The 140,938-nt window shown below is 46.4% G+C and overlaps 7 protein-coding genes across 16 annotated transcripts in view; 4 read left to right on the plus strand and 3 right to left on the minus strand.

Moving 5' to 3' along the window:
- Positions 1–21,199, plus strand: part of LOC142879988 (runt-related transcription factor 2-like) — a 44,480-nt gene extending 23,281 nt beyond the window's left edge. For 2 of the 4 annotated variants that reach the window (XM_076013582.1, XM_076013583.1), the window contains 4 exons: positions 684–788; positions 12,726–12,893; positions 15,552–15,713; positions 19,685–21,199. In XM_076013582.1, coding sequence (XP_075869697.1) covers positions 684–788; positions 12,726–12,893; positions 15,552–15,713; positions 19,685–20,163 — 914 coding nt within the window. In that variant the 3' untranslated portion in view covers positions 20,164–21,199. The remainder of the gene's footprint in view (positions 1–683; positions 789–12,725; positions 12,894–15,551; positions 15,714–19,684) is intronic. The other 2 variants (XM_076013584.1, XM_076013586.1) reach the window with 1 other exon arrangement.
- Positions 21,200–29,943: 8,744 nt separating this feature from the next.
- Positions 29,944–40,546, minus strand: LOC142879890 (chloride intracellular channel protein 5-like). 2 transcript variants are annotated; one of them, XM_076013435.1, is made up of 6 exons: positions 39,824–40,546; positions 32,957–33,066; positions 32,566–32,691; positions 31,869–31,975; positions 31,449–31,630; positions 29,944–30,749 (listed from the first exon to the last, which is right to left on the minus strand). In XM_076013435.1, exons 1-6 carry the CDS (start codon positions 40,439–40,441, stop codon positions 30,585–30,587), a joined length of 1,308 nt encoding a protein of 435 aa, XP_075869550.1. In that variant the 5' UTR covers positions 40,442–40,546; the 3' UTR covers positions 29,944–30,584. The 2 variants fall into 2 exon arrangements, with proteins under 2 accessions (XP_075869550.1, XP_075869551.1); XM_076013436.1 differs by lacking the exon at positions 39,824–40,546 and adding an exon at positions 36,402–36,585.
- A 715-nt stretch (positions 40,547–41,261) lies between these two features.
- enpp5 (ectonucleotide pyrophosphatase/phosphodiesterase 5) lies at positions 41,262–48,139 on the minus strand. 4 transcript variants are annotated; one of them, XM_076013432.1, is made up of 5 exons: positions 47,892–48,139; positions 45,433–46,334; positions 44,798–44,974; positions 43,253–43,688; positions 41,262–42,402 (listed from the first exon to the last, which is right to left on the minus strand). In XM_076013432.1, exons 1-4 carry the CDS (start codon positions 47,933–47,935, stop codon positions 43,285–43,287), a joined length of 1,527 nt encoding a protein of 508 aa, XP_075869547.1. In that variant the 5' UTR covers positions 47,936–48,139; the 3' UTR covers positions 41,262–42,402; positions 43,253–43,284. The 4 variants fall into 4 exon arrangements, with proteins under 4 accessions (XP_075869547.1, XP_075869548.1, XP_075869549.1 ...); XM_076013433.1 differs by lacking the exon at positions 41,262–42,402 and adding an exon at positions 47,716–47,770 and having other exon boundaries at positions 42,466–43,688; XM_076013434.1 differs by lacking the exon at positions 41,262–42,402 and having other exon boundaries at positions 42,466–43,688; positions 47,981–48,139.
- Positions 48,140–51,444: 3,305 nt separating this feature from the next.
- Positions 51,445–60,463, plus strand: hmgn3 (high mobility group nucleosomal binding domain 3). Of its 3 annotated transcripts, XM_076013468.1 has the most exons (8): positions 51,450–51,666; positions 54,027–54,077; positions 54,312–54,341; positions 56,234–56,284; positions 56,481–56,579; positions 56,762–56,861; positions 58,232–58,307; positions 59,123–60,463. In XM_076013468.1, the coding sequence occupies exons 1-8, from the start codon at positions 51,652–51,654 to the stop codon at positions 59,124–59,126; spliced, it is 426 nt and encodes a 141-aa protein (XP_075869583.1). In that variant the 5' UTR covers positions 51,450–51,651; the 3' UTR covers positions 59,127–60,463. The 3 variants fall into 3 exon arrangements, with proteins under 3 accessions (XP_075869584.1, XP_075869583.1, XP_075869585.1); XM_076013469.1 differs by lacking the exon at positions 54,312–54,341 and having other exon boundaries at positions 51,445–51,666; XM_076013470.1 differs by lacking the exon at positions 58,232–58,307 and having other exon boundaries at positions 51,452–51,666.
- Positions 60,464–63,957: 3,494 nt separating this feature from the next.
- Positions 63,958–94,141, plus strand: phip (PHIP subunit of CUL4-Ring ligase complex). Its single transcript, XM_076013611.1, has 40 exons — positions 63,958–64,672; positions 64,799–64,857; positions 64,944–64,973; positions 65,122–65,181; positions 68,272–68,422; positions 68,542–68,640; positions 68,896–69,056; positions 73,384–73,605; positions 73,944–74,044; positions 74,280–74,350; positions 74,638–74,738; positions 74,932–74,972; positions 75,431–75,529; positions 76,347–76,503; positions 76,815–76,949; positions 77,463–77,591; positions 78,414–78,639; positions 79,262–79,384; positions 79,482–79,665; positions 79,766–79,868; positions 80,362–80,499; positions 81,075–81,172; positions 81,281–81,488; positions 81,693–81,803; positions 82,118–82,225; positions 83,124–83,248; positions 83,518–83,600; positions 83,922–84,033; positions 85,223–85,284; positions 85,824–85,979; positions 86,577–86,697; positions 86,780–86,905; positions 87,020–87,095; positions 87,581–87,643; positions 87,795–87,947; positions 88,052–88,204; positions 88,320–88,531; positions 89,202–89,452; positions 89,535–89,687; positions 90,257–94,141. Exons 1-40 carry the CDS (start codon positions 64,633–64,635, stop codon positions 91,000–91,002), a joined length of 5,547 nt encoding a protein of 1,848 aa, XP_075869726.1. The 5' UTR covers positions 63,958–64,632; the 3' UTR covers positions 91,003–94,141.
- A 1,053-nt stretch (positions 94,142–95,194) lies between these two features.
- LOC142880003 (uncharacterized) lies at positions 95,195–97,591 on the plus strand. Its single transcript, XM_076013612.1, has 7 exons — positions 95,195–95,325; positions 95,515–95,698; positions 95,835–95,924; positions 96,073–96,167; positions 96,810–96,970; positions 97,105–97,221; positions 97,310–97,591. Exons 2-7 carry the CDS (start codon positions 95,574–95,576, stop codon positions 97,439–97,441), a joined length of 720 nt encoding a protein of 239 aa, XP_075869727.1. The 5' UTR covers positions 95,195–95,325; positions 95,515–95,573; the 3' UTR covers positions 97,442–97,591.
- A 136-nt stretch (positions 97,592–97,727) lies between these two features.
- On the minus strand, positions 97,728–99,325 carry irak1bp1 (interleukin-1 receptor-associated kinase 1 binding protein 1). The gene is made up of 4 exons (XM_076013613.1): positions 99,028–99,325; positions 98,481–98,562; positions 98,283–98,413; positions 97,728–98,078 (listed from the first exon to the last, which is right to left on the minus strand). The coding sequence occupies exons 1-4, from the start codon at positions 99,291–99,293 to the stop codon at positions 97,817–97,819; spliced, it is 741 nt and encodes a 246-aa protein (XP_075869728.1). The 5' UTR covers positions 99,294–99,325; the 3' UTR covers positions 97,728–97,816.
- Between the last annotated feature and the right edge of the window lie 41,613 nt (positions 99,326–140,938).

Below are 140,938 nucleotides of genomic sequence, written 5' to 3' on the forward strand. Positions count from 1 at the left end.
CTGTTCGGGGGCCGAAAGAGGGGGTGGGGGCAGGGGGGTGGGGGGGGTAAAGGAGAAAAAAAAAAAAGCTCTCTAAAAACCTCCCCCCTCGCTTCCTGTTTCCTGCGCGTAGCCACGGTGCCGTGATGCATCTTGCATACCCCAGACGTTAGCCACTGCAGCCGCCGCCGCCGCCCCTGCTGCTGCTGACTCGGCCCGTTGAGCTCTGATTCATGGATGCACATAAGAGAGAGCGCGCGCATGCACGCACACACGCAAACACAGACACGCACGCACGGTCTCCAACCCCCCTCAAGGCAGCAACTGCTCGGGATTATCAAGGGAGGAAGTGACTATTAAAATGCCTCTCGCCCACTCACACAGCGTCAGACGGGGAGAAAGTGTGGATAACGAGACACTGGCTCCACCAGTCAATCTTCTACCCGGACCGACTGCCAAGGGATAATTTTTTTTTTTTTTTTTTCGAAAAGAACCTCTCAAAAAGATCATTTTGCTCGTCATCAATCCTCGCCTTATTGTCGCCCCCTCGCAAAACCCCCTACTCCTCCCCCCCGGACAAGTTTTTATTGGCTATTTTCATAAGTCACAACCACACTTGTGACTGGAGGATGGCTCGGCCATGAAAGCGGGTCATTGTGCGCGCCGATGGTACGTCATTTGATGTTTGTTTGATGTCACCACAGGCAAGAGCTTCACGTTGACAATCACGGTATTCACCAACCCGCCACAAGTGGCCACATACCACCGAGCCATAAAGGTCACCGTGGACGGACCACGAGAGCCCAGGAGTGAGTACAAAGGCACGCGCATTCATCACACACACACACACACAAAAAAACAGACAGAGACAGACGCCACGAATCTGACTTAATCAGCTTATGAATCGTTGCCCTTGCAATTCAGCGAGGAGGAGCAGCGGCACCGGGGGGGATTTCCAGGGACGGTTTTCTGGAAGGGAATGATCAAAATTGAAGCCGAGGCCTAAAATAAACTTTGGCCCTCGAGCGGATCGAGTACCACCGCCGTGCGAACGGAGGGTTCTGGACATTTTCAAATCCACGCAACAGTTCTTGGGTTTCACAGAGGGCAAAGGGAGTCCGCCCACTGTGGATACAAGTGGAAGCGCACGGTTGCCGTGCACGCTGATGCGGGGAAAAAAAGAACAGGAGAAAAACAAACATAGGAAACATGCTTCCATACTGCATTTGTCGTTTGATCGCTCAGAGGACACGGCGATCCGGTAACGCCACGTTGTTTCTTTTAGCCAACGTAGACGGGAGCTGTGTTAGTTCTCGCGAACGCGACAAGTTCTGGTAGCGTGTAAAACTAATTTGTCATACATATGACGGCAAACAGCAGCGGCGTCGTAGCCTGCAGTGGATATTTTGGCTAAACCCACAGTGTTCACCTTATCAAGATCAGATTACTGTCAAGAATCTAACTGTCCTTTTGCTGTGGAATTCTGCGTCTTTTACAAAACTCTCCGGCAAGAAATGTCAACAGCGCCTCCGCAGGCATGGCTGTAGATAGAAAGTGGGAAATTTTGGACGGATAGATTTCTTCAGTTCTTCAGCTGCATTAGAACCCTGCGTGTTTGCTTTGTCGAACTGCTCCAGCTCCCCCCCGAGCTGAATATATTCCGTTATTTGATGAACGCAAGGAGCTAAACTCCGGGTGTGTCTGCGGGCTGAAATAGCGACGGGCTAATAAAACAGGTTAATTAACTTGGGGGTGGAGGGAATGAGGGAGAAGAAGTTTTATTGAAGAAGGGTAAGAAGAAGAAAAAAAAGCTCTGATTGGGTAAATTAGAGATCAACGGGTTTTTAATTAAGTTGTCCTCGTCGGAAAAAAAAATAAATAAAAGGCTTGGCTGCCGGTGTGACACTTTGAGAGAAATTAAAAGTGAGGTAGATTATTCCTCAGAGGCTACGCCGGGTAGCAGAACGCTAGCATCAGCTCCTTTTAATGAGCCATATAAAAACAACTGAGGAGGGGGAGGGGGGGGGGGGGTGACTTTACTATAGCAGGCAGTGCCAACTGGTCTGGCACGCAGCTGTTTCCCCCGGCCCACCTCACTACTGAGGAACCAAGAAAAATACAACAAGAAAAACCCAAACACCACGAACAATCTTCCCAGCTAACCGACTAACAGAACGGAACCAGAAGGCGGAGCCTAAAAATATATACACATGTATATAAATACATGTATGTACATACATATGTGTGTATATATATATGCATATGTATATATCTATACACTTATATGTATTTATGTATAGTATATATGTACATAAAACGCCTTGTTCAGCTCTTTTGCCACTGAATTGCCAAAAACAAAAGTGCATGCACACATTTCCTTCACCCCCCCCCACCCACCCCCTCCCCATCCTCTCCTCGCTCCCGAGCCATCTTGTTTGATCAAAAGCATTTCCTGTGCATCTGCCGTCCCCCGTCAGACGACTCTCAAACAAGTCGTGCCGCTGTGTGGTGGCCAGCAGATGGGAGTTTGTGTGTGTGTGTGTGTGGGGGGGGGGTAAGTACTGGGGGGAGTAAGTACTGGGTGGGGGAGGGGGGTCAAAAGCTTATTTGGAAGTGGGGCTGGGATGTGTTTGAGAATGAGTCCGAAAAGATGCGGCCTCACTGTTCTGCACCTTGGTCTCCCTTCGTCCTCCCGAGGTCCGCCTGGCTACAGTAATTTAGCCAATGAATCGCGTGTCATCGTTCAGACCCCGCCCCCCGCCCCCTTTCTCCCACCAGTGTTGGCGAGGAATCCATTCCTAAGTATTCCACTACCGTAGTTAAACTACTTTTTAAGTGACAGAGTAATGCAACTGGATTACTCTGGCAAAACGGGGATTATATCATAATTACTTTATTAGGTAACGATTACGTTACTTTTCTGAAATATTTTGCAAGCTAAAAATGTCTTTTAATTATCCACCAAATGTCTGAAATTTAGAAAAAACAACCGAAAACAACGATCGTTGTACGTTGTGTGCAGGAAACAAGACTTTCTCAGCTGTTACCTTTATCTTTTTTTTAACGTTAACCTTTAAAGTAATGAGTAATTAGTCATTGATTAAGAAGTAATTAGATTACTGTTTTAATGAGTAATCAGTAATCAGTAGTTGGATTACTTTTTATGGAGTAATCCCAACAACACTGTTCCCCACTCACGTTCACCCCATGCCCACCCCTGGACCTCCTTTGCTTTGCTGTTAAGTGGCCAGAATTACAGCGCCGGCGTAATTTACCCCGGACCAACTACAGCCAGAACACGGCCTCCTTCTCGGGGGGTCATTAGGCCGAGGTCGGAGGGGTGGAGAAGCACACATGTGCGCCCCCCCCCCCCCCCCCCCCAAAGGTTTTTCTGTCTCGGAGCGGCGGCAAGCGATTCTATCTGTGAACGCTTCATTGACACACGATGGCGGGGGGGTGGTGGTGTGTGTGTGTGTGTGGGGGGGGGGGGTCTTTGTGGCCATTACAGCTCTATTTTGTGTTAAACGAGGGCAGAATTAGGGAGGCGGGGGGGGGGGGGGGGGATGCTGGGCAGGGGGGTCCACCTCGGCCGTATGAGAGGCCCACAAAGAGAGAGGGAACAGTGGGCCGCCCAGTCCCGCCGCACACTGGCACTCTGTGGGCACGCCGCACCCCCTCCTCCCCCCCCTCCCAAACAGCAGTGCTTCCTTCTGGAATAATAAACTGACGATTACGCTCAAAGCGAAGAACAAACTCCTCTCACACTTTTAGCATTTGTTTTCCTAACTTTTCTCTCTTTTTTTTTGGGGTGGGGGGGGGTGTTAACGACACGTTTCGCTGCCCCGCCACCGCGGTGCTGCTTGGCAGCGGTGGGCATTTTTTCATTTCGTGTTTTTTTTCCCCCCTTTTAATTCAGGAAGGATATTTTGTGTGTCTCCGTGTTTGATGAGACTTCTGGTGGCCATATGAGGCTTTCCTGAGGGATGTCACCCCCCCCCCCCTCCCTCTTCCCCCTCCCTCCACCTCGTCTGACGCGCGCGTGCGTGTGTGTGTCTGTGTGTGTGTGTGTGAGTTTGGGGAGAGTGTGGCGGGGGGCTGTTGCAGTGATAAAGTTGGACCACCCGTGAATTAACAGCACTCATATCTCCAGATGAAGTTTGACGCGGGAATTTTTGGGCTAATTAATTGCAAGCTCAAGAGTGAAGGAAAATCAATGAGGGCAGGGCTGAAAGATCTGTGGCATGGTTCTCCTTACCAGGCCTGTGTGTGTGTGTGAGTGTCTGTGTGCCGCATGTGTGTGTGTGTGTGTGTGTGTGTGTGTTTTGAAAGTGGTTAGCAACGTCCCTGCGTTATTATCCCTGCGGGATAACCTGATTTTTTTCTTTCCGATTGCGCTCAATCACTTTGTGGTTGTTGTTGGTTTACCCTGTGGCCCGTGCACGTGGTCCCACGCACGTCCGCCCTCATCACCGTGTCGGTGGGATGATACACACACGTCTGCAAACTTGCAACGGTCGTCGCATTGTTGTTTTTTTTGCAGCGGGTGCCTGCAATACAGGTGGGATTAGCCCGGTGTGTAGCCACTTAGCAGTCTGCGTGCGCAACAGTGCGTGTTCGTGCACATGCATGCACACGTTTGTGTGTTTTACCACGGAGGCGTGATGATAAATAGGGCAGCCCACAACCTGCATGCTTTTGCAGAAGAGTAGGCCGAGCGTGTGCTCCGCCGGCGTCATTAGTGCAGCGTGTAGCCACTGTGCTGATCTGTGCACAGTGCGGCTAATAGTCCTCATTAAATGTCATTTTCGAGCTAATAGACAGGGAGTGGCTGCCTAAAGCCCCTGTGCTTTCACAGGCGGTTTCCGTCTCCTCTTGGCCTCAGCTGGCCCGCGGTGCGGCCGCTGTGGGCCAGCTGAAGCCGACTTCCTGAGTGATAGCCGCCGAGGTGTAACGCGATAATATAGCAGGCTTTCTGTCTAAATCCGCCCGTCTTAGCGAGGCTAATTGGCGGCAGGTGAACGGAGCCGGCGACGTCAAAACCCGCGACACCCGTGCTGCAACACCGGCTCACACCGACTGTAGCCGTGCATGAGCGACGTTTATGTGTGGTTCGCGTCGGCGGTGGAATCCAGCGGTCAGGTCTGTCTTCCCTTCGTCTCTGATCCTTTGAGGAAAAAAAAATAATTCTTGGTCTGGGGGTTGTGGTCTTGGGGACAGGGTCTCGTGCCGGTTCCATTTTGGTTGGGGCGTTAACAAGTCTGGTTACCAACAGGCCTGCGGACGATATTAGCGGTTCGCGGGACCTGTCTGCCAAGCCGGGCTGGTGCTGTTACGCATACTTTTTCACACTCGCGCAGATGTAAACAATAGATGCTTGAGGCGTTAGCGCCGCGACATCAGGAAAAGGTTGCGTACAAAGTGACGTAGTGCCGAGGCCAATAAAGTGAGGTACAGTTATGAAAGAAGTGATGGCACAATTATGTATTAGCAATGAATTGTAGCATGTTTTTCCATGTAATATATTCATCATTTGTTATTATTGATAAGTATCTGTTTTGTTAAAGTGACTTCGAGGTTTGTACTAACGTGGAATTTATTTTAGATTTAGATAATTAATTAGATTAATTAGATTAACTAGATTAATTAATTAATAAGAAATATATAATTAATTGCACGAAAGCTATACAAAACAGGGGAAAAAATAGTTAAGTTAGCTAATTTAGTTGTCCAACTTTGGTCTAATGTGAATACTGTGGTACGGATTGGCTAATGGAATAAATGATGAATCCATCCATTGTTCACCCAGGAAGCTGTTCACCCCTCTTGGCATTTGTTTGCAGATTGTTTAAACCCTTCTGGCAAAAGACTCATAGTTGTTTGTGTGTTTGTTCGTCAGGTTGTTTCAGGACATCAAGGGTTTTTTTTTTTAGTTAAAAGAAAATAATGCGACCCTAGAACAGGCCCTTGCGGAACCCCGCGCATAAATTTGGCAGCGCCAAGGGTCATTGTGCCAGGCAAACCTCAAACAACGCGGACGTGTGTGCGTATATGCCGTCTAGACAGACGGCGAGCTAAAAGCAACAATCCCGACTGGTCTGGTTACTCGGCTGCTTGCTAGCAAACTAATTGTGAAAACGACTGTCGTTTTAAAAAAGCAGACGGACCAGAAACTCGGCGAGCGGGCGAGACACCTTTTTATTAACGCGTCTGTCATCGTGACATCCAACGATGCTTCGCCGTGACGCGTGCATGCCATCACACGTCCCCGGGGTCGAGTTACCTGCCGTGAGGCCTTGGCTGCCAGCTCTAAAAAGCCTGTCATTTCCTTAATGCTAAACGCTAATAGTCTCAGCGGCGCTAATTGCAGAGTACAACGCAGGTGAGGGGAGGTTGGCCCAGCTTTTTTTGTTTGTTTTTCTGCTCTGTTTTTGCTTTTTTTTTTCCCCCCATTTCTTTACAGTGACGTGAAGGCGTGGAGACCTTTAGCTTCCCCCCAGATTGTCGCTCCTTCCGAGCAGAACATTCTTTTATACAGCGTCCAGGCGTTTAAGGGGGCGATTTCAGAGGAGTCTGGGGCAATTTTCCTCTCGCAGACAGACGCTCGCACACACACACGCACACACACACATACACACACGAGTGCGGCTGCCTAACTTAAAGCAGCTTTTAACAATGGGAGCCGGACAAATAAAACTTCACCGAAAAAAACATCGAAAGGGGGAGAGAGTGAGGGAGAGAAAAAAAAAAAACAGGGAATGAAAGGGAGAAAAGGAGGAGGGGAGAGGAAAGGAAAGGAAAGGAAAGAAGGAGGGGAGAGAAAAAAAAGACTGCAGGCAGTCTTTCCAGAGGCAGTCAGTCAGTTGAACGTCTCATGAAGTTCCTTGAAGAGGTGCCAAGGCCTTTAGAACGCAAAACACAAAATCATTCAGTGGTGGGGAGGAGAAGGAGACAGCAGACGAAAGAGGTGGCGCTGTGTGTGTGTCTGCGTGCGTGCGTGCGTGCGTGCGTGTGTGCGTGTGTGCGTGTGTGTTTGAGTGGGGGGGTGGTGGCGGCAGACAGGAAAAACAATGAAAAAAGAGGGACGACCATTAAGAAAACGAGTGGAGGGTTGTTTTGGCCCTGAGCTGCGGTATAAAAGACATCTCGGGGAGATTTGTTCTTCCCTGTTCTGAATCAAAACACAGGGGTGTGTGTGCGTGAGTGTGTGCGTGTGTGGGCGTGCGTGCATTGCATGCGCTATCCCACACGTGCGTACAGCACGCGTGCATTTCTGTGCGCGTGAATTTACACAATTTCAAAACTTTGTCCAATGTCATCGGCGTGTGTGCATAATGTGTTTTTGTGCTCAATAAATGTTGCGCCTTTGGGAATGATTGCGCGTGCATGTGTGTGTGCCTGTGACTGTGTGTGTGTGTGTGTGTGTGTGTGTGTGTGCCCTTCCCTTGCCTGGCTTGCTTCCTCCAGGCTGGAACGCCTGGACCACACAGACGCCTGGCAGCGCTCCACGACTGCCTGGCTCCCTCCCCCGCCTCCCCCGGCCCTCACTCCCCCCCCCCCCTCCTCCCTCCTCCTTCGTCTCCTTCTCCTCCTTTGCGAGCTGCCTCATCTCCCCGCAAGGAAAAGAAAAAGAAGGGAAAAAAACTCCCTTCTCTTTCTCTTTCTCCCCCCCCCCCCCCCACCATTTCTCTACCTCCGCCTCTGATTGTCTATTTATTTTCCTCTGTCTCCTCCTCCTCCTCCTCGTTAATACCGCCCCCCCTTCCCGTCACCCTCCCCACACACGCGGTCAATGAGCGTCTGGCTGTCACCCACCCACTTGCCACTTTCCGCTCCAAATTTTGCTGCGCTCGGCCAGCGTCTGATTGCCACCTCAAATAATTCATTCTTTCGGACGTGCTTGCCGTGAGGTCTCCCACGTAAATGATAATAATATAAAAACAACAAAGGTTCAAATGCTAACCCAGCGTCATTCATTCACTGGCTTTAACTGGATCTGATTCAGGCTCCGCCTTTTTTCAACATGAATCCCCGCTGCATCACAAAGGGCATGGCATGACACAAAGAGCATAAATCATCCCATTTATTCTGGGTTTTGTTCTTCCTGCCAGCCACTTCGCATGTTCCTTCAGGCTGCAGGCGGGAGAGTTTCCTCGCCCTCCCTTCCTCCCCCTCTCTCTCTTCTGTTCCCCCTCGGGATCTGTCTGATAACTTGGGCTGATGTGTCGGAGCGAGGTGCTGGGAGTTTCCTCGCGGCAATAAATCATCCCGTTTGGACGCTCAGGCGAACCCATTACATCTTCAGATCCGTCCGGAGACTGGAGAGACGTTAGCTTAGCACGCAGAGGGCACAGAGACAGCGAGCCCACAGTTGTGAAATCAATAGAGCGGCCAGGTGCGGAGCATGGATGTATTGTGGCAATATGCTAGCGTGCGGAGTTTTCCCGGTGGCCACTCGAGGTATTGCAGCAAAAAGAAATCCCATGGGCCCAAAAAGCATTTTTCCCATAGACTGCAAATAAACCGAAATCATCCAAATACATACAATACATACCAAATGTCATCACTGCACACGCCCACTAATGCGGAAGTCAACAACTTTGTCGGCGTATGTGCTGGGCGACTGGGCCGCCATCCTGGAGTCTCGGGGTGTACCGCTAGCCCACAGTTGTGAAATCAATGGAGCGGCCAGGTGCGGGTCGTAGGTGGGCCAAATCTACCTTGGCCTGCCCATCTGAATAATGTACCCAATTACTCCCAACATTGACCATAAAGAGCAATGATAACACAGAGGAACACCATTCTTTTAGTTGTTTTTAAGTCTTCATAACAACAAATCTATTAAATTCAATTTGCCATTGGCAGTGTATAAAGCTGACTTGTTATTGAACACCCTGAGTGTTATGTGTTGTTAATGAGCACATTTGTTACCTCTGCCAGGGTAAGTTTTAACTGCTGGCGCTAAGTCAGTTAGCTTGCTGCTAACTGTGGCCGCTGGAGAGCGTCGACCACCGTCCCGATGGCACAGTTTGCAGTCTTGCGTCAGTATTACGGGACGTTTGAACCGATAATTTCACGGCTTCTTTAATGGGAATATTTGTGAAGCGCGATGCTTTCACAGCTTCATAGACGGAGGCTTGGAAACTTGGAAAAGGCCAATGGATTATGGATCAATTACTGGGGAATTGAGCTTGTTAAAAAAAAAAAGAAAAAAAGCTATAAAAAGTCATACGTTTGTATTCCCGATCAACCCAGCAGACATGCAAAAGTCATCAAAAAGTGATGTACAGCAAAATCCAAGAAAAGAGGCTATTCTTTGATATTTGTTTTTCCAACCTTTTTTTTTTTTTTTAAGTACAAGTACTGTACAAACCTTTCCCGAGTTTAAGAAGAAAAAAAAAAAGAGAAGAGGAAGAAGGAGAAGAAGAAGGAGAAGCTGTGTGTATTTGAGGAGTATCTCCAGGCAGGACATGTGAGGGAACGGTTAACCATCAAAGATCTCTGCTCAGGCTCTGATCCCATCTAACGCTGTCATTAATTACAGTGGGCTTATTTTCTATTTGCCTACCTACTCTTCCTAACTGTTATCTGATCAGCAGCGGAGGGTTGGATCCAGGACTCTTCTGCGGTGCGGCTGTAATAATACTTTTCCAAGGATCACCGTGCATCTGCGCGATTACAGATATGAAAGTGGTGTTATCTAACCGTTAGAACCCCACTTTTAAACATGCGCTGTGTTCTTTTTTTGTTTTGTTTGTTTGTTTGTTTGTTTTTATCGCCAACGAGCGATATGTGCCGGGGGAGCCCCCCGCCCGCCGCCCCTGCGCGTGCGTGTGAACGGGCCATAATTGCATGCGCAGACGTGCGCTCGCGTTCGGGCCGCTCTCTGCGTGCGCAGCGCCAAGTCGCTCACATCTGGTCTGAATCTGTTTCGCGTTTCCGGCCGCCGGCCGGGCAGGGAAGTGGCAGGCGCTATCGAAGATCTCGGCTGTTTTCGCAGGGATGATGGGAATCTCAGGGACTTTCCCTACGGCAGTGAAATCATCCGCCTTTTCCCGCTCCTTTAAATATCCCCGGCTCGTACCTCCACCCTGCCAGGGTTCCGATAAAACAGCTGAGACGTCTTGTGTTTGGCAACAGCCGTCCCCTGGAAGGTGTAATTAACTCATGGAGGACTGTATTTACTGTCAAGGCCGGCTAAACTAATGGACTTGAGGTCGGCCTGTTTAGAGTGTAAATTGGGCCTAAATGTGGCGGTGTAACGTACCGGGTTCCCATTGGAAGAAAAATAAATGAGCTTCTTTTCAAAACCAGGTTGCATCCGTCGGTATTGTGGGATCTCCCTCCAACTGCTCCACTTCCACCTTCCTTGCTCAGCACTCGTTCTCAAGTCAAGCCATCCAGAGTTCCTAATTTACTGGCCATCAGGGTCTCGTCCTCCTCCTCCCCCCGTCCGTCCCCCGTCCGTCTCCCCTCATATCCCTCGCCCTCCCACTGCTATTTATTCCCATCACCGGGAGACGGGCTGCTGCGCACAAAGGCCTCACTGTGTGGAAATAGAAAATTTGCTGTGTCGAAAATGGACCGGCTATGATTGACTGGCGCGAGGCTCGCGCGGGGAGATGATCGCTGCCAGCGAGAGGCATAGATTATATGCGGGGATGATAGGGGAACTAATATGAATGAAATATGTCTTTGACTTCTGTTATAAAGCAGGAGGAAAAACCAATAAAGTCATTTTTTGGAGTGGCTGTTGCTATGGGTGTTTCAAAGCAGCTTCGGAGTGACGCACGCGATGAGATTGTCTGTTTATTTTAAACCGTGTGATGCAAGTCTGGTGACGTCATTGTGATCGTGGCGTGTGGTCGGATTTTCCATCAGAAAATGTTTTTTTTTTTTTCGGGAGACCAAAATGTATATCCCCGCCCCAACCAAATATAACAAAACCCAGCGCTAAAACCAAATATAACAAAACCCAGAGCTAAAACCAAACTCGAATAATATCAGCTTGGCAAGCCGTGTGCCACAATGTATGCAATAAAGCAGTCGCGCAACGGACAGGCAGATGAAATTTAATTAGCTTGCTGCAAAGAATCACATGGTGGATAAAAGCATATCGGAGGGCCGTAGCCTGGCGCCGCAGCTGGAAGCACGTATTCGTGCCGATCCAGATTGAAAAGCTCTAATGCGTAATTGTTTTCAGCTGAGCCGTGTATGACATGCATGCATAATCAGCGGGCTTCGGGGAGACAGAGGCGGGGCTCCGAGGCCTCCTGGCTGCGACCAAAACAGGAAACTGTTGCAGGCTTGTAAACAATGATGGCAGCAGCATGGCTGTTTTTTTGTTGTTTTTTTTTGTTTTTTGTTTTTTTAAATCAGACGTGAGCAACATTCCCTTGGTTAAAGAAGAAGAGCCAAGAACAGCAGCCACAAAACAAGAGCTTTTCTCTGCTTCTGACCGACTTAGTCAAACACTGTGTCACGTGACTCAGAAACAGAAGGTTTGACCCGTCCCTGCGTTTTTGGCACTTTCTGACAGAGATATTCGAGATTGAATTTAAAAAAAAAATCCAACGAATCTGGGAAACGTTCCATGTGGCGTGTCAGGTCAGGCTGACTGCACTGAGGAGTAAACAAAAGGACAGGTTACATATCTTTTTTTCTCTGAACGCAAAGGCAAGTCAGAAACAGGGGAGGGGCTTATGAGTGCACAAATTAGACCATGAAACAAGCGAGGGTTTTTCTCGCATCTCCCTCCCTGCTATCCCTCCACCACCTTGTCACCCTCCCTGGTGGCCGGAGGTGCCGCGCCAGCTCTTTGTTCCCAGCGCAGGCAGGTTGGGTAGGATTCTGAAGTAGCGCTCCGTGTCTGTCTGAGCCAGCTGGAGCTGTGCCAAGCACAGCGGTTAGCTCCTGACTCTCTCCTGTTTGATATTTGCTTTGCCGCCCTTCAGAGGTGAACCAGTGCAAGACCGACGCAGGCGTCTTCGCCCACCGGGCCGGAGTCTCCGCGCCTGGCCTAGCGTACAGAGTTCTTTTTTAAACGCTTCCTTGCCCTGGCTTTTTATGTAGCGGGCACGCTCAGACAGAGCAAGTGGCATTATGTCATGTGTTTGTAGTCTGCCGGGTTATACGTCGCACATTTGAGCCTTGACTCACAGCGAGAGAACGAAGCCGGTGCCTGAAGGGGGGCGTGGCATAATCAGCAGAGGAATGCAGGAAGCAAACGGGTTAAAAAAAGAAACGACAGAAAGAAAAAAAAAAAAAATTGGCATAGGTTGCGTCTCCCGCGGAGATAATGGCGATGGCGTGAGAGCCTGTGTTTACCTGAGGAGTCTGCTACGAAGTGAGCGTAACATGCGCGCCCCGACGCTCCTCGCCGTTACCTGCTCTTCCTCTTCTCTTGCGCAAGGTGATATAGGATAATTGCCTTTGTTAATTAGCAGGATGTTGCATCCCAGACGCACAAGTCTTTGAGCTGCCTCTTTGTCTCAGAGAGCAAACTGTGTGTTTGCCAAGCGAAGCCCTGGCACACAACAGACCATCGCCACTCATTGCATTTGTATTATAAAACGCGAGTGACAGATTACGCTCCGAAGTGAACGGCAAACAAATTAAGGTCGCAATGTACTTTATGCTTAATAATCCAGCTCGCATGCAACGTCAGAACGGGGCGAATGTTTAATCTGAATGAGAACTTTGTGGAACTGTTGGCCTAAAAAAACGACGTATTCTGTATGCGTCCGCAGGGCATCGTCAGAAGCTGGAGGACCCGCCCAAGACTGGACTGTTCTCCGACCGCCTGAGTGAGCTGGAGAGGATGAGGGTGAGGGTGGGCGTTCCCACCCAAGGGCCCCGGCCGACCCTCAACCCGGTGGCCAACTCCTTCAACCCGCAGGGCCAGACGCAGATAACAGGTGAGCACCCGGCTCTCCGCAGGCCCCTTAGAACCCCAGAAATGGATTTCTCTGGCTTTCGCCTTTACTGATTTGTTGCTGATCTCTGATTCCACCCGGAAGTTTCAGTGACTTAACGGTGAGAACTACAGGGGTAGTCCACCCAAAACACCACTATGTGAATGGGGGTTTAGGTGACAGTGTCCATGTAACCATGCTGGAGTTTCACAGAGAAAGAATTCTACCCAACGCTAATACCATATTATACCGATCATATCAATACCTGAGTGCCCATGTACTCAATCAACTTTTATAGAACCTTTACAGAAATCACAATGGCTAGCATAGTGGCTGGAACTCTTTCAGTCTGTGAAACTCCACAGGGTTATGTGGATTATAAAGAATACAAACGCGGATCTTTCATCAAAGTAGAAGTAACAAAAAAACAACTTTCAGGCTTTAGATGAGATCCATTGAAAACCCCCCTACATTTTGATGGACAGCGTTTGAAGATGACAAAGTGTTGTGTATTCGTTATCCTGCAAATTGAATCAAGTCCATATGACAGTAAGAAAATTGAGTTAGTTACAATCAAGGGAAACCATTTTGCGAAGAGGTCATGTGTTTGTGCTCCGGTTGCTTTCATTATATTCGATTAAGGCTGCAGTGGCATGTGTTCTTATCATGGATTCGTTTTTCTAAGAGCACCGTCGTGATGTTATGAAAATAATTTTCTGGAATTTGTTGAAATAATTTCCCTGAACCGTCCTTGAATACGAAGGCCCACTGTCACAAACGTTGCCTGAAGGCTGGCTGGAATATCTCAGCAACCCAAACTGGAGCGGCGTGCACAGAACACGCAGTACGCCGTGCGTTAGGTCACCCACCGAGATCGTTTGCCTTCGTCGGCCCCGACACACGATCAATGTCCGTCGCAGAAGGTAACACCATCTGTGGCTGCGACACGATCACCCGCACCTTTGCAGCGCTTAGTTACTCTGCAGCAGGTTCTTTACACCTTCACTCCAATAAAGGGGCCCCACCCCCATGATATCAACAGTAGTCTTGTTGACATGACGGATTGTTTCATCAAAAGGATCGAGAGCAAATAAGGAGTATCTGTGTTAAGTCGTCTCCCATGATTCACGAGGAGGTTACGTGTAAATTCAGATGGCTTTTATTTGGACGCTGTCACGCTAGCCTACTTTGCATTTCCAGTCAGAAAGTGATCCGGCTGATATTCAACACTGCTGCCGTCGATTACAGCAGTGCAGTGGAGAGATTTTGTTTTTAGGTCTTTTGGTTCTTGTTGCAGACGCCTGTGAGCCCTTAGTGCAAGCCATCAAAGAGATGTGACTGTGGTCATATGACTAAAATGAAATATACACAGGAATCCTGGTGGGGGGCGAGGGGGGAAAGTCCGGTTGCCAGCGAGACGCTAACAACCAAGCTAACCACACAGAAGTTTTAAATATGGTTCATTATTATTGGTGCCTGAAGACAGCCGAAACGCAATCTTGGTTACAGTGTCGTAACCACTATTTTCAATTACCACCGACTTACCAGGGTAGTGAATGAAAACAGAATGAACAACACATGATTTATTTGACCCTTAAAGCTATGACCCTTTTAATAGCCTTGTCAAGAGCAAGTTGGAAAGGTGTGCAGCAGTCCCGCCCCATTCCACCTTGACTACACACCTCATGTGTGGTTAAGGTGGAGTCGAGAATCCAATTAAATTGACTTAATTTATTTAGCGCTCCTAGCTGAAGGGACACAATGCATTTGACGGCGGCGCTAAAGCAAATCTTCAAGAGAGGCATCACTGAGGCATCAACGGCGTTGGTGACATCACAAGGGGTTGACCTCTAGAACAGTGTTTAGCACACACTTCGGAAAAAATGACAGGAAACAGGCAAGAAATGCAAATTATTGTAACTTTCTTTCAATACTTTTGTCCAACATTTAAGTTGGAGGCACCGTGTTGCATCTATTGCTCAAGCACATCGTCACTATTTTCTAACTCCTTTTTTTCTAACTTTAAACTTCTCCACCTGCTAACTGCTTTCCGCACCCTTTATTGTTTTTGTTGTTTTGTTTTTTTTTGACTCATTGCACTTTTCAAAACAGGCAAACTCGGGGAAACAAACCCCCACAGAGATGCCGGTTTTGCAGATACAGGCGGCAAACAAGTAAACAGTATATTTTTTTTATATTCAGAATACGACGCGATATCGGGCAAAGCGCACAACGCCGTGCGCGGCAGCTATTTCCCTGCTCGTCTGCTGCTGTGTTTACGCCCTGGGTGTGTGCCAGCAAAGCTCTCTGCGCCTCTGCTGCAAGCACAATGTTTTATAAGGCAAACAGGAAGGTCTTCTTCGCGTAGGTAAACATTAGATGTGTCATTATGGAGGATGTTGCATAATGCGTCCAACTGATACTTACCTCGAAACACGAGCACTCAGATGTCTCCGCTTGTTGTGATTTCCACTGACCTCGTGTTGGACTTCTGAAGAGTTTTTTTTATTTTTTTTATTTTTTTTTTGACAAGTATCAAACGTTTGACCAGTCGCTGGGCCTTATTTGGTAACCGCCCCTCTTTTTCTCTCCTCCTGTCTCTTTCTCCTCCTCCTCCTCCTGCTTTTCCTTCCCTTCCAAACTCCCGTTTCTTCCCATCAGACCCTCGTCAGTCCCAGTCCTCTCCTCCCTGGTCGTACGAACAGACGTATCCGTCCTACCTGAGTCCCATGGCGTCCCCCTCAGTCCACTCCACCACCCCCCTCTCTTCCAGCCGAGGCACGGGCCTGCCTGCCATCAGTGACGTGCCTAGACGTTTGCCAGGTAGAACCACCGCTCCTCCGTCTCCGCCTCACCACCGGCCCCAAGCCCCCCCGGCCAGGGCCCAGCGGCCTGAAACTAATTTGGACAAATTAGTTGACAGAAAGAGATGAGAAAGAGTTTTTTTTTGGGGGGTGGAGGTCGGGGGGGGGGGGGGGTATGCTGACGTATCGTTTTAAATCTTGCCATTTAACGCAAATTTGGAAGAAATGGAAAATGTGCGGACTTGAAAAATTCTGATCCCAAATGCAAAGACAGAAAAGCAAAACGTCCTAGCAGGACACTGCGAATGCTTTGTCTCCATCCCTTCTTACATCGTGAGCCGTGAAAAAAGTTAAAAACTACCACGGTAGCTTCTACATGCACTTCAGGATGTCACGGCTCTTGTATCCCGTTGCTCACATCTGTTCACGCAACGTTTATCCAAAGCGACGCATTTGCCATAAGTTGGCCCCTCGATCTCAGCTTCGTTGTTTTCAGCTCGGTAAATACAGCCGCTTTGACCGGATTGCATCCGTCACGCAAAAAAGGCCCCTGGCCGCTATCAGAAATTAGCCGTGTTATCCGACCGTCTCTTCAGAGAGCGAAGCGTAGCCGGCGGATGACAGTTGAGGGGAGTCGGGTGGGGGGGGGCTGAAGGGAGGACGACTGTTTCCTTTTTCCTCGCTCCAAGCCTTTGATCCCGGAGGAGAATGGGTAATAACAGGCCCGGGCATAATAACAGGCTTGTGACCGACAAATAAAGCGCCTTTATAGCGATACACAACTCTCACAAGGCATTGTGGGTAATTGCATTAGCACGCCGCCGCTCCAATTTGTCTCTGTTTTTTCGTTTTGCGCTCATAATGGGAAACCCCTCCGCTCCCACCTTCAGCTGGCCCCTCTCACCACCACCACCACCCCCACCCTCCCCATACACCTGTTTCACTCTCTGCGCCGCAAGTTTGATTTTTCTTCGCCATCCTTCTATTTCCTCTCTGCTCTCTCGCGCTACCTTACTCAGCCCAGCGGGCCTCAAAATCTGGCTGCCTTGTTGTCTGCAATTTGTTCGGTGTCCTCCCCCCCTCCAACCCCTCCGCCGCGGCCTTTTATCTCGCGGCCGTGGGTCTTTGTTGTGCGAGCGACGCATTGCGTGTACGAGCACGTTGGGCCCGGGCTCCTCCCCCTTCGCCTCCTCCTCCTCTTCTCCCAGTTGCACTCGGAGCGTTTTTTTTCTCCTCGGTGATCTGACTAAGGCTCCTCAGATCTCCGCAGCTCATGTTGACACCTCGCCAGGCGGTAACAGTATCCAGCCGCGGAGCATGCCGACAAGTGCGAGGGGAGGCAGCCACGGATGTCCCAAAGCAAACAGTTGAAACACCCTCCCCCTCCCCCCATCCCCCAACCCCCGCAAGGCCCGCGCAAACACATGGTTATGCATCGCAGCACCTTAGATTAATTGGATTAAGATTAATTCTTAGGTTAATTCCACGCAAAGTAGGCTGGATGTGGCCAAGGACGCCAACGTAAATTAAAAACTAAAGCAAACAACATCTGCAACGTTGTCCAAATACCCAGAAGACACAGCGTTCAGAGTCCGTTTTGACTCAAAACATTAGCGCTAGCACCTCGTTTTTGTTTCCTCGTTTTTCCTCGTCAATCAATGAATTAATTAATCCATCAATTGTACTTTATTGATCCCTTGGGAGGGTTCCCTCAGGGAAATTGGCTTTCCAGACACAACACAATACCACAGAAAAAGTTATGAAGTGTTAAGTATCGGCCTAGGTGCCCCAGCTAGCAAGCGCGAACAGGAACGTAGCTCCAAGCTAGGAGGTTCGATTAGTGTCAGCGTTTTCACACAGCTCTCCAGACTCTTTGAGGACACCACACATGCAGTGTGGCGACATTTTTAACATTTGAACATTTTGCCACAATAACACCCCCTCTCCCCCCACCCCCAGCCGAAAACTCAGGACTTCCAGTTCTTCCCCTCCGCTCTCTCCCCACAAACAGCCAATTGAAACGGGAGCCAAGAGCTTCACAGTGAGCACTGAAAGGGAGAAGCTTTAATTCTGACCGAAACTGTCCCCTCTGAGACAGCGTTCATGGTTCACCCAGAGTGAATCAAGCTGGACCTGGATCCACATCACAGCACGTCCCTTCAAAATAAAATATATGTTAAAAAAAAAAAAAAAGAAATGGGTCCAAACACAGAAAGCAGGAGGAGTTCAATGAACAATCCGGGTCACGTCTGGGCTTCTCCACCGCCACCGAGACAATCACCTTCTATTCCATTAGACTCAAGCAGATCTCGGGGGTTGAGGGGGGAGGGGGAGGGACGGCTGGGTTGAAGAGGAAGTTTAAAAGGCTTTAATTGGCAGCATATGATGCGAGAGGAGTCGGGATCGCAATTCCACCGCACACATAAACACTCGACACCCCCCGACCCCCTTCCACAGTTCTCCTCTAAACCCCCCCCACACACACACACACACCCCCGCCACCCGCTGTCCTCTCGCAGCAGACATGGTGACACGGAAGACGCCTGGTGATTTATGATAAGAGCGCCACGGCTGGACCAAACCACCGCGAGAAGATGGGAGGAGAGGGTAGAGGAGGGAGGGGAGGGAGGGAGGGAGGACCTCCTATTCTCCCCCCTCCAACAAAAAAAAAAAAAACCCTGGGCCCCGGCACGGAGGCTCGCCACAGCCAGTTAGTGGTTTGGGGTTATTTTTTAAGGGATGAAGCGAGGAGAGGAACGCGGGAGCCTAGATGGAGCGGCTCCTCGTCGGCGACGAGCGCGCATGTGTGCGCGCGCACGTGCACGGACACGGACACGCACACACAGGCGGCTGGAGCCGATGGGAGGCGAGGAGAGGAGCCACATCAGAGCTCAGCCCTGCCTCATTATGGATCTCATGGAAACTCTTTCTGCCGAAAGTGTTTCCACATGTGCAGCTCCTGATTCATCCCGTCTCTCTCTCTCTCTCTCTCTCTCTCTCTCTCTCTCTCTCTCTCTCTCTCTCTCTCTCTCTCTCTCTCTCTCTCTCTCTCTCTCTCTCACAGCATTCGCGCACGTACAGCGCCCGCCGATTTTGCGCGCACATACATTTGCATGCGTAAACACTGAGACAAGGCGCACGGGAACGCGTGCCAACACATACACATGGGAACATAAATATTCAGAAGCACAAACTTATTCCGCTGCGTGGGCCTTGACTGATGTGTTTGTTAACGTTATCGAGGGTTTGGGCGGTTTGGGGGCTTTTGGGGGAGCGAAAAAAAAAACATTTTTTGGTGTGAGTGAAAGGCGAGAGCAAATAAAGTCGTGGGGAGGGGGGGGCAAATTTAAGGATAGAATAAAGGGAATTCTCTGCTCAACGTGTCAGAGGCGTATCAGGCCGGTCACAATCCCATCACGTAAAAGGGCAGTTTACTACCGTTTCATTCCACAAGGGGCTCGTTCATTGAATACGCTCCCTGCAGGACGAATCGGGAAAAACTATTTACGAGCGAACAGCCAACAGCTTTTTTTTTTTTTTTTTTTAAACATAATCAAAACTGACAAACCAGGGAGGAAGCGGAACAATTACATTTTGGCTTGCGTGACAACGGCTGCTGAGACAGCTCGGAACCCGGCAGCTCGGAACGAGACCCCCCCCAAGGGATCATTTGACAAGCTGTTTATTCACTCATTTATTTATTTATTCATCTGTTCTCATGTTTTGGTAAGCTCACCCTGGACTGTGATTTTATTTCACGCCAGTTTGTTTTTTTTTTCATCAAGTGATGACTGACTGCACTGACCTGTGATTGTGCAAGTTGTAAAATGTCTGAATACCCCAACAGGGATTAATGAAAGTATCCATCTATCCAACTATCCATCCATCCATCTATTCATCCACCCATCTATATATCCATCCATCCACCCATCTATATATCCATCCACCCATCCAGATGCCTTCATATTTGTGTCTCCTGTGTCTCTGCAGGTTCCTCGGACCTGAGTCCGTTCCCCGGTCAGTTCGACCGCCAGTTCCCGGGCCTCTCCTCCCTCACAGAGAGCCGCTTCTCCAGCCCTCGGATGCACTACCCGGCCACCTTCACCTACACGCCGCCCGTCACCTCCGGCATGTCGCTGGGCAGCGCCCACTACCACACCTACCTTCCGCCGCCCTACCCGGGCTCGACCCAGAGCCAGAACGCCCCCTTCCAGACCAGCAGCACGCCTTATCTCTACTACGGCGCCTCGTCCGGCTCCTACCAGTTCTCCATGGTGCCCGGCGGCGACCGCTCGCCCTCCCGGATGATCCCGCCTTGCACTAGCGCCTCCACGGGCAGCACCCTGGTCAACCCCAACCTGCCCAGCCAGACGGAGGGCGGGGTGGACGGCGACGGGAGCCACAGTAACTCCCCCACCGTGCTCAACCCCGGCGGCCGCATGGATGAGGCGGTGTGGAGGCCGTACTGAGGGGAAGCCCCTCCGCCCCAACCCCTCCCCCGCCCGCCCCGACGTCGCAGTTTCAGAAGCACAAAACCTTCAAGGAAGAGAGAAATCTCGGGCTCTCATCGTGTAAACTGATGCCTTTTTTTTGCTTGGAAATGAAGGCTGAGATTTATATACAGGAAAAAAAAAAAGAAGAGAACTGAACTTGTACGGACCCGTCCCCCCTGGAATGTGTTTTGACCAAGAAACGACAAAAGGGAGTCAAGTTCACAGCAATAACATGAAAAATGGGTTGTTGGGTTTTTTTTTGTTTTCCCCCTTCCCTCGGCCCCGAGTGGATGAGACACTTTTTTTCCCCCACTTTTTATCGTAATCCACATGCTACGTTTCGGTAATATTTGTAAAAGACTGCCTCTTTTGTATAGTGTTTATACTTCGGCAAGGCTTTTTTGTTTTTTTGCAGAGCATGTTTTGTTTTGTATGACGACAATATCGAGATGCAAGTTAGGCACTGAGTAGCGAGTAATCAGAGTGACGCATATGTTACCCGGAGAGGTACGAACATTACATTTTGCTGTAAAACCGATTAATTTAAACTTGTATATTGTGGGTGAGACGGTGTAGATTGAGGCGTTTTTCTTTTTTAACTTATAAAGCCATAAATTATGTATTGTATTTGAAAAACTTGAGTCAAAGAAGTGTAATCTGAATATTTTTGATGCATCTTTATAAACTAAGTTAAAATTATTTTTTTTTTGTCATAGGTAATTTAAGAAAGTTCAAAGTTTTGAAGGTTTTGTTTCCTTTGGTAGCACCCTCGAAGTTCGAAATCATCTGGAATACGAAACGCAATTTCCAAAGACTTTTGCAACACTTTTTTTTTTTTTTTTTTTTTTGCTTGTCTAATTTCAAGTTTAACTAGTCCACACATTAAAACAGCCCAACATTCCCGCCAGGCGTTGACACATATTTGGCTGGAAATTAAACCTTTTGGTATTTATTGAGCAATAACTTCTATCGTGCCTTTTGGCAAAAATCACATGAAAGAGAACTCCAGTTGGGGGGGAGGGAAAGGCGGAGGGGGGGGGGACTATCCAGCGGGGGGTGGGGGGGCTCTGCTCCGTTTCTCAAGATTCTCTCGTCCGGTGTTTTTTTTGTATTGTTTGTTTTTTTCATGTCAAGATGGGAAATGGTTCACTTGTGTACAAATTAACATGAAGGCCAAAGACGGGCGCCCAACGCTGCTCTCAGTTGCTCTCCAAATGGTCAGACGTTGCGGTCGGGTTATTTTATTATACAGGAACTCGTCAGGATCACATTAATCCTTTGGATGATCTCAAATCCCACAAATTTGGTGGGATGTCTCATTTTTCATATTCAGCCAGGCTGAATGTTCTGTCAGGCCTTGAAGGAAAACGCGCCAAGTCTCGTATAGCTTTGGAATCGTGCAGGCGATGGGTTAAGAAAAAAAAAAAAAAAAAAAAAAAAAAAAAAGTTGTGTCCAAGTGTGTGACACACACACGGGTACTTTTTTTCTTTCTTTCTTCCCTTCCTTTCTTCCTTCCTTCCTTTCGGTCTCTGAGATCGAAATGGAAATGTCGCAGTCGAAGACATGAAAAACTGTGACGCTCTCTAAGACATTTATTTATACTCCTTTCTCGCGGGCCAACGTCGACGTTCACCTCCAGACAGATGCGTGTTGGCAGCGATATCGTATTATTACATTTGAGGAATAACATTTTTTTAAAAAGTGTTGGTCGAGGAGACAAGGTACGATTAAAAATAAAACAAACGGGGGGGGGGGGGGGGAACGCAGAGGTGCTTGGATGCAGCTGCTGGCAGCAAACCAGTTACCAAAAAAACAAAAAAACATGGGAGACATGTGCAAGTCTGTTTCCTAAAGCACTTATTTCTTGTTTTATCTCTAGCAACGCGGCTGCCAGCGAGGCTAGTGGTTTTCAGTCCTCAGCGCAGATACGCCCTCCGCCCCCCCACCCACCCACCCAAAAGTCGCACATAAACACGCTCGGAAGAGATAACGCTTGGCCAAGCGGAGCGCCCCCCAAAAAAAAAAGAGGTTTTCTTTTGCTTTTCAATGCTAAGACATTCGGCGCAGGCCTGTAATATAATAGCTCCGTTTCAAGAGCTGAGAAAAAGGAAAAAAAAAAATGGGAAAAAAAAACGCCAGCCCTGCCCCGAAAGGAATAAGGCGCCTCGCCGACCGTTAACACGGAGCGCCCCCTCCGTCCCCGCAAGAGGAAGATCTGAAGCAAATAAATGCAAGTGAGCGTGTCACTCGACGCTTCCCCGGCTGCTTCGCCCCCCCTCCGCCCCTCCCCCACTCCCCACCCCCGAACCTTTTCTCGCTGGTGCAGCGTAACTCAAGAGAGCAAATAAAATCCTCGAGATTGCTGTGTTTATCTGGGTTTATTTCCAAGCACGGATTCATACGATGCCTCTTTAACTATGCACATGTGTTGGAATTTATTTAATCCGCTCCTTTCTTGACTGAGAGCAGGAAATGGTCTTTTAAAACTGTTTACACATCATTGCAGCACTGAGATCCTGTTTTTTGTTGTTTTTTTTTTTTTTTGTCCTCATCTGCTTTTATTTGTGTTGTGTTTTTTTTTTTCTCTCCCCTCCCCGAAAACAGAAGTTCATCCTTTGTCTTTGCTTTGGCTCAATGTTGCATACAAACGGTCCTCGGCGACGTTGTATTATTTAATGATCAATATGTATGATATCCAGGAACCGTTCTTTACCCTGATCATATGTAAAGTTTACTTTCTCGTGTCTGTTGTGATGCTTCTTCTCCACACTGTGTCAGGAAGTCGGAAAACTAATGGAAGAGCCCCCGTTGGAGTTCGCTGGTACTTTTGCATCTCTTTTTTTGTTTTTAAAGGGACAAAACAGACCTGACAACAGTGAGTGAAATTGGCATTGTGATTGTACATGTTGTTTATTTTAAGAATAAAATAGGAATTTTGTAACTTAGTCCGAGTCCGTTTAGCTCATCTGTCCACCTGAATTCAATTTTGTTTGATGCAGAGAGACAAAGATGTGTGGGATTGTGCAGCTAATTATCTCATTATTTCTGCCTTTGAAGCGCTTGGCTCACTGAGAGTCTTTGTCTTGATATACATGTGTATGCACAGTTTCACAGGTTGCCAGGCAGTATTGAAAAACAGCTTTATATATTTCTATAAAAAAAATGGAGAGGTAAGAAAAAGACCTGGATATCGTCTCCCAACAAAATGAATGCCACAAGGCAAGCAAAGAAATAAGTTCATAGATTAAAAAATAGCACAACTTAAATTTTCAGATACATCAACACACAATTCAGAAAACATTGATTTGGTTTGTTTCTGATTTTCAAACAGAAGTAATGAACAAATTGACCTTTGACTGGGTCCCTTTAAGCCCTTGATTGTGCCACCTCCTGTTCACTTTGATGATTAGTTTTTTTTTTTTGGGGGGGGGAGGTTCATCCCAATTCAGCTTTCTTTTCATCCTCCATTTCTGCTTCAGCTCCATTGTCCTTATTTGTTAAAACTTCCCTCATTTCTCAGCTAAGTTGTCTCTGATTTGTAAACTCCTCTCATCCTCCTTCCTGTTTACCCCACTTCCTGTGTCCTGCCTGGGGGGAAAAAAAGTTAAAACTAAAAAAGAAAAGCTGTCTGACGCTCTGTGGGACGCCCTCTACTGGAATCCTCCAGTATCTCTTGACATGCAGCTGAGGTTGTCTAAAATAATCTCCCTCTAAATGTGATTCACTGTTGCTTTGAACTACACAATAGCAGAGTTCAAATAGCTCCACTTCAAGCAACAACAACAGTCAAAATATAAAAGCATATTACTTTGACCAAAGTTTGTATCTTGTAAAAACTTTTAAACACAAAAGCAACCAGCTGGTTTTTCCAATGTAAGAAGTAAGATATTTTTATACAACTGTAGGGAATAAAAGTAAAAAGAAATATTTAAGTAAACTACAGACACACAAAAAATAAAAATAAAAAATAGTACAGTAACAATGCATTAAAGCATTTGTACTTGGTTGTTTCCCTCCTCTGCCAGCAGCCTTGATTCCGCCGGGACGTTCAACCGCATCATCACCGTTTCATCAACCTGCGACGAGCGCGTGCGGTGGCCAGAGAGTCAGAATTAGCGGTGTCATCTCCAGGCCTGCCACTGCGTCTCTTCCAACATTGTCTTTGGAAGGGGACTGAGGTGCTCTGGGGCCCCTTTGCTACGCTACGCTGCGCCAGGCGACTACTGCCATGCTCCCGCTGCCACATGGCTTCATTTCAAAGGTACGCTGGGAAACCAGAGAGAGATGGAGACAGAGAGAGAGACATGGTGAGACCCGGGGAGCTGTTTTACATTATTCCAAGACATAATAGAGCCAATCCCGACGTGCACACTCTGAAACAGGGAGGAGAGTGTGTTTTTTCAATGTTCAGATTTTCTCGGGATTTCCCTGCGTATAGATTCAATGGAGAGGGGAAAAAAAAAAAAAAAAAAAAAGCTCCCGCTGGTTTCAGGTTCAGAGTCGTGGCGTTTCTCAGCCGCGCCGAGCAATTATAATAATGAACTCCGGAGGAGCAACGCTACACCCAGACACCCGGAGAAACAGGCGCGAGACAGCAGCACCGAGGGACCTTTGGAATGGTTTCGGTTCCCGGTAAAATTTGGTGGCGCTAGGATTTGCAGCGCGTCGTAAACACCAATTCCCCGTCCGCCTCTAGTCACACTCTCAACGGCGAGCGACGCAAACAGTAGTTTTATCTTGAGGTATAAGCCCCTCCGCGTTGGAGGCGAGCAGGCGCACACAAGCTGACGGGCCAACACGGTTGTTTACTGGGCCTCTTCAAACATTTCAGAGGAGCAGCTCAGGCGGGAAGTGATGCCCAAGGGCCTCGTAGCGCTCTCAGAGGCGCGTATCCCTGCCCTGTTTCCATCTCCGCTAACTTGCCTCTGCGTGTGTGAGTGTGTGTGTGTGTGCAGAAATGGGGGCAATAACAGCACTTTTTGGACACTCGTGGGGACATGATTTGTTAATGAGAAAGGAGATCAGGTTTAGCTTTGGTATTATGGTTAAGATAATTAGCAGGTTGGGTCACTGCAGAGTTTGTGTTCAGTCAAGAGGCCCCACCATCAATTTAATTCAAACACCTGCATCTGAATATGACGCTCAGCCAACTGGTCACCGTACTGACTGACGGTAAGTTTGTGTTTCGCATCATTGCACATTGTGACTAGCATATTATTGGGTGGCGGCGCTGATTTTGATTTGATTAGAATGTAGGGTAAAGCCCCTGTCTAATTCTGGGGACATTCACCCGGCGCCAGCGATAGGTTCATACTCTGGCGCACTCTAGTGGTTCGTTTTATTTATTTATCTCCGGGGGACCACCGAAATTGTTTTTGCGCAGCCGAAGGAGGGCTCGCCAAACTTATTGGCCATTTTTCACGTCTTCAGGGAGCTCCGCTAGCTACAGCTTCAGATTTTGTTTTTATCTTAAATATTTGACACAGATGTGGAATGTGTTTCGCCCTCACACAGAGAGAGAGAAATCTAAACGGTGACATGGCTTGTGACCTGAAATGAAACCGTTATCAATCCCAGACGAGCTGCATCCAGGCACCAGCCCAGGACTTTCTGGATACAAGACTGGCCGACATCCTCTACGAAAAGTCATCCATCAATAGCTTACTGTGTGTCGGACTGTTTCTTTTTTTTTTTTTTTTTTTTTTTTCTTGACTTTTCTTCTCTTTCATGAGATATTTCACTGTGTAATTGCAATTGCAGCAAACTTGACTGAAACTCGGGGAACGCAGTGGAACACCAAATGCCTGCGTTGCCAGAGCCTTGCCAGTTTACATTATGCAATACCGGAGTGGTCACACCGCCTAAAAATAAACCCCAAATTACAGGGAAAATGCAAGTGTCAGGACCATGGACAGCGACCAAACATGCAAACAAAAGGCCTCTTTGTCCAAGGGCCCGGCTTCATGTCAGTGTTTCAAATTATACAGTGGAGCTCGACTGTCCAAAAAAAAAAAAAAAAAAAAAAAAAGGTAAACTGTTGCTGCGTGAGCGAACATGAGACAGGATAAACCTCCGCTCGGTGCCAAGCCTTCATGAGGAACAGGCCTTTTTCCATAGGTTGGAGCCAGGCAATAAAATTTCAAATATTTGGGCCGGATCCCCATCTTTGCCTGAAACGGAGCGTGAAGCGGCGCCGTGTGTCGGATGAAGGCCCGTTAGGCTGTTATCAGGCAGGTGTTAATTCAGAATTAATGGGCTGGTAATTCGGAGCAGGCCCGCAGGTCCTGACCCCCGGCGCTTAATGGCATCCAACAGGCGTGGGGGGGGGTGCATGGCGGCCACGTGATACGTAGGAGGGGTGGGGGGGTTGCCAGGCGCGCAGGGGATGAGGGATGTCCGCCACCGTGTCTGCTTCTGCTTTAGACATTCGCCCCGCCGCCGCCGTCTCCAAGGATCATAATCGTGTTTTGGAGGCGCGTTTTATGGTCCCAGGGCTGGAAACTAAAAATGTTGCGTGTTTCCTGCGAGCGAAGCGATGATTTACAAGCTCGGATGATAAAGTGCAGGGGGGGAGAGGGTGTGGGGGGGGTGCTGAGGATCCCGACGTGTCTGATATTGTGGTCGTACGCTATATACGGCACGAGAAGGGAGGAGGTGAAGTTCTGGCCCGCTGGTGTGTATCAATACCTGACATCATCATCTCACATCATTAGCACTGGGTCCACATCCTTCTCCAGTGGCCATGGGCTATTTAATGTGGTCCGCGACTGGAAGAGAAACCCTAAGCATGCAAAAGGAGCATAAATACCTCTGGGCTCTGGCCGTCTGCGAGACGCGCTCACTTATTTTTCGAGCGCTAAAAAAAGAAAAGGCCAATCAGATGTGTTTATTGTTATCTTCTGCCCTAAAATTTGGCCCTGATTATTAAAAAGAAGAAAAAATGCCTTGATCACTTGGCTCCGAGCGCGAGCGGCGCCGCACTGCTGAGGCCAAGGGACGCGGCCCGCCGGCGTCTCCGCACGCTTCCACCGCCGATCCGGGACAGCGGGCCAAGAGCGCTCTCTGGTGAGGTCGTCAGGCTTCTGCCGAGAAAACCGCAGGCGCACGCCGGGCAGATCAATAATCCCCATCATGCCTCACCACAAGTCATTCAAACCTGCAAGGGCAGCCGAGCTGGAAGGAGGTTTTTTTTGTTTTTGGTGGGGGGGGGGGGGGGGGGGGGGACCTGCAGGAGAACTCGATACTCTCTTGGATGCTCTCCGTCCACAGAGTGGAAGAGATGAGGACTCGTCTTCCGCGGCCACGTCTCCTCCTTTAAACCGGATCCCCTGTTATGACATAGTCGCTGGCGGCGCCGCCGGCACAGCTCTGATTAGACACTTCCCTCTGGCCGACGTTGATGTCACATGTCAGCCTACCGGCTAATTAGCCCAGATAGCAGCGATTAGCGCTACGCTTGTTCCAGTGGCAAGGGAAATTGAGAGTACGATCAATTTATTTCCTCTTCCACCGTCAAATCTGTCCAACGTGGACAGAAGTTTCATTCCGGAATCGGGCTACTCGCATGTAATTGTTTTAGCTTCCCGCGTGTTCCTGCACACTATCACTTTCACTGTTTTTCATGTTTATCGTGCGCGGGGTTTCAACCGTTCTCGTCTTCCGAGCGTAGTCGGGCCTTCCCTTGAAAAAAAAAAAAAAAGAGAGCGCCTGATTTCCGTGGGGCTAACGTGGTTTAGCGAAAGTTAAATAAATTCGAATAAATCCAGACTACCCGAAAAAACATTTCAGGCTCGCTTTGCATAATTCACAATGAACCCGGACTAAATGACTTACATTCGATGGAACATGGATAAACACGGGTGTTTCCACTAAAATACACACTGCTCGGGGGCTTGGAAAAGCCAACCTTTCTCTGGGATAAAACATGTCTTTTTCCGCCTCCCGGGTACAATATCTGCAGCTGAGCACCGGGGGTCTGCTCGGCAGTATTTCTCACTCTATGGGCCTGACCCCTAATTGGATCACAGGTCCTGTTTCTGGTGGGTCCTCGCGCGTCAAAACGCAACCAGTTTGTTTTAATCAGCTCAGGTCTCAAAAAAGCAAGGCTCAATTTGGACAATTTATGCCTCGGCTGAGAGCGTTTAGCAAACCCCTGGCCGTATGTGCGATATACGCGCTCCCCTTTCGCCGTGGCGGCCCGAGCCAGGCGACTGGTAAGATCCGCTGGGAGTATAATAACAGATTAATGTGGCGTGCCAGGCCCCGTGACCAGACGTGTTTGACGTTAATGCCCCCACTGTATATTATCCAGCGCGCAGAAACATTGGACGTGAGCGATGGTATCCAAGGACAGGGGATGTTTAGGTACTAATTACCAAACAGCAAGGCACAAAGTCTCGCTCCATATTTCCTTACTCCTGTGGAAACACTCGGCAGGCTCCATTTATTTTCTTTGACTGTTGTTTCTGGCACGGGCGCGCTCTCGGTAAACACCGCTCGACCCGCCATTGTAAATCCGACAGGCGCGGATCTTTCAAGTGAGACTCCTTTGAGGGGAAAATGGAGACAGATCGGATGGCGGCGCTCGGGTTTTCCGTCTTAATGAGAGAGTGGAGAAGAGGGATGGCGTTTGATCCCTGGCATTGGAAGCCTCTATTTAAAACTGTCAGCGGTCATCACTCTCCCTGCGTCTTTTTCCTCCGTCTCTGTTATAGGGACGAGGGGAGCAGACCTGCGGCGCTGGATCAGATCAAATCAAGTCGGGCAAGTCGGGCCTCCCTTTTTTTTTTTTTTTTTTTTTGGACGAGCGGAATCCAGACTCCGGCAGACGCGGCAGCTTCCACTTTGACTTCCTCTCGTGTCACGCCGCGACCCCCCCCCCCTCCAGGAAAGCATCGTCACTGATTGATCACCTCGAAGCCAGAGGAGGGGCGGGGAGCCGATCTGCGAAAATATTATTTTATTCGTCGAGCATTGCAGCGAGCGTGGCTCGCAGTCATCACGCTCCAGTTTCATATCAAATGTTTGTCCAAACCGCACAAGAGCCTCATGGTTTCTCCGAGAACGTCTCGCTACGGTTGCGGCTGACGCCGGGCCAAAGACGATAAGCCTGGAGACAAAAAAATTTCCATCCCGGGTTCTGGTGGACAGTTGGAAGTTTAAGACGTGAACTTTCGGGCCCGCGTGGATGTTGACAGACTTCTTCAGAGAGAGGAGGAAATGTCTCTTTGATGAAGGGGCTGGAGGGCAGGGGCTCCTGACCATCGCGGACCTGGCCTGGAAGACGCTTTTCATCACAGCGCTAATGGCTCCACCTAATCAGGCCTGATTGGGGCTGCAAAATAAATACCCTCTCCTTTCATAATATCATGTGTAACTTAAGACAAAATCAATAGCTGGACTGAACGCTAATAGCTGTAGGCAGAATAAATGTCTCTGGCCGGGATACATTTTTCAGAATGAGCCTCTTCAGTGAGGACGGTGTTGATTTTTTAATACCCCAGGACAAAGGCCCGTTAGGGATTTTCTTAACCCCGATTCGGGCGTGCAAACACTTCAGAAACACGGCCCGTTTCAATCCATCAGCGTGTTTTGGTTTTTTATGCCCTGCGCATTTTCTAGCGCAAGCAAGCGTCACATCATAATTTCTGTGAAATCAACCTCGGCGGGCGGAGGGCCGGATTTCAGTTTGTATAACGTAAAAAGAAACAGAAAGAGCCAACAGAAACGAACGACGATCGAAATGAAGCGGCAGATTACAACAGTCATATTCAGCTTTATTCATTAATCACAGATTTATCAAAGTGTCTCCACCCGCGGCCCAAAACATGATAATAAACACCGGAGTCAGACCAAACGTCTGTGGGCTTGGGAATAAATAATGGGAATGACCCGAGACATCAGCAGCTGCTAAAGTGTTTGGCCAATGCGGACAAATGTGTATGAAAGAGAGCCCTGTGCTATAGGAAATAAATACAGACACAGTTAGGTTTGAGTGCAAACCTCACGTCAGAAGCTTCATAGCGGCAAAATGTAAATGTCTGCTTTCAAAGGGGTGAATTGTGGCGCGCGCGTGATTTATGTTGCGCTCCGCTTCTTTTTGTCTGCGTCTGTTCATGCGATCCTGACATTTGCTCAACCTCCGAATCCTGCATCTCTAAGGTGAAAAGCGGTAGAAAAACATCTGCAACATCTGACCTGTTTTGTTTTTTTGTTTTTTTTTTATGAAAGAAAAAATGTTGGTTTTTCATGAAAAAAAAAAAAAAAAAAAAAAAAGCCACTGAGGAAGACTCGAAAGAGAAAGTCACAGTTGGGTTGAAAATCAGGGGGGGTGGGAGGGAGGGTGCTTATATGCAAATGGTTACGCTCTCCTCATTCCGATTGGTCCGTCTGGCCGCTACTTGGCCAACCGCCTCGCCACGTCTTTGTAGGCCAGCTCAATCTCGGAGTCGGCGGCGCAGGTGTTGGTGAACTCGTCCCGAGCGTAGGCGCTCTTCAGGTAGCGCCACACGCCCGTCATGTCTGAGGGGATGTCGTAGTTGCGGTACTTCTTAGCCACCACCTGGGAGAGGAGGGCGAGGTGTGACTTCCAGCTGAAGTATGTTGCTGTCTTGTCTGACATTCAATCAAGACACTCAAGCAGATGTGCTATTTTATTCCAGCTGTTATCAATCAGATTTTTATTTAGCTGTGGGACATTTCATGCTAAGCTAAAAACAGGCACTGTGGATAGCGTATTGCCATTGACATGATGCATGCTAAAAAAAAAAACCTTTTCAATTTTTATCATTTGAAATCTTAAACACGTCAGAACAATAACAGAATTACAATGAAATTGTAATATACACATTGTTAGCCTAATAGCATAGCTGCCTAAGTCATATTTGAACGTTTTTGGAAAACAAGAAAAAACACATTTTTTAGCAGAGACATTGGAAAAGTTAGGCAGATATCACAATTTGGCCAAATAATTACTTAGGCAATTATGCTATTAGGCTAACGATATAGATTTAGATATAGATATAGATATAGATATAGGAATATAATATTGAAGATGAATCTTTTTGGGGAAATTATGCAGTATTAAATTGTGGTTGTTTTTGTTGTTGTCATAAGTCACTTGTAGATTGTATAGTAGTGGCATAAAATAGTGTAATTGTAAGGTAATAAGAAATACAAATAAATAAATGTAATAATAATGTTAGATGAAAATATGAACATTCATTAAAGACTCAAAGAGATGTGTTGTAACTGGCTGTACCTTCACAATGTGCAGTTTTGGCAGCAGGTTGCAGTCTGCCAGGGTGAACGCGTTGCCATCCAGGAAGCTGCGGATGGAGAGCTTCTCGTCCTCCGTGCTGTCCGCGTCGATCTCGTCAGGCAGGGAGCTGTTCATGTAGTCGTCCAGCTTCTTCAGGGTTCTGGTCAAGCCCTTTTCTAAAACTAAACACACACGCACGCTTACCAACACCGCCATGAAACGTGAGCAAGCGGCCTGACCTATGGGGCCAAGGCCTCACTAGGTGGCAGTGTAGCAGCAAAGAGAACCCCCCTGGTCAGAGCGGGTTCCAAACACTGGCTTATGCTACGACCTAGTGGAGGAACATAAAAATGGCTTTGCTTTTTTTTTTTCCCCCTTCAGCGTCTGAGAGTGTAAAAGGGCAAAAAGCGCTCAGCCCACCGGAGTTGGCCTCTGGCTTGGTGTTCTTGATGTAGGCTGAGAACTTGGCGAAGATGTCATTTCCAGCTGTGTTTGATTCTCTCTGCTTGGCGGCCAGTTTGGGATACCTGAGCAGACGGGCGGCGGGGAGGAGGGAGGGAGAGAGAGAGAGAGAGAGAGAGAGAGAGTGAAAAAGAGAGAGTGAGGCAGTCAGACGGACCCATCTGGATAGCATTAACACCTGGACTGCTGTTCGGCTCGCACTGAAAGCATGTTACACACACTCTGAGGAAGGCCGGGCCAGCCGCCCGCACACAGCCGAGGTCCCCCGTTTATAATGTGAAAGAAAAAACTTTGCAGGCAATAAAAGAAAGATTTAGTTAATCTCCAGTTTTCTCTCCAATGACTCTGGTTTGGGTTTTTATTTCTTCTCCTCGTGGAAAAACAACAATACCGCTACAACCCAGTAAACCTGTCTCAATTATGCTAAAGCTACATTGCCTTTTTTCACATATCCAACATGCAAAAAACGTCACATGTTCATTCACAAGAGATATAAAAAAAAAACACGCTAATACCCTCCTTCACACTTGCACACATTGCTTTTCTTCTTCTTTGGTGTCATAAATCCAGCCTCTAAGTGCGCGTCTGAAGTCAGAGATATAATCTGATACCCAACACTACCAGCCGTAAAACTTTCCCACCCGCCCCGACTTACTTTGGAGGACAGAGCGTTTCCTCCAGGAACTCCTCAATCTTGTTGATATCGGTCTTCACCTCCCCGTTGAAGGTCAGGAAGGGGGGGTGCGTTCCTGGAGCCAGGTTGTGCAGATCTGCTGGTTTCCTGTAGCGGATACGGAGAGAGCAGTGGGGGGGAAATAATAGTCAGGAGCGCTGAGGGCATGCAGGTGGAAGAAGCCCCGGAGGCGGCCACAAAATAGCAGCAATAATTTGTGGCCTCTAATTAATCACTTTCTCTCCACAAATTAAGAGATTGTGGCCACAATTGCTAGTTTTGTGGGCAGACGTTTCTCCTTCCCCCCCACCCCCCTCAGCTACACCCACAGAGCTCCACACAGGTGTGATTTTGATCTTCCTGTTTTTCCAACCTTTTCAGATCGACGGTGGTGACGTTGAAAACGACCCCTTTGAGCCACAGGATCATGAAGAGGCGCTGAGAGAAGGGGCAGTTGCCGATGCTCTCCCCATCGTTGCCTGCCTGAAAGCAAACAACATGAAGAAAAGTGAGCCAAGCCCCAACAACTGTTCATCGTTCCATCTGGCCGACCTCCAGTAAAAAGTGTTTTCAGTCATTCTCAGAAATGCAATCAACTCAAAACCAAGAAGCAACCGCTGCAAGTGTCCACAAAAGCTTAAGAGAAACAAACAGGAAGTAATTGCAAGCCTAGCTAGGCTAACACGCGAATGTGATTTGCACGCTTGTGTTTTGAGAGGTGTCGCTCCCAACGCCAAAAGAAAACCATGGAATCAAACCCAAAATCCAAAAGTAAAAACAGTCGAACATAAATCATTTCTCATGTTTTAATGGTTTAGTAAAGGTGTATATCACTGACTCCAGCTTTTCCAAATGCCTCAGAGACCCACAGCATTTGCCAAGCGGGGATAAAGCACAGAAACTTTCCCAACCTGCTGCGAGACACACAATCACATCCCGTGCCTGCCACACGGGGACGTACACCACTCTGAGATCATGTGTCGACACGGACGGACTTTCAGCCGAGCTCGTGAGCTCCGTCACCTGAGCCCCCGACGCAGCTGAATTATACATAGTGATTCCATCACCCGGTTCACTGGCCGGCAGGGCTGAGCAGTGGGTCAGAGCGGCAGACGCAGAGAAAACCCACACACTCGCCGGGGAAATGAGTTCACTGGCCCCGAGGTCGCCGGGGTGAGCTCAGATTTGGCAGCTGACACAGTTCAGGGTGGTGCGGGTTTTTAGGGAAGGATTTTTAAAACAGTCTGGAACTTGCAGTGGGAAAGACATAATGTTTGCTTCTACTGACAACTGATACAAAGTTGCAGTGTTATGAACATATGATGAAAAGCCAACATGCCAGATAATTTCACTATTCTCTGTCATCGATTTTGTGCTGCATGTTAACCAAAACAGACAGGCTACAGTGTAGCAGCACTGAACCTCCACTGAGCAAACACGGATATGACAGTTCCATCACTGTTCCATGGACAATCGCAGTAGGTTCCTAATATTGCATTTTACAAAGGAGGATGCTGAAATTCACTTGAAAAAAATAATATGATCGCACAGGGCTGAGTCACTTTGTGAAGTCACTTTCTACTCTTGATGTCATCACTCATACAGTACATTGCAACAATAGAAGTGAAATCAACTCAGCTCAGCTGAATTGAATTGATGTTGCTGCCAGTCTAGTCAGCTTTTTTTATTACATGCCACAAGTTATTTTTGTTGTATGCCACAGGTTATAGGTTATCCATAATATAAGTATTATTATTAATAGTGGTAATATTAGTATTACGATCGTATTGCATAATTGGAGTACTTCTATTAAGAAAAAAATGCAGTGCAAAAGACAAAGAAAGGCATTTTCTACAAAAAAAAAAAAGAAACCAAATAAAAGTGCAGATTAAGACCAGAATGTCACGAGTAATGTAACACGAGATAAAGAATAAAAACATTTAGAAAAATGAAATAAACAAAAAGAACAAGCATGACAACAAAGACCTGCATTCTGAGCAGCCGTTAAAAGCTCATGAGCCGGATGTATTAAAACCGTTTAACAGGGGAGCCGTCGTGAACATCTGCGACGGATCAGAGTACGTGAGCCTTTGAAATAAGGGGCAAAGTGGCACCGCCGCTCCCAGCAAAGACCAGAACGCAGAGCTGTCAGTGCAAAAGTAGCTGAGCCGACTGTATGCGCGCCAGCCATTGACGCCGGCCGCTGTCACGCTGCCTGAGCGCACGTGACGCCTCTGTCTGTGCATTGTTGCGGTTGTTGAGGCTCGGCGGCACAGCGGCGACACAATGCACAGCCGCTGATAATGGCCAATGGACATCTAGAACATGGGGAGGTGACGGACAAAAGCTGAGAGCACTCACATCACTGTGTGCAAAACATTCTGTTTTATATATTTTGTGTCATTGTTATATTTTAAGACACCCAGTAAGTAGAACCATGTGCTCGTGTGTTATGCCCTCTTTTGTGCCTATAACCATATACAGATACACGTTTTCATGGCTAACCACAACCCTAAACCTAACCATAACCCCTACCTGCTTAAACCCTAACCCTAATCATAACCCTTACCCCCTTACCCTAACCCCTCTTACCTAACCCTAACCCTCTTACAGCAACCCTGACCCTTACCCCTAACTCTCTTACCTTAACGCTAACCCTCTTACAGCAACCATGACCCTTACCCCTAACCCTCTTACCTTAACGCTAACCCTCTTAGCCTGATCCTAACCCTCTTACAATAACCCTATCCTTACCCGCGTCCTCCAACCCCTAACCCTCTTACCTTAACCCTAACCCCCTTACCCTAACCCCTTTACCATAGCCCTACCCTTACCCCCTTACCTTAACCCTACCCTTACCCCCTTACCCTAAGCTCTAACCCTCTTGCCCTAACCCTAACTCTACTAAGCCTAACCTATTGTGTGGGATTTAGCAGCATCTAATTGTAAATGGTACATGGATACACTTTTTATGGAAACATCAATGCTTATTTAAAACACATTATCAATATGATGAAGTGTTTAAACTAGAACACAAATAGTCCACACCACCACAACATGGATAAATATGCCATAGATTTTACAAGAAAGGCAAGGGTAGCTACTAGGAATTGACTGGACTTTGTTTTGAAAGTTTCACAGCAAAACCTCAGTCAAAATTCATTTGCTAACAGTGTTTTGTTTTTGTTTTTTTTTGTGCATTGATTGGAATTAGCATTGCTGTGAATGAGCAGGGCTGAAGTAAAAATTGATGAGAGTGAACTTGCAGTAGCCCCCCCCTGCAGTTAGGAGGTGTTTTATTTGAGCTGAAGCAGCTTTTTTAACCAGCTAATTGCAGCCAGGCAGCGGGACGCTCCTCCACCTGCCCCAGGTAGCATCCACCTCTGTCAGTCCCCACAGGACCCACGGTGCGTTGAACACTGGAGAACAAAACATCGCGCCTGTGTTTGCTAATGGCAGCCGTCACGGACGTAGAGAAAAAAGAAGGGGGGGGCGGGGGGGGGGGGGGTTAATGGATTCCCGCACTGTGCTGCTGAATGCTACCTTCAGTTCAGTCGCACAATGGCGCCTTTCCTCTGGAAAATGTTTGTGTTTTGAATATGCAGCATAGGTGAGCGCATGTCAGGCACACAGCGGCGGTATCGCTGTCACGGCGACCCCAGGGTCAGCATCCCGGGGAGTGTGCCGCTGTAACCCTACCTCTGCTATTGAGTTACTGCTCTCCACCAGGCACAGTAAAGCCCAGCTAAGCGAATTTCTTGCGTCTATATCTTCCATCAAAACTCTTATTCCTAACAATCTATGTGTGCATTTCTTACCTTCACAAAAAGTTCAATCTCAGGGTCTCTGTCCTGGCCAACTTTTGTGGACATGGCGCCTGGTTCTCCTTTTGCTTTTCTTTGATTATTTTTTTTTTTTCGTAACTAAAGGTCCTTTTTCTTATTCTTGGAGGGGCTACATCCTCCGGAATAGGGTGGGGCAGGATTTTGAAAAAACAAAATAATCCGGAAGTCTTCTATGAGATTATCCTCTTATCTCTGTCCCTTGCTGAGACCTCCTTCACCTTTCTCCTCCTCCTCCTCCTCCTCCTCCTCCTCCACTTCCTCCTCTGTTCCTCCGAGGCTTTCCCTGTGTCCAGTTTAGGCAAGGCTGAGAATGGGTCCAGGTGGCAGGTAGAGCCCTGCGCTCTGATTTGGACGCAGATGGAGAGCAGAGCTCCCTCTGACCGACACACACAGGAGAACAGGTGTCAGCTGGAGCGGGGCATGGGGGGGTGGAGCTCCATCCCTCTCTTGCCATCAGCACTGCTACCCAACAGCCTGCTCTCTCTCTCTCTCTCGCTCTCGCTCTCGCTCTCGCTCTCTCTCTCTCTCTCTCTCTCTCTCTCTCTCACGCGTCAGCACGTCACACTATTTGTTGTGTCACTTTGCATTATTCCGAGAGCAGCGGCGGCTATATTTGATAAACTTTCGTGTTTTTGGACGTGCTGGGCTTCATTTGATCACCCTCCGGAGATCGAAGAAGATCCCTGGGTGAATTATTCATTCAAGTCATCAGTTTAAAGTCAGTGTTTGGCATTACATATGGAAAAAAGAGCATAAATAGGGCAGAGCAGGACTTGCCCTATATACGCCCAAAATGTACATCTGCACACACAAAATAAAATGAAAGAAAAAATTCATCATTAAAAATTTGTCATTAAAACTGTAATAGCTCTGAATAGATGTCCAATTAAAAAAAAACTCTATTGCCAGGGTAATGAATGTGTAATAGGTGATTATTTAAAAATAAAAAATAAATGGCTTACAGCCGCAGCCATATCTACTGTATATTATTTATGGAATAGCTCCCTCTACAGGTTGACAAACGAGCTAGCGGCTCAAACCCTCATTCTGGTAGTATTTGGGGTTTTTCCCCCCCATCTATGGCCGAATCCTGATGGGACCATTACAGGTTAAGAAGAGGCTTCCTTCCCTGAGACGTAATAAATCTGAAATCACTAACCAGGACAGCTAATCATTTACCAAGTCATCAAACAGTGACAGTTTAGATTTTTTTTTTTTTTCAGTCACAGATGGAGCCCAGTGTTTAGGGTCGGCCATTGTGTCGACGCACAGTCGCAAAATGTGACGACCCCAATGTCTTGACATTATCTGCGGCGTTGGAACATTCCGCAGTGACCTGGTCTTATCGCAGACGGAGGGGAGGAGCTACCGAGGCCTCTCAGCAGATCCCCTGACCTTCCTCGCTACTTTTATGGGGCAGCTCGGTCCGCTTTATAGCCATGAGTTCAGCTCGAACTGTTGGGAAATCAACCAAAGGCTGGAGTGGATGTGTTGTCCCCTGCCAAGGAGAACCACGCTCCTTCACGACAGTGATGTAATAACACGATAGCATATCTGAACGTGTCCTTTCGTACTTTAAAGGTTCCAGATGATACGGAATTTACTATCCTAAGTGTTTTCTATCAACAGTCAATGCATCTGGCCTGTGGATGAACCCCATTTAGAAATAATAATTAGAAATAACTTTTACTTTACTTGCTGATTGCTGCTTTTCAGAAAATGTGTGTTAGAACACAAAGTTTTGGATTTTAGTACTTTGTGATGACACAAAGGTGCTGATACTTGTTTCAGTCCTCTTGCAAACTTGTGAAAAGTCCAACAAAGCATCACTTATGCAAGAGGCTATAAACCGGGGGCTAAATAAAGTGTTTTCTGGACATCTGTGAAGTTCTGTTTTTCAGATAAGGATTAGGATTAATTTCACCTGGTGGGGAGAAAAGGAAAGGTACAATGGGTATAATACTGGTCCTTTAAATGTGTTATTAAAGTCTTGCTGTTTCTGTTACTACTGCATTTATTTATCATGAAGACACTGGATGAAATCAAAGTACATTCAGATTTTTTTTTTGTTCCTTGTTTTTCCTTCCAAATGTAAAAACATTGTGTAGACACGTTTTGTTTAGTTAAGGATATGGCTGACCGAATAAACTTGTTTTTGTAATGGCGCATTCATACAATCTAAATATTTCCACCAAAACCATCCGAGCTGAAATTGTTGGGGAGGTTGTTTTGTTTTGTCTCGATTTATTGGTCCGGTCTTGATCAGAAACATCTGTCATTTTCCAACCTACGGTCTTTGCTAATATGCTACTTCAGCACATGGACCCTACTTTTTCCTACTCACGAGGCCTTTGATTTACGAGAGCGTGTTCAGCGCAGCCCTCAGCTTGTCAATCTCAGTTGCCCAATCGAGGGAAAAAAAAAAAAGGTGACCCCTGCGTGTACTGATAGCGCAACTCACGGAGCGGCTCGATCAGAAAGGCAGAAAAAACACACACTCGAGCACAATTCAGATTTGCTCAGGCATGGAGCTCAGCCCCCGTTTCTATGGCGGTACAGTAAACAAGTTAATTATTACATCTGGGCTGCCCCAGGCCCGCAGCCGCAGGGACAAAGACATAACCGCCGCTTTGGCAAGACTGGAATCAATTGTTCATCTCATCTATTTTCAGGGATAACCTGTAGTTTTACTCGCCACGCCTTCAACTTGTTCCTAAGCTTAAATCAATTATCTTGTCTTATCTCTCTCGAAATATCTTCTTTCATGTCAACATCGACGTGCACTCTGGAAATAATGCAGTAATGACGCAACTCTGCGACTGAGTTTTAGCCACGGTGTCGACGTATCGCTTTAATTTTTGATTTATTGTGGCTCCACGTTTGATTGCCGTGACACACTGGTGGCACACTGGCATCAGACCAGGTTGCTGATAAAACCTCCTATCTCGGCCACGCGTGATGCCAGACATAAACAATTTGCTGCCCTGTGGTGAGAATTAGTATTGTGAAAATTGAAGGTTGAATTGAATTGAATTGAATTGAAAATTGTGAAAATGATTTTGAAAGTGTTTTTACGTCTATCTTGATCTGGCTCATGACAGTAGACAACCGAGGGCAAATCAATGTCAAAGTTAATCGTGATCTCACATCCTGTTTTATATACAGCTGCTGTGATGTCAAGGTAAATATCGCAAAACCACCGAGCCGACTCGTGTTCGACGCTACTGCAGAACATGGCCACCTGCTTTTAGCTGACCCACCCCGTGTGTAAATATATTATACCCATTGTAACCTGGAAACCACTGGAAACAGAGCTGTGTATGTTCACTTTCACCGGCTTTAAATGGAGTAAAGCCGCACTGGCTCTACCTGCCGACCAACTCGTAAAGTCTCACCTTGACAAACAGAGAGATCTCAGGGTGGCCGGGGTCCGGAGGCGCCGCGCTGCTCTCATCCAGAGTCACGTTCTCCAGAGTTTGCAGGCTGTGCTCCACAGCGGCGGCGGCGGCGGCCTGCTCCTCCTGCTGCTCCTCGTGGTGGTCGGAGGAGGAGGAGGATGAGGCCGAGGAGGCAGAGGAGCGCCTGGATCCGCTGTGCGCCTCACCGGTCGCCTCCTCCTCATCCTCCACTACCTCCGTCACCTCCACTACCTTCGTCATCTCCACGACCTTCACCACCTCCGTCACCTCCACGACCTCTGTCACCTCCACTACCTTCACCACCTCCGTCACCTCTGTCACCTCCACCACCTCCGTCACCTCCAGCACCTCCGCTTTCTCCTCCTCGTCATCGCTGGATGAAGATGAGCTGCCGTCGCCACCTTCCTCCCCGTCTCTTACGTCCATGTAGGCCGGGGAGCTGCGCTCGTCCTCGGCAGGGGCGTGCACCTGCACCTCGCTGTGCACCTGCACCTGCACCTGCACCTCCTCATGTTTCGGCTCCGGGCTGTCGGACCTGTCGCTGCGATCTTCGCGCACGTTTTTTTCCTCCACGATGTCGCTGATGTTGTCCATGTTTACTTCAGAGGGGGGTTTTCTCAGCAGAGTCAGCTGGTTGAAGTGCAGCGGGAAGCGGTCAAAGTGGCGTCAGCACAGTCCGCCTGCCTCTGACTGACTGGCTGAGTGGGTGAGCACTTGGGCAAATTCCAGCGATAACTCATAAAGGACCTTTGATCCTTCAAGTTAACTGGTGATTTATGTTAAATACCCTCAAGGACGCATTGACACTGAAGGGGAAGTGATTTTTTTTTTTTTTTTGGCTTAGCTTTAAAAAACTAGAACCATTTTAATAATCTTTTTGGTTTTGTTTTGTTTTTCTGCTGCATTGTGTGTTATTACGCAATGTTGAAGTAACCCAGGCAGTCACGGGAAAACAGACAATTTCCGTTCTTTAGTACTGGTGTGCTATTACTCGACAAAAATGGCTTTATGACTTCAGATTTATAGGGATGTGTTAATTTTTAGTTAAAACCGTATAGGCATGTGGATTATTGGTACAATTTGACGTATTTGCCTTGTATTCAGAGAAGAAGAATGAAGTGAGAAAGAAGAATAATCCTATTAACACTCATAATCAGAATTTAATTTCAATGTCATTTACATTTTTTAAAGGACACATAGTTATATGATTATATTTAAGGACACACAATATTTTTTGGGGGAAAAGTCCCATTTTTACAGAATGGCCACCTTTAACCGTCCAGCAGCACCTGATGAATCAGCTCTCTCATTTCATATTTAAAGAGCACTGACGCTTATATTCTAAATTTTACTGAACCAATTAAAAGCAGCAAATTTCGACAGAAAGGAAGAAGAAAGAAAATTACACAACAGCTTATTTCTCACAGAAGTCCCTTTAATCTCAGAAGACTGATTGCATCAACATGGCAAAGATATTTCAGTTTCAAAATCACATTAAAATGCACATATTTCAAATCCAAGTCAATAACATACGGAAATAAATCTAATCAAGTCGTTTCTTTTCTTTTTTTAACATTTCTATAATACCTTAAATATATGGTTATTTTCATTCAACCTTCAACAATTCAAGGGGAAGAGTGATCAGAAAAATTTAAGATTACAATAAATTGAAAGTTTATAATTTATTGAATTTAACATTTGTACAAAGCATATATCACAGTGATGTCTGTCACGTTTTGTGGACAGTGTATAAGTCAGTGCATCCAAAAGCATAAAGATTTATCTGAAAATAAGATTAGAATAACTATTGTTTATGCAGATTTGGTGTAATTTCTTTATAGGATTCAGCTAATTAAAAACATTTTGGTAAGAGGCACCTCATGTATTTTGTTTTCCTGCCTGAAATACCAACTGCAGACGCATTAGGAAGTGCAAATCACACATGATCTGAAAAGCCTTTCGCCGCTGCCCCTTTGTGTCATATATCATTCATTAGTTTCTCTATAGTGCAAGTCAGGGGGACAGTTCTTTGCTGTGACGAAATAGTCTTCTCGAACAAACAGTAACAACAATCCCTTAAAGTTCCTAAGAAGAAATACTGGCCAATAGCAATTGCACTTCACATTTCACAACTATTATGACTACAGATCATGGCATTGACAGTCAATATGTGAACGAGGAGGGAAGAGCACATTGATCTACATGTCATGACGCAAACATACAATGAACAAAACAGAATTAGACTGACCCTCAAAAAAACAGGGGTTGTTTTTTTTTCACACCTTTGGAGTTAAAAGGCAAATGGTAATGTCGCCACGAGGTTTAGAATGACCCACACGTAGGAGTGGTACCCTGGCACAGTGAGTGAAACATTAGCGGAGCATCTGCTTCCAAGTAACATTCAAAAATAGCCTCAGCCAATCAGCGAAAATACAAATGATGCAATAAACGACAGCGTCCGTGTTTCAGACTCGTCTCGGTTCTGTGCTTGGACTGCATGAGAAGTGTTTGTGCCAAACACGTCGGGATCAGCAACAGGAGCAGGAATCTACTACCTAGAGAGAAAGGGGACTGCAAACAGAGGGCTAAATCTGCTGGGGTATTTTTTTTTTGTTGGGGGGGCGGGGGGGTGATTAATCATACAAGGCTGCTCCAATGAAGTCTGGGTGAAAAAAATAAATAAATAAAAATCCCAGAAAAATTGTATCAGATGAGAACCTTAAGGTGCCAATATGCTTCAGCTAGCACAAATAAAACTCCCAACGTCATTCTCCACGACGACACAGCGAATCTCCAGTTTTAGCAGAGAGGTTTAACACAATCCTCCTCTCAGGCACTGTTCTGTGGTCCTGTGTGCAAATGAGTGCAATGCCTGTCAAAAAATAAAGGATTGTCTGAACGAGTGCATACTTTCGCCCGCGTCCGTCCCTAATTTGAACAATTATTGCCTTCCCCCCACCCCCGTGACACTGCCGGCCTTTTTCCACACACCTTAAGAAACACTTTCAACAAGCATACTGACACCTGCATGCATTTCACCACCGAATGGTTCGCGCCCCTTCGGCACCGCACGTTGAAGTTACTACTACTACCGTTGTTTTGTTTTTGTTGTCGGTTTTGGGTTTTTTTCTTTTTCCTTCTACGTAGTCAGCGACGATGAAAAGGATGAGATGAATTTCACAATCAAAGCTGAGTTACACAAAGCCCACTGAATTCTAAAGAAAAACCTACGCCAGAAGCACTCCCTCCACATTTCCCAACACCCTTGAACTACCGGCGCGAAACCCTGTACACGACTGGGAGGTTTCATAAGAGCCAAGCGAATGGAAAAAATAAAAGCCGTCGTATAAGGGTGGTGTTAAGGGGCTGCTTCTGGATGGAGCAGACTAGCTTGGGGAGCAATACCTCCGCTTCTTTTCTCCGCTCCTTTTCTCCCGCTACAACTGCAGGTCATGCAGCAGGGGCTGCGACATTTCCCTGCTCCTGTGCCTCAGCGACGGCAGCTGCTTGAGGGTCACTTGTCTGACGAAGAACACCAGGAAGCCCAGGACCATTGCCACGCCGAGGAGCGAGCCCACGACGGCGGCGGAGGAGTTCTCCTCGGCCTTAGGGGCGACGCTGGGGCTCGGGGCCTGGGTCGGCTGCAGTGACAGCAGGTCCTGAACGTTCGAGAGGGAGCCGTTGTTTGGCAGCGGGGGCACAGCCAGGATGTAGCACAGGAGGGGGTAGAGGTCGATGGAGCGCATGGAGGTCTTGGTGTAGCGCTGGCGGAAGGCCGGTCCGCGGGCCAAGAAGATGGGCTGCATGCTCTTGAGGGTGTTGTTGTAGCCGTGGTTGCCCACTGCAGAGAGACAACCAGACATACGTTAGGACACGCCCCCTAGAGAGAGCTGCTGCTGGCGCTGCTGTTGCCAGTGTTGGGGAGTAACGAGCTTCTGAATGGTTCATCCATTCAATTGTCTCTCTCTGGAGCGTAGCCTGAGCGTTTATTCAACATTCAGAAAAGTAATCAAAACGTAATCAAGTGTAATTATTTACATTAATTTGATAAAGTAATTGGAATATTTCCAGTAAGGTAACTTATAATTGTGACCAATTACATTTGCAAAGTAATCTTCCCAACCATGGCCATTTTATTCCAGTGAAAATGAACAGTTCACCTTCACCTCAACTGCCCTTCGATCCTATCACAAACTAAACTGAGCGTGCAATGCAAGAACATGGTGAAACTTGTTTGTTTACCAAAATAAAACAAATCAACCAGGCTGCTTTAAAGCACGATCACACTCTGCTGAGACTGAAAACAACACCTTCCAAAATGGGCCCTGTCAACTGCAGCTGGCCCGTGTTGCCGTTACTGCTTGGCTGGTCAAGCATGTAAATATGCTCTTTATTATTGAACTACATGCGGTGCACCTATGACTTTTAATATGTGAAATCATCTCTGCAAAATTCTTTAGCATTCTTGTGGTGCTCTACGGCAGCAGCTTCCCCTCAAGCACCAGCACTCACCAGGTCACTTTACTGATTAACAAGTGGGGGATTAAGCAGTAGGACTATCAGATGTGGTCTTTAGCAGGGAAACAGGAAAGGAGTACTCTGCCCCCATCGGCACACACGGGCAGACAACGTTTAATCTCGAGCTTAAAAATACCTGGCTCCATTTGAAACACAGTAAGTGAGAAAAAACTAGCGCATTTTGGTAGCCGCTGCACGACAAACCTGCAAAACCCACACACCAACACCCCTGCTGTTTCCATGGGAAAATAAATCTGGCGTTCTTTGTTAATTACAGCTGGCATTACACGCACTGGATCTAGCTCAGTGAGTTAAACGTGTGTGTGTGTGGGGTGGGGGTGACTGTGATGCTATAAATAGAGAAGGCAGTAGCTGCTGTTCTGAACCCCCTGAGGAACAAGCGGAATACTGATGGTTCCTTTCAGTACGTACGCATGAACTGGCCAGTTCTGTTCTGCATGATGGTCCAGCCTTCCTTGGCCTCCAGGAGGATGGGCATGATCCTGGCGTTGTGTCGGTAATGGAAGTGGGCTGGGATGTCCTCTCTCTTGTACACGGCCATGTTTGGATTAGCGTCCTGCAGGTTATTGTACACCTCGTCAAACTTGCCTGCAGGACAGAGGTGTTCGACAGACAGGAAAATACGTATGAATTAGATTTTGAGATAAAGGCTGCGTTCAGACTGCAGGCGAATCTGATTCAAATCCGATTTTTAGAGCTGACTGTCCGCACTGTTTTTAGCTAGTGTCCAAATGGGATCTGGCTCTGTTCAGACGGGACCACATTATTGACCCATTTGACAGGTTGCTGTAAGTGTCCTGTGTTTGGAGCTGTTCTGACTGAGACGCATCTGTCCAAATGCGATTTGAAACTATGTCCCGACGGTGGTTTCAATCGGCTTTGCAAAAATCGGATTTTATGTGATTTGTGACTGTTCAGACTACAAAACAGCCATCCAGTTTCAATCTGGATGGGCTAAAAATCGGATTTTGGCTGGCAGTCTGAACAAGGCCAAAGAGTCAAAAACTTGTAAACAGTGGCTGTGGTGGGATGTTTGACAGTGATACCTTCTTTAGGCAGGATTCCCACCACTGGACTCTTGTCCACCCAGGTGTACAGGTCCCTGTCGACATACTGGTCCAGCTCTATGATTTGTTCGGCAGCGAGCTGAGCCATTCCGTGGTCACTGGTCACTATCAGGTTCACTTTCTCGTACAGCCCGGCTTTCTTCAGCTCGTTGACAAGGAAGCCGAGGTTCTCGTCGATCTCGGCGATGACCCGGTCCATTTTAGGGTTCTCTGGTCCCAGTTTGTGCCCGCTCTCGTCCGGCTCCTCCCAGTACAGAACGCCAAAATGCACCGATTCCTCCCCGGGTGCTGAGAACCACTCGATAATCCGCTCCACCCGGCTCTCGAAGGAGACGGAGGCGTTGTACAGGAGGTATTGGTTGGGGAAAACGCCGTGGATCTTCACGTCAGACCCCGGCCACATCGCCGCCCCGCTCCGCCCTCCGGTTCTCTGGATGGTCACCCAGAGCGGCTCCGCCTCCTCCCACCACTGCGACTCGTAAATACTGTCCGTCTCCATGGAGAAGGAACGGTTGAGGGCAGGGTCGTACATCTCGTTGGCCACGATGCCGTGCGTCTCCGCGTACAACCCGGTCACCAAGCTGTAGTGGTTGGGGAAGGTCTTGGTGATGTAAGTGTTCTCCACCTGCTTTACCATCACGCCGTCTTTCGCCACGGCGTCAAAGTTAGGCATGGGAACTCGGTTGATGTAATCCCAGCGGAAGCCGTCGAAAGACACGAGGAGCAGCTTGGACCTCTCCCTCAAACTGTGCTCCCTGGGTCCGTGTTGGTCAAGTCGATGCAGAGAGGCCAGAGGCAGCAGCAGAAGGGCCCAGAGACTGAACAGAGGACTGCAGCCTCCCACTCGCGATGAGCAGCTCAGCATCTTGCGTGAAGACAACCTGCAAACACACACACTGCGTTAATCAATACGTTTTAATCGGGAGAAGTGCCAGGACAACAGTCTAGCGTAGATAGTCAATCCTGAAAACATTAACAGGTTCGCAAGATTTTCAGCAATCAAGTTTTGCGGCAAACCAACGTTTGGGTTGTCTTTCCATTGTTTTGCCAGTGTGCTTGAATGTTAAAAAGCACAAGTTGCGCAAAACAGTAGCTTCATGGCAGTTAAAAAAATTCAATCAACAGTCATGTCTTGCCAATCACTCGGAATAAGTACCTTTTTAAGAGGTTTCAACAACAAAAACGTACAAAAACCCTCCAAAAATACTTACAATACACGTTCACTCCTAGACTTGACTCCAAACAATGAGCTGTCTCAGAGCACACAGTGACTCAGCACTCACAAGGCTGATGTGTTTATCAGAGCATGCAATTCAGAAGCAGTGTCTGTGGATTAACGCCACATTAATAATTCCACAATATGACCACAAAACCCCTCTCGGAGAACGCTAATGGCCTCATTATCCTCCGACTGCTGAGACGAGAAGGGTTAGATCACCCATAATTGAAATTTCACCTATTTACAACTCACTGCTATGAGGATCCTCTGACATCTTTTCACCCACTTCTTGACTTTTACACAGCACAAGCGACACCGCGCCAGAGTTTTGGACGAAATAACCGCTGTCACTTTCTAAATTAGACTTGCATTCATGTGAACTCTTGTGAAAATGGCAAGTTAGTTTATATGCTCCTGGAATAGGCATGCTAGGCTCCTGACAAGAGGCCACAGTAGATATTTTGGTTGATAATATTGTGGTGACGTTGCTGTTCGGAGATAGACTACAATGCCAAGTCTTCCAGATGTTTGTTTGTTTGTTTGTTTGTTTGTCCTCTTTATTTTTTTTTTTAACAAAGTGCCTTTGACAATTCATTTAAATATGGAGTATGTGCCTTTTTTATTATACGTTTGGACTGAATTTTTTTTATACACAGAAGGGGATCTTCAAACTTGAGCGTGTGATAGTTTTGTTACGATGCATGTGGTTTTTATTTTCATTCTTATACAGTCAAAATAATAAGATGCAGCCCATTTGAAAGGAGATCTGTTTAAAAGGCTGTGAATCCACATTGTTAGAAGCATGCTGTATTGATTAATTTAGTACATCCGGCTTTGTGAGACATGAGGAGCAGCAGTATGGGCCAGGAGAGCAGAGTGGTGTCACTGGAAATGTGGCTAATAATAATAATAATAATAATAATAATAATAGGAAGATTGCCTGGCATTTATTACTCAGATTCATGTGTAGTTATTGACAGTGACAGTGAGTTCCTCCTGTCAAGTCAAGCACACACAAAAAAAACGGACAGAAAACACACCACCAGAATACACCAGGAACCGAGCTACAGCCTGCAGGGCTAGCAGCTACACATCCGCCTGCAACAGCAACACACAAACAACAGCAGCATTTCTACATATACACGACAGACACATACGACAAAACATAAGGCATGCACGCATTTAAAAAATGCTACCAATGCGCTGTCAACAAGCTTACCTCCTTATCTGATCCTGCACTGGCTCGCCTTGCGCAGCGATCATTTAAAAAAAACAAAACAACGTACAAAGGAAGTCCCGCCCACTAACCTGATGCTGTTTTGAATATTCTTCGATTTTTATTTTTGTCACCTCCGTTGCTCTTTTTTTTTTTTAACAGACGGAAGCCAAACGAGGCGTGAAAGAAAAGCGGCTGCCCGGCTTCTCCCGGCGTCTGGCGGAGAGTTGCATCCCCGCAAATTCAGCGAATTCGGTGCGTGAGTTTCAATGACGTAATGCGCAAATGAGGAAGAACGGTGGGAGGGGTTTGGGGGGGGGGCGGGGATCAGACAGGTTGGTTGTGGGGAGGGTCAAGATGGGGTCTCCTGCGATATAAATACACACATATTATTATTCTTGACTGGTCGGGAAAGCAAGCCCTAAAATGAAGAGGGGGGGAAATGAACCCTTTGTCTCATCTTAGTTTGAGGAGGTCGTCGCCATAAAGACATGTAAGATGTCATGTGTACTCAAAATAACATCCTGGTCTAAAAATAGCGTTCGCCCTAGACATTTCTGCTCCAGTTCTGTCAACGACTTTTTCTTTCTTTTCTTTTTTTTTTTACTTCTTCTTCTTTTTTTTCTTTTTTTTTTTAGTATAATCGCATGTTGAAACGCAAGGAAATATTTTCCTCCCCACCTGCTATGACCGGCTTCATCCACGAGGTGTCAGTCGCGGTCTGTATGACAGCACCACATTTCAATGGCATCTCAACGTATTCTGTCACTTGCAAGCTCCATGATCCCAGCAAAGAGGCGGTTTAGTTTACTGGTGCTGTGGATGTTTAAAATGTGAAAAATGAAAGCTTGCGACGATGTTAAGGCCAAGTGAACATTTTTGACCAAACAACAGAAGCTACCAAAGACATCAAAGGGAAGACAATGTTTGGTTACTAAGGTACTAGCGTGGCAAGGTGAAGACATTTTCCCACAATCATTTTCAGCCCAGACTCAAGTAATACTGCCTTACATAATTATATGTAGGCCATGAATCTCCATAAAAAGAGCCTTCCGGCACTCACATTTTGATTTTGGGGGCATAAAAACGCACAAATCTGCTGATTTCTTTTCTTTTTTTTTCTTTTTTTTGGACCTTCTGCATATTCAGAAGGGGACAAAACAAGGGACTTGTTAGTCTGCAAGAATGAAACAAAAGCCTGACCGAAAAAAAAATAATCCTGAATCGAAGAAGAAAGCAGATTGGTAAGGTGTATTTTATATGACGGGTGACCCTAAAAGCCTTTTTTTTTGGTAAGACTATAAATTCTAAAATATTTTAATATGAATGAATATAAAGGAATTATCTATGGACCAACAGATTTTTTTATTTATTTATTTCAAGGTCTGATACAGAGCACTACAGTTCAACTGTATCTTAGCAACTTTAATATCTTGTGGCCTTTACTGCAGCAAGACAACACAGGAGGGTCCCGGAGCAATAAAACAGCATTTTTTTTTTATATTCCTTTTACAGGTATAACAAAAAATATCAACCAGGTATGAATTCAGAATTTTATTTTATTTTATTTTTATTTTTTTTTTGCAAAAGCTATCAAATAAGAATTAGACTACTTATTTACATCACATACCATTTATGAAATATAAATAAATGAAAGAGTAAAGTGATTCTGATCCTTGATACGAATTTTGAACAGAGACAGTTTGGAATAGTTCTTTTAGTGCATGTCCCTTTTGTACCCCTCTCCATATACACGTGTTGTACATGTTGCTCATTGTGTTTTCCACCACCAATTTAGCTGACGTTGTGGATCTACGTGGAAACAGTGGCGCAGCCATCAAGCACTACCTGCTCGTGTGTGTTCTGGGTGGACTTTTGAACAGTCGTATATTCACACCCGTGGCAACACGAAGGGGTTTTGTCGTGTTCTGTGTGCATTGTGCGAGTGCAGTAGCTCTTTCTCACTCTCTGACTGCTTTGACGCTTCAAGAATATCCAGGCAACATTTGATGGATTTAGCAGCACCGTGTTTTTGTGCGTTTAAAATGGACAAGCCATGAAATGTGCACCTGAACATGGAAGAACATACAAATGCAATATAAAAACATTGCAAGGTTGTAATAAAGAAAAATTTTGCTGACATCGATGATTACTGAACCAGGTATACAGTGAGATTAATGACCTGTTTGTTCTGTTCGTACTAACGTCAGTGTTGGCCAACATGTTTGGCCCAGCTCCTTGAGAAGAACCTCCTAGGCCTCGCTCACTTGTTGTCAGTGCACATGTGGCAAAGACCCTACCCTGAACCCTAAACCTAAGGCACACAAGTTTTACAGGAGCTTTAGTTCATTTGCCTATAGGTTACAAACACTGCAATTGTGTAACACGTTTCATCACTTTGTATTTTATTCAACATCCTCCACTAGGTTTTTAATATTAACAAAGATGTTAAGATAAGATGGTTTCACAGAATTCAAATCTTTGTGATGCTGTGAGGAGGCTCTAGGACAGGTATGGGCAAACTACGGCCCAGGGACCATATGCGACCCGTTAAGTTTTTAATCCGGACCGCCGAACGGTAATGATATTAATAGTAAGTAAGTCATAAAATAGCTGTATTTCATCCATCATTTCAGTGTTCAGAGTCATTTCAATGAACAACTAAACACTGTGGGGCTTCAAAGACATATTTTGTGGTAACTTTGTTTTTGTTAATTTTCAGTTGACATTAAAGCTACATATGTTTTCTACACATCCCTTAGACGTATTTATAGGCCCCTCTGTCAAATTTTAGAACCCAACATAGCCCACCAGTCAAAAAGTTTGCCCACCTGTGGTGTAGGTAGTGGAAATAGCCCCTCTGACTGGCTATTAAGTGAGAGACTCGTAATGCTAACGTTTACAATAGGTCTGTTGCCGCCCTAATGCATTCAAATGCATTTGTGTACCCAAAACTGCATACATCTCAATACAAAATGTCATGCCCTGGTTGACAAACACTGGCCTGTTGCAGCCACACAAACAGGATTAACCATTAACCAACATGGCCCCTTCTTTTAAATCAAATTGTGTTTCATTTATTGTTCCAAGTTTTTCTAGCACCATGCCTCAACAGGGTGCCTTTTGCAGTAATGGGGTACTGATGCAATGACTGGTCGACTCCCGCTCTTTATGAGACTGTAAGACACAAAGCACGTCAACCCTTTCTGGAGCTCGTCTATGAGCGCCACTGGGCCATTGTGCTCGTATTTTTTTCCTGGCCCATTGTGCTTTATTTACGACATTATCTCTGCGCTGTCTCCTTTCTCTTTCTCTCATCCTACATTACCCAGATCCACCGAGATCGGGCCTCGCTTTCATTGGCCCCTATCCACTTTCCCTCCCAAGCTAGCGTCGAACCGAAGGGGCCTGCGCACAAAGAGCGCGCAGCCAATCGCGGGGCCCCCCTGATAAGCCCCGGCCAATCAGAGCTCGTCTTACATTAACATAGCGACGTGGCCGACCAATAGGGAGTCGGCGCATGAGAGGATTTTGACCCCTCTACCCAATGGCTATGGGAGGTACAGAGTTTTGGGGAGTGCATATAATCAACATAATATCGAAGGTGCTCTCAGATATTGATCCTGTATTCCGCCGCTAGTTGAAATTCGCCTCTCCTGGAAGCCTTTCGGAGGTCTGACCCGACACTGTCTCTGTCCAACCAACACCTCGCTTGTTGCTAGTTCCTCGTTGGAGAGAGAAAAAAAAATTTTAACCCGGAAAAATGCCGAAGAGAAAGGTGAGTGTCGTTCGTACCATGTAGCTCACTTCACTGTGTTGCACAGTTGTTGTTTTTTTTATCGACCTCGCGCTCGAGGGAGGAAGAAGAAGAAGAAGAGAGAGGGTGGGGGAAAAAAAAATAACCGCGCGCGGTTTCGTCGAAACAGGTGAAGTGATGCCAAAGTTTTAGGAAGCGCCTTCGCCCTCTCCCTCTCGCTCACTCTCTCGCTCTCACTCCCTCTCTCCTCTCTGCGTTTAACGCGCCCCTAGTAGATGGGATTTTTTTTTTCTTTTTTTTTTTTTTACTCGTGCTTTCCCCCCATTTTTTTTTTTTAACCATTAATGCCCTTGTGCTAGTCTCGGTCCGTTATCTGCTCCCTTCGTGCGCTACTTCCCGCTCCGCCGCGCGCAGGCGGAGCCGTCGGATGGATGGATGGATAGATAGGTAGCTGGATACGTAAATCCCCGTGGAGACGTGCGGGACGACCATTTCGCCTGTTATTCGGGGAGGGGAAGCGAGGTGAAGGGGCGCGGGGGGGAGGGGGGGTGCATTGCATAATGTTGTAATCTAGTCGTGTCAAAAGGGGCTCCCCGCCCCCCCGCGCCGCTTCCTCTGTTTGTGTTTTGGGTGATTAACAGCGGGCGCCAAGCCGACCGAACCAAAGCCACGTCCAGATGGAGAGAGAGAGAGAGAGAGAGAGAGAGAGAGAGAGAGAGAGTGAATTGGGAGGGTGGGGGTGGAGGAGGTGGGGAGGTAAAAGAAAGAGTGGGGATCATAGACAATTGACGTTGCGCTTCGACGAGGCCGTGACATGAGCCCAAAGGCAATCCATCGCTCGACCATTGTATCAGCAGCTTTACATGCAAACTGGGGCTCTCTGTCTGTCTGTCTGTCTGTCTCTCTACCGCCCACCGTTAGGGGAAAAAAAAAAACTGCCATTGTCTGCAGCAGCAGCAGCTTTGCCGCCGAGGACAGAGAATAGGGGAGGCCTCCAGGGGCGGAGGTCGCCCACATGTAAATGACGTGAATGCCAACCTGCCTGCTCACCAACCTTTTTTTTCCCTTCCCCACCCTCCCTCCTCCCCCTGTTCTTGACGGAGAGGGGTTGGCGGGCCCTCCTGTGCACCGTCTTCACCTACCTGCCTGCCTGCTGTTGCTGTTGCTGCTGCAGGCAACAGAGCTGTTTTCTTTTTTTTCTTTTTTTTTCTTTGTTGTTGTTTTATGCACGCTGCATTGGATCTGTTGCTTGCAGATCAAGTGATGAGGTCTGTTATTTGTCCGTTAAGCGACCTCAGAAATGCACCGAGGCCACGCAGATTGTAAAACCTGCGCGTGAGGTTTTAAACAAAGGGAGATTCCGGGTGAAAATTGAGGGGTTTTATTGCGTCACAAAAGGCTGCACATTTATTTATTTTTTTCTGCTTATATCTAATAATTTCACCTATCAGACAACCTGTTTGCATGGGTCCCATCCCTTATGCAAAATTCAGCGCTGTACCAAAGTGTACCGCCAATAATCTGTTTCACACCTCAAAACAATGAAGTCCATCCATAACTTCTCTTGGTACTAGAATAGAATAGTACCTGTGCATATAGTGTAAAAAAAAAACAACAAAAAAACAAAAGTAACCACTGTGAGAAAATAGTGCAAAAACGGAAGAATACTCAATATAAACATAATACAAAAAATAAAAAGTCTGTGCAGTTCTGTGTCTACGTACAATTTGCAGAAAATGAATAGATATGTGTACATTGAGGCTTATACATATTCAATTACTTAATTACACTTTTTACAAAATGTAAAGCCAAACATGCAGTTCTGGAAATCAGCCCTTTGTGATGTTACAAAGAGCGCTGACACCTCCCCCTGTTTAGCGACACTTCCAGCCAGGTGTTGGCTCCGCCTCCGACACAGGGACCAGGATGTGATTGTAACTTGGGGCAAAAATTGACTTTGTGGATTTAAAGTATAAAAATGAAGTTATACATACATGCAATATAACATATTGCAGGTATTCATTTAGTCAAGCTGTTTGTTCTGCGTGATGATAAAACATATTTTTTAGTGGCCTGAGGGTATTGCCACAAGTCTCTTGAGTTGCATGAATAATATGATGGAAAATATTACTGTTTTTTTTTTTTTTAAAGTGACTTCACAAACAGGAGAAAACATTTAGTTAGTTAGTCTAGTTATTTGCCTCGTAAACCGAGGGACAAATATGCTGTTTTATTCCTTTTTTTGATAATGAATCATGCAAGGCTCTACTGAAAATGAGCGTAAACATGACTATAGCACAGATACTAGCACTGGCTGGGGGGGTGAGGGTCACATATTCTCCTGTTAACAGTCTCTCCATTCATCACTGCATTTCCCACAGTCTCCAGAAGGTTCCGAGGGCAAGGAGGCCCCCAAAGTCACGAAACAAGAGGTAAAAAAAAAACCCCAAAAAACTCTGTGTGTGTGTGTGTGGGTGTGCTGGCGTGCAGAAGTGCTGTGTTTTGAAAATGTGTGTGCGTGCGCGTGTGAGAGAGAGAATTGAGTGTAGGAAACCCTGCAGCAGCCGCCAAGGTGAGCCAGCAGTGGTGCAACTGATCTCTGTCCATGTGTCTCTCCCTCTCTCTGTCACTGTCTCTCTATCACTGACCATCTCTCGCTTCACCAGCCCCCCAGAAGGTCAGAGAGGCTGTCGGCGGTAAGTCACGGCTCTCCCCTCCCCTGTCTTCACCTCTGTCGGCTGTCCTCTGCCTCCCTCGTCCTCGCTGTCTCGTGTTACCCCGGGCCCGGAGTCGAGTCCTCGCGCAGTTTATGGATCTGAGCGACGACGTTCTCGCATCCCATAATTGTGCTCTCTGAGGTTTCTTCGGGCCTCGGGTGTCCAGTTTCTGTGTGTCTCTACGTCGAGAGGATCCTTGTTCATGTGAGGGGCTGCACGATTAAACTGCACTGTGACATTGTGATAGTTTGTAGCTGCGTCGTTCTTTTCTAAATTTGCTTAATTTGATCTGTAGTTTCGAAATTGGAAAAACGCTACTGGTGCAGAATCTTCAGTTGATTGGCTGAGCGTTGTTAGTATATGTCGTGAAGTTCATTTTCGTCTTGCAGGCCCTTTGTTATGCATGTTGGACTTTGCATGTTGAGCATGTCTGTGTTGAGAGTTTTGTGGGTTCGTACTTTTGCATGTTGGCCTTAAAGTGACCGTTCAAAGTTTTTGGAAGCACCCCCAATTTTCTTATGCACTCACTTGCTCAATATTTTTCCCAATATAGCCCGACATCTCTCCTGGACACCAAGAAGAAAAAACAAAACATGTTGCACATTCAAAATACTTTGTGCTGTTGATTTGACCGCACTGGAAAATAGAGAGTTGGGACCTACCTAAATTGGCTGTACCTAAAATGAATCCGAAGCTATGCTATAAGTTTGCTTTGCCCCCAAGGACCCTCAAAAAAAGTGTAACTAAGGAATTTGGAGTGTTTCCCAAAGTATTGAACTGATCTACATAATTATTCTATTAGTACCTCTTGCATGAATCCTGAGTCGATATTTCACTGCCCACCTTCAGGCAGCTCAGGCCGCATTCCACTGTTCATGCAGCAGCTAAGGCACTGTTTTTTTGTCTGCAGAGCTAAAAGCACGTTTGTTGTTGTGTTGGTCGAGCGCAGTTTTGGCTATTTTTTTATTTTATTTTATTTGTTCCCTGCAACTGTCTACATTTAACTTTATGGAAGACAAATTTGATTGTCAGTATCTGCGTTTCCATTACCCCTAGAATTGTGCAAAACCTAAATATCCACAAACTGGTAATGGAAACACCTAAACTTCGAAAAACCTCTCAAATATCACTAAAAATGTTTTTACGTAGGTGGTTTTTAGACGTAGCGATACATAGGTATATCGCAAAATTGTCATGGAAACACTTTTTTTACATTTACACGTAAGGAGACGTGACATATGGGGTCACGTCACCAGTTCACTTCAAGTGACCATCACAGTATCTGCAGGTGAATTGCTCTTTCCTGCCACTACACTGTTATAATGATATTATATACCTGTGTAAAAAAAAATTTTTTAGTGTTTTGTTTAATTTTGTTTAATCGATTCAATTCTTAATTGACAATTAATCGATTAATGGTCAACATCCATACTTGGCAGTGTTTCTCTTTCTACTTTTACTATTTAACAGTGGTCTGTAATGTAGTGTTAGCGGGAGACTGCCACCACAATTTCAGAGCTACATCTGCCTACTATAAAAAAAATTAACATAAAAAAAATTAACATCAATGTCTGCTGGGAGAACGTTAGCCGGCGAGGAGAGGACGCTAACGTCGTCAAATCATTGCAGGCCCAGCTACTTGCAGTGGCAGTTTGACAGCAGTGTGTAAACATACTCGTGTTTAATGCACAAACACGTCACCGGAGCTTTACAACCCCCCTTCTGCCACTTCAAGAGTCGGGAGGTGGCGTTTGTTGACTGTGTGAAGTTGGCCGCACGCAGCGGAGGGAGCAGGGAGGGAGATGATGTTAGCAATGGAACTGGACTGTCGTGTTTTAATGCGGCCCAACTGACTTGTGACTGACTTGCAGAAGCCTGCTCCTCCCAAGCCTGAGGTCAAGCCCAAGAAGGCCATCGTCAAGGTAAATCACGCAAACCGCAAAACTTTCCAGTGACTGATGCTTTACAGCAGGCTAAGCCGCCTGCTGGTTGGTTGATTGTGCCGAAGGTTGCAGGCTTGAGGAGGCTCCCCGGTCCGCATGCAAGAAAACATAGCAAATACTGACAGTGTGTTCGATAATGTGCGGTGTGTAAGTTCTCTCCATTTCTCCCGTGCAGAAGGTGGCCGACGACAAGGTGGTGAAAGCAAAGAAAGCCGGCACCAAGGGGAAAAAGGAGGACGGCCCCGCTCAGAATGGAGAGACCAAGACCAATGAGGTACGAGGAGACGAAGCAGGAGGGGGAAATGGGAATCGGAGAAAAACAAGAAAATGACAAATTTCCCCCCTTTTGTTTTTGTAAATTGTTGTCCAAACGTGAAAACACAAACCACCCCTGTTGCACACACATCTGCTCACATGCGCTCTCGCACACACACACACATACACACGCACACACAGATCTACGTGTCTCGTCCGTCTGTCAGCGTGTCCTTCATCAGAAGCACGGCTCCCTCCTTGATGTCAGTGCGAGGGCAGAGTGTGACAGTCAGAGTTAAGGGTACGCTCGAGTGTTCCTAATCCGTCTTCAGAGTGTGTGTGTGTGTGTGTGTGTGTTTGGCCACTAACTCATTGCTTGTATAATTTGTTAACACAATATTTTGGAGTGCTGTGCAGTGTTTTGTTTTGTTTTTTAAATATTTTTTAAAAATAAAAACGTGAAAAAGGGGGTGGGAGATGAGTTGGGGATGTTCAAAGTTTTGTTGGCCGGGTGCAGTGAAGTGGGCTTGGGGAACACTTTCTCTAATCTGTGAGTGGGAGGCTCTGTGCTCGCACAGCTGTGATGCGGCCCGTTCAGCTCGCTGCCTTCACGGGCAGCTGGCTCCGGAACAGGAAAACAGGCGTGTGAACGGGCCATGTTTTGTCGGATGGTTGAGCGCACCGACTGTCCCTTAAACCGCCATTCGCTCGAGAGGAAAAGTGGCGTATGAAACACGCGCCGGTGCTGCGGATGTATTGGCCGTCTGTTAATCTCATTTTTGGGAAACGTTAATTTTTTTTAAAAAAAACCTCTTACGTTTATTGGCCTGTCAATTCCGTAGGGGGTAGCTAGATGGCAGAGGTTACAAGGATGAATTCTGGCAGATCCGTCTTTAAAAGCTCCCGAACTCAGTCCTTACATGTCAGTTAGACAGGACCAATGGTCGTCCTTTGAAGGAAAAGAGGCAGGGAGCTACCATGCATGTATTATAAAAACTGGATACCGGACTGGCAATATGGCCGATTTCTTTCCCCCAGTGGCCACTCGAGGTACTGCAGCAGAAAAAAATCTCATGGGCCGAAAAAGGATTTTTCCCATAGATCGCAAGACAGAAATAAACGCCTTTAAAACGGCTAACAGGACGACTGTGACCTGAAACGCGATTCATAGCAAATCTTTCGATTGTAGAAAAGAGTTTATTGCCTGCGTCCTGATTAGCTGTGTGCGTCCTGACGTGTCAATAAGTGACGTTCTCCAGGATCGTTCTGATCGGCCAAATAGATCATGTGACTTACAGAGGCATCAAGCTTGTACAAGCTTGCAAACAGTGATGGCAGCGGTGTGGAGGCTTCAGTTCCTCATGAAATGAAGGAGAATTTAATTTTCTGAACATAACTTACCATTAGCAGGAGAGGAAATAGACAAATTGACCGATGAGTGGTCTGGTCTGCTATCTTTACGACCTTTTTAACGTGCCGACATGATGAATGGCAAAACCCCACTGCTCCCCCGTTTGTTGACAACGGTAGACACAGTGTTTGGTGGACTATTAATAGGCAGGGCCTTTCTCAGTAGCTAAGCAGCTTACAAAAATCAGTGTTGGAAAAACTGAGGAGGTATTAACTGGAATAGCTCACATGTATAACAGATGAGCTGATCACATGTGACAGGTGTGACATTTGCTGCGGGGCGAGAGATGAGCCCCCCCACCGTCCCCCGACGGCTCGCCTCTGGACGCAGCCGCAGGTTATTCATTTACCTCACTTTTTTTTTTGTTGCAAAAACATAACAGAGTTCACTACTTTACGGTGCAGGGATTGCAATAAAACACGCTTTGCTAAGCACCACACGACGACAGCAAATGTTTGAAAGCGTTTTGGTTAAATATCTCACTCATGAATTTGTAGTCAGTGCTCGGATGGAATCGCTATTAACTTTGCGACTTCGGAAGAACTCACAAGTTAAACATGGCAACTTGATCAAATCTGGAGGTGCAACTGCTTGAATAAAGCGTGTGCTTTTTTTTTTCATTTGCTTTATCAATGAGCAAAAAGCTAATATGTGGATAGTTAGTTTGCCAAATATGTTGCAGTATTACCTTAGGTGACCTAGCAACATTAGGCGCAGACGCAGTGCACCATAAATCATGTATTTTTAGCGCTCATTTCTTAAAATGACTTTTTTTTAACCGAGTTTTCTTCTGTGTCTCGGACTTCATTGGAGGAGCCAATTGCATTTAAGACAGTAAAAGCAACATTTTTCACGTCAACAATAACTGATTAAAATGTGCTCCTGTAGGACTCGAGTTGTACGTAGGTAGGAGAACATTGGCTAGCCAACCCTTGTAGGTCAATGTCACCAAAATATGACTTACTTATATTTCTTAATACATAACTTAAGTTATGTATTTCCAAAAATATTAAGTATCATATTTAAAGCAAAATAAGTGTTTTGGACTTTATTATTGTCGTGTGAAATTTTTTTTGTCACTCGCCGGTTCGGCGCCACAACCCGCCTGCGTCCCGAACGGTGTCTCACGCTTGTGCGCTCTTCCCCTCCAGGTAACTGAGGCGGCGGAGGAGGCGACTGAGGAGAAGGCATGAAGACACGGCGCGTCCAACCGACTCGCCTAACCCCCCTCCCCCCCCACCTCCCTTGGCAGCAAAGCATCTTTTTTTACTGACGACTTTTTGTACCATGCTAAAAGATTTTTTTTAGACTTGTGATAGTAGAGAAGAAGGACAGCCAGCAGCCGTTATTACTCCTCATGTGTCCTCATATGTCACCCCCTCCCCAGCACCCCACCCGCCTCCTGTTTCACTGTCCGTCTCTCAGATGCACAGGGACAGAAATGCCGCTTCGTGTTTTCTTTCTTTCTTTTTTTTTTTTTTCCTCCTCCCACTTTTACCAGACGACTGCAGATGTTCTTCATCTGTTTTGAAACAGCCCATAAATGGACAGATACCCCAGCAGCTATATATGAGTGTTGCAACCCACACTTTTCTCAAAAACTACAAGGGGGTGAAAATTACTGGAATTGACGAAACTTATTGGACCTTGCACAATATTTGACTTTTTTTATATACTGTAGGTCTCTCTTTGATTGCATATATTTCTAATTTATTTTTATTTTATTTTTTATTTTATTTTTACCTGAATTGGCTTTTTCAAGATATAGCCTCTTTTTGCTGATGTTACAAACAACAGAGACATGCAACACCCCTGCAGTATTCATGGTATGTGGCCCCATTATGGGAACCAGTCCACCAATGTGGAAGTGCAACTGCCTGCTACAAGCTGTTGTGGAGTTGGCTTGGATTTTTTTTTATAGTTTGATGAAAACATCACAAGTTCTCAGAACAAATTGATTGGGATCTTAAAAACCAGGTATGCCAATATCTCAGTATGCAGTTTCTACAAAATGTACTGAATAAAATGGGCCCTACCGTTGCCGAAATTGAGGATTTTTGTTGCAGAAATTTGACTCAAGAATAGTTTATTGTCAAGTTGGAGAACATCTGCAGCATTTATTTTCTTTAACAAGTGTCTGTAGAATAATTTCCTCTGTTTTACCTTCTCCTTGTGTGTGTGTGTGTGTGTGTGTGTGTGTGTGTGTGTGCTGGAGTGAGTGAGTATGTGTGTTTCTAGGCCTCTGTGTTTGACTGCATTCACTTCACCTCCCCTCTACTTGTCCACCCACCTCTTCCCCATTTTTTTTTTCTCCTTCTCTCCTCTCCTCTCCTCCTCTCCACCCTCTGAATGCCTTGTCCTGCAGCAGTGACATAGCAATAATGAGTGGTGCTTCTGTTCTGGACGGCTCTGTTGGCTTCGGGCCCACCGGGCTTCTTTGAGTTTCACCCTGTTGGGAGACTATTTTGAAATAAAAGAGAAAGTTGATGTCACATGGTTTTCCCCCTGTTGTTTCTTTGGTGTCTTTTCTCCGGTTGGTGTTCACACAACAACACTCTGCTGACGGCCGTGTTTCAAAAATACCTATTTTTGATGAAGAAACAAACACATAAGCTATCCAAGCATACAGCTATGCTAACTTTGTAGTTTTGAAAAGTCGGGCAGTGGCCGAGCACTGCTGCATGTCGTATGTTCTGCTTGTGTTCCAGAGCTGCTTTCATGTTCAGTGTTACTTTTAAACCAACACAAAGCCGCCACTGTGCTTATCTGTGTGTGTGTGTGAGGTCGCCAGGGGCACGTGGCAGTGTTAAATACAACTGCTGTGTCAGGAAGTGAAAGGTCAGCATTTGCCAGAGTGGTGGGACCCGATGAAGCCGCACGGCCTCTTCATTGAGGGACAAGCCATCGCTGACACTCCTGAGCCAGTGATGGACAAGTTTTGTTTTTTCTTCTTTTTTTTACATGTACAGGTGGGTAGTGATGATATGTGATTAAAGGTGCAGCAGTAGCTTGTTACATTGCATCCAAACCTAAGAAATATGGTGTATATTATGCTTTAATAGGTTACTTTGTAATGATTAGGGACGGAGCCCAACTACCCAGCTTGGGAACAGAGAGAGTGTTGCACTGGATGAAACCCTATTTTTTTATTTTTTCAATCCAAATTCAAACCCATAAATTCTCACCAAATTTGATAGCATAAAAGATTAACCCCCCTCCTGGTGCCAGGATCTATCTCTATCTCTCTTCAATATTTTCTTCTCTCATTTCAGTACTATTACGAGTTTATTTCCTGTTTTTGGTGACAGAACTGCCCCCAAAAGAAACATCCAAGTCGCCACCAGTCTTATGCACCTCTCATGTTTTGTTTTTCCTTGATGCAGATTTGTGAGGGTTTGTATCGGTCATTTATAATAGAATTTCTCGACACCCAAATTGAGTCAGACATGATTTGAAAACAAAAAAACAAAAAAAACATGACATGCCTGCTTGCAAAGCTAGTTACATTCTTATCACAAAATTTGGCAACAGATTACAAACACTGTCTGTTTCGTTTTGAAACAGGTTGATAAATATATTGACTTCCTGAATTTCCTTATTTGTAATTATCAAAATAAAGCCAGCAATGAAATCACCTCACGTGAGTACATCCCTTACACTGGTCAAAATGCATTACACATCTGCCAAAACACTGACGCAATTGTGTGTTGATTGAACTTCATAGCTCTTCTTAATAAATGAGTCAAAAGCACATGGTGGACTCCATTGAATGTGTCTTAATAAAAACTTGACATTTTAGACATGGACACCTGATTTATTGTAAAGTACAATAATAGTAGTACTAAATGCAGTGCAAAAAAACAGTTGCCAATAAAACTGACCTCTCAGCTGTTGGTTAATACCCGTTCTCCACAAATCATTGATGAACTCCCAGTTTCTGCAAGAGACAAACCTCATTATCATATTATGAAATTATTATCCTAAATATTTTAAAATATATGCTAAATAAAAAGTGCACTGCAATGAACTGGCGACTTGTCCAGGGTGTACCCTGCCTTAGCCCTAAGACAGCTGGGATAGGCTCCAGCAGACCCCCGTGACCCTGAATAGGAATAAGCGGGTATAGAAGATGAATGAATGAACAAAAATTTGGCTGAACAGAAAAAAAGCTTGCCACCTCACTTGTTTTTGTTTAACCTTTGACACTCTTGTTACCCTGCGCTCCCAAAGTGCAGCAGTGTGAGATTGCCTCCTTGTGGTCACGTCAGCCAGCACAAGGAGTCACCCACTCGCAGGCTGTGAGCAAAAATGTCACGATACGCAGATTCAAAGTGGCTATGTCTGTGACACATTTCTTTTACCGACCCCCCTCCCCACCACCACCACCAATTTGTAAGTACCAGCAAGCTGAGGTCTGGTTACAAAGGTGACCTGCTATTAATTGCCTCGTGGCTGCACAGTTGCTGGCTAGCCCTTCTACTTTCACTTTCATTTCCTTGAAGCAACAGATGCCAGTAGTTGATATATTTTGAATTTTTTTTTTTTTTTTTTGCAATAATGCCTGTATTTAATTTTACTGTGAAACTGTGAAAGGGAACTGTATTACTTCTCATTTGAAGCGATGACAAAAGTCCATCTGGATTAAATGGACAAAACACAACAAATTTAATCAAATCTTTCAGTTAGAGGGTCGGGATATTTTTATGAATGCAGAGGGGAGTACAACAGCTGGCGCCAAATAAATAAAATTCTCTGTTGGTGCACAGGCTATAATCTGTGCACAGTTACAGGTATTTTGACATCGTCAACATTTATTGATCACAGCTTTTAGTCGAGAAGACAGAATACTGAATAGAGTCATAGAATAGAACAGAATTCCCTTTATTGTCATTGTATTGTGTACATTTAGATTGGAGAGCTTCTCTTTGAAGATTTCTTTTAGAAAATGTGCAAGACCTGTCAGATGCATCCTCAAAGCAAACAAAAGCTCAAACAGAGGTTTTGAAGCTGGACAATTCCACAGTTTATTGCAGGGTCACTTAGAGACCACCATTTATGCTTGCAACTCAGGACAATTTAGAGCTGTGAGTTGGCTCAGTCTTCATGTTTTTAGACTTTGTGAGGAAGCCGCAGCTCCTGGACAGAACCCACGCAGACACAGGGAGAACATGTAAACTCCGCACAGAAAGGCCCCGGGCCTGGGAATAAAACCCAAGAGTGAGGTGCGAGCTATTGCTTGAGAATATGTGGAGTCTTTCTAACAACGTTCAGGGTTCACCAAAGATGCCAAAATACTATCTTGCACTACATTTCAAAAAAACAAAAACATTGGTCACTAGATGGACAGTGTGTTACCTCGGTAATGCTAACTGTTGGATGTAATTTCACCCCTGGCTCCCTCTTCTTTTCTTTTCTTTTCTTTTTTTTTTTTTAATAAGATATTTATTCAGTAATTACACCTTCCTTTACATCAGTGACACCAAGACAGAGTTAACTAGTGAACGGACTTGTAACAAACTTTATTTATAAACATAATTTCATGAGCAATTCTACATTTAAATCCGTTTTATGTGTGAACGTGATATAAATAAATTGATTTGTGGAGAATGACACTTGTTTTCATGTTGGACAAGTTTCTTGAGAGAGCCCAAGGAAAAAAAGAAGCCTGTCTTCGGGTTACGTTCCCCATCACCCTCGACTATGATCTGTATCGAATGAACGTCTCATTGCCATTAAAATGCCTCGAACTCACGAGGTTTCACTCATTAAGCGACGTTAACCCTTCTTCTCCATCCCTTCCCCCATTTTACTGCCTGGCAGTATTTGGAAGAGAAATGGACGACTTCCCCACCAAACGGCTCGCAAACGCGACCAGGGGAGTGGGTGTGTTAGCCAGACATCTTGTTACACAACTACGACGGAGCAATAACAGGCGTAGAACAACCAAAATACCCACAAGTAAAAAAAATAAAATAAAAAATAGAATATAAAACAAATCACGAAAACGCTGTTCTGTTAACGAGGAGCAGAGCGAAAACAGCATGAACGGGCTGTAAATCCCTCACAACACGGGAGCCATGTTGTATACCCGCAGTTACAACTACAAAAAAAAAAAAAAAAAAAAAATAGAGGCACCAAGTTAGTACGCAGACATCCCATATGGCAAAAATTAGAAAAGTGTACACTATTAAATTATGTTAAAGTGCCGTTGTCAGAAAGCAAAAGCTATGCTACAGCAATACACCCTCTCCTTTAGCTAACTGCCATTACTGCCTCCCCTCGGCTGTGGCGTGCGTGGACCACGCTACGTGTATTCTTCCGCCGAGGGCTTGCGCCTTTTCTTTTGAGGGGGAGGGGGATTCGTGTTGACGCCCCTTCACGAAACCACGACCGCTAAAATTTGCCCCTCGAGGTCCCAAACCCAATGAGGCTAGTCGGGGTCGACACAATGCCCGGGGTAGTAGACGTTTTCGCGCTGGCTAAACCGTTGCCCGCGCACTAGTTGCCGCCGCGTGGATGGATACACGACGCAGCCGGGACTTTTTGCGAGTGGAGCTGAATGGAGGCAGCCTCTTCCTGGTGGATAAACAGTGACAGCTACAGGGCAGCCACCTAGACCCAGCACACAGGCTCCTGCGCTGCCCTGGCTAACAACACCAAAATGGCTTCAGACAGTACACACATCGCGCAGTTGACTTCTGGTGAGTAAAAGGGAAACGGCAAACGTGTCACGGTTGTCTTAATATACCCCCCCCCTCCCAAAAAAATTCTCGGCGCCCTCCTCTAACGCAGCTCCCCGTCCTCTTCTCCCTCTTCAACCGTACCAGAACTGTACTTCCTAATAGCCCGGTTTCTAGAAGCTGGACCGTGCCAAAAAGCTGCCGAGGTTGGTCTTTTCGGTGTTGGGGATCATTTAGAACGTGTCAGAATTTGTCACGGGGTGTAATTTTTCTATCTTTATCCCATTTTCAGACCCTGGTAAGGGAGGTGGAGGAGAAGGAGGTAAGCAGTCAGCAATACGAGAGAGATGCCTCTCTGCTCGCTGTACTCGTGTTGCTCCCACTCTTATTTGTCACTGTCCGTTTTTAAATCACCACTTAATATTTTTATGAACCGAATGATCACACGCAACACTATTTTCCCATCGCAGCTGCTGCCCAAAAGGATCGACTGGACGGGGCAGGAGCACCCCGGGACGTACGAGAATTTGGTAAGGGAGCTGTATTGCCGAGGAAAAAGTTTTTAGAGAGCAAAATAAAAATTGAATTTCCCGCAATTTTTAAATCAGGTGGCAAAGGGAAAAAGTGTAAAGGGCTTCGCAGGGCGAGCTGGGTGCAAGTTCGGGGCCGCTGGTGGCCACCCAGGGGTCGGCTCCCAACTGCCCTGTGCACCGTGGACTTTTTGGGGGTGTTGCATGGTCGTCCGAAAGGTTTATATAGTTGCTCAGGGGGGGAAAATGTGTGTGTGAAATGTTGATACGTCATGAGTGTTGTGGTGTAGGAGCGCCAGGATCCGGAGGAGGGACACCCTGCGCCACAAGCCTGAGAGCGATGGAGGCGCTCTTGTCCTACCAGAACTAGAATTTGCGTGCATGTGGGGCTTGAAAACACGAGGGCGAAGAGTTCGCAAACAGGACCTATTTTTTTTTTAATTTATTTTTTTTCTAAAGGAGAACATAAACGGTGTGTTGAAGCGAAGCTCACTTCCCATTTGATCGGAACCCTCACTGCCCTGTTTTGGAGTTCCACCCCCTCGTTTCAACGGAGAACTATTTCTTGTCGGACGGATCGTGGAGCGAGACTCTTGAGTTGACGTGAAGATGCGAGGTAATATCGCGCTCATGTCTTATTACGGCTTTATTAATTGACGCGCTAATTGTCGTCTAAACAATCGAGGGGGGGAGGGCGGCGGAGCTCGAGCACTTTTTTACGCATGGGGGCGTGGGGAGAATTAATCATCGCCATCGTATTGACATTGTTTTGTTTTTTGCCACGTCTGCTGCAAAATCCCCGCACTTTGATACGGATGGACGTTTTTTTTTTTTAATTATTATTATTTTTATCGCTAACTGCCGTTTGATAACACGAGTTTACGTTTAATCCGAGCCACATTTCTCGAGTTCCTCTCCCAACCCCCCGTTTGCTGTTTTTGCGCGCAAACGAGGACGAGGCCGAGGCGCGTACGCATGAAGTGTAGGAAAGTCGCCGATGTAAATGTGTACGTTTGAGGAATTAAACACACTGCTTCATGTACCCCTCCTCCTCCTCCTCCTCCTCCGCTCTTCCTGCTTGGCTCGTTCAGCTCTCCGTGCCTCCTCCTCCTCCTCCACCTCCCCCTCTCGTTTGCAGCCGGTCGAGCCTGCCTCCTGTCTATTGTGCATATTTTCCTCTATTGAGGGAAGAGAAGGAGGGGGAAAAAAAATTCTGCGGAGGGCTTTTAATGATAAGACCAAATGGATAGCAGGGGTAATCAGAGGAGGAGGAGGGGGTTTAGCAGGGGAGGATCCAGCCGTGGACATGTTTTTGTTTGCCGTTGTGTGCTGGTTGATATCAGGGTTTGTTGAAGAAGGGGGTTGGGCAGCAGGGAGGGTAGATACGGCTTGCATCAACGCTATTATAACAATCAAGATTATTAATTGCCTCTAATTAATAATTAAAGGTGGTTAATTAGATTTGTGGCTTTTGTGATTTTTTTTTGTTTTGTTTTGCAACACAACATGCCAGAAAATCTAATACTGCTGGAGAAAATTCTTCTTTATTTTAAGCATTTGTATTTTTTATTTTTATTTTTTAACAAACCAGCGTCTTGTTGTGTAGTTTAACCTCAAATATTTGATGGATTCCTGTGAAGGCTCTTACGTTGCTGTGGTACAAAATAATATCCACAACGATTCCTGTTTATTGGAGTTTCTCCCCCCCACTGCAATAGTGCGTTGAAATATAACGTGGTAATTGTAGAGGGTAACGCACGCGTCTGTGTGTGTGTGTGTGTGTGTGTGTATCAGAGTGTGTGTGGATGGCCATGTGCGTTCTGATGCTGGGGTGTGTGTATGTGCTTGCGCAGGCAGCGCTATCCATTACCCTGAAGAAGCATGTGAAATGGAGCAATTTGTTAAAACATATCACTCTCATCTGCCCTGTGTGTGTGTGCGTGCGTGCGTGCGTGTGTTCAACCTGGCTTTGTGTGTGTGTGTGTGCATGGAAATTGATGGCTGATATGTGCTTAGAAACACTGATCACGTCCTGAACCAGCAAGGATGTGAAAGCAATTAAGGGGTCATTAATTGTGTGTGTGTGTGTGTGTGTGTGTGTGTGTGTGTGTGTGTGTGTGTGTGTGTCTGTCTAAAAGCTTTTTGTCAGCCTTGTTTGACTCCACATATTTCGATCTAGATGTGTCTGAAACAAAAATTGTTGTGGCCTCGGTTGCTTGTTTTTTTTTTTTTTTTTTTTTAATCAATACGTGTGAATTTAAACACAAACAGCGGCGGCGCTGCTGCCCAGTCGTCCCTCGCCGGGCCCCTCGGCGCTCCGCACTGCCGTCTCAGTCCAGCGTCTTGCTCCGAGGAAGGTTGCTGCGATGGGGAGGTGGGGAGTGTCCTCCATGTGTCAGTGGACACGCTGGCTGGTGTTTATGGCAGTGTGGCTTCCTTCCTTTCTGCTTCGTGCCTCCGTTGCACGCCACAACCCCCCCCCCCCTTCTCCTTGCCGTCGCTTCACTGCATTTGAACCGTTGCCCACGTCCATTTTAAAAGACAAATTCAGTTCTTTTTAAATTTGCATGATTATTTAATCATCACACGGTCGTTTTGCTTTTGCAATTCATTTTGTCATTTGTAGTTGTTTTGCAATTCTGGAATAGCACTGAGAGATTTTCATTCCCCCCTGTTTCATCTTCCCCCCCCCCCTCCCTTTGGAAGCTTCCCTGATTTTGATTTCATGTTTTTTTTTTATTATTATTTTTTTTAAATACAGCGTTATTGACCTTATTTTGCTTCAAAGGAAAATCCTTTCATTGGAGAGTGTTTCATCCTGTGCATTCAAGTCACGCAAGCCGCTGTCGGTCTCCAAACTTAATTCCCATCATTTTCATTTCTTGTCAGTTTTAATGAACTGCTCTTGAATGTATGTCTGTGTGGGCGGTTGCTCCTTCTTCGTATTAGGGCAAAGGCTAAACCAAACACATACCAAAATATATCTGGAACACTTTGACTTTTATTTTGACTTTTGCGATTCCGCTCTCCCTCAGCCGCCCTTCTGTCTCCCGACTCCAAGCTGAGATAAATCCCTGTGTGTGTGTCCAGGTGAAACTATACCGGCACATCAGCGCAGACCACCTGCTGCAGGTCTGCTCCAGGGTTTGTCCGCTCCTGGAGAAAGAGGTCCCCGCCAGCGCGCCCGGACTCACCAGCCTGCTGGGGGCTGGCAGGCAAAATCTCCTGCGCACCGCCAAAAGTGAGTCGAAATCCCCGGCGTTGCATCTGCATGGGCGTGTGTGGATTTGCATATTTAATGCACACGGCCCAGCGAATAGGAAGACGTGCATGTCATTCGTCGTTCCGTCTTGTCTCCAGGTTGCAAGCATGTGGTGTGGAAGGGGTCAGCACTGGCTGCCCTGCACTGTGGCCGACCTCCAGAGCCACCCATCATCTACGGCAGCCCACCAAATATTGGTAAGCAAACACTTGCATTTTATTTTTTATTTGGCATTTTTCATAAGCAAGGAATACACCCAATTTGTGGGTTATTTGTTTTGTTTGTAAGAAGCATGCAGGAATTCCTCAATGCCACTTGCACACTTTTATCTGATGCCAAAGAATTGACTGTACCATTACATTGCATGTTTCCATTATTATTTTATTAAACCAGGGTGGATCCAATAAATTGGCTTATTTGTTTGTAATATTTATGTTGCTAATTCCCTCCAGTGGAGACGAGCTTTGGCCGCCGGCTGAACGGCTCCTACCGCCTCCGGCAGCTGGTTCCCACGGCCGTGTACCAGCACATGAAGATGCACAAGAGGATCCTGGGGCACCTGTCGTCTGTGTACTGCGTGACCTTCGACAGGACGGGACGACGCATCTTCACGGTAAGGAAAAAAAAGAAAAGGAAAACAACAACTGCAGCGTGTGTGTGTGTGTGTGTGTGTGTGTGTGTGGGGGGGGGGTGTTGTGTGGACCTCTGGGACGGTCCCACTGCTCGGGAGCGTCGGTGGCACGTCGCGACGCACGAGGAGCCCATTCCAAGCAGTGCACGAAATCCCCCACCCCCCCGCGTGGTTTCCAGTCACCTCGTGTGTGCTGCGTTGTTACAAGCCGTCCTGGCCTTGCGTCTGTATTTCCCCCGTTGTGAGAGCGTTCCGGTAGGAGGTAATTACTGTTTACCTGCCGGCGTGCGGGCCGCTTTTTCCCGGAGGACTCGCCACCGCCGAAACTGGATTAAGGCTGCAGGGAAGTAAATTGAAACATGTTTAGACTAAGTGTCGCATCGAAGGGAAAGGGGGGTGGGGGCTGGGGGGGAAGTTTGACCTCTGGCTGCCGGCTGCCGCTCGTGCACTCGGTTCATGGACGAGGCTTAAGGTTTAATGATCAAACAGTGAATGCTTGTTTTGGTTCCTGTCGTCTTACTTCTGTTCAGATTTCAGAGCGTCATCCGGTGAAATGCTGGCGGAAACGGAAACGGCCCTCATGTAATTTGCATCACTGGATTTGGCTGCTGGCTTGAGGCTGTTTTTGACTCGCGAGCTCTTTTAGAGAAGTGAAATGTATTTCGCCGAATGAGTTGTGATGTAATTCTTCAGGTGATGACTGTTTATGCCGACGGTGTCGCTCTGCTTTTCCCCATAACCTGCGGCAAGACGACCGGTGACAGCAGCATTGGTGCTGGTCGACCAGCGTTTCCACTGAAATGTTCCCTGCTGTTGTTCAAAGCCTAATTTGGATGTGACAAATTGTGCTTCGCCGGGGGAACGACTTTCGCTGTTCCTGCTACCATGCTACCAACTTCCAACAGAGCTAAGCTAGTATTTCTACTCCAACCACCTGATGATGAACGCACTTAACGCTTATTCCTTTCAAACGATTCCCTTCGCATTTCGATGAAAACCAGGCTAATGTCGATCCAAAGCCCCCCCCGTTTGGATCCGGCAGTCGAACGCTGCCTGCTGTCGTGCACCATTTTCAGCTTTCATTTCTTAAATCTCTAAAAATGGCTGGCTGCAGAGGGTGGGGGGTGGGGGGTGGGTGGGGTGTACAGATAGACTCTCTGTCTCTCCTTGGCCGCTCTCTGTTTCTTTTCACCACTCTTGCACTTTCTGCTCTTATCCCCTCTTTTTTTCCCCTTTTCCCTGCCTCTCCTTGTGCGCTGCGCCCCTCCTTCGTCCTGCCCCCCCCCCCCCCCTCCCCCCGCGCGCGCGCTCCACCACTCCCCCCTTCTCTTTTTGTGATTTCTCATCATAACTGGAGAAAATGTTTCCTCTGAGGCGTTGGCTAGCTGCCAAAATTAAAATTCATCCTGAGTCTTCCTCGCTCCCTACTCGTCCCCTCTTTGTCCCCCCCCCCCTCCTTCATCTCTCTCTCTGTCCTTTTTTCCCATTGTCTCCCATCATCAAGAGATCACTTTCATTTGTATTTCTCTCATCAGTCCGTCTACCTGGATTTCCAGAAGGATCATCGGACACTTAGGCCGGCTATTTAACAAGAACAGTTCACTCCGGAATCATTTGCGATCAATCGACAAGCGTGGGTGTGTGTGTTGTTCAAGCGGCCGATTGGCCAACGGCCACATCGATTCGTGTGATTTAGCTCGAGAAAAGACTGCGAGCTCATTATCATGACCACGGTGAAGGACAATATAGAACAGCTGCTGTGCATTGTGTGCCTCACGCGGCGTCTCCAGCCCCACCGAGGGATGCGCGCTCCTCCGTGTCATTCATTTTCTATTTTGTTTTTTTTTTTTTTTTTCACACTTAAAAGACCTTGTGGGACATTTGAAGGTATCTTTATCGCTGCTCTCTCTCAGCACCCGTCTCTCCCGCCAGTCCCTGGTGCACTACCTGCAGCCCCAAGTCTGCGGCGGCGGTGGCTTGAAGGACGTGATTGCCCAGAAGTTGGGAGCGGAGAGTTTGCAAGGCAGGGAGCGCGTGGCAGGGACAGCGTGGCTGCACTGCGTTTGCACGGGACGCTTTACATTTCTGCTGGAGTGATTTGAATATTGGCTCTGGTTCACATTTAAATGGGAATAATAGTGGAGCGTTGAGTTTTGTCTCGCCATGGAAGTGGCCATTGCCTTTCTCGGACTGAGGGCCAAAAACACGAGTTTGGTCTTGGTTTGCATCTAAGCATTCTGATTGGGAGAGACGCTGCTTTGACCAGCTCCCGGTAGAAAGCCGTCTGCATCCGGGCTGCGTTTGCATGTCTTAATTTCTCTCACCAGTTTTAAAGCAGCCATTATAATTTGTTTCCAAAATGGTGAGCGCACGTGTCCCCAGTGAATCATGTGAAGGCTTTTTTACCAGGAACTGGTCGGAAAGTACTGGGTTGGAACCCAGAGATGAGTTGAAGACTCATACTGCCTTCATTGTTATGATGCACAGCTGATTGAAGTATTGAGAAGTTTCTCTTCTCATGCATTTCTCATGCCTTTTTCCAATACACGTTGCGTTCAGGCTCCCTTCTTGGCTCTGCTTTATGGTTCATTTATCACTCTGACCTGACTCTGACAGCAGGTCCCGTCTCTCCCTCGCACTATTTAACTTTCTGTAGGTTGGTGCTTAGGTATAAATGTTTGAGGGTTGTTTTTTTCCTCCAAGTGAGACAGCGTTTCCTTTTTGGTTGCCCTTCAACTTTTATTAAGATTAAGATCATCTATTTGAGTGGGGTTGGGATGCCTGTGGTTGAAATGTGCACGACACGTACACAACTGACTTGTTTGTTTCCTCCGATTCCCATATTAAATCACCAGTCAGCGGGGTTTTTTTCCCCCTCGCACATTGTTTCTGGAACCTGTTTCTGTCTTTCATGAGCTTGTTTAAAAAGCATTTTAATGTGAACATCTATGGAGGTTGGTTAACCTGGAAAAACACTCATCTATAGTTTTTTTTTAGGGCTATGACAGCTGTGATATTTACATATTACCTTTAATTGAGGACGTTGCTTATTTTTTGTTTGAAAGCTCATTGAAAGCGCTCGTGCAAATAATGATGCACTGCTTGACAAGATGAGTTGCCTTTATTTCCTGTGTCTGTCATGGCTCTGTGTCTTCTGCTCAAGTTGCCGAATGCTCTGATGTGTTTTTTTTTTTAAATCTTTCTGAATGTGTCAGAGTCAAAGTGGTGTGGCTGCATCTAACCATTAATTTTCTTGTTGACTAATCTATCCATGTTTTTTTTTTTTGATTAGTCACGATTATCTTCTTTATTTTTACCACCTATTTTGGACTTCTGTTTAACCTAACTTGCTTAAATCTTCACCCGTGCTACGCTGTTGTACGTTTTTAAACAAATACATTAAAATAATGACACACAAAGCAATTTATCTGTGACACAGTTGTTACATTTTTCAACGTAAAATCATAGATATATATTTTTTCACGATTTAAAGGTTGTATACAATGTTTATCACGGTTAAATACTTAATAAAAACAGGTTTCGTACAACTTATCGAATATCGAATTCATATTCACTAAATAACAGTTGATAACTGAAGGAGTGTTACAATTTAGTATAAACGGCAGTATCGGTAGGGCCTGTAATTCACTAATTACTGCCGTAAAGTACGCATTTACCTAAGTGAACTTTCGTTCGCTAATCGAGCTTGTTCCATGATTTTCCGACGTGCGAAAAAATGTATTATGTTCTTGCGTAATAGGCTGATGATTTATTCAAAAAAATAAGCGTGTAATTCAAAACATAACTACGAAATATCTATCCTCGACGTTATGTGCTCTACGGTGCGTGATGATACAGCGACACCGGGCTGTTGGCGTATGGCTGTAGTGCTAGCATGGAGTGCGAGGTGAGCTTCACAGAGTTGGCACCTAACGTGTTTCGCTGCTTCATTTTCTATGAAATATTACTAAAATTTAGGAACTTTTGGTCGGAGTTTCCGAGCCTTTTCAGAGAAGAAGCCGTTCTTCGTCTCTATTTTTTTTTCAGGATGTAAACAACGAGCGACACTGCCACCCTCAGCGCTTTGTACTGCACTGCAGGTACAAATGAGCATGTCGCGGCTCGAGTGTGATTTTATCATTCAGCAATTTACAATAACAATAACACGACAGTTTCGCGTCGACGAAGATATGTTGTCGACGTAATCGATTATGTTGGCTAATTGTTGCAGCTGTACACCACTCAATCTCATGAAATATGAATCTTCACCTTTTTTACCTTTATATACCTCTTCCTCCCCCAACCCCAGGGTTCCGACGACTGCCTTGTCAAGATCTGGGGGACGGACGACGGACGACTGTTGGCAACGCTGCGCGGCCACGCCGCCGAGATCTCCGACATGGCTGTCAGCCACGAGAACACCATGATCGCCGCCGGCTCCTGTGACAAGACCATCAGAGTGTGGTGTTTACAGACCTGCGCCCCACTGGCCGTCCTGGAGGGACACGCCGCTTCCATCACCTCGCTGCAGGTACGTTGGGCCGTTGTTGTGGTGCCGATCGCTGTGCGTTATCGAAGTTAAAGCAAGAGTTTGACCTCAAATGCAAATATCAATATCATTATTTAGATCTCGGGATCATTAACTGCAGAATATATGTTGCCTGTAAATGGGGAAACAGTTTTCCGTCACGGTTCATTATTTCCTTTGCTTGTTTATCACCACCATGACATATCTGTGTGTGTGTGTGTGTGTGTGTGTGTGTGTGTGTGTGTGTGTGTGTAATCCACATGTGTAAAGGTGCTATCGAGACTTTTTTCTGGTCGATTTCTTTTATTCTCTCCTAATGAACCCCAACCTTGTGTATGCAGTTTTCTCCTCTTTGCAGCGGCTCCAAGCGCTACCTGTCGTCCACTGGCGCTGACGGCACCATCTGCTTCTGGCAATGGGACTCACGCACTCTCAAATTTGGGTGAGCACAAAGAGTGTGTTCACTATATCTTATATATATATGTATGTATATTATTTATGCAGTAATTACTTCTATTTAGTTTTACTTTGTTTTTAGGTTTAAATATTTGACATAGACAATTTTTAACTGTTCATTTTCTAAATTAAATTGAATTGGCCAGTGTGCAAAAAGAAACAAACTAACCTGGATTAGCTCCGAACCTATCCTAATGGAGACTGTGTGTGTGTGGTTTCAGTCAGAGACCCAGTAAATTCACTGAGCGATCCAGGCCCGGCGTCCAGATGATCTGCTCCTCCTTCAGCGCAGGTGAGGCCGCGGCTCGCTTTTATGTTTTTCATGCGTGCTTTGACATCACTGGAGGGGAAATTATCTCGCACAATCATCTCAGATTAACTCTGAGGAGCCGGTGCAGCAGCGAGCCACACTCGGGGAAAAACGTGGTGATATAAGTGCGCGTCATCGTCAGAGTCACACTTCCTTGAGCAGATGAATAATTACCTAAAAGTTCCCCCCTAATGCATCGGCTCGCTCATCACTTCTCGCTATTTTGCTAATCATTATTTACCGAGGCTTTGACTCGCGTGTTTGTCCAGGTGGCATGTTCCTGGCTACAGGAAGCACGGACCACATCATCAGGGTGTACTACTTTGGCTCGGGCCAGCCGGAGAAGATCTCGGAGCTTGAGTCTCACACGGTGAGTCGACGGAGGGGTCTGCATTGTCACAATATTCAATTTAATCGCTTGGTTATCTCATTCAAACGTATTCCCATCACGGTTATAATACATATGATCTCATTTGTCCAGGATTTTAAAGTAAAGATGGCAATAACAGGTGGACCGACACACGGCTGCTTTCTGACTTTACATTCTCATTTTCCTCACGCAGGACAAAGTGGACAGCATCCAGTTTTCGCACTGCAGCGACAGGTCGGTCCACTCAGTTTGCATTTTTATGGGAGCTCAGAGTGTTATATACTGTGGCTCCATGACGTCAGCAGAAGCACAGACCCAAGTCACTGTCTGATATAAATTTAGAATAACACACACACACACACACACACACACACACACACGCACACACACACACACACACACTACATATCATACACTGTGTGGTACACTGTGTGCAGCGTGCAGGAAAACAAGCTCAGCTGTGACTCCCCTGGGTTATAATCTCAGCAGAGAGCCAGAATAACTGTCTAAGTAAAAGTGAGGGGGGGGGGGGGGGGGTTGTTGCTACAGTTTCTTCTTCTCTGATGTGAAAAGATGAAAGAATTCAAAAGTGCTTTGGAAAGCTACAAGAGTTGCGTTTCAAGTTGCTGTGCGGCTTTTTTTCCCTTGTTAAATTTATTTTGTCGCGCTCCTTTGTCTTTTTTTGTTTTTAGGTTTGTCAGCGGCAGCAGGGACGGCACCGCGCGAATCTGGCAGCTGCAGCCTCAGGGCTGGAGGAGCATCCTGCTGGACATGCAGACCAAATTACCCGGGTATGTGCGTGTGTGTGTGTGTGTGTGTGTGTGTGTGTGTGTGCGTGCGTGCGTGCGTGCGTGCAGGGGTGTCACGGTCTGATCTATCTGCTGGTGCTGTCGCACCAGTCACTCCTTGTCTGACAAAAATCAATCACGCTGTGTGCGTGTCACTGTTTGAGGGCTGTGCATTGTCTTGACTCGGAAATGTTTTATTATCAAGAAATGTCAAAGGCAACTGAAGGACGCTTATACCAAAACAGAGATTATTTATTTATTTATTTATTTATTTATTTTCTGAAATTGCATCTTTACTTGGAATGGATAGGCAAATTGTACAGTACAGCTCAGCTGAACAATTCACAAGAACAGTGAACAAACAAATAAGAACCTGGGGGTCACCCGCTGTCGCTACCACAAAAAACAAAACAAAAACAGACATAATAAGCATACAGAAATTAAATCAGTAAATTGAGAAAGACATTTTTAAACAAAGAGCCTGATTTATGCCACATAAATAATGTGGTTGTAGAGCGCAACATCACACCTGCTGGTCTAAAGTGTTTAACCGTGGTTGATTTCTTGATTGCTTCCAGACAGATTACAAAAGTCCCTGTGTGCAGTAAACATAGCACACAGAAAATCTAACATATAAATGTTTTTCTTTGTGTATGCAATGGTAATAACTATTTGTGCTAACAGGGGTTGAAATTTTTACACCAAAGACAATCACCACTGTACAAACGTGATCAACGGCAATACATTGCAGACGTCGTACCTTGCCCGTACATTTTCCTTTCACATTTATAAAAATGTTTTTTCTCTCTCTCCCTTGTAGAAAGTACAACCCCCCGCCGCTGGAGGACAAGGTGACGAAGCTGAAAGTTACCATGGTAGCGTGGGACCGCCACGACAGCACGGTGATCACAGCGGCCAACAATCTGACGCTGAAGGTCTGGAACTCCACCACCGGCAACCTCGTCCATGTCCTCATGGTAATGGAATCACAAACACGCCACACATTAGCACCGCATTAACTCATCATTTTACCAGTAAAGCCTTGATTTATTTATTTCTGAAGCGTTTGACATTCCAATTTGCAGGTTTGATTTTTTTTTTTTGTTACGCATTTGTAATTTCATTATTTTTAGCTGTCGCAAAAGTAAACAAGTTTTTTTTTTGTATTTTTAGTAATGTTTTGTAGAATATCTACCAAAGAAATAAAATATTTTTTTTGTTTTTGAAACACACTAAAAGATGTGAGACTCAGTGTCTAAATGTTCATGTTTGTGTCGTTTAACAACAGGGACACGAGGACGAAGTGTTTGTCCTGGAGCCACACCCCTTTGATCCCAGAATCCTTTTCTCAGCAGGACATGATGGGAACTGCATTGTGTGGGACCTGGCCAGAGGGGTCAAAATTCGCTCATATTTCAACATGGTGGGTCCGGCCGAATTTGCATAAAAAACAAATGTTTTTCACACGTGATGGTTATTTTCTCTCACTGTTTTTCCTTTATGTTTTCAGTTTTTTATTTTTCTTCCATTGTTGACCCCCCAAGCTTTTATGATTTGCCCGCTGCACATGTAATCATCAGTAGGCGCTCTTGAAAAGTAACCAAGGCCACTGTAAAAAGAAAAAGAAAAAAAAAAAAAAAGAAAAATAAATCATAGTTCCAAAACTAGTGAGTCACTGAGCGTTCAGTCCTCAAAAACTGTGGTGTTGATCACAGCGGTAGTGTTGTTTCATTTCGCAATGTGTGACATTGTGCGATGGGCAGTAAATTTGAAACAAAGTGCGCAAACTTTGGGGCAAATCGGCACCGATACGAAGAAGGAAAACCCTTGCGAAGAAAAATCTGCAACGAACCGAGTAAATCAGACGCTGGTGCATCTGGTGAACACAACATAACATCTGACCAGGCGCTCTCTTCTTTCCTTGCCCTGTGGACAGATTGAGGGCCAAGGCCATGGAGCGCTGTTTGACTGCAAATGTAGTCCAGATGGGCAGCATTTCGCAGCGACAGACTCTCACGGACACCTGCTCATCTTCGGCTTTGGCTCCAGCAGCAGGTTTGACACGGTAAGATAAAAAAAAAGGAAAGAAAAATTCAAACCGGTACTGAACTATAAATGCCTGTATCTCTCATTAAGAGCCTTGCATGTGATCACACCTTGGAAAACAGATCAAGCATGTGTATGTCAATGTGCACTGCCAGTCGAAAGTGTGGACACACCTTCTCATGCAATTTTTTTTTTTTTTTTTTTCATTTTAACAACTTTCTACACTGCAGACAAATACTGCAGAGATCAAATATATGAGCAAGATGTACAGTATGTAATTACGCAGCAACGGAAAAACGGAAAATAACTCTAAATACGCTTTTTATGAAAGGTGGCTAAATGAAAGATTTATAATACAAAATGTTATTTGACACTTTTATTGTTTCCTACATAGGGATGCAAATGATCAATTAACTGACTTTAAGTTGACTTCTAATGGGTCACATTTCAACTTTTTTAAAAAGTTGTCTAAAAGTAACTTGTTCTAGGTCTATTATGACCATCACAGTATCTACAGGTCAATTGCTCTTTCCTGCCACGACAATGGTATAATGATATTAACTACCCGTGTAAAAATGTTAAATTAATTGCGACTAATTTAATTTAATCTATTAAATTCTTAATCGACAATTAATCGATAGTCGATTAATTGTTAACATCCTTATTCCTACATAATTCCATGTGTGTCCATAAGTAGTTTTGATGCCTTCAGGGGGAAACGGCAATGTCAACAGTCATGAGAATAAAAGAAAATAAATCAAATTCATAGGGTGTGGCCAAACTTTTGACTACTCGTAAAAGTATTAAAAAGAAAAACACCTAATATTCACCTCTTTTCCAGATTGCCGACCAGATGTTCTTCCACACCGACTACCGGCCGCTCATCCGGGACGCCAACAACTACGTGTTGGACGAACAGACTCAGCAGGCGCCTCACCTGATGCCGCCCCCCTTTTTGGTGGACGTGGACGGCAACCCTCACCCTCCTCGCTACCAGCGGCTGGTGCCCGGCAGGGAGGGCTGCCGGGACGAGCAGCTCATCCCACAGATGGGAGTCACTTCCTCAGGTACCCGGAGCCGAGTCGCGTTTGGCGGGGAAATATCATTTGAATGACGGGTCCCTTCCTGCGCGTCCCCAATTTGGCTCTTCAGATTAGATTCTTCACGCCGGAGGCGACGTTGTCTAACTGTCAGCTGTAAAAACTGTTCCCCTTCTGATGGCACTGACAGGGGTCCGTTATCTTTAACTCCGAGGAGACTTTCACCAAAAAACATCTGCGTGCTAGGACCGGAATTAATATTGTGGGAATTTGAAACTTTGAAAGAATATCAGCGGAAACAATCAGCAGTTAACTGAATGCATCTTTAATGAGGAGATTTGGCTTCGTGAAAGAACATCACCAGAACCAATCAGCACTTAATCAAATTCGTATGCAGTCCACAGTTGGGGATCGGTGAAGGAAACAGGGAAAGAAGCAGACAAATGATTTGACTCTACATGCCTTCGAATAGTGATGTTGTACTGAGATGACTCTGTCCACCCACCTGGTCTGGATTTCACTTGATTTCTAATTCATGAGAAAAGCAAAATGTGCATCTAGTTTGTTTGTTCCTTCACATGACTGTAGTTGCTCTTAGTTTGTCTGTCACTTCCTAAGTCTGCCTCCCCTGTGTGTGTGTGTGTGCCAGGCCTGAACCAGGTGGTCAGTGAGCAGGCGGTGGACGGTTCCAGTCCTCTGGACACAATGATCCAGAGGCTGCAGCAGGAACAGGACCAAAGAATGGGAGGAGGCGACACCCGGAACAGTCGAGGTAGAACAATGCACTTGATGCTATTTATAATTAAAATAAGTTCCTGCAATTCCTGATTTTTTGAATGAATTTTTGTTTTTGCGTTTGGATACTCCAGGATCAGTGGGTTCGCCCACGGAGGTCCATTCGCCGCCCAATGTGGGCCTGCGGCGCAGCGGGCAGATCGAAGGCGTCCGGCAGATGCACAGCAACGCCCCGCGCAGCCAGATGGCCACTGAGGGAGACCTGGTGGCCTGGAGCCGGCGGGTGCTCGTCCCAGAGTTAGAGGACGCCTCCGTCAGGTAGCACACGTAACGCCAGCACAGCAGCGCGGGGGGGGACACGGCTGCTTTTAAATACGCACGCTTCATGGTGACACTGCTGCCCCCACGTGCCGTGCAGGAGGCAGGTGAACTGGCGGGAGGCGAAAGGGGAGGAGGAGATCAACATCTATCAGTCGGAGAGGAGGAGACGCACGATACACTCCCTCCCCAAGGAGAGCAGGGTGAGTTTCTCCTCAAAGCCACAGTCTGCAAAATTCAGTCTGCTCTTATTTCTTTTGATATCGGTGTTGGTGTGATGTCACAAAGGGAACCAATGAGTCATTGGCTCCACTGCATAAGACTGTCTAGTTATTTGCACCCTTGCAAACATGGGGAAAGTCCAACATAGCGTCACTTTTAGCAAGAAGTTAAACATTTGTTTTTTTCTCAGTTTTTTTCCTGGAGGCTGCTAACAGCAGGCTAAATATACTTTTTTCCTAGAGATCTTCAGAGATTACGATAATTAATGACACTGTTCCACTGGAGTCCAGGATGAAAATGAAAGATAAAGACCGGCATAAAATGGGGCCTTTTAATTAATATCGTCTTTTTACAGGATATTGAATATCACTTGACCTTGCAAGTTTTATTGATTCTCCAACTGGCAGTCCCCATTACCACCATTGTCGTTGTGCCTGAATCTCGTCTCCTTTCCTTCACCATCGCTGCCGGCAGGTCCACGTGGCGTCGGAGGGCTTGGCGGACGAGGCGAGGAGGAGCCAGGGCAACCACGGCTACCAGACGCGCGCCGCCATGGAGGAGACGAGCCGGCAGAGTGCTGAGGCTGCCGACGAAGACGAGAGCACCTCAGAGGTCGGTGCGCCGGCGCTGCTGCAGCTGCTGCTGCTGCTGCGGCAGCATGTTGCCATGTGACCGCGAAGCCTGCTTTAATCCCTCCAGCAGAGTTCAGTCAGGCTGCTGCGTCTCGGCTCTGCGTGCTTGAATCGTTTTCAGTGACGCAGAATCTCCCCGTTCAAAAAGTCGTCCCGCCTTCATTGATTTGTCTTCATTTGTTGCGGCTGTTGAACTTTGTGTTGCCCTCTGCTGCACTCTTCGCCGTATGAAACTAGCCCTGATGAGGGATAACATTAATCGTGAACACGTGTTCCGAAAGAACATCCTGAAATACTAAATAAAAATATGTCACTTGTATAAATAACTACTGAAACGCTGTCAGTGTTTAAGAAGTCTGACATTTTGAAGAATCAGTCTTGGAACCGTGCAAAGGTTAAACAGTCCCCGCTAATCTCCTGTTTGTGTGTTTAGCTAAAAGCCACTCTTAGCAAGTTGACATAAGCATTAAACAAGACATAAACGTGTCCTCACCCCATGCTCCGCCTCTGACATCTCGGCTTCTGCTGAAGGGAAATTAATGTTGCCGCTTGCAGGGGGAGCCAGAGGTCCGCCAAGTCAACGGGCACTCCTCAGAGGAAGAGAAGGAGGAGGGGGGAAAAGAGCCGTGGCCCGACGACCACAGTAGTTCAAGGTAGACGACCGCTTAATTCCCTGTTTGTCAGAATCCAGCAGAGAAATAAATACACGCCGCATGAAATGGGAAGTAGATAAATGAGAAATCCCCCTCTGGCGCCCGCAGCGACTACTCCAGCGACTACTCGGACTGGACGGCAGACGCGGGGATCAACCTCGAGCCGCCCAAGAAGAGTGTGAAGGTGAAGAAGAAGAGCAGCGGCTCCGAGGAGGACGGCGACAAGAAGCGGGAAGGGAAGAAGGAACGGAAGAAGGAGAAGGCGGACAAAGACGACGCGCTACCAAAGAAGAAGAAGCCAAAGGAGAAGAGCAAGGTTGGGAAAAGTTGGACCATCCCCTCGTCTCTGATTAGAAATAAAAAGAAAGATTGTAGTTTTGCAGCATTTTCTTCACAATTAATTAATAATTAATTGCAACAGTTAGTATTGTTCTCAGCAAATTAATATATGGTGCACGATCCAAAACGTCTTGAGACCTTTAGTGAATGTTTTTTTTTATTTTTTTATTGTCCCATTCAGAGGACGGAGCTGCAGGAGCAAGGGCTCACCCTAGAGGAGTGGCTTCCCTCCGCCTGGATCACAGACACGGTCCCCCGCAGGTGTCCTTACATCCCCCAGATGGGGGACGAGGTATGTGCACGTGCACCACTTGTCGGCTCCCGCCGCAACACCGCCTCATGTCTCACATAGCAACAAGGCACACGGGCCGGACTAAATTTAGCGGCCCCATGAGGCCGCGATGCTAATTACACGCAAACAATGAGTAAGTGACTGCTGCCGAGAAGTTGATCGTATCACTCCAGCTCAGCAAGCCTACTTTTTGCATTACGGAAAATATTTGTCACTGTCTTTTTGTATTTGAATTCATGTGTGTGTGTGTGTGTGTGTGTGTGTGTGTGTGTGTGTGTGTGTGTGTGTGTGTGTCCCCACCCCCCCCGCCGCAGCTTTACTATTTCCGACAGGGCCACGAAGCCTACGTGGAGATGGCTAAACAGAAGAAGATTTACAGCATCAATCCCAAAAAGCAGCCCTGGCACAAGATGGAGCTCCGGGTGAGGGATCGTTTCGACCGACTGGCCTCACGCAGGCTGAGGACGTCCCGTCACCGAGCTCACGCGCTCACTTCAATTTAAACTGAGCTTTAAACTAAGCTAAACTAACTCACCCGGTTAAATGTGTTTTTGTTTTTTGTTTTTTAAAGTGAGGAGGTTTCAAGTTGACGTTGACCAATGCAGCAGTCTTTTCCCTAGTGAGGCGAATGAATGTACCCCCAAACGCAGTATTAAATCTCGTGGGTCTACGCAATAAAACCAAAGACAACATTATGTTTAGAACTCAACGTTCCTCACCAACTCAGGCGTTGTGATTAAAATGAAACAAGCGCCTGTTGAAACCCTCCATGTGGAAGCGAACCCTTCGGAAGGGCCGCGTTAGGAAGGGAACCTAATGCAAAACATGTGGAAAACGTCCGTGCGTCCCGACAAATGAAAAGCTCCCCGGCAACAATCAGTTGTTCTCAGCCAGACATTGAAAGCCGACGTCGGATGAACGTTGCAGCTGTTCGGCTTTGCATCTTAACGTTTTGCCACTTATCAAAATGTTTTTGGAAAGGTTAGAACTGCAAATGCTCCTCGGACTATGTAGCGTTTCTGAGGAATTTGCCGTCTGCAGTTTTTGCGGCGCGTTTCTTCTCTGTCACCGGCGCCCGTCTGGTTTTCACTGCTCTGTTTTGCTTTAATCCCTTTTCCATCTCACGAGTCTACCTTTGCTTCTTTTTACTGAGGCACCAATGTGCATTTTTCTGCCGACGGCAGTCTGACGTGAAGCATGCAAACTCAGTGAACTTTCTCCACTGTAGAGTGAATATATTCCATATGCTACTGTTTTTTGATTGATTTATGACTTTACATGTTTCCTCTTTATTCAACAATGGTGTTCTTGTGTGTACAGGAGCAGGAGCTGATGAAAATAGTGGGCATCAAGTATGAGGTTGGCCTGCCCACACTCTGCTGTCTGAAACTTTCCTTCCTGGACCCGGACACTGGCAAACTCACCGGAGGATCTTTCTCCATGAAGTAGGCATTTCACCGCATCATAACCCGAACTCAGAGCATCATGCAAAATAATGTTGCCGGTGTTTGTGATTAGAAAAATCTCTTTTTGGCTTCTTTAGATGCAAAAGCTGTTTTAGTACCAATATTTTGTTTTCACACAGTTGACTGACTGTTGTAAAGCGTGTCAAGGAAACAACTCAACGCTTGGCTCTTTATGTATTGACTGACGCAGCTGAAGGTGGGTTTGTTCTTTTCCCTCCTTCATGTGAGCGTGTCGGGTCTGATTGCAGATACCACGACATGCCTGACGTCATCGACTTCCTGGTCCTGCGGCAGCAGTTTGACAACGCCAGAAAGCGACAGTGGAGCATAGGTCGGTGTCGCTCTCAGCTCTCCTTTTTCTCTGAAAACTTGTTTTTCGATTTCAATTTTTTTTGTTGTTGTTGGTAAAACTGCAAAAAACAATGCAATAAATGATTTCAGATTTTTAATCTTTATTTTACAGAAAAATAGCAAACAAATTTCCCTTTTGGGATTGAAATGCAGCTGAAAGATACTGTAAATCCTTCTTGACTAATACATCCAATTTCGATTTAAAACGGATCAGTCGCACAGTTACGTTTGTCGTCCAGTTTGGCAGAAACGTCAAACAAACCTAACTTGCACTCTCTGATGAAACTCTGTGCGTGCGCAGGTGACCGGTTCAGGTCGGTCATCGACGACGCCTGGTGGTTTGGGACCATCGAGAGCCAGGAGCCCTTCCAGTCCCAGTATGCCGACAGCCTGTTTCTCTGCTACAACGTCTGGTGAGGTCCCACTGTGCAGTCAATCATGGTTGTACACTTACAGCTGCAGTGAGATTGACTGTATAGATCGATGTTGTCATTTTGCATGTTTTATCATGTGTCTCTAAAGATCGTCAGTGAAGAAAAAGAACGTGACGTCTCAGGGAGTCTGAGTCAAAGCCGACGAGGAGAGAAATTGATTTTGGTTTGTCTTCCACAAAGGACAAGACAGGTGCATCTTCAGAACGGGGTCATTCCTCTGAAGCGCCACCTGTTTGGGGCGTGTTGTGCCTTTTATGAGCTCACTCTGCCTTTGTTCCATATAAGGGATGGAACAATGAATCGATTATCGATTAAGTGCCGATTAAGAATTTAGTCGATTAAATTAAATTAGTCGCAATTAATTGGAACATTTTCTATACAGGTAGTTAATATCATTCTAACAGTGTAGTGGCAGGAAAGAGCAATTCACTTGTAGATACTGTGATGGTCATAATATACCTAGAATAAGTTACTTTTTAAACTCCTTTTTGAAAAAAACTTGAAATGTGACCCATTAGAAGTCAGAGGATAAATGTTTCGGGTGTTTTTACTGTCCTCTAATGTAAAAATGAGTCACACTGGACCCTCAACACAATTTGTGTTCCTTACACATTTTTCATTGTGAAATTGAGGTTCTCAGGAAAAATCGCCGCTTATCAGTTAATTGTTAATCGATTGATAAGGTCAGTCAACTAAACGATTAATGAATTGATCGATAATTTGCATCCCTATTCTGTATCGAAGGGAAACAAAGATGTCGAATTGTTAAAATCACTGACTAAATGAACGCTTTTGTACGATGAATATTTTTCGTTTTGGGTTAAAATATATATATATTTTTTTTTTCTAGAGGTGTTGCGCTTCAAAGCCAGTCCGTTCCATGACTAGTGTGTATTTGGTCTGTCGTTTGACTGGATGATTTGGCCTGAGCTCCGCATGGTGACTGATTGCTCCATTAAACAACTCACAGATCGCAGGGGAGGCCGGGAGGGGGGGACTCGTCCGCTTGGATGTACGGCGGACTCTCACAATACTCGTTTGCCGCCGCGCAAACAAGTCGCGCTCCAGTTGCTCTGGGAAACGGGACAAGACGTTTCTCGTCTGCGGCCGCACTGACCAGCGCTTGTTGTTGTTTTTTTTTTTGTTGTCGCTGCTGTGTGTCATTCAGCTGGGACAACGGAGACACGGAGAAGATGAGTCCTTGGGACATGGAGCCCATCCCTGATGACGGTAGGTCGCACGGCTGGAGGACACAACACAAACATCTGAACTGCTGCTGCTGATGGTTATTAAATGTGGTACACTTTAAAAGCACTTTTTTTTTGCACCAATCTTGCTCAGTGGTTTCTCAACTGGTGGAGTCCCAGGACACACATTTTTCAATTTTTTTTCCAATTTATTCCACAGCACCCTGATTTTTTTCAACATAAATGAAAACGCTTAACAACTTTCAATCATGTCTTGCCAATAAATTATTGAAATTATTGATTTGAATTGTGTCTCCTGCAAAATAAATGCCCAGTATTTTATTTATAAATGATATGTATTAAAAGCCATCCATCCATCCACTTTCAGTACACACTTCTTCCTGAGCTCAGCTGTCATAGGGTGAAGTCAGGGTGACACCCTGGACGACACCAGTTGAGAAACGCCTTGAATGGCTGCATTTTGGCACTTTTCCTCCAAATAAATACACGCAACATGTTGAGTATTTGGGATGAAAGGTCACCTTTTCACTGTTTCACCGAGTTTCTTTCCTCCCTGCGCAGCCACATTCCCGGACGAACTTGGCATGAGCGTCCCGCTGGTGGAGGAGGAGCAGAAGGAGCTGCTCTACGTCCCGCTGGACGGAGAGTGGGGCTGCCGCACGCGCGCCGACGAGTGCGAACGCATCATCAAGGCCATGGATCAGCTCTGCACGCTAGGTGTGATGTCATCGAACGGCCCGCTCGCGTCTAGCGGCTCCTGTAGCTAATCAGGAGGAGCCTGAGCAGAGCCGACGAGACGTGCGCTTTGAAGGAGCAGCCTGCTGTACTTTGATTCCCACACTGAGCCGCCCGCTTGAATTTCTGCGACGTGATGTCACGGATTATCAGGCTGGCCGCGCGCCTAGCGGCGAATAGCTGGTGTGAGGGCTCCATCTAGTGGCAGTTTATGGGAGGAAAAGAAGGCCCATGACTGACAAAACAGATATTTTATAGAAAATAATACACCTTCAGCCATAGGGAAACGGTCATTTTGATTGGAGGAGACAGAATGCACCTTTCTCTGAAAACTCGATTTTTTTTTTGGTCAAAATACAAAAGACAATGGAATAAATAATAAGTACTCCACTAGACTTGCGGGCTCTGCCCTTTTGACTTTATTCTCGACATTTTGACTTACTTCACGTTGATATTAATTGCAAATTTTAGATTTTATGTTTTATTTAATCTCGAAATTTCAACTTTATTCTCGAATTGGAAGAATATCTTAATTTTTTTCTCTTCTTTTTTCTTTCTTTCAATTGTGCCACCCCTCAGATGTTGCAGCGCCATTCGCCTTCCCGGTGGACCTGCAGGCCTACCCCACATACTGCACAGTCGTGGCCTACGTCACCGACCTCAGCACCATCCACCAGCGGCTCGTCAACCGCTTCTACAGGTTCGTCACGCCGGGCCGCCGGCGAGCCAAAGGAGAAAAGCCAAAGAACTTCGGCTCAAACGTTTTCTTTTTCTGTCTCCAGGCGACTGTCCTCTTTAATGTGGGAGGTTCGCTACATCGAACACAACGCCCAGACCTTCAACGAGCCCGGCTCTTTCATCGTCACCACCGCAAAGTTTGTCTCGGACCTCATGCTGCAGTTCATCAAGTGAGTCTGTTGTTTATTTAAATGCTGGCGTCGCCTTATATTACTGGCTTTCATCCGTCAGACGCAGGAATGGTGTCCTTGATGCTCTCTTTTCCTCTTGGTCCCCTCCGTCAGGGACCAAAGTCTCACGGACATCATGCCCCTCTATAAAACCATGAAGAAGGCGACTTTCCCCGACTCTTCAGATGAGGTGTGTTTACACATATACACAGGCGTGTTTGGCCTCAATTCGCTGCAAACATTCCCCTTCGAATGGCAGCTGTAGCCGAAGTCTGTCGCATGATTTACGCTACCAGTCAAAAGTTTGGGCACATACTTTTGATTTAATGCTTTTTCTTTCTTTTTCATGACGATTTGCATTGTAGATTGTCACTCAAGGCATCAAAACTATAAATGAGCAATATCTTGCTCATGACTTCAGCGTGCATCTACAGTGTAGAAAGTAGTAAAGATAAAGAAGAAACAGGTGGGTCCAAACTTTTGACTGGTTGTGTGTAACGCGACCAGATCATGGCCCTGCTCTCAAAATATGATGTCGTTTTTTCATTAGTTCCTCCGCGTGCTGTGACTCCAGTTTCAGGCTGCATCAGTCCTGGCAACAGTGGTTCCAATCATTAGCGGTAACTTTTCTTAATGAAGCTGAAAACGTACCAATGACTTGTTTCGTTTATTCAGGACGATGACGAGGAGGACGATGAAGACACAAACACTCCCGGAACGTCCACACGAAACCACAAGGTAACACATTTCAGCGCAACAGCCTTTGTCCTGCGCAGCTGCACGAACAATAAACAAGCGACGCTAAACCACGTTAACCCTAGGTGGCGCTCTAGAAACTGCGCCTCCGCCGCCCTCTAATCCAGCATTTTTCGCACTGGCTGTCGCGCAGAGTCGGCAGCCAATGAAGCGGCAACTGCGAAACCGACCCCACTCCTACGACCCCCACGCCTGGAGGGGGCGCTGTAAGGAGCTGCTGGACCTCATCTTCCAGTGTGAAGACTCTGAGCCTTTCCGAGAACCTGTGGACCTGCAGGAATACCCGGTAACTCGGCCCGGAAAAACCATCCCCGTCTTCGTTGCTGACTTGCGAAGGTCAAACGTGGGTCCTTCTCCTCCTCACCAAAGTGCAACTCTCTCTTCTTCCAGGACTATTTGCAAATCGTGGAGTCGCCGATGGACTTCAGTACTGTTCTCAGCAGGCTGGCAGACGGAAAGTACCCATCGCCGCTGGAGCTCTGCAAAGACGTCCGCCTCATTTTCAGCAATTCCAAAGCTTACACGCCCAGCAAGAAGTCGCGGGTGAGACGACGACGAATCACATCTTCACGCGCTCGGCCTGCAGCCTGCACTGCTTTTCTTGGTTTATGACTCTTTGCAGAAGCGAGCACGTCCTGTTTTTATTCTTTCTTTGCAGATCTACAGCATGAGCCTGAGGCTCTCTGCGCTCTTTGAGGAGCACGTCAGCTCCATCCTGGCCGACTACAAAGCCATCCACGGCCTGACGGACAAACTCACCCGACGGGGCACGGACAGACAGACGCGGCTCGCCACAGACAGACAGACCCGGCACACCATGAAGAGGAGGAGGAGGGGGAGCGAATCTCCGGCCAGCAGCACGGCCTCCAGGTAGAGGAAGGGTTTCTCATTAGAATAGAATAGAATAGAATGGAAACCTTTATTAATTCCACATTTGGGACATTTGCAAACCAACATTTACACCAACAATATAGTGCAAAAGAACGAAAATCATGTTCATTAAAATTTCTAGAATATAATATTTATGGAGTCAGAAAGGAAAAAAACAAGATATTTATTTTTTTAAGTTATGTGCATAACATTGACATATAGATAAGTGTTGTATTGCACCTTTATGAAGATGATGATTATTATTGTTCACTTTAGTTTTGGCAATACACTCGGCTTATATCACTCTCTAATATTCAATTCAACTTTATTTAAAGTGTAAAATCACCATAAACATGGTCTCAAAACAGCATTTGCAGACAACAGACACAAGAAAGAAAAATACAGAAATTAGACCAACGTGACAGAACGACAACAATCATGAAAGCCGGGGTTATATGGTCAACTATGTTAATAAGTGGATTATTTCAGAGAGAAAGGAAAATCAAAGCAGTCATAACTGCAGACGTCGGACATCTGCATCACCTTCAGATGTAGAAATACGCAAACACACAGAAACAAGCAACACGTTCGAAATGAGGCCTAAAAATTTGGATTCTTGACATGAATCTTTTCTGGTTTTCTGCTCTGTTTCTTTTTTTTTTTTTTGCAGCCCTGAGAGGAAGAGGCGGGTGTCGTCCCGGGTGCAGGCGAAGAAGGATCCGTCCCCGCCTCCCGCACGAACCCCCTCCCTCAGGCAGAGCGCCCCCAGCACGCGGCCCCCTCCGCTGGTCAACGGCAAGGCGGACGCGTCGTCGTCGGGGGGACGCACGCGGAGCTCGGCGCGCTCCGCAACGCACGCTCCGTCCACCTCGGCGGCGTCCCTCGGCGCCACCAGCAGCTCGCAGGGGGGCACGACGGCCGGTGAGGTCACCTCGAAAAGGCCTGTCAACGCCAGCGCGTCGCCCGCCTATCAGTGGGTTTACTTTTCTTTTCTCCCTCTCAGCGACAGAGTCCACACGCTCGCTCAGGGCTCACGGCTCAGTCCGAGCGGCGACGCCACCGGCCCCGGAAAAGGCAACGCCCTCCCCGGCTGTGGAGAGCGGCGGTGGAGGGAGCGCGCTCAGGAAACTCAAGACTCCTGTGCGACACGCAGCAGGTAGGGGACTGTCTGTCGGTTGGTGATTAAAGGTAGTTGTGGCTGTCATGGCCGCAGAGACATTATCAAGACGAGAGAGTAACGAGATCGAGACCAGACCATATATACATATATACATATATACATATATATATGTGTGTGTGTGTGTGTGTGTACATATATGTATGTATATATATATATATGTGTATGTGTACTATATATATATATATACACACATATGTGTATGTGTACTATATATATATATATATATATATATATATGTATACACGCACATATTTAGACTTAGCCTCTCACAAAGTAGCTTTCAGGCCTCAGGTTATGAATTTGTTTTGCCTTCAACATGTTGGGAGGGAGACAAAAACAAGCCTTTTCTTTTTTAAGACAGAATAAATGGACTTCTGCTTGGTTTCTAAAGAGACGAGGCAAACAGATCTGGTAGCCCAGACAGATTTTGTCCCGACACCGGAATTGAACCTGCAACCTTCTTGCCGTGAGGCGGCGGCACGAACCTCTGCGCCACCGCCAACATCTGTCTAACAAACGTCATTTCTCTCGTCCTCTCCTCCCAGTTTCTCCCTCCAGCTCCTCCTCTCAGAGCACCGCCCACCTGAACGGCCACAACAGCCACGCCCCCACGGGGGCGGGTCGCAAGGGCCGCAAACCCCGGGCGGAGGCTCCGCCGGCCAGCCCGCCGGAGGCGCCGACCCCGGCCAGCCCCTCTAGACCCCGCGGCCGGCCCCCCGGCAAGAAGCGGGGCCGGAAGAGCAAGGAGCAGGAGCCGGAGGAGGCAGAGAGAAGCACCGAGGAGGAGCGCGACCAGTCGACGGGGGACGAGGGCGGCCCGTCCTCCTCCTCGGCGGCGGCGGCGGCTGCAGCGTCGGACTCGGCCACGCCGAGACGCCGCGGCCGACCTCGGATGGTGAGGACGGAGGACACGCCCCCTCCTCACCCCACCCCTCCCCCCGCCGAGTCGCCCGAGCCGTCGCCGCTGAGGAGGAGCAGCAGGAGGGCCGCTGAGGAGGTCACGCCACCTCAGCAGCAGCAGCAGCACGCTCCTGCGCGGACCGGCCTCCGGAGGGAGTCGCCCAAGGAGGACGGCGGCGGCGGGGGTGGGGGAGGCGAGGGGGACGAGGCCGGGGGGTCGATGCGCACGCGCAACCAGGGCCGGCGCTCGGCCTGGTACATGGAGGAGGACTCGGAGGAGGAGCAGAGGCAGCTGCTCTTCGAGGACTCGTCCATCACCTTCGGCACCTCCTCCAAGGGGAGGGTGCGCAAGCTGACTGAGAAGGCCAAGGCCAACCTGATTGGCTGGTAGCAGCGGCGGGGGAGGAGAGAAGGGAGAGGAGGGAGGAGGGGGCGGAGACACACAGGACGTGAGGAGGAGGAGGAGGCGGAGGAGGAGGAGGAAGAGGAGGAGGGAGCGACAAAATCCAACCGAGGATTCTCTGAGGGAGTCGCGCCCGCTCCCCGTGCGCGGCGGACGCATCGAGTCTAAAATTTATTGGTCCATGTTGGACCCCCCCCCACAGACAGGAGGCGCTGTCCGCCGTCCCCCACCCCCCCATCCCTCAAAGAGGAGCCGGTACGGCATCTCAAGCTGGGCTCCGCTCGGGCATCAGTGCTTGAACGCAGCCGCGAGGGAAAAGCTGGATGTATGTCGCCCTCACTCGTCGCTTGGAGAGACGCCCCGCCGAGCGGAAACAGCGGAGGAATCCGTGAAGGATGACAGAGCCAGCGGCCCCGCCCACGTCCTCCATCACTCTGTCTTTTCTTTTATTCTTTTTATTCTTTTTTTTTTTTTTTTACAAGATGATAAAACCACATTTCTGTTGTTTGTTTCAATGAGCTCTGTTTTGGAAAGTCTTACAGAAGGTGTGTGTGTGTGTGTGTGTGTGTGTGTGTGTGTGTGTGTGTGTGTGTGAGTCTTTGTGTCCACGCTCCAAAACCAAAAGGTGTAGTACCAGAATGAGTTGTGCGAATCTGTAGCCTTTGTTTGCTGTCGACGTGTGTGCGGGTGTGGGTGTTGGTGATTATTATATTTGTTTATTGTTTGCATGTTAATTAGAAACAAAAAGCCCCCCCCCCCAGCTGATTTTTTTTTGTGAAAGTAGGAGAAAAAGAAGGAGGAATGCGTTGGCGAAAGGCGTCACACACATTAAGTTTGAACACATGCTCAACGTTAGCAATACCTTGTGCCTTGATGTCTTGAGTGTGTGTGTGTGTGTGTGTGTGTGTGTGTGTGTGTGTGTGTGTGTGTGTGTGTGTGTGTGTGTGTGTGTGTCAGCGTGCTTGGCCTCTGTCCTGCAAAGAACGTGTGCCTCTTTATGTGTGTGTGTGTGCGCGCGTGTGCGTGCGCTTCACTGGAAGAACGGGCACGGTTTTTATGAGACGCGTCGTCCTCTTTCAGCGTGCAAACACAGTTTGATGGTCGTGAAAATAAAAAACCTCTCAAAGAAATGTATTTATAGGGAAAGATTTTACCGTTGTTGTAAAAAAAACAAAAAAAAACATGAATCACGTCGGTATTTTATCCAATCACAGCCCAATACCGGAGGGTACAGCCAGGGGGCGCTGTGGGCAAACTAAACCAGACCCTTTGTAAAGAGGACTTTTAAATGTTCTGTTTCTATGACGACTACACACACACACACACACGCAACTCTTGTCTCGCATGTTCTAGCACTTTCCCCTCCGCCTCCCCCGCCCCCCAACGCCCCGGGTTGGATCGGAATTTCGGGCGCCAAGCCCCCCTCGCCCCCACTTCTTCCCCATGGTGTGCCTTCGCCACCCCCGGCATGTTGTCACGTCCTCCCGTTCCCGCTTCGTGTCGCGGCCGCTGGGCTCAGAAAACTGGACTCTGGGTACTAAACTGGATCTGACGAGCCCGTCGAAAGAGACAAACTTCTCACCCTCCTGTGTCACATGCTGAGTTTTTCTTGTTCTTGTTTTTTTTTTTAAAGACGGCGGCCTCCCAACACTGCTTTTCCAACACTGCTTTTTCGACTGAAATGCCAAAAACTGCTGGACTGGGGACGGAGGAGAAACGGGACTGTAGCACTCGATCCATTCACTTTTCTGGGGATCTTTTCTCGTCGCATATCCTGGAACATGTATCACGTCTGTTCATCACTGTCTTTGCTTTTCATTGTTACCGATTCATGTCGATGCCAAATTCTGTCTGAGGGAAGTGAAGTTTTAGAAATTTGAATGTGTTTTTATTTTTGGTTTATTTTTTTAATGTCTTTGCAACACTGTCTCCCCGGTGAGTGTGTTGATTTTATCTTCCATGTCTCGTGTCAATATGTGTTTCCCCCCCACCGACATACAGGACAATATTTCTGAAAAGTTTGATCAGTGTTTTTATTCACACCTTTTTTTTTTTCCTTTTTTTGGTTAAATTTGGGCCATGTGGCTTATATTCACTTCACAAACTGCTTTATATTGTGTTTTACGGAGAGTTTTATTTCAGATTAAGAGCATGACGCCTTCCTCTATAAATGACTGTTGAAAGAAATTATGATTGTCGGGGATGTTTATTAAAAGCTAGGAAGCTAATTATCTTTGACAGCAAGTCTATACGTTTTGTGGATATGGATAAACTCTTCAAACACATAGATCTTGTGGGTTTGTTTTTCCTTAATCATAGACAATATTTACACACACACATGTATGTACACAATATCAAAAGTAGAGTATTGAAATAAAACGATATTTTAGAGCTAGAGGGCTGTACTAAGAAGGAAGACGATACTCTTCAGGTGTAACTTGGGGTTGTAACTTTACTCACTGGAGTTTTAACGGTACAATAATTGAATGTTAATTAACTGACTGAAATGATTTAGAATTGGTACACTTCTTCGCATCCACTGGGTGTGTTTCTAAATTAATAATACATATATGGAGGTGGATAATGTAAAGGAAAGGCAACAATTCATGCTGCAATTCATAGTACAGCTTTCAGACTTTTAACTCCAAAGCTCTGAGCTGGTGTGGAAGCATAATGTTTATTTAGATTTTTTTTTTAGAAATTATTATTATATATATTTTTTTTAAATCCTGAAATTTAACTTGAGCTCAAAGGTCCCATATTATGCTGAATTTTCTTAACTTGTATTTTCTAACAAGTGAACTCTTAAATGTGATCAACTCATTCTTTCTAAACTCTCCAGCCTGGTGTCGGCTCTGCGCCTCTGAGGCCGTTTGTTGTAACCGTCGTCCTTTCGGGCTAAATTTCCAGTTTCTTTTTTTTCCCGTAGACGTTTTGAACAATGAAATGTGTGTTACTGCTAAGAAAAAAAGATCTGAAAATGGGTGTAATATGGGACGTGTAAAAGTAAATCGACTTTTTCTGCTGCTACTTCTTCATCAACCAACCAAACTACTTGAAGTTTGTCGAACCTGTCCGACGCTGATTTGTTATCTGATCAGAATTGTTGTATAAATTTTGACTATTAGCGCCTGGGTCTGGTTCATTCACTCCCTACCGTTGCAAATCAGCACTTATCAGGAGTTCATTGATAGTTTTAAGCTTCCAAACCCTTGCATCAGCACTGCATTTAGGGGCTTGCGTACACACATACACACACATTTATGGTTTGTTCAGAGGTTAAAGGTGACTGTGTGTCGGTGTGACTGAATGTGTACGGTGGCTGCATGTGAGCCACTGTTGAACTTTCATTGAAAAACATCTTTAAGTTTTCAAGTGGGTGGGGTGGTGGCGGCAAAGGACAGAATGGGAAGTGGGGGAGGGTGGAGGGTGCTTCTGTTTCACTGATGGAGGAGCAGGAGGTCTTTGATAGTTTGGATACTTTCTTTTTTTATATAAATAAAAACAAATAATGCTGAAAAAAAGAAGCATATGCCTAGAATGTATGTGTAGGGGAGTACTGCTGTCCTGTAAGTTCATACCAATATTTTAAAATAAACAGTTGTGTTTCCTTACCATATTTTTATTTGTTTATTATTTTATAAAAATATTATTATGCAAAAGTTCCCTTTACAAATGTTTTCAAACTTCAATATTTTTCACCGGCTTGCCATCCGGTATTGGATGAAAAATAAAGAAGAAAATGGGTACAAAATGTAACCTGTATTCAACCATTTTTTTTTAAATCAGCTTTTTAAACGGTAGATTGCGTCATCAGTGGCGAATCAAAATACAAACTGAAAAAGAGAAAAATGGCGCATGCGAGTGCGAGAAGTGTACAGGAAAAGGATGGCGAAATAGTGTGCAGCGTGTTCAGCCAATAACAAACGGAAGAACTGATTGAAAAACAAAAAAACAAAAAAACAAAAACACTGCCACCTGGCGGTTACCACAGCGTAACTGCGTGACATAGAAAACCCACCGGCCCGGGAACCGAGCGCACCTGTTTCCCTCTGACGTGGCTGGCCGCTAAAGGGCCGTAGCCTCATCCGTGGGCTGCGCTGGTTGGTCCCGGCATGTGCGCGCGCGTGTGTGTGTGTGTGTGTGCGAGCGCGCACGACCTATGTAAATACACAGGTGGCGGTGGCAGCATGGGCAAGCGTTCCGTTTATGTAAATGAGACAGAAGTGAAACCGGGTCACGCCGTCCTGCTCTCTGTCACTTGAGGGCCACACGTTTGCCACCAAAGTTGCACACATTCCTAAAGACACGGTAAGAGCCACGAACACCTTTAAAAACAAAACAAAAACAAAACAGATTTTTTTTTTTTTTTTTAGACGTGCGTTTCCTTGTACTTTCACTTGCGCCGTATGCTGCCATAAACATGCCAGCACTGCGCACTTTGTCGGTCGCTTTGCTGGCTTTTTAAAATTCTATGTTCCTCCTTTCCCCTGGCGACAGATATGGAGGGAATAAACAAGGGCCGGTCGTGAGCTCCAGTCACGGTTCACCGAGCACTCATGCCCCGGCTGACGGCCACCGCGGCGCTGCAACTGGCGCTGCTGCTGTCCACGGTGCCCGCGCAGTACTACATCTCCCGCTGGAGCGGCTCCACCGAGGCGCAGCGCCACCAAGCCACCGCACGGTAGGGCTGATTCCTGCGCGACTACTGGGGATCAGTTAGAGGCCCCCCCCCAAAAAAAGTTTTGGGTTTGAAGCAGGGGGATGTCGAGTACTTGAAGGACCAGCTGTGACCCTGAGCAACAACTTTGTTGTTTAAGGCTGCTCAGACGCTGGAACGAATGGAGGGCATTGTACCTCAGTGGCAGCCTTTGGACGGACTGGGCGAACCAGCAGATGGAGAAAGTCCAGTAAGTATGTAGTGCTTGTGGTTATTGTGATTGGATAGACAGGCAGTTAAGAAAATGCCATATTTTGTCCAACAAGTGATACTTTCTGCTGTTAACGTCTTATCAGTTAAGTGCAAGTTCGGATTGCATCATCTTTTGCTCTTCGAAGGTCCTGGCTCGGCATTAGTCAGGGGGATGAAATGCTACAGCAGTCGCTCGACCTGGAGACCATGATTTATGACAACGACCAAGGCTACTTTGGGGGTTTGTCACAGTATTTGCACTGTAATATTTTTGCCTGTAAATTTTGCATTAAATTACTGGATACTAGTTGCATCACTTTTACAGCAATTCTACTGTGAATATTTCACAGTAAATTCTGAAACTGTATCCTGTAATTTCACAGCTTTCATAAAATTGCCTTGACGTGTCGCTGTTGTTTACAGTAACTTAACTGTATAAATATACAGTCATTTCCTGTACACTTGCACTCTTACCGTGAAAGCAATGCAACTCAGTAGCCAGTATTTTTTTTTTTTGGCAAGATGTTTTTAAACATATTCTCCTCCAAAACTGAAAATGTTGGGGCCAAGATCAAATATTGTGGAGATCCCCTTAATAATTTATTTTTGTGTGAATATTTCCATATGGGGTACACACGCACAAGTGACACCATTCTCTTGCGTCTTTCCACCTCATTTTGACCCCCTTGACATACTGCAAAATCAGCGAAAATTGTGGCTTTTTCATCTATTTGATATAGATTCGTATATAAAGATTTTTTTTTAAAGAAAAAGTACTTGCAAGCAGTTATCGAAACGCGTCTTTTTAAAGTTGGGCCGCAACCAACAAACTTACAAACAAAGCACAACGCGTTTACAGTATTGTCACGTTTCTCTCCCGTAGCCTCCAAAGCTGTGCGCAGCCCTCGTCCTCCCTACGTCTTTCTGCGGGTTGGGGAGGTGGTGATTGACAGGAAGGGTTTCATGGTTGGCGTGGTGGTCAGTTGGGACCCTGAGATGCGAGCACCCACCGAGTGGGTTGATCGGGTGTACGCCAACTCCGAGGTCAGTGGCTCAATAACTGTACAACAGACATGTGGAAAGTCGAGAGTGCTCCTGTCTTCTGTAACGCTGTTTCATTACGACAACAAAAAAAATGACAATACTTTTTCTGTGGCTGTACATATTTGTACACGCAGGCGACCAAAGCAGAAAATACGCCTCATTACAAAGTGCTGTTCAGCGGGCACGGACCTTCCTCTGTGGCCATTGGATACCTGCCTCAGACTCAGCTGCAGCGCGTCACTGGACACCGAGTATGTTTAAAGAGAAAATATCTCTCCGTTGTCTCTCCAAGAACTACATCAGCTTCAACACACCTTCCACTCGTTCTGCCCATTCCAGCCAGATATTCCCACTTTGGAAAATTACTTCACGCATTTCGACGGCGAGCGTTTCGTCATGCAGCCCTGGCTCCGGCAGATTTACCCCGAGGACGGCGTCGAGGACAACTCGTTTTGGGACACTGATGAGTAGAGCGTTAAAGCAGTCGCTTTAATAATACCCAAATGTTATTTTTTTAAAATGTGAAAATAGAGTTTTAGTTCAATATGCCAAAGGATCTATGTATTTTAAAAAGCAAAAATAAACGTTGTAAAATGTAAACTATTAAAAGTTGCTTTTAAAAGTATATAATCTCTGTTCTTGGAGTTTTTAAACTTGCAGCACAACTGGATTCCCGTGAACGGTGCAACACTGCAGCTCACTCTGAAGCGTTAATGAGAGTCTGGTGAGGCCCCCTGCAACAACAGGCAACACAGACTGGTTTAAAAAAAAAAAAAAAAACATCATACAAAAAACTTTTAAACAATTAACTTCAAAAAGTACTTCATCAGCCCGTGGGAGATGTAATCAGAGGTTTTTCCTGCTGTCGTCTCTGAGGCCGAAGGACACAGACACGTGTGAGAAGGCGGTGACAGTTGGCATGGACGGAAGGTGAGGAAGGCGTGCCACTCGATGGTTTCCGCCCGCATCCTCCTCTTGGTCGCTCCGCCACTCCCTCGTCTCCTCCTCTCTGACCAGCAGGGGTGGTCCCAGAGCTTGGCCGAGGAGCTGGCTGACCTCTGCGGCCTTTCGCTGAGCATTTTCAACAGCCAAAGCACAGGCACGCCGCCTAGAGACCATTGCCAAGCATTGCAGTCAAAGCATTTAAAAAAAAAAAAAAATTAAAAAAAAATGCAGAACTCATTCAACAATGTGTATATATATATATATATATATATATATATATATATATATATATATATATATATACACACACATATATATACACATATATATACATATATTTAAAAAAAACAAAAAAAAACACAAATACCTGACATCGCTGAGGCACTCTGCACTGTGGTAGTACTGTGGCATTCCCACACAAACACTCCTGTCCAGCTTCTCCAGCAGGACAATGCACACTTTCTCCATCGTTTCAAAATCTGAGAAAGTGACCAAAACCTGCAAAGTAACATCCATAGATCAGCTATCTGCCATTTATTCAAAAAATAAATAAATAAATACTCACTTCTGCATCCATGCGATATTGCTCTCCTTCTCGGAGCAGACACCTCCTCATTGTAGTGTCTCTGTCACTGACACCATGTTGTCTGGATAAAATTAAGGAAAAGGGCAAAAACATTTCAACACAAGTGAAATAACATTAAGACACTTTAAACATCACAGACGCCACTGAGGAGGCTTAAAAATGGAAGCTCGTTTTTAATCGTTGTTGAACCACTTAGTTAAGAATAACTACAGTACAGTACAAATCGTCATTTGTTAAATTGTCGTTATTTGAACGCAATCGAAAAGGTACTAAGAACTTGTTGTTCTAAACTACACTTTTAAGGTATAAAATTAATACTTCCTAATTTTATACCTTATTTAGAATAAAATTAATTCCTGTCACCGTTTGATTCCACCGTCCGTAAACGCCTCATAATTACTACCAGCTGGGGAAATTGAGCGTAGCATCGTTAGTTAGCTTAACTCGCCAGCTAACCAACATGCCTCGCCGTCGACTCAAAACGTTTGTTCAATGTGTAGCAGCGAACACAAGCGTGAAGCATCACCTGACTGCCTGTAAGATGTACTCAAGCCTCCGTGAAGCGCTGTTGGTCGCCTCGTTAACCTTCTCTTTGCTGCCGCCGCCCACAGTGACCCGCACCGACGCCAAGTCCGCCGGGGAACTAACCTCCGCCGTCCCCGTCACCTGCACCTCCCGGAGCCGGTGAGCAGCATTCGCACTTGTAGAGTAGTCGCCACATATTTCGGAGTGCTGTCGCTTTTCGGCATTTGGAGGTAGTACGCCGGCTAAAAGTCGTCCATGAAGGTCCATGGCAGCGAATTCAAACAGTCCGCTGCTATGGCAATTGGCGCAATGCTTGTCGGGATTTGTAAGCCATATAAAGACGACGTCATTTACAACGTTTCAAAGCTAACTATGACTTTTTATTTGTAATGTCTTGCAAAACGCGTATGTAGCTAGAAAAAAATACCGTCTTTACGCATGTGTTGTGGTTCACTACTCGCAACAACAATCGCTAACAACATAATAATAAGGGAAGAGGTTTCTCTGTGCCTCGATAAAGCAGTACCGTCTATGTCCACCAGATGGCAACCAAGTATAACATGACGCCCCTGTAAAAGTCATGACTTTGCAAAGTTTTCAACTAAAAGCACGACCAAAAACAGCATAAATAATAATTAAAAAAAGTCTTACATTTTGTATTAATGAATTACTATATTGCATGACATAACAATTTCAAAAGGCTATTTACGTCAAGTTCAATTTACTTTGATGAATGTTACCTCAAGTAATTCATGTGAGTTTGTAATGTTTTAAAAGAGGGTCTCATGGACCAAGAATTGGCATTTCTGTGGAAGAATCGATACGATCCTCAAAACAAACAAAACATAAACATGCTTGTACTTGACTTCCTGCCAATTTGAACAATGACAAGAAAATGTAACTTGTGTATTTGCTGCTCTATCCACCCCATATCTGACGCTGACGTTTAATTTCGCTGAGAATCGGACAATCATTCCCTTTTCTTTTATTTTTCAATAGCATGTGGGAGCGGCGGAGAGCCGATCTGGTCCAGTTCCTTCAAACACCAGAGTTTGTTCGCTTTCCCCGGAGTATTCGACTGCGAAATGGGATTTTATAATGGCGAGCTAAAAATGCGAGGCCGTATTTGTTGTTCATGTCTCTGGTTTCGCCGGTCCCCTGGTCCGTTCTGTGAAACTCGAGATCCCGGGCCAAGAGAGATGCAGATTCGTACAATGAGATGTTGAGATGAGCGAGTTCACCGTTGAACTGAGTGTCTGCAGCATTTTGTCCCTTTCACCCCATCTCCTAAACATCTTCCAGGACTCTGCCGTCTCCCTCCGCCTTGTCTCATGTGACCGCATTCGGTCCCGATGACCCCCCCCCCCCCCCCCCCCCTCGCTGCTCTGACCAGCAGAGCGGCGACGCTGTGATGTGGCGGCAGATGATTTGTCCTGTCACTGATCATCCCGAAAAAGTTTTTACCCTCCTCCGCATACATTAAAAGGCACGGCTCGACTCTAAGCATTTATTTTCCCCCTTTGCCTGCTGAAGTTTATATACCTACCACCACCAGTTCAAACGAGCTCGCTGCGAACCCTGCCATGAAATTATGTGTCGGGGATTTATGCAAACCGAAGATAAATGTCGGTTGCGTAAATAAAAAGCTCGTTAACGAAGTCGAGGAGGCTCCGTGCCCTCCGCTGTGCCCCCCCCTACGTGCCGGCTAAAATAAGGCTTTTGGGCTCCTTTTGATGGAGACTGTGGCCATTTAGGCAAGAAAAAAGCAGATTTGACTGTAATGCTCTGAATCTGTTGACGTGTCTCCCGCTCTCTCAGATGGAGTAATAAAGTTAGCCCTGTTGGAGGCCCTCCATGTCTCCCCATAGACCGCAATCAAGGCCCGTGCAGTTTTATTGCCCTTTTATTTTCATATTGTCCAAGAAATCTCCAGCCCCCCCACCCCCCCCGCCCGTTGCCGTAAATTGTGTATTTTGACTGTATTTCCTCCGCTGGGCGTTCTCTTTTATTAACGGGTCGAGGCGATAAAACATGCAGCGTGCACCCCGCGTCCACAGCTGTCATCCGCCGAGGGCTTTATTGAGAGGAGGGAGGGGTCGGAGGGTGGGGGTGGGGGTGCGGGCGGGCGGGCGGGCGGGATTGTCCAAATTTCCCTCTTTTTGAACAATTTCTCCAGCGCAAATCTTCCACCCTCGCCAGTTGAAAACAGATGCTCGTAAGAATGGCAAAACACAATAAACGGATATTTTCGCGGAGTACGTCTTCAGAATGTGCTGATGAACTCCTTTTTTATTGGCTATTAAAACTGACCGTTTTCAGCTCGTTGTGCCCTAATGTCTGCGTCTCATCACCGCGAGCTGTCCGCAGAGCTCGTAGCTCGTAGCTCGTAGCTCGCGACGTAAATCCTCGGCCGCCTTTATCATTCACAAACAAAAAAAGGCAGCCGCGGAGCAGCAGTTGGGTGCACTGTTGCAGCCACGTGGTTGTGCGTATCCTTGTTTTAAGTGATTTGCTGTTGTGATTGCGCTTTAAACTTTATGGACTAAAAAAAAAAAAAAAATTCCTACGTGCACCCTTAACATTTTCAGATCATTTCAATCTAAAGACCAAAAAACTGTTTTGGATTTCATTTTGTTTTCTGCTTAATAAACTTTAAATTATAGTCTTTGTGTATTTTCTGCATGTAATTGCCTTAAAGGCCTAATGGCATATTATTATACTGTCTAAAGCAGTTCAGTGCCCTCTACACTGAATACTGTAAATAGCCTCAATACATCTTTCTTTTTAAAACAATTTTTTAAATGAGAAAAATAGAGACGCTTGAAAAACAATGCAAATGTAAACAATGTTTTCCATAAATATACAAATAAATCAAGCGAAAAAATATGGATCTCTGTAAGTTAGCATTTGGTGAAATTGCCAGTGCTTGTTTTTCTTCACATCATAGTTGCCCTTCAGTATGATATGTATATGTATGTATATATTACAATTCCAAATGTTAAATATAGCTTGGCTGGATATATATATATCTATATATATATCTATATATCTATATAGATATATATATATATTTTTAACATATCTTGATATTTATTTTTTTCAATTCAATAAATATCTAAATAATAACAAAAGCTCATTTCTGAGTTAGCGCTGGTGTTAGCATCCTAGGCCCTGTTTGCACTTGGTCATTTCATGCGTTTTTCGTATTCCGATCGGCAAAAAACACATTAAGTAACCAAGTGCAAACAGTCCAAATCCGTTTTGTCATCCGAATACCATCAGTATCAATATGGTTGAGTGCTGAGGGTGACGCCTGTTACCGGGGGTGGGGGGGATTTTCTCATGCCGTCGCTCGGCTCGGCAGCGTCCCGTCTTTGTAAACGGGTCGTAGTTAAACAAACAGTCCTGTCCGCGACCTCTTCTCATTCCCATCGCTGACTGGGAAGAGAACGGAACAGGAGCGGGTCGGCTGCAGGCCAGAGTGGCGCTGAGCAGAGTCGCTGCTTGTGGTGACACCCTCAGGTTTTGCTTCCCGACTCTTCTTCAATAAAATCAGAAACTCTCGGATGGGATTCTGGTTGCACGGACCATACAGGTATTTTATATCTGTAAAGCCATCAGTGCCATTCACTTAAACAGCACAGCAGGCGGCAACAAGCAGACACGTTTAGGATTGGATTGGTACTTTGTCCGCCCATGTGGAAATTATTTTTCAGGTAAATTTATGTATAATCTTGCCAGTGCAATATCAGGATAAAATCCAAGACACTCGAACAAATTGATGCCGCCACATAGCACTCAAAGTTTTTTTTTTTCCGAAGAGACAACAGCCGCGCCGTTGCCCTCAGTCAACTCTCTGAAAGGTACAGACGTTTTTTTTAATTTTTTTATTCTAATCTATGAAATCTGGATTCCATACTGGATTAACGGCGCGGGTCCAATCAAATGCCCCCCACCCCCGTCTCTTTCTCCACATCCACCCAAAACAATTTAGAGGCTCGGGCCCCTCGGTCATGTTTCATCCTTTTATCATAGACGCGGCGTTATTGTCAATTGTAAATTTCTTTTCTCTCTGTAGCGCGGAATAAAAGGCAGAGCCTCTGCTATGAGTTTCTGCATGTGGTCTTATTTTTTTTTTTTTATTGTTTTATTGTAAGTCAGGCCTGTGCATGCTTCAGAACACACACACACACACACACACACACACACACTCATATATATATATATATAAATATATATATCTATTTATATATATATATATATATATATATATATATATATATATATATATATATATATATATATATATATATGTACACACACATATTCATACAGCGTTTGGAGGGCACTGCTGAACCTGTTGTAAGGACCTCGTAAAGACTCAACATCTGTTTATCGCAATGCACACCAGAGGAGTGCGACGGTTCACCCCCATGCAGAGGCAGGATGCTCAGAGAGCCGCGTGTTTCAATTAGCATCTCCACCGACGCACACACACATGCACGGGCTAGCGGCTAGTGATCATGATGAAGATGCGAGGGAGAGCGTTTTTTCTAATTTTTTTTTTAGGAAATTCGATTCCGCCGTTTACGCTCGGGTCATGTGCCCGCCTGCTAGCTAGCTGCGCGGCCGTTGGCCGGGTCACGGATCGTGTTTATAAACGTGCCGCTTCGTTAGCGTTAACTGGCTCTTTGTTCTTACATTCGTCAGATCGCAGCTGCAGCCCCTGCAACTCCTAATCGGACGAATGGAGATAAAGTCATCAGAGTTTCCTCACCCTCGCATTCACTCAGTGAGTGTGTGTGTGTGTGTGTGTGTGTGTGTGTGCGAGCGCATTGTTTACGACCACTTCCACTTCTTCTCTGCCCATTTCTCTCTCTTTTTCTTTCGCTCTCGTTGTGCAGATCTGATCTGTGTTTTTTAAAGGCTGGTTGAGTTTCAGAGCTCTATTAAAAGTTCAAAGGCAACGTTTACTACTGTAACTGGAGCTAGTCTGCACCCAGGCCTTCGCTAATGAGTGCACTGCACACACACACACACACACACACACACACTGACACACACACACACACACACACACTAAGGTTATGCCTCCACAGCGGCGGCACATGTTCCTCTTTTTTTTTTTTTTTGTTGAGGTTCTCGCTTTACTACCAGAAGTAGTTGCACTGCTGCTACAGAAATGTATTTTTTTTTCCAAATGTGTGCCAAAAATTAATCAAAGTTTACAGCCCTTTTCAGCGCCCCGTCCCTCTTCATTCCCTCTTTCCTCCCCCTCCTCCCCCTCCTCCTCACCTCTTTTTCCATGGATAGATCAGCCCACCTTCCTCTCGGATAGGGCCCGTCTCAAAGATCGCTCGGTTCCCTTGAGAAGCGGGTTTCACTTTTCTGCTGGTTAGCAGGTTGTGAAGCGACGGACACGAGCAGGCGTCGCGTGATGAATGTCCCAATGACAATGAACTTTTTATCCCCATATATCTTTAAAACTCCCTTTTTGCCTTTAATTGCAAACTGTATTTATTATTATTTATCTCTATTTTCCTCCCCTGCTCCTGTCACATTATCGCTTTCTTCTGAAAAGGTTTCAAAACCTTAAGTCCTCACTTCCTTCTTAGTTTGATGTTCAGCTTTGTCTAGCACTTCATCATTGAAACAAAAAAAATTAAATCTGATTCCCTCTGCAAGATTCATTCCCCCTGCAGGTCCACTAGATGCTGCAGCCCAAGTGTACATGTATACATTTCTTTTCCCATGCGTTATTATTTTCCTTTCCGCTCGTGGACGTTTGGGGAGGGAACTAACCATTAAACGACAACGCTTGTCTCTGCCCTTCGACGAGGAAATAAAAATCAAACATATAAGGACAAATCGCGATTTAATAATGCTTGTTGAGTCTGTGGAACTCTGTGGTTCTGACCCCTCCCTGCATGTCTGACATTCCCAAGTAAACATGAAAACAAATGAGCCAGACAGCAAGGCATGGGATTAGACGAGTGGTATGGATGTAATTCCACCGTACCCAAGTGTGTGTGTGTGTGTGTGTGTGTGTGTGTGTGTGTGTGTGTGTGTGTGTGTGTGTGTGTGTGTGTGTGTGTGTGTGTGTGTGTGTGTGTGTGAGAGAGAGTTTTCTGTTCTTTTTTTTTATTATTATTTGCCGTTACTGCTCTTGAAAGATATTTTCGACCATCCACTCCACATATTTCATCTTTTAGGCAGCTCTTGTTTTATTACGTCAGCTGCTACACATTTGTTCAGGGCACAATATGAAAAAAATGAAATTAAACGTCTTAACCAGCGGTTGCAACGCAGAGGACAACGCTCGGCAGAATCTCTTTTCCATCGGCCCGCGCTAAAAACAGACTCTGGCAGGTGTTTTCCTGAAGTTTGGCCATACACACATACCCTTTTCTTCTGATGCAAGTCAATGGGGCTCATCATGGGTCCATGCTGGCCTGTTGTGCGTATTTTGCCATGGGAGCCAGCCAGCGTCCGTGGACGCAGTGGGGCAGGGTAGCCGGGTTCAGAAACCCAAAACAGAAAACGTTTGTTATTACCCTGTTAGAAGCAGACTTTGCCTTCGGGGGAAGGATTTCCACAGGTAACCCTTGACCCGATGACTTTTTTTTTTTTCCTTTTTTTGTGATGCGTGGTAGCTCGTCTTCCTGCCTGCCGCCTCACATTTGCAGCTTTAGACAATGCTGGAAAGAGAATTGAAGAGTATAAGTGAGTGATTTTCTGAAGCAATTTTAGCCTAACCTGGAACGCTACATACAGGGTTTCCTAAATCTGCTTGATTTATGCCCCGCATTCATCTGCCAAATTGCCCTTCGACTCCAAGCGGTCGGTGGCGAACTATCTATTATAGCCAAGCGGACCGCCCCCCCCCCCTCTTTTTTTTTTTTTTTGGCTTTTTTTAACTGCCACTTCAGCGAGGGCGCTACAACTTGAGGCATCCCACTGGGGAGGGGCGAAGTTAGCTGCACATTATCGCTTGTGGCCAGTCGCAATTTGCCACAGTGTGAACTAAACTCTTGCCGAGGCCGTTTGGAAGAAATGTTGAGCCTTCAGTTGTGATGAAACTGCCACCATCGTAGCATCTATGCTAACCTCTTTACCAGTGTTGGCGAGTAATCTGTTACCAAGTAATCCACTGCTGTAATTAAGCTAGTTTTTTTAGTAACAGTAATGTAATGGGATTTCGCTGGCAAAAATGGTAATTATCTCATAATGACTTTATCAAGTAACGATTCCATTACTTTTCTGAAATATTTTGCAAGCTAAAAATGTCTCATTAGCCACAAAATGTCTGAAATTTAGAAAAACAACCCGAAAACAATGGTGTTGCAGATTGATGATGCAGCCGTGCACGCAACGTCAGTGATATGTGACGACGCACCAAAACAAGCACGGCGGCAGCAAAAGAGAAACGCAGCAATTGCGTTTGATAGCTAGAAGTAACTTTATCTTTTTTTAAGTAAAGTAATTAGTAATTGATTACTTCTGAAACAAAGTAGTTAGAGAAGTAATTAGATTACTTTTAAGGAGTACTCTCAACAACTCTTTCGCAGCAGCAACTGTCTCCGACTCATCACAGCTTCTTCTTCTTCTTGAAATGGACTCTTTTCCTCCGGAGTGACAAAAGTGTGAGCTGAAGTTTTGCAGCGCACAATGCCGCTCTTTCTCCGCGCTGCCTTCCCCTCCGCTCTTCTCTCCCTCCAGCCGTCCCTCTTCGGGAGTGTCGGTTCGCCGCTGCCCGTTGGCACTGCGCGTAATAAACACCGCCACCCCATTGCTCCCCCGGTGCACCTCGGGGCAGGAAACCTGCGCACCTGCACAGGCTGCCCAGACCCAGACAAGAAACGAGGACCATCTGTTTCTTGGAAAGCGGCGGCTGAAAGAACCTGCTCTGGAGGCAAACGCAGGAAGATAAACACGCGTACGGCGCTCACAGCGGCAGAGTGGACCAGGGTCAAAGGTTAAAGGACTCTGTTTCCTGTCCAGACAGACGAGTGTTTGCAACTCCCCCCCCCCCCCACCTCACTTCCACTCAGTTTGCCTTTTCTTTATTTGTTAGACAAGACAAGACAAGACAAAAGGTCTTTGGATGTATTAAATGTGTACAATGGATGCGTTTGCGACAGCAGGACCATCAAAAAGCTCCATGAAACTTGACATTAAAAAAAGAACAAACAAAAACTTTCACATAGCGCAAAGCAAAAATTTTTGCTCATGTGAAGTGAAGTGAAGTGTAATTTGAAAAAGGCCCATGCCAAAAAATTGCAATTGCAATTCTTTTTTTAAAATTTTTTTTAAAAATTACAAGTAAGACATGGAGACAGGGAGACTGAAATATTTTTTGTATGATAAGAGATCAAAAAATAGCGCCACCTCATGGAAAGCAGAGACCCTGGCAAAAGCAACAGTTTGCGACGAATCGTTTCGTAAATGAGTTTTTGAGCGAACGCGCAATCGAAAATCTCGGCCGTCGTTGCCTTTCGCTCGTCCTGGAGGCCCCTTTCTTTCCCCTTCTTTCTCTCCACTCACAGGAGCCCTTACAAGAAGCGCTGCGCCAAACTAATCTCCGCTCGTAACCACGTCCTCTCTTGAGAACCTCATCCTAACAAACGGGCAGGATCTTCATGTCCCGTGCCCGCCCCATTCCGAGGACGCTCTGGCGAAAGATTCTTGTTAGTCGCTATTGAAACCAGCTTCCTTTAATTGTTTTTTCTCGGGGTGGCATTAAATCAGCCGCTGCCTCCGCGGAACAGAGGATAAAAAAAAAAAAAGAAAAAAAGAAATTGCTTTCAAAGAAATCTTTTCTGAGGGATCACTCATGCACACGCACGGCTGAATATATATCCAGATACGGTTTCATGCATTTGAACTGCTCGGGGCCTGCGTGTAATTCATCCTCCTCTGCCAAACCAGCCTCAAAACTAGTCACTTCCCCTGCAAGAAAAAAAACCCCGATACAAACCCGGCGAGCCGCGTGTGTTTATCAAGTATCCAGAAGGTATCTGACTACTATTCTGCCCTGCGTCTGCTTTGCGTTGCAGAGGGAACCTCTGCGGTGCAGCGCCCCGGCCTGGTAATAGCCTGTGCGCTCTGCTTTTGCCGAGATTAATGTGAAGACTTATTGATGTAATGACGGAGCCTTGAAAGAGCGACTCAGTGGTTTTTCGGGGCCCAACACATGAGTCTAATGGACTGCGTGTTGATCGCCCATGTGTGTGCGTATGCGTTGTGCGATTGCGGTAAGAAACAGATGAGATTGATTGAGAGTTTTCCTTTTTTTCCCCCCCTTCTTCTTCTTCGGCTTCTTCTTGTGCTCGGCTCCAGAATTGACTCGGGGTATTGCTTGCAGAAGAAGAAGAAGAAGAAGGAGGAGAAAAAAAAATAACCTGCCTTTGATTTGCGAGACTGCGCGAATGTGCTCGACAAACTGCATGACCTCAGACTTCCCGTGTCCATGTTCTTACGCGCCGTTTTTTTTTTTTTCTACCGCGCTCTCCAACGTCCCGGCCTCTCGGCCTAAGGGCGCGGCGTCTCACGCTGACACCGTGGGACGGCGTGGTCGGAGGCGGCGCGGAGGGGAGGCTGAGTAAACACGGCCAAAATTGAAGTGGTGCCCTTACATCCAGTGCCCCGCGGCGCTGGTGTGTGTGTCAGTGTGTGTCGCGGATTCTCCGCCGAGGCCCAGCAGGTGCTGACAGGACACTCTTCATCCCTCCGTTCCCCCTCAAAGACCCCCTTTTTTTTGCACAAGTTTCTGGTGTGTGTGTGTGTGTGTGTGTGTGTGTGTGTGTGCCAGCAGGCCTGCTCTGCTCAGTGTGGGTCTGATGTTAAAGTTGATTGACAGCCGGCCAGTCACAAGGGGCAACGGGGAAGGTTTGTGGGAAGTGAGGGACCTTACAGCCTCACAGCTTTCAGCCCTGAGGGGAAGGGGAAGGAGAAGGGGAATGGGGAAGGGGGCACAGTCAGCGAGAGACAGCAGTTTCCTAACAGGTTAATAGGATCCACAGGAATTACGCCCTAATGGGTAAATGAGCAACGGTTTGCCCCGCGTCCTACCTCTTCGGATGACGCCTAACTTGTATTTATTTGAGAGAGAGAGAGACAGAGAGAGAGAGAGAGAGAGAGAGAGGGAAAGCAAGAGGTCTCTGACTCTTGACTAGTCCCTGATCTCATGGCTTGGAAAGCCTGGGGACCGTAGAGGTTTATGGGAAATGTCTCATTCTCCGCGAGTGATGTCATATTCACGAGGCAGGCCGAGCTCTCCTGGGCTGATGCAGCGAAAGGGAGAGAGAGCACAAACATGAATTTCAGGTTCCGAATAACGTGGGAGTCCAATTTTATGCAGAATTTCATACCCTCTTATTTTATAGTACTTGCGCAGATACCCCTGCTACTCTAATGTGCAAGTACAGAAGATGTACCACTATTATAGTAGTGTGATTGTATACATAGATACACCCACGTATATATCTCTCTCTATATATATCTTTATATCTTTATGTATATAATATATATATATAAAAACATACATAAAAAAAGATAAATATGTCTATATATTTACATATATGTTCATATGTTTACAATTGTATTTACATTTATATATACAGTTGTTTAGGGCTGTAAAGACTGAGCTAAATCGGTCGTTCTATAGTTTTTTACTTGATGATTTATCTTGCGCGACTGCCCTACTTGAGTCTGCATGGAAAAACAGAGGGCGAATGGGAACCTATAGGACCTTTAAGGCCTTCCCAATTAAGCCGCGCTTGCGACTCCTTGCAGGCTGTTCCTATTTCCTGGCGATTGTCAAAGAGCTCGGGGAAGGAGGCACCGCCGTATTTCAACGTTGGCGTCAGAGGGGGTTTAACGGTCGGCTTTTATTCATGCAGACTGGCGAGTTGCATGCCATTAATTTTGTGTTTATAGACCTTCCCCGCACTCCAACCACCTTGCACTCGGCACCTTGTCCGTCCCCTTCAAGGCCCTTGTAAAACAAAAGAAGTCCATCGAATGATCATTTTCTTAAGGAAGTCCTTGATTTACTAGAATTTGTTTTGTATCGTCGCCACCCCGCCGCCACAGAGGGCAGAGTTTTCGAGGGGGCGGAAGCAAACCAGGCATGAACTTGGGCTGCTATGCATCAGCGCAGTCCTTGGAAGGAGAGATGTATTTATGTAGGTGAGTGATAAAATATCTGTTTTCCGAGGCATTTCTGGTGAGAGCCAGGCACGACCGCAAGGGTTTTCTGCCAGCATTAGCAGCAGAGAATGCGGGTCTGCGGACCGTTTGGGTTTTAGAGGTGTCTTTAAATGACCGAGGTGTAAATCTACCCTGCCCACCCCACCCCCTCTAACCCCTCAGAAACCAACCCGGAGGTGGGATGCCGGCTTTCTTTCTGGCCCTTCAGGACCTGCTCGCAGATCAATAAAGTTAACTCAAAACATTCACACTCTGCCATCTGAAATCAACCATTTAATGAGTTGCTGTTCCTGTAAAAGTGGAAAAGGCCCCTTCAGATTTATTAGAATAGAGAGTAGAATTCCAGAGAGTGTGACGACTGAGGCAGAACTATAGCTTCCCTTAAACAAGTGCTGCGGCAATATGGAACGCACAGACATCAACAGGTAAATTCAATTGTATGTTTGCAATTTTATTTAATTTAAAGTTCAGAAATTGATATAATGCAAAATTCACTTTACAGCATTTATTTGCATCGGTTTTCTTTTACTTCTTCACTTGGTCCAATTTTAAGAAAATATGCTCTACAACTAGGGTTGGGCATCGTTTGAATTTGAACGATTCCGATTGTGAGCGATTTTCAATTCTTTTTAAGAGGCAGGGTCAAAAAGTTCTTTCTCGATTAATTTTAAATTTATAAACCTTTATGAACTTTACTTTGAATTAAAATTATATTTATCAAGTCTATGAACTTTAATTTAAATCTTATTCAGCTTCTTCTCGCCCTAATTCCACTGGCCAAAAACCGTGGTGATGTCCCGCTACTAATCGGCATTTGGTGGCGGTGGAATCTGCTCACCGAGCCGCGCTGTTGCGCGACAAAACGGGTCAAACAACCCGGCAAGCGACCCGGGTGATAATCGGCTCCGATCGGCTCCGCACCAATCGACTTGCGATGGAATTGGGACACCCGGGACAGCACCACCTTTTTTTTTTTTACCTGCAGCACGGGGTGACGTTGCGTGTCACGTGCGCTAAATCATAATATCGCGCCAGTCGCGGCGTATATCAAGCACTGATGCAAAAGTTTTCGATCACATTCCATCAGCGCTCAATAATTGTTCATTGTCCTCTGGCTGTTTACCCCGCTGGGTTTGATCATGTTAGTCGTGCACCCTCCTTTGCACGAAATAACCGTTTTGCAGGTCGTGCATTTAGCTGCTTTATCATTTTCTTTTGCAAAGTGAAGACAAACCTTGGAGCGCCGCCGCACACTTTCCATCGCTCCCTACTTGCACACTGCTCTGCGTTTGCCCCTCCCCCAGGAATCGAAACTTAAACATTTGAACGATTCCAGGAGCATCGGAACCTTAGAACCGGTTCCAGTCGATGCTCAATGCTCGATGCCCAACCCTATCTACAACATTTCTGGAAATTAGCATTTTGTGATGTCAGAAAGGGCACTCGAAACAACAAACCGCGCCCAGACAAGTGTTGGCCAGATCACCTGACAGCTGCCTTGTTTATGTTGGGCTTCCATAAACGTGGAACATCCAACGAAGCATCAGCTTTATAAGGAAGATTGAAATCTGGAAGGCTGTAAACAACCCGCTAATTATTATGATGATTTTTGAGACTCTGAATGGTTTTTGTGACAATTAATCATGTTTGTGATACTTTCATTTTGGCAAAATGTGCAAAACTAGACAATCCTGCCTGCATGTGTGCATTTAAAAGCCCAGTGTTTCAGACATGGGATCATTTCTTACCCAGTTTTAAGAAAGCATATTACAAACAAATGACGCCGTACTTTGTCACGTTAGCTTAGAAAACAAACGCATCTCTCTCACCGTAAATCCCTCTAAGTGCTGCACTTTGGGCCTTTGGCACTGCAGAGGAAGTGTGGAAAATAGATCTGCGATCCCTCAGCGATGCCCCGTTATATCCAAGCGAATCATTTCGCGTCGGTGCGGCTAGCGCCAGACTGCATGGCTCAGCGACTCGTGCAGGTTCGTATGAAATGTGTCGAGGAAGCATCAGCTGCTTTCCTTAATGGTGCATAGACAGACTGTACTGTATTGGAATCCCTTCCTTTCAGACTAAATACACCCCAACTCAGCTCACGTCTGCTCTTTATTTTCCCTCTGCCCGACGAGGTCTGCTCACCTCTGCCTCCTCCTGGGCTCCGCCTCCGTCCATTCCCAAGACACGGCCCGTAAATGGACCCAGTCATGTTCTTCCGCACACCTCCGCCCACCTGACATCCGTCTGATGATTAGTTTACGCTGATGGAGTGCATAATAAGTGTTCCATTCACTCCCCGCTTCCTATATTCTCTCACCCAATGCTACCGGCTGGCCGATCCCCCCTCCTGAGGGCCACACGGGAAGAGGAAGGAAATAAATTGACCCTTTTACGGCAATCTCAGACTATTAGAGCTTACGCTGCTTCTCGAGGAAGGAAACCCCTCCAGCGGCTCCAAGCCAAAGAGAAGTTAAACAGGATTGTCTTACCTTGCGCTTGTAAAGCTGACAACGCCAAATAGAATCTTTTCCCCAAATCTGTTGGATTTATTTCACTTGTGCACTGGGTGAAGAGCCCATAGAGAACATTTTGAACCTCTGGACAAACACTGTTTCTGTCACAGTGGGTCAATCACTTTTTACTAATACTTCTGAAAGTCAGTAACTGTAAGATGCTTGGCTCAACAGAAACCCATGACCGGGACTGCAACGTTCATCGGCCGCAAAGAGAAGGCTTTTATGCCGTTACTTCCTGCTTTAAATAGTAAATGTTGTCCAGTTCTGATAAACCCGGCGCTAAGGTTGCATCTCTGCTTTACCCATCATTGTTTTCAAGGTTGTGGTACCAACCAATCCCATTACAACTAAACCAAATAGACATAGCTTTTGTCACTGCCCAAAGTATGTCACTGGTTCCTTGGAGCCGTCAAAAGTAATTCAGATTGGAGCATTTCAAGATGGATCCGCAGGGTTATACCCTTGAAATCTTAGCTATTTATTTTTTTTATTGATAGGCTACATAAATTCAAAAATCATTGTTCAGTCCGACCTGCAGACCAGTTTGACTGCAGAAAGTGTGGAAGAGCTCAGGAATCGAGGCAGTGTCGCTGAACGTGTGACCCAGATCCCCAACACTGGTAATGGATTGTTTTTGCAAACGTGTGTCTGTGTGTGTGAAAGTCTGTGTGTTTGTGCTTCTAATGGGGGTTTAATTTGATAAGCAGTTGGCGGATTTGTGAGCGCTCCAGTTGGGACAGAGGAGACGGAGGCTCTGTATATTTTTTCGGTAAACATGGATAAAATTCGCTCCAGGTTTTTTTCCTCTCTGCCCTCGTGTACGTTATTAATTAGACAAGAGCACCAAGCTTGCGAGTCTTTATATGTTATATGGTGTGAAACATTTTCTCTAATTATGCCTTCCAAGTTTTATTTTTTAAATGGGCAAAATTAAGGTGGATGGTGATGTCTGTAGAATGGGACTTTATTGTCAGCACAGTTTCTCTCCTGTTGGCAGCAATCAAGAGTTGCTGGCTTAATTCTTTGGGTTGAATTTGGTTCTCCATGCACGGAATCAAACGTTAAAGTTAAAGTATGAACTTGCGCCCAAGGTTAATGTCCAAACTTGTTGAACCTAAACGTTGACATGATTTTGAAAAACTCTCAAATATAAAATATCGCTAAAAAGGTTTTTATTCTCTCATGAGGTGGTTTTTCCGACGTATTGATATAGAGGTATAACGCAAAAGTGTAATACAAACACTTTTTTCGCATTTACACATCAGCGGGCGTGACATTCAGGGTCATGTGACCAGTTCACTTCAAGTCAAAATAGTGCTTTATGTTTGGATGGAGGAGGAGACTAATTTTTTACAAGGAATGAAAGAGAAAAATATAACAACCATTCTTGGCAGCAAACAAACATAAACAAACAAATGCAAACGTAATTCCCTTAAATCCCGCTGGAGAATCCCAGTTTATGCGCTTTACACCATTCCACAATGGTGAAACACCTGCAAATCACAATTGTACTTTGTCGAAATGTTAGAAATATCACTTTTATTTTTGCGAAAAGCTGTAATGGAAACGCAGCTATTTCCACTCTCCTGATCCGTCGGGCTGATATAACAGAACCAAAACAACCCTCTAAGTGTCAAGTTGAAAGAGTTTAATTAAGAGCCCGATAGGTGAGCGCTACAAGGGCTCCAGGCCCGCTCATGTGGACTCAAGCACTGGGCCTGTGGAGAGGCCCGTCTATGGGAGACATATGGAGAGAGGTGGTGATGGGGTGGGGGGGCTATAATGTAGTCACAACAGAGGGGTTCAGAGCCAAAGGAAACAGGAATCTCTCGCTCTTTGCTAAACAGGATGTGTGGATGGGACCACACGCGCGGCTTTGCTTTATTTGCGCCGACCTGCAGATCGCATAGATCTGTCCATTTTTTATTTCTGCAAATCGTATTCTTCTTGTACCCATTCCACAGGATTTTATTTGATCTCGCACTTCCTCCTTGCTGCCCTGCCGTTACTCGCTCTGTGCAAAGCGCTGCAATGCCCTAAGGAAGTGCTCAATGAATGGCTCCACTGTTTTTTGTCTTATCTGTCTCTATTCCTGCAGCTCCTCTTCCTCCTCCTCCTCCTCCTACTTCACCTCCCCCAACCTCCTCCACAGCAGTAGGTTACCAGAGAATCTGCAGCATCACAGTGGTATTTTTCTCTTGCAGAGCAGACGCAGAGGAAAAGCGTTTAGATACTCTGTGTTTCCATGCCGTGCAGATTCATCTCATCTGCACCAACTAAAACAAACACTCTTTAATTCTCCCACTTGGGACTTTTTTTTTTTTTTTTTTTTTCAAACTTCTTTGCTTGTCTGGTTAGGGCCATTTGTTCCACTGTATCGTTCTAATCAGCCCTGTCTTCCCGGGCCTCTGTCTTCCCTTTTGGCAGAGAGGCACAGCCACGATAAGGGAGTCAAGTTGGGGTCAAAATAATATTAAAGGGATCGTTCGCTCAAAACTGAATTTTCACCTCTTTGGAAATCACGGCTTTTCTGATCAAAGGCTCCGGTGACAGTGTTCTAATACACACAAGTAACAACGTAAGACTTCCAGTTTTCTAGTAAATATATTAATGGCCAGGAGTTTTAACTTTTTATTGAGTGGAAAAAAATTCCAAACCAGAAAGTGCGTTGATGTTGATATCGCGATATTGACCATCACTGCCACAAAGTGGTGAGTCGTACTTGGTTGAATGGGTGACGAGACTTCCTTCTAACTTTAAGACATTTCATTTTTCATCCAAAAGCCTTCTCCATTCAGTTCTTATTTCTTTGGAGAAAGTAAATACCTATATTAGGGTGTGTGCTCGTCCAAACAATCCTTTTGAAAGCTAAGAAAGTTTAACTTTCTATTTTGGATTAAGTCAGCTTAGAAAACAGTGCAGGTGTCACTGGAAGACCATGTAGCAATCACTCCTTCCTGTCTGTATCTCATGCACATGCTACACAGCTACGTCCACATGCTAACCTTTATAACATGAGATTGCGGGCTCTTCGTGGCCCGCCGCGCACGCCAAATTCACACCAGCTGGTCAGTTCGTCTGGTGTTTGGCAAGACTGGAGCAGAGAAAGTCCTGCAGTCTCCCATTATTTACGGCTTCTAGAGGTTTAAAGGCAGACCTCTACATTGGACGTGTTAGCAGAGGATAGTTCAGTGTTCAGCCAGTGACGTCCTCGAGACGTTGGTTGAGCAGTGGGACCAGCAACCAGGGATTGATTGGTGACACGGCTACCTTGAATTAGCCAGATCCGGCTTGGTAAACCAAGACGATGTCACCGTCTCTGCTGTAGGTTTGTCGACGTCGTCCGTCCCGACAGTCCACGGCGTTTCCCCTTTTGACCTCCTGACCTCTCCCGTCAAGGAGAAGTGACGCCATTTGGCGCTCCGCCGTTAGCTTCTGGTGACCCCCCAGGAGCCTTTCGGTCGCCACCGGGGGGCCTTCGATCCGAAATAAGTTGAGCCCTAAAAACTACAAGACGAGCGGCCGTATTGCTGATTTTAATCTGGAGTCTGCGGCGCTTCCTTTAATAAAACTGGCCAGATGGGCCGGCGGGATAGCTCAGAGTGTGAGGTGCTACACACACACACACACACACACAGAGCAAACCTCGCGGGCGCTCTGCTTTGAACCACGTGAAAACACACACATGCTGGCTTGTGTGCGCGGCGCTGCAGAGGGGATATGGAGACCGGCGACGCTCGCTGTGACTCCAGGAAACCCGTGAACTCACTTCCACCTTCAGGAGGATGAAAGCGGTTCAGGGAGCTTGAGTTCCACTCCCTACAGCGTGTGTGTGTGTGCGTGTGCGCGCGCGCGCGTGTGTACGTGTGTGTGTGCGCGCGGCAGAGTTAAGCAGGGAGCCTTGCACAGCTATCAGTGCCCCTATCTCCTGTTTTTTGCGGTCCCAGAATAAGCACATTACAAATTCACACATCCCTCCCTCCCCCACCATACTCAGAACTTCTTTCCTACACCTGATACAATCACAACACGGCTACAAAGAGGCAGCCGGGCAGGGGGCACCGGCTCCTGAGCGCTTGCGAGTCTCCACGTCCATTCACGGAGGCAGGATCCTTTTATCCTTTTTTTTTTTTTCTTGCTTTTTTTTCGCCACTTGGAAGAGAAAACGGTGAGAAACCCTGGCGCAGACATCGGCGGAGGCCCCCGCGGCTTCTCCTTCGCATGGCCAGTGGGTGTCTACGGCTATTTTAAACCCTACAGGACAGGAAGGGGACGTTCGGCCGTTGCCATCATCAACTTTTTTTTGTCGTATTTTTTCACCGTCTCCCGCTTTAATCTAATCAGGAATGTCAAGAGAGTCGCTCGCTGGACAGAAACCTGACATCCTGGATCCGGCTGTAGCAGCAGCCGTCGGTATCTGGAGATGAAAGTTTCGCCAAGTGGGTTTAATTGAGTTCAGCCCCTGTGGAATCTGAACCCGCAGAATCGAAAGTCGGCGACCGTCTGCGATCGCGAGAGATTGACACACAGTTAAATTTTACAGGTGCGTTGAAGCGGGTAATTAGCCTGTTAGCTGTGACTAATGAAATCTCCACCGCTGTGCCCTCCACTGCTGCCGGGGCAGAGGCCACTTTCCTGTTTGGATAGGCGACGCTTTAAAGCGGAGCGGGAGGGGGCGGGGTGAGCCTCCGGCGTGTGTGTGTGTGTGTGTGTGTGTGTGTGTGTGTGTGTGTGTGTGTGTGTGTGTGTGTGTGTGTGTGTGTGTGTGTGTGTGTGTGTGTGTGTGTGTGTGTGTGTGTGTGTGTGTGTGTGTGTTGCGGGATGAAAGGTGGAGGAGTCAGCTGGACGGAGGGGCCTGAGAGAGAGCAGGTGGAGATTCTGGCCTAATGCTTCCTGTGTGCTGAAAGTGCACACTGAGAAACAGCTTTGAAACAGGCCGCAGAGTGAAAGATTATTATTCACAAGGTCAGCTGCTATTTGGAAATTGACGGATGCGGCAACTTTAAAAGGTTGCATGTAGACGGATGGAACAGCAGCAGCAGCGACAACAACGGAAAAAAAAGACCTGCGTGGAATCAATCTCAGATCTTTCAATCTGAACCTTTAATTTATTTGCTTTGCGGTTATTTCCGGACGTTTATGTGCGTCACCGCCGTGTGTCTCCTTTTGTAGAGGGGCCTCACATAAAATCAATCAATCCAAACAATAATTTAATTATAAGGGAGCTAATTTGGCAAGAGTGTCATCAGTGTCCACCAACGGCAGGGAAACACGAGTCCCTCTAAGAATTAGAGCCCCCATTACAGCGTAATTGTCGCCGCAAACGCTTTAATGGGCGTCTCTGACAATGACACACAGCCGAGGCGGAGGAGGATGCGGCTTTCAGTGGTTAGTAAAATTCAAACATAAATCTAAGCTGGCGTGTGCGAGTCTGTTGCAGCGCGAGGAAGTCCCCGCCGGAGCGCCGCCGTACACAGATGACTGATTGCAATTCGAGGCAAAGGCCTCGGAAAAATCCAAGAGCTAAGTGTTTCTAACGGAGGTGGATTTTAACTTTATTTGATTGAGACATTTAAATGAACATTTAATCGTTAAAGTTTCACCTGAAAATCGAAGGTTTTACAGCTTTGCCTGAATGTAATGAATAATAATAATAATAATAATAATAATGATAATAATAATGATAATAATAATAATGATAATAATAATAATAATAATAATAATAATAATAATAATAATAATCATGTTTACATGTATTTTGAAAAATACATTTAATTTATTTTTAGTTATTACTGAATAAATACTTTTCTCCGGCATTGATATATATTGCTTTCTGTTTTCTGTTTTTTTTTTTATTTGAACCTCTCTCTCTCTTTCTCTCTTTCCCTCTCTCTCTCTCTCTCTCTCTCTCTCACACACACACACACGCAGCCCTGTTTGCGTGTGACACAACTCCACGACGGTGAGAGCTCGTTTCTCTGAGTTGCTGACGCGCAAAAAACAAAAAGAATTGGCCCGAACGTGTGTGTGTGTGTGTCCGCGCGCATGTGTGCACCGGGCCCCCCCAACGAGAGCTGCGGGGGGTCTGCAAGCGGCTCACCTCTGCCCCGCGTGCCCCCTTCCGGAGCTGGAATGCACAGACGCACACGCGCAAGTAAGCAAGTAAGTGCAGCCTCGGTTTAGTCGGTTTGAAATACAGTGGCGACACAGCGAGAACAGACGGCGTCACGTTATTGTCCCCCTCCGCCGCCCCATGTTTGGTTTTTTGTCGGACTTCGAGGCTCTTAAGGCAGCATCCCCCCCCCCCCCCCCCCCCCCCCCGCCTCCGGCTCTGTAGGTGGCGCTGTGTGTCAAAGGCCGCCCCCTGAGTCGACTCCCAACGAGCTGGCAAGCTGTCGGCCTCCGAGGTGGCTTCGCCGCGCCGCCTCCGTGTGTGTTCCCACCTGAAGCCTCTTCTTCTGCTTTGGTCGTCACACCGCCGCCACCTCCGTCACGCCCTCGACATGTGCCGAACTCCGGCGGGCGCTTTGAACGCCCGCGCACGCGCGTTAGCACACGTTGGAGTTACTTCTGGCGGGCGTGCGTCTGCGCGTGTGAGAGTCCAACTTCCAACGAGGTCTATTTGCAGACAGAGGCCTGCAGAGAAATGCACACGCGCACGCGCACACACACACACAAACGGTACACACACACACACACACACACGGATCCCGACGTCACAAACTCAGATTTACGGAGCGGATTTGGCTCCACGGTTTTTGCCTTAAAAATAAGAGAAGAATAAACACTCTGTTTTATAAATATTGTAAGAGAATAGTGTGTGAGCTGCAAAAGAAGGAATGTGGAGCGAAGGGAGAGGAACAAAGGAGAAAACCAAAGAGGCAGCGGCGGCGGCGGCGGCGACTACGCTGATGATGATGATGATGATGATGGGGCTTTACGATGTAAAGTTCTGATGGGAATTTCAGACGCAGGGATGTAAGGAACAAAGCAGATGTGTGGTTTTGTGTGTGTGCGTGTGTGTGTGAAGGAGCTTTCAAACCCTTTTCTTCAGCTCTCTCTCTGAGGAACAGTAATTGTGATTCGCGCTCTGTTTAAATCTGCCGTCCGCCGGGGCTTGTATGAAGACATCACACACTCAGACACACGTGCGCACACACACACACACACACGCACACACACACACACACAGGGCCTTGATATCCACTGCTACGGATCAGCGAAGAGCTCGCACACGCACAAGCGCGTGTGTCAGGAGTTACAAAGTTCTTCCACATCTGGACTTCCACTCCTCAGTTTCACGTTGCACGTATTTTGTTTTGTTTTTTTTGCTTTTTAAAGTCTATTTTTAACAAACAAAACAAAGCGACAGCGCCGGTTCGTCAAGACTTTGTCAGTTTTTATGGTTTTTCCATCCCCAGGACAAGCTTTATTACTTTTTTTCAAAACTACGTTTTGTAAATTGAAAAACACGCAACATTAAAAGGAATACAAAACGACCCCAAAAAATTTGCAAATTAAAATTTGTTTGAGGTATTGTTGCAAATTAGAAGACTTGCAAACACTCTACAAATAAGTTAGATTTTTTTTTGTTTTGTTTTGTTTTAAATTAGGAGATTTTTCATAATTTCACTTTTAATGACAAGAGCTGTTTATTTGGCCTGCTTTTTTATGCTTCCCAAATTAAATTTATGTGTCTTTTTACTGCCTCCAGACTCTGGTGCAGCCGGGGGTCTCTGTCTGTCACCACTCTGCAGCGTAATAAAGGCAGAAACTCACAAAGACGCCATAAAAATCCGCCTTCATTGAGGTTTGAAGTGAAGGCAAAAAAATCCCCCCCCCCCTTTTTTTTTCAAAATTAGAAGCTGTACGATTTTAAGATGGACTTTGCTTTGAAATAAAACCACAGAGGTGATCCGTGGACCGTCATGGTTGCTACAGTTGGTGTTTGTGAGCCCAGACAGTCCAGCGAGGCCCAGAAATGGTTGAACTTCGATCTCAGTGGTGTCTGATAATTAAATTCAACAGAAAGTCGATTTTCTTTGAAGCGAGGCCGTTAAAATGTTTGGGATAGTTCCCCTGCATTTGCTTTTTAAAAATAACCAAAGCCAGTGACCGCAGTGGACATAAAGTTTCACCCCTCTAGAAACACACACACACACACACACACACACACAAAAGAAAAATATTCTGGAGGGAGGACATGGAAGGAAACAATCAAAAATCTGAAAACCCAACAGACAGAGCACAGAGTCCAGGACCGCGAGTTCCATTTCACATTTTATATTCATGTATACGGGGTAACCAAGAGGAGAGAAAATAAACCAAACGCTATTTTGATTGTCAGCACATTTCAGCACGTCCCCTAAACTGGCTGAGCGAACCCTTAAAGGCACCCGACGCGTAATGAACTGGCTGCTGAATGACTTAACAGTTATTGTTTCATGTGGTCCGGCCAACGAGAGGATTTCCGCTTTTTGCCATCTTAAAACTGTTTATTTTGCGAAAACGTAGCTTATTCCAAGAGTCAAACAAAATCCCTGCATTCCTCGGCGTTCGTCAGCGCCTTGGACGCAGACGAAGAGGTGACTCTGTTTTGGGCTGTTGCGTCATAGAGTGATGGCCGAATGTTGTGTTTGTTGTCCATTTGCAGGCGAACTGGGCGAACGTGGCTTCGGGTCCGAGGCCGACTGAACTGCCGCTGCCTCTGGTGTTCAAGGTGCGTCTGGTTGTTCCCGCGGGACATTAAAAATGAATTCACTGAGGTAAAAATATGGAGAATATTTTAGAAGACCAAAAATCCTTTTGCTTCGTGTGCTGACGATTTGCTCTAATTCTGGGCAGATGTTTACGTCGGTGACATCTGTGTTCTGTCCCACTTGACTTGGTCCAGAGTGAAAACAACTCAATAAAGCCGACTCGCTTCTTAAACAAATTATGCTATTCAACAGATGGGGTTTTTGCTGGGGTACAATTTGATCCTCAAAATTTCCCCATAAACCAGCTTAATTCAAAATATAGCATCCACTTTGTTTGCATTTCTCAAAGGTAACGGTGCAAAAGGTGGGCTAGGAAACAGCGCGGCCTAGCAGAGCCTAGCGGCCTCGCCCTTTGAGGCTAACGGCGTGACCTGCCTGCTCAGCTCTCAAAGTGTAAGCAGCCTAGTCTGGCAGTCTGGTACCACCACACCCATGTATTTATTTAGTTTTTTTTTTTTTTATTACCGTTGTTTGTCATAATCTGTCAGGACCTAACGCAATTCGCCCATGATCTTATCGACCGCGGCTGAGAGACACAGACTTGTGGGCTCTCGGTCATGGCAGAGGAGCCGCGATGACGGCGAGTTTGCCTGTTTTGGTGGTCGGCGCGAATCGCACACAGGCCCGTAGTCATGACATGGCTTTCAGAGGTATTTCACGATAACGCCCACTTATCTAGCTGTGTAAACAGCCGCGTTTCTGATGAAATATGACTCTGGCTATGTATCCGCCGATTGCCAAGCCCCGACATTGGCAACAATTACTCCCACAGGTGCAGTTCAACATGTTTTTAGCAGCGGCGGCGACAGCGTGCTCGTTTTTGTTACAACACTTTTTGCATTCCTTGCGCATGGTTTCGGCTCAGACGTTTTTGTCGCGGCGACGCGGCCAAGTTTGTGTTTTCAAGGCGATAAAGGAAATTAGCTATGTTATGACGATTGCTGTTGGAAATCGGTTTAGTCCCTCTGAGAAAGTGAGTTTCTCAGATTTCACGTCTCTTTGTCTTGAGAATGTTTTGCATCCGTTTTGAGAAGCGCTAATTTCATGGTGATTTTCAGCGTTGGACACGAGATTAATCCATTGCCAAATTTTGGACATGCTCCATCTGTCATGCTTGGTTATAAAGTTTCCTATGCAAAGTTAGATAAAGCCACCAGTCAGTGGTTTTAACAAAAGTGTGCTTATATCGTGGACTATGGAGAGATGTTGTGTGTATTATAAAAACCGACATGCCGTACGTCTGATTTTTCAGTTTGTTAGTACCAGCAAAAAGCGACAGACTGGCATAACGGGAGCTTTTATTCCGGAGTCCAATCCTTTTCCACACTTTTTCTGCAGCTACTCTTTACTGAAAAACTCACCAAATCTTCAAACACACCCACAACTTATTATATATATTTTTTTTGCCAAGGCAACTAGACTTTTCTAAAGGGTTTGACCCTCGTCGTCAAAAGTTCGTTTCTCTCTGAAACACTTGGACGCCGCCTCAGTCTATGACTAATTTCCTGGCCTTCGCCCCACATTCTGTTTGCAACGGGGCAGTGAAAACGTTAAGCTACCAAAAGAAGCTGGAAACAGACCTACCGAGGACTGACAGTGACAGTGGTTACAGCACCCAACAACAGGACATAGGCCTTGACATGTCAGTTGCAACAATTGCAGCCAGAGACTCATTTGGCTCCCGAACAAGGGAATGATAATAATGAAAAACAAAACAAAAAAAAACTGAATTGACAGCCTTTATATCATTTGAATATCTCTAGATCAATTCACTGGAAATATGCAAGCGGCATGTTTTTTTTTTTTACTTTCGGCTTTGGCCAACAATGACACACCAAAGGTCCTTTTCCTTGTGGAGTTGCAAAAAAATATTTTTATGTTCATTATAATCCTGGACATACCCATGGAAAATAAACCCAAACCAATATCCTGTTAGTGCTTAATGGCTCGGCTTTGCAACAGCTTACTTGCGGCCTCTAATGACATGCTATGGGGAAGAGTTTAAGCATTCCAAACAGTGCTTTTATATCCCTCCTAAGTTGTTACATGTGCTGATCAATACCAGAGATTCAGGGATTCCAACACCTGGCACCAGTATTTCTGGCGTTTTAACACTTTATAGCCCAGAAATGTTCAAAGTGGAGCCTCCTCAGGGGGTTCTCGGGGGGGCTTTCAGAGGGTTTCTAGCAAAGCAGAGTAATTTATTTCCCACCTAATTCCATCCATAAGTAACCCAATGACAGAATGCATTAGGACTGCACTTATAATTTCATACAGTTTCTGTCATAAAATATCTGAAGGGGAGAGAAAAAAAAAAATTCTCACCAGATGATCAACCCTGGCAACGATTCTTATCAAACAGGGGGAGGTTTGTGGGTCTAATTTGTGTCAGATCAGGAGCCACTGATGTCAGATGAGTTTTGCAGCTGCGACGCTAATGTGTGGTAGACATGAGGCAAAGACGGGAAGATAAGAGTGGGAGAAAATTAGAAGAAACCAATCAATTTGTGCAAGAATTTTCTCATTTGCCACCATTATCGGTTTCTCTTATTCTGCACTTTTTTAGTTTTTGGCCAAGCATCAGAAAAATGGTGACGTTATGGTCTTTTTTTCCACAGTGTGCAACACACACACACTCACGCACAGACAAATGCAATCTCACACTTGCAGCGCCACGCCATGTCGAAGGCATGTCTCCTCCCAGTGTTGCTGAGAATAACCAGATTATTTTATCTGGAGATACCAGCTCCTCTGGACGCGGTGGTGGCGATGGAGCGAGCTCCCCACTTCTCTGTCTCCATCCGTCTGTCTCCGCTGAACTCCATCACACCCTATCCCATTGCCATGCCTCTTGCCCACAATAATAATACACAAAAAAGAAAACTATTTAGAAACACTTAAGCAAAACCTGTGTCTCTGTTGCATTTGACGAGCATCGAGGGGAAAAAAACATGATGTTTTGGTACCAACACTGGGGGCCTCACACGTTTGGGCTCAAATTAAAAACATATATATTATGCAATAGCTTGTCAGCAGCAGGTCTTTCCAGAAATCATGTCCAGTTACTTGACCACGGCCACATTTCCTAGCTAACCTCAGATCTTTAATGTTCATTCCTCACACAATGAATTATCCAAGCCATTCTCTGGATCTCCACTAAACAGCATATTTCACCCTCCGTTTACAACCTGCTGCTAAAACTCTGGGTTTTCGCTTCCTGCTAACCTCTGTTGTACCTTCGACATGTACGGTTGAAGATAAAAAACCCCCCCAGCAAAAACAGTCGTTTTCAGAAGGCAGGGCCATTGCCTGGTTGGAGGTGGCTGTCACTAACCTGGGAGAGGTACTGGTGCCCCTTATGAGACCATTAGGACCAATTTTCTTTACTTTACTTACTAATTACTGCATATTTTGGCACACACTTTCAGGAAGCCAATTGGAAGCGAAGCAAGTACATCTTTAACACTTAGCAATGAAATCAGCGACCCTCATGTTCATTCATAAAACCATGCTAATCTTTTTAGCAGCAGCCAGGTTCACTGCTACGTCCTTATTTGCTGTCTTTCTCTATGGTTTTAAGGGCAGCTTTCAGGAGTCGCTTCTTAATGAAAGATCCCCGAAAGGTTACACAATACCAAAACTGACTCAAAATGCTTTTGACTAGAGCTTGTCAAGGTGGACATGTGAGATTTCCGGCTTGAATGTCCAGCTGCATTACAAGAATGGACCCTCACGACTTAATCATCATGGAACTTTTTGGTTCACTGGCTTGAAAATCCTTTTTTTGTGATGCAGTGTAAAGGAAACCAAATCTCGGGAAGACAGCCGTCGAAACAAGTACACAACGAAGATGGGAATTCTCGCTTATTTACTTTGGTACTTGTTGCACAAACACGAACACCCACGAGTCCCGCCCCTCCTTAAATCACATGAAGTCTTCCCCTCACGTCCTCATCTTAATCTGGAGACGTGAATCATCATCTAACCATCATCGTTTCTGTTTATCACCTACTCTTGTGGTTTTTATCGGTTTCCCATTCATCTTCCCTTCCGCCGTCCAAGTCTCCTCTGCACAGATTAGCTGTGTCTCTCTCCCTCTCCGCCGAGGAGACGTTTGGTCTGAGATAAGGACATTCACGGCGGCGTGAGGGGAGGCGGAAGGAGGTTATTATCGCGTTAACGAAGCGACTCATTATCAAACTTTATGAGGGCTGGAGTCGCCGGGCCCCATCATTCTGCTGCTATGAGACAAGTAGTGAAAGAAAATCACGCAGGAGAGATGAGTCGGGGAGACTTGCGCGATAAAGAAATTATTAATGCTTTATCTTCGCCCCTCCCGCTCTGTTTTTCTCCCCCGTTGAATACACACACTCACACGCCTGCACACATACAGAGTCAACTGCCCCTTCCTCAGTGTGTTTTCTTAAGACACTGATACTCCCCACTTCAAAGAGCAGATATGAACTTTTGCCATGTAAATATGGAGAGCCTCTCTCTTCCCCCTCACACACACAAACTCCGTCCCTTCCTCTGTGGGTTTTTTTTTTCACTCCTCGGCCTTTCATCCCGCCTCCCATTCTGACCGAGCCGCGCGCAGGAATGGGAACCGAGCGTAAAACGATCGTCCTCGTAGTTATGACAGTCGCACACATGAGTGCACAAATGAAAATACAAAAAAAAAAGTCAGCCGCGGCGCAGAATAAAAACCCTCCTTTGTTGCGCCCGCATAGCTCCGGCCCGGAAAAAAAACAACTTTGAGAAATCACTGTGATCTCTTTTTGGCTCTTGGGGAAAAGGAGCACTGCGTCGTCAGGAGCGTCCTGCCCACAGCCGTCCAGAAGAAAGCGAGAGGCTCTTGCATATGGATGACGGTAGCCGTGTTGCGAAAGGTCATTGCAGTTGGCTTATTCATATCACATGGGCGGCTATATTTCATGGCGAAATTTCCCAATTTGAGGTTGAAGAAGGACTTTTTTTTTTTGCTGCCCGTTAGAACTGATGCCAGTGGTACTTCAGTGGCCACCGCGGTGCAGCCTCTTGATATTTCATTGAACTCATTTTGCCAAGCGAGCAAAGGGGCATCGAGACACTTGGCAGCAGACAATGTCCTTAGAATCTTTGCTGGTTTAAAATGTATGGCCATGCATCGGGATTCGTGATTTAGTCACATGGACGAGGGCTTGGACCGTTCAATCTGGCCTGCTGCATTTTCCATTCCCCTTCTTAGTGAGACCCCCTGCTGTCCAGACATGATGATCTCTCCAGACCTTCTCTCTTCTCTGTTTCAGTTTGGACTTCGTGTCAGAAACTTCAGTCTGACTTTGAGATGGGTTCAATTTTCTGGTTGTTGCTGGCTGCAGCTGTCAGTCCCCGCCATCAAACTGCCGACACTAAAACAAAGCAGAGCTGCCATGTTCACGCTCAAGCCTCGTTGTCTTTCAGTGTGAAGCGTGTGAAGAGTGACACATACAAGTTAGAAGACCCACAGTGGTTATACTTTATATCAGCCCTTATTATATCAACCCCACAAGACAAGGCCACTTGAAGAAATGCATACTTGGAACTATTTTATGCTAATCCATATTCACTAGAAGTAGAACTGTGAATGTCTTTCAGAGATGTCCACTGACTCTTGTACAAGTGCATAATTGCTTTAGTGTTTCTACACAGATTGGCACTCAACCACTGGAGTAGGTGATAAATGATGCTTTTGGCTGTTATCAAGCCGGAGTCCTGACCCCCCTGAGACTGTTGGAGACACATGACAGAGACCCTGTTTGTCTATTCTCACCCTCTCCAAGGCTTGAAGCCTTGATAAGAGCGCTCAGACCGTGGTGACTGGCCGCAGCAGATACAACAAGGACATTCAACATAAGGACCCACAGTGGCTGAAGGCTGTTAAATGGGCTTCGTTAGGTAGGACAGTGGCAAGCATTACTCACACCAGCACATTAGCGGAAGACTGTGAAGTGCTATTTGTGTTACTCGAGGGGGTGATCTACTTAGTCTTGCAATGTGCGAACAGAAATGCCCAACGCAGAGAGCGATGCAACAGCACTTGCCAACTGTTGTAGATTTCTGAACAGAGTTTAGCCAATTAAAGGGTACATTTATGGTACAAGTTGCCAAAGTGTGAAAAAAGTGATCTTATACATACCCGACATGGTCAGTATTGACCTGCGATCTACTGGTATACAGGGTCAGTTGTATTTTCACTGCAAAACGAACTTCAAGGGTTCCAGGAAAGAAGTTACATTTGAACACTCGAGGAGAACTTTCCATCAAGCTCACATTTCAAATGACAACACTTTTGAATGTTGAGCAGCAACCTTTTCAGTACTCGATGTCTTCTCTCTCCGACTTGGATGGGGATATCGAACCAACAGACCTACTTAGAAAAATACATAGAACTTATCATCACAGTAATAAGAGATCAGATTTCCTAAATTGGGAAGCACCCGAAGAGGAAACAACCACAACGGGCTTGTTTTGCTGGGCCTGGCCGAGCTGTGAAGCAACAAGGGGTCAAGCACTCACTAATGAGACCGAGGCAGTAAAGGCAGAAGGGAGCAGGGAGGTGAGCGGAGATTCGTTCCATCTGTCTGTTGAAGCTGCAGTACGCTGCTGCTAAAACGATTGAATGAACCCACAACCCTGCGCTAGCAATTGCTACTGTTGCTAGCCTGGGCAGCAAATCCTTTGGTGTAGCAGGAGGGTGCAGGCTTTTTGATCTGGGTGTTCTTGGAGAAGGTCTGGGTTGGGAAAGGAGTTGACACAAAAAACTTCAGAAGGTAAAAAGATCAACCAGAACATCGCCTTTTCCAAGTGTGTGGCTCTAAGTAGGACAGGAATCCAATGCGTGTGTGAGTGTCACATCCTCTTCAAGCTTCAGTTCCATCCCTGCTGACTTGTTATCAAAAGAAATTCCTGTTAACTGCAGTTCTAGGCATATAGGCTGTAGTATTGCTTCTGGATTGTGAGTGTAAGGACATTGTTTAAAGAATGAATTTCTCATCCAAGGCACCAATTGGGTTTGATGATGTGCCTGGCCAGGGTCAAATTACAACCCACTGATGGCTGCAGCCAGTGTATACTGTGAAGTGTCAATAGGTGAGAGATTGAAGCACAACCCATTGTTTAAACTTGGCATGCAGCACGTTACATCTGATTCTTCGCTTTCTTCTGCTACTCAGCCCGTCAAGACGTCTTTCCTCAGAAAAAAAAAATACTTTGAACTTTCTCCCTGTTAATGATTTGATTATTGCCATAGAGAGATTTGCATCTGTGGTGGTGCACTACGAAACTTTATTGGCCGAATATATCAAATATCCGCAATTGCCAAACACCCCTACAGACAGTGAGGTCACACCAGTCCATGCTTCAAACCCAAGAGGAAATTGGCACGTTTCCGCTCTACCTTTTTTCGAGCATGTGTGTTTGAGGTCTCATGCACTGGTCCAGTCATGCGGGTGTTATCTGATGAACAGCTGATGGTGCTTATAGGAGTGTTTTCCCCTTAAGAGCCTTTCCTGCAGACTGTAAATCTCACTAATAAGGGCCTGGTTGCCCGGCAAGTCTCCTCCATGTTACCGGCGGGTGATAAATAACTGTGGCCTCACCGACTGGACAGGAAGCGCACAGAGCCAGCTGACTACAAAGAGCAATTCCAGAAGTTAGCGGTAATGAGTTTATGATGGCGAGGGTACAGTTTTTGATATAAAACAGCAGAGAGTCTTGATTGTGTTCAATGTGCATATTGCTAAAGGTTACATATCATATAAAACTCGCTTTCCCGAGAAATTCTTGCAATGGTGTGTCTCTAGCAGTCATCAGATTCCCCAGAAAAATGAAAAAAAGTTTGTCTTTTTTATGTGCTCTACCTCTCTGATGAAATGTGCTAAAAGATGAGGTTTTAGAAATCAAACAATTGGGATGTCACAAAGGGCAGTAGTATCTCACTGAAGCATCTCTTATATCAGTGACACTACCTCATGGCTAGTATTAATTGCTTTTGGTGAGGCTGTAAACACAGGGCAAAATATGAATGCAGTTCAGGATGTCGGCTCTTTGTTATGCCAGCAATTTTTATGTAAGAAAAAAAATATATATACATATGTATATAAATTGTATATATGTTGAATGTTAGTTAAGCGACTGGAATAATGTTAAAATAATGCTGTCAAGTTGTCTTTCCAAATATCTGCTTCTGCTTCTTTTCTGTGTGTTCCTTGGGTATTGACTGATTGTGCATGGAGACAGCAGTCTGATGGCATGTCCTCACCCCCGCACGATCATTTATTACACACACACACACACTTATCTCCCCTCTGCCTATGAAGGTTGAAGTGATACGGTAACTCTTGTCGGACGGGGAGGGGCCCGGATTGGTGTAGGGAGGCCGAGGCGGGAGAGATAGATGGGCAAGCGGGGGAGTCGGGGTGAGGCAACTGTTGAGTTGCTGTTATGTATTACGTTCGGGGTGAAAGGAAGTGACACAGGGTCAGGATTTAGGCTGCGAGATAATGAAAAAAAAGCGGACACTGAAATATTCCCGCCCCTCCCTTCAGCGGTTTTGCAAAGTTTTGGTCATTTCATTCGATTCACTCTCCATCGAGACAAGAAAGACACATTTGACATGTCATAAAAAAAAAAAAAATTTCAAATGTTTGGTTGGTACACCTTTGGTCAGCAAATCGTGCGTTAGCGAATGGTTATACCAGAGCTGCTTCCACGGAACAGGGATGTGTGTGTACCACTTTAGCTACTTGTGCTTTTGATATCCAAATAATGACACGGGCACAGATGAGGTCAACTCCTGAAGGGTTATTCGAGGTGGATGCTGAACCCATGCCGCATCTGCAGTTCCCCGCTCTGGTTAGGAACCCATAAAGGAAGGATAAGCTCCTCCCTGGTGCCCCTTTATCTTTTAATGGATAGGGGCTTTACTACTCTCTATTCTTCCTGTGTTTTTGTTACCATGCGTCATAAAACAAAACTGTAAAGGGGAAAACATTGCGGGATTTTGGATCGGACGGCCCCAGAGAAAACTAAGCTCCGCAGAGAGGCGTGTATAAGCAAGTCTGGCTTATTTAAAGAAACACTATGAAGCATTTCTACCCTAAAATTACAGTCTCAGAATGATGTTTTTTATGATTTATCGACCGGTAAATGGGTGGGAAAGAAACTGCAAAACCTGCCGTAGAAACAGCGCCACTGACTGGACTACTGCGGGACTGCAGGCCCCCAGCGTTAAAGTGCGAGCACATACATTTACAATTATAACGCGTGTGAGTAATAAGGTGTTAATTTTGAAGGTGTTGCCAACGCGCTGTCACCCACTCCTGCGGCCTCGCCCGCGGACACGCAGCTCTCATTAGGCTCCTTGGGCTCATTTCCTCTTTTTCTTACGCTCCCTGCCCCCTCCCTCCCCCCCCTTCCTTCTCCCAGAGCTATCTTTCACGTATGCAACTGATTTTTTCTGCCACGACCTTCGGCAGCTTCTCCCAATAAAAAAAAAAGAAAAAAGAAAAATTGCTGCGGCCCCGCGTTTGGACCCGCATGGGCATGAGCCTACACGACCCCTTTGATGCGCGGAGACCACGGCAGTTCAGCGCTGATGTGTCAAGATGTGCGACGCAGATAGCGCAGCGTCACCTCCACGCTTCAGCGACTGCCCAACTTGGATCTGCCTCAACTCGTGATGATACCCGAAGAAGTTTGCCTTTTTTTTTCCTTTTGTTTTTTTTTTTTGTGTGTGTGAGAGTGTGTGAGTGTGTTTTTCCGGTGTTTTCCACTCAGGTCCATGTTGCGCTTCCTGCCCCCTCCGATTTAGATGCTGCGCGATTTGGGGCTTTCTCCTTTCAACACCTTCTCCCCGTGTCGCCGATGGCCGCAGATAACACCTCCCACCCTCCCTAAGCCTCCTTCCACCCCTTTCCTTCCTTTCATCCCGCCCCCCTCCCTCCCTCCTTTTGCCCCTCTCTGTCTTGGCCGTGAAGCTATGTGGATGTTTACCTCCAGATAACTTTTATTTTGACTGCTCATGCGCCCCCGTGCCGGGAGTCGCTGGTTTGTTTGAGTATGAGTGCGCGCCAGAGGCGAACTGCTGATGGACGTGCACAACAGGGCAACAAGGGGGTAAAGGCAATGTGCGTGTATGTATCCTCTGGTTGTTTATGGCAGTAAACGGCCTACTGAAGTCCCCACATCACTTTGCACCTCTGTCTTTTATTTTTGGACGTCGGAAAGGATCGCTGCCCCCTTGAAAAATCTGCCATCTGAACTTGATAATGAGACACCTCCAGCCCTTTGGTCGCAGCTTTATTTATTTTGCCACGTCGTTAAAGGACGCAAATAGAGGCATCTGCATTTTCCACACATGCCTGCGCTCGGGAGCTTGTTTACGATGCGAATCGTCAAAGGAGTTTATTTCCGCGACTGAAAATAGCTTTACAGAGCGACGCATATAGGCGTTAGAGTTTTATCGCTCACGCAAACACCTGCACCTTCTGGAGAAGAGATTCGTGCGTGTGCGCTTTTTCCACTGCGGCGCGTGTTTATGTGCCAGGTCGGAAAACAAGCCTTGGCATTTTTATGAGCCTCGGCCCTTTGCATCTGTCGGATGTTTCCTTCCGCTTTATTTGAGCGTTTACATTGCCCCGCATCTGAAATTAGCCCCGCCGCAGAGGATCTAATTCGGGGGAAAAAACCTGCGCCAAAATAAGGCGCACATAAAATGCACTTCCTGCTTTCTGCTTTTCTTGCCGTCTCCCTCTGATCGCTCTGCCGTAACCTGCTAATCACAAGCAGCATGGCAGAGTGCTGGTCACAGCCACACTATATTTAGCGTTTACAAGGCTAGAACACGGACCCCGTTCAGTCACGCTACGTTCACACATGTCGGCGAACAGCAACAGAAGATCCCAAAACTCACACATGCAACAGATTGACATTGACGCAACTTTTCTGTTGCATCCTCACGTCCATTTGGCGTATTTTTACTTTGAAGGTGATGCACTAAGTGTCGTGCTGCACAACGGCGAAAAAACCCAAACATCTGCAGCTGGGCGCTCACCATCGGAGATAGAGAGTAATTTTAGAACCAACCTCATAATTGAGGGATCATCCTTCTCCATAATCTTGGGTAATTGGCGATGCTGCAGCACAAAATGCTTAATTGGATCCTGACGAGTTTGGCAAATTCTGCTTTTTTAATCTTCTTCCTAAGCCCTTGGACAGAATACCGTTATCCAATGCCAACTGGGTGTAAAAGTCCATAATCAAAACAACCGGGTGGACTTACAAAAAAAAAGTAAGCCTGCACAGATGCCAGGCATATTTTTTGCTATGTCTTGCCTGCACTAAAAGATCTGCATGCCTCTTGGACAAATAAAACCAAGTGTTTTATTGTTCGTGGATCAAAGGGACAGTTCTTCCAAAGTTTATTGATAGGACTCTGCAACACCATACCATCTTCTCCATGTCGGGGCCAATCTGTGGGCCACCGGTGAACAAGACGTCTACGGCAGTCAAGGGATTTGTTGCCGTGCTGCCAAGATTATATACAGCTCCCTGAGGGGAGGAATGCTCATGGCCACACACATGCACTAGCAGCATGCTAACAACAATCATCCCTTAACAGCCGTGGAAATAATCAATATTCCAGGGTAAACACAGCCAGTCTGGTTGTGTTATGTTCATAGACATACAAGCTTTCTGTTTACATATATGTTTAACTCCCGTGTGAGTGCTGGACCCCCCCAGATTTATCTTTTAGCGCTCAGAGGCCACACTGGACTTATGGCAGATGATGTCAGAGGTCATGGTCGGGGGACCCAGTACGGTGTGTTTTGCGCGCCGGCCTATCTGAGCGCCGCGCACGCATCATTGGCCTTGTGATGGAAGGTGTTCACGAGGAATTTAGATTAGCACGGAGAGAAAACAAATGAGAGGTGAGAGCCTACGAGCGAGGAGGGACGAAGGGAGGGAAACGTGAGGCCAGCTGAGTATCAGTTCGGGGTCAATTCAGTTCCCCAAAACTACTGCCGGAGGGCCTTTCAGCCCCCAGCTCTGCAATTGAGTAGTGGTTGCGCTTACCATAGGCCCAGCAATGACTGACATGGCATGCAGGGGCTTGACAACACAAAAAATACCCCCAAAAAAGAACTTTTTTGCGAGGAGAAGAGGTGTAATGAATAAGGAACAGCCTGACACTGACGCAAGAATACTGACTTTGTTTTTTTTTAACCTTGAGGAGTTGTAACATCTAAATTTTCAACTCCCGCTTCAAGTTAGCATAGCGCCAACGCTCCACTTAAAATTAGGCTGATCTGTTTTTGTCCCAGCAGTCACATCCTCCAGCTATCTGTCGCAAAACACCATGGCAGCTCGCTAAACAATTTGAGGTTGTGAAATTGTGTTGTGCAAAGAGGACCATCCTGTCTGTCGCGGCGCCTGATTTGAGTTGAACTCAGTCTGGAACGTCTGAGGCGAAGAAGTGATGACTGCCACATGGGCGCTAAACCCAAACAAACGTGGAGGCAAAACACATCAAAACAAAGACGTCTGCACCTTGATTCCGTTTTATTCTCACTCGCACTAATTAAATTCAAATGCGCCGCGGGCTGTGATTCTGCTAAGGCTTTCGTTGTGTGGTCTGGTTGCAGCAAACCTTGTGCTGTGTACCCAAGTTTATAACTTGATCATTGTTAAAACTGCCCGACAGACAATATGGAGCATTACAATTGGATGATTTCTTTACTCTCAACCAACTCTGCAATTATTTATCTAGAGGTTTGAATTTGAAGGGTGCTGTTTCCCATCGTCGACTGAAATAGCTCCAGCAAAACCTTCGGGAGGAGATTCTCATACTTCTCTCCATTGTTCTGAGCCGTGTGGCACCACCCTGCAGTTAAGCCCGAGCGCAAAGGGGTTAATTTTCTGGTTCACGAGAAGCTCCAGCAAATCGCGCACGAAAGTAGACTGTTTTCCTTGGACTCTACGTTGATGACACTGTGAACACCATGTGAATGGGTGGCGAAGAGGAACTATTCTACATGGCGCATCGCCGGAACTGCCGGGTCGTCACCTCTGCTCACGCTCCGTTTTATTTCAATTACAGACACAAGACTGCACACATGTGTCCGTGCGGACTGGGGTCGGGGGGGAGTTGCAGCTCGTGTTTATTTGGTCATGGGTCTAAACCGGATGGCGAGGTGTGGCTAATGGTAGCACCGGGCGATATTGCACAAGCGCGTTGGATGATGAGAAGCGTGGTCCTGCTGGGGCGGGAGCTCATGCTACATTGGCTTCCGAATGCCGTGTCGCTCCCCCAGCAGCGACTCCTGCGGCGGGTCGGTCGTGGGAATGGAGCGCGAGCCGTGCACAATTGCTGACATGCAGGCAAGAAGCCTAAAACGGTAACAGAGTTAGATAGACAGAAGAAGACAGCGAGGTTGGCAGACATACTTTTGTTTTGACCCTGCTTCTTTTTCGGTCATCAGCAGGAGTGGTGAACCGTCCAGTTCATCCAATTTTGCTGCTAGAGGTTCAGTTAAGTTAACTTAAGTTTTCTCTCAATCTGTGGACAGAAGACTCGATCTTTTTTTTTTGTTGTGACGATGGCATGCACACTCATTTAAACTTTCATGATGGCTGGATTGCTCATATTTCAAGATCCTTACCTCTTGCTCGTCCGTCTTGCCAACCTCCTAAATGAAGCGTATTCAGTCTGATGCCAAGATTAGTCAGCTTTCATCCCAGATAAGCTGGTGGGTGGAGGCTACTGCTGATGATACCACAGCAGCAGTTTTAGCTTTAGCAAGATGACTTGATGAATAGCGACGAGCGTTGGGGAGGCCTATGTAGTAACACATCTGATTAGTCTATTTTAAATACAGTGCATAGGGCAAATATTTTGCCGAATCATCTTCCAGTTTTTGCTTTATATGGGTTATTTTCCAGATGTTTATCTGAGATAAATGTTTTCAGGGCAACGCTTCAAGGAACTTTACCAGTTTAACTGAGAGGTTTTATCTGACCTGGGAGTCACCTCTGCTACCACAACAACAGCAACAACATGCGATCAAATCCACAAACGCGTGTCACCTACGTGTTCAAACGGAAGGCAACGTGAAAGCGTCGCTGACCATCCCACAAACAACTGGTTACAGATGAAGCTCCCCCCGGTTCGCTCGCACCAAAGGCAGCCGCACCTCCGTGAAGATCTGGGCCCTCGATAGTGCCGCTTGGCCGCAGGTGTAAGTGTCAGCCTGGCTGTGGGTGGAGGGATCTTAGGGGAGCGGGGCAGACCAAAGCGCGGGGGAGATGAGAGAGCTGATTAGGATCCTTACCTGGCGCCTGTCTGCGGCTCCCGTGAACTGATGTGTCACCCGGATCCTGAGGGTGCTGACAGCATCACGGGGTGAACGGGACTGTCGACGCTGATATGAACTCCGGGCCCTGTGTGTCGGATTTTCCATAGAGCCGGGCGTATCGATGGTAATATTGATAGAAAGGATACCAAGGTGGGTATTGGTATTGGATCAATACTTGCGCGATGCGATCAATACTTTTGTTACAGTTTCCCTTCTGGACTTCCAGCAAATCACTCCAACTTCCTCAGGGCTTCTGTCCAAGTCTGTCTAAGTAACTTGTAGGTCGTGACGGACCTACAACCTGACTTTATTTATATCTGTCTGTAATTGAAGGTAGTTTCCGTTGCCTTGTTAATGTTGTTTGGTTTATGTTTTATTATGTTGCTTTTTTTTTTGTTGCAATTTTGCATTAGTGACTTTTCCCCTCCTCATAACTGCAGAGGACCGAACGCATCCGTCAATCATGACACTTGTACATAACCAACACCGTGTTTGTCACCCGCAACAAGGCAGGCTGACAGTCTCTTGACAAGCTCCAGGTTTTGTTTGAGGAACGGGATGCTGTTCAATGACAACAAGTTGGGCTGCTCGGGCAGCTGCTGCTTCTCGGGCAGCTGCTGCTGCTCCGTCTCCTCCCAGCATCTGTGAAACAGCCTCACTGTGTCCCACCGACGTCTTAAAATTGCATCTGGAACCAGCCATGGCACCGTTTTGCTCCCCTGATAAGAAATCCCTCTATAAAATGCTTAAGAAACCAGATTTTTCCCTTGGATTCTTTAAAACAACAAAACAAAACAAAAAAAACAAACAATAAATAAAACCCCCTGAATGACCAGATATGGAGCCGAAAACTACAAGACACTCTTTACTTCCCGTGGATGTGCATATTTCCAAAAAGCAAACATCTTTAACTCCCAGAAAATGATAATAGGTAAACACAAAAGACCAACAATATTTATAATTAAGTGCTGTTCTGACACTGTTTCCTCTTACACTCCCCTCCTTCGAACCTTCCTCTTATCACCTGTGGAAAATTTGTGTGAGACACACACACACACACACACACACACACACACACACACATGGTTTTCACATAGCTCCTTTACAACCTTTTGCTGTGTAACTCTGACCAGTGTCTAACCATCTGTCCTGCTCTCTGGATGCCTGTAACAACCAGTCAAGCAATCCCCCCCCCCCTGGGCCCCCACCCAGTCCTCTCGGAACCCCCGCCCTCCTCCCACCAACTAATGGTACCTTTTAGAAATGTTAAAAATGCAGGCACTTGAGTTTTCATCTCAAATATTGCCCAGAAAATTTGACACGCTGTAAGAAATTCAAACACTTGGCGGAAATTAGACGGAGCGAGTTGTGAGACGGCGATTAAAAACATATGTAACCTGATAGCGTGTGGTCAGAGGGTGGTTTGGGTGTCCAATTTCTCCCCCCTCTGCACACATTTTCCCAGACACACACACTCACATGTGCGCACGCACACACACACACACACACACACACACACACACACACACACTGGTGGCTGGCGCAAGTGTTTGGAGGCGGTTCACTTCGTATCCTTCACACCTTCACACCTGCCTTGCAGACTCTGGCCTTGGTCGGTGGTTCACACACAAACACGCGCACGCACACACGTATATACACACACACACACACACACACACACACACCGAGGAGCCCATTCAGAAGACGTGCATATGCTTTCTTTACAGTGGCAAAAGACAAAGACATGCATTCACTGATAACAACATTACTGGGTTATCAGAGCATCGCTGGGCAGGAAGAGCGCCGGCTGTAGGGAGGAAAAAGATAAAGAACAGCCGGATGTAATTGGTTCTCACGTTGAGCATAAGGAGCGTTTCATGGTCAACTGGTGTCAGTTATGTGACTGTGTTAATTATGAGGAAAAGAAACCAAAAGGTCACACAATTGTTTTTGGAGATATCCGAGCGGATCTCCTTCCAGTGAGTTTTGCGTTAAATTGCGACAATCTTCGGATCTGGAGACGCACAAAAAAAGAGGCCGCAGCAAGATGTGGATGGCAAATGTCTTGTAAATCCATCGAGTGGGAATGCCCACCGTCTAAATAAAAGGTCACGCCATTGGCGTGGCGTCCCACTCCGGATGAGCTCTCGAGTAGGCGTCGCTCGGCAACCTCTACAAACAGAGCGGCAACTGTTCCGTGCAGGAGTATAAAGTTGCTGTCGTCTCGCCCTTCGCTTCCCCCCCCTCTGACCCTCTGCGCCCCCCGGGCCCTCCGGATGGTTGAGATGCTGGACCTCGCGCCGGTGTGAAATGTGCAGAGTGTTTCTTCGAGGTGTGAGGCGCGACTGGGCGCAAGGCGCGACCGGGCGCAAGGGTCTTAGCGGCTCTCGGGGCCCGACGACACATGACCGCGTGTATCACTGATAGGCAAAGACATTAAACCCATGTTAATATCTAGCGGCCGCTGAAACCGGCCTTGGCAGAGGACCGACGGCCTTAGCGCAGAATTGTCTGTTCGGTCCTCACATTAGCTCGTTTTACGCCGTAAATATTTTTGTCTCTCATCAGGTGGAAGCTGAACGACCCTCCCCTTCCTCTTCTGTAACCCAATAAGGTTCCGTGTGTGTGTGTGTGTGTGTGTGTGTGTGTGTGTGTGTCTCGCGCTAACAGGCCTGTTCCTCCAGATTTCACCACGAGTGTTTTTCCTCTGTTTTTTTTTAAGACTACCGTGGAAATCCGATCCACTTCCTCCTGGCGAAAGCCCGTGGTCAAAATACACTTGTTTGGGCTTGGCGCGGATTACGCAGGGGTTAGCCCGGGCCGGCCGAGTTTCAGTGGAACCGGTCAAGGTAGACGGGGGGGTCGGTGGGACGTCTGGAAACTTTAGCATGAGGGGTTTAAGGAGGTAATTCTTTGTGTACCTTAAGGTTTTGGTACCCTTATCTCTCCCGCGAAGACTGATTTTGCAGGCTGTGGAAGGCTTAAAAAAGAAAAAGCTTACAGTGCAGGCGGGAAGCTGCTGTTCCGAGCCGAGCCGAGCGGTGCTGAGGGGTTAATTAGGCGTTTCGGGGACTAATCCCCCTCCTGGGTCATCTGCCAGGGGTCAGTCCTAAAAAGAGAAAGGTCACAGCAACATCCGGCTCAACGCATTAATGACGGCTTCATACTGTAGAGCTGAGGGCCGAGCTGTGCATGCTTTGGCCCACGCGAGTGTGCATTCTGATTCGTTTCACCAGCGGATGTGTGAGTTTAAAAGCAGAATCAGTCAACTTTAACCAATCGTTTTTTTGCAAATCGGTTGTTTGTTTTTTTTTGGTCTTGCGAGGTGCAAACCAGCAGCAGATGCCGCGGTATTGATGGACCGGCTCCTAATCGGCGCTATTGATTAGCGATTACAGTGAAAAGCCGCTACTGTATTCACAACACACTCCAGGGGGCAGATACTGTAGCTCACATGGGACAAAGCGCCTCGAATGGGTACAGCAGAGTGTGTGACCGCGGAGCAAGGACAAGGATTAACACAAGACACACACACACACACACACACACACACACACACACACACACACCAGCAAACTCTTTCACAGTTATGCACCAGCACACACACAACAGACAAGATTTACCTCATTCCGTGACCAAATACACAAATGAAAACTATTCATTAAACATTTATTTTTACTTCTATACCTTGTTTATATTTATCTCCTTAAATGTATGTCAAAGGTCAATATTTATCTGTTATATTTATGTGGAAATTACCTCTTTACCATGAAATAAAACAAATTAAAATAAAACCAAATTAAATAAATATGGATAAAACAGGAAATAAACACTTACATTTTTTTCACAGCTCAGCCATGAAAAGCCACCTTTAACATCTCACTCTCACCGTCCTCCGTAATTAAAGCGGCGACAAAAAAAGTTGTTGTGGTTGGCCCCGGAAGCCGCCGTGATTGACAGCCCAACCTGGGTGGTGGGAGGCAGTGACAGCTCCGTCGCTGCGGAAACAAACATCAGCCGGCGGCCGGCCAATGGCAGCGCGGCGAGAGCCTGGGGATTCATCTAACACATGCTAAAGATTTCCTCAAGACCGAAACACACATAAACACACGCAGGGACACAAATCCTCGGCGTGCCGTAGTTCCCTCTCCCTCTCCCTTTCTGCGCTGGGTTGTGGGGTTTTTGCGTACGCGCTGGCGTTTATTTGTGCGAACGTTGGAGTGTGCGTGTGTGTTGGGTTAGCGCGCTCGCGCGTGCGAGGCCCCGGAGCCCCGCGAGTGTGTGTGTGTGTGTGTGTGTGTGTGTGTGTGTGTGTGTGTGTGTGTGTGTGTGTGTGTGTGTGTGTGTGTGTGTGTGTGTGTGTGTGTGGTGCGGGGGTCTTCTGTCGACACCGTCTCCGGGTCGTTGACGTAGTTGTCATGGGAGAGCGCTCTCTGGAAACACACGCACGCGCGCGCGCACGCGCACACACACACACGCACACACACACAGACGCACAATGGAGACACAGGGGTCAGCTTGTATTAACAGAGCAAATAAACTGAGCTTTCCACACCACCAACCCACCGCAGACATGATGAGCAGACAGAAATCAAATATGCGACAGGAGGAAATTGGCGAGCCGCTGCTGGAGGTGGAGGTGGGGGTGGAGGTGGTGGTGGTGGTGGTGCCTTGGACGGCTGTCGGAGGGAGGATGTGTGTTTGTGTGTGTGTGTGTGTGTGTGTGTGTGTGTGTGTGTGTGTGTAGCGCAATGCTCTGCTACCTGTAGGTCAGTAACACCCAGACTGGTGAAGGCCCAGTTCTCCGTAGTTTGTCTGACTCTTGACCTCCCTCTAATCACAGTCGTTAGCAATCGTGCGTTAGCCGAGCCCTAAGATGGATGGTGTTTTAACAGAGCCTGTCATTTGTGTGTGTGTGTGTGTGTGTGGAGGCAGTGCAGTGCTTTTATTATGGAGCTTTATTATTCTGTTTTTTTTTTGTTTTTTTTTAATCCCCAAAAAACGTTTAGAGGTGTTTGTTTAACACTAGCTAATAATAAGCAAAATCT

Source organism: Nelusetta ayraudi, unplaced genomic scaffold (genome assembly GCF_046127955.1).
Source record: "Nelusetta ayraudi isolate G7.1 ecotype Tasmania unplaced genomic scaffold, CSIRO-AGI_Nayr_v1 ptg000151l, whole genome shotgun sequence".
NCBI classification, from domain to species: domain Eukaryota; kingdom Metazoa; phylum Chordata; class Actinopteri; order Tetraodontiformes; family Monacanthidae; genus Nelusetta; species Nelusetta ayraudi.

Coding starts and splice junctions, on each gene's coding strand:
- enpp5 (XM_076013432.1), bottom strand. CDS start 47,935: ATGATCGCTGCGCAAGGCGAGCCAGTGCAGGATCAGATAAGGAG. Junction 46,335..47,891: donor GTGCAGGATCAGATAAGGAG/GTAAGCTTGTTG, acceptor GTGTGTTTGCAG/GTTGTCTTCACGCAAGATGC. Junction 43,689..44,797: donor CAGAACTGGCCAGTTCATGC/GTACGTACTGAA, acceptor GTCTCTCTGCAG/TGGGCAACCACGGCTACAAC.
- hmgn3 (XM_076013468.1), top strand. Junction 54,078..54,311: donor CCAAAGTCACGAAACAAGAG/GTAAAAAAAAAA, acceptor TCGCTTCACCAG/CCCCCCAGAAGGTCAGAGAG. Junction 56,580..56,761: donor GAGAGACCAAGACCAATGAG/GTACGAGGAGAC, acceptor ACGCACACACAG/ATCTACGTGTCTCGTCCGTC.
- LOC142880003 (XM_076013612.1), top strand. CDS start 95,574: ATGCCCCGGCTGACGGCCACCGCGGCGCTGCAACTGGCGCTGCTGCTG. Junction 95,699..95,834: donor CGCCACCAAGCCACCGCACG/GTAGGGCTGATT, acceptor TTGTTGTTTAAG/GCTGCTCAGACGCTGGAACG. Junction 96,971..97,104: donor GGGTGTACGCCAACTCCGAG/GTCAGTGGCTCA, acceptor TTGTACACGCAG/GCGACCAAAGCAGAAAATAC.
- phip (XM_076013611.1), top strand. CDS start 64,633: ATGGCTTCAGACAGTACACACATCGCGCAGTTGACTTCTG. Junction 74,045..74,279: donor TCACGCACTCTCAAATTTGG/GTGAGCACAAAG, acceptor GTGTGGTTTCAG/TCAGAGACCCAGTAAATTCA. Junction 79,385..79,481: donor CGACACCCGGAACAGTCGAG/GTAGAACAATGC, acceptor TGGATACTCCAG/GATCAGTGGGTTCGCCCACG.
- LOC142879890 (XM_076013435.1), bottom strand. CDS start 40,441: ATGGACAACATCAGCGACATCGTGGAGGAAAAAAACGTGCGCGAAGAT. Junction 33,067..39,823: donor AGATCTCTCTGTTTGTCAAG/GTGAGACTTTAC, acceptor GTTTGCTTTCAG/GCAGGCAACGATGGGGAGAG. Junction 31,976..32,565: donor GAAACGCTCTGTCCTCCAAA/GTAAGTCGGGGC, acceptor CCGTCTGCTCAG/GTATCCCAAACTGGCCGCCA.
- irak1bp1 (XM_076013613.1), bottom strand. CDS start 99,293: ATGGACCTTCATGGACGACTTTTAGCCGGCGTACTACCTCCAAATGCC. Junction 98,563..99,027: donor TACATCTTACAGGCAGTCAG/GTGATGCTTCAC, acceptor AATTTTATCCAG/ACAACATGGTGTCAGTGACA. Junction 98,414..98,480: donor AATATCGCATGGATGCAGAA/GTGAGTATTTAT, acceptor GTTACTTTGCAG/GTTTTGGTCACTTTCTCAGA.